This window comes from Coregonus lavaretus (assembly GCF_964263955.1).
Source record: "Coregonus lavaretus genome assembly, chromosome: 40".
Classification (NCBI taxonomy): Eukaryota; Metazoa; Chordata; class Actinopteri; order Salmoniformes; family Salmonidae; genus Coregonus; species Coregonus lavaretus.
In genome coordinates this window covers 12,502,072-12,646,250 of record NC_140027.1, presented here as the reverse complement: position 1 = coordinate 12,646,250, position 144,179 = coordinate 12,502,072, and the positions used below count along the sequence as shown (strand labels likewise).

The following is a 144,179-nucleotide window of genomic DNA, read 5'->3' as shown; positions in this document are numbered from 1 at the left end:
TGGCTTAAGGACAACAAAGATCCTGGTTCGAGTCCAGTCTCTGTCGCAGCTGGCCGCGACTGGGAGACCCATGGGGCGGTGCACAATGGCCCATTGTCTTCCAGGGTAGGGGAGGGTTTGGCCGGCAGGGATGTCTCCTGAGTGGCGCAGTGGTCTAAGGCACTGCATCGCAGTGCTAACTGTGCCACTAGAGATCCTGGTTCGAATCCAGGCTCTGTCGCAGACGGCCGCGACCGGGAGACTCATGTGCGGCGCACAATTGGCCCAGCGTCGTCCAGGGTAGGGGAGGGAATGGCCGGCAGGGATGTAGCTCAGTTGATAGAGCATGGCGTTTGCAATGCCAGGGTTGTGGGTTTGATTCCCACGGGGGGCCAGTATAAAAAAAAAAAATGTATTCACTAACTGTAAGTCGCTCTGGATAAGAGCGTCTGCTAAATGACTAAAATGTAAATGTAAAGAAATGTAATGTCCTTATCCCATCTCGCTCTAGCGACCCCTGTGGCGGGCCGGGCGCAGTGCATGCTGGCTCGGTCGCCAGGTGTACGGTGTTTCCTCCGACACATTGGTGCGGCTGGCTTCCGGGTTAAGCGGGCACTGTGTCAAGAAGCAGTGCGGCTCGGTTGGGTTGTGTTTCGGGAGGACGCACGACTCTCGATCTTCGCCTCTCCCGTGTCCGTACGGGGGTTGCAGCGATGGGACAAAGACTGTAACTACCAATTGGATACTACGAAATTGGGGAGGAAAAGGGGGTAAAATACCTACAAAATTTTTTTATAAAAGGGGGATGAATACTTTTGCAAGGCACTGTATGTGTTATTTCATAGATGATGTCTTTACTATTATTCTACAATGTACAAATAAAGAAAAACCATTGAATGAGTAGGTGTGTCCAAACTTTTGACTGGTACTGTATATAACAGTCTTTGTAAGGCCATTAAACCCCCTTTTAGTGTCAAACTATTACAGCACATTGACACCTAAGCACATTGATACTCACCGAGTGCTCCTTGACAGATATCAGTCCTTGTAGCTCCGCCCAAAATGAACTCAGGGTTATCTGAAAGCTCCTATTGAAAATGAAGTAACACCAGAAACAATTAAATAAATACCTACAAATATGTACACATCGAGACAAATATCATGAATGAAAATGTGGCTGATGTTTTTAAATCTGGTGCAAAAGCTTGTGTAGCTACAGTACCCCTCCTTATGATTTTGCAACTTCAACCATGTACATTTTGCACTGACACAGAAAGTATCTTTAGTAAAACTTTTCAAGCTTTCAGAAAGGCTGTCAAAAGTAGATTGTTACTCTGTCAATGACATCAAAGCATCATTTGAGGAGTAAACAGCTGCCGCTAGTGTGAGAGAGTAGGACTGCCCTCTCAGCCTTAATATGTTCAAATCATTTAGCGGCTCGTGCTGTTAGTTAGTATACACAAGCAGCAGCTGTTGGAGGAGCTATGTCTGGCATGTAGGCCTCTAGACTGTTTGTTCACCACTCCCAGGCAAGGGACGCTGACTGAAGTGAGCATAGCTCTCCCGCCCACCCACATCCACATTACCGTTAAACTATCATCAGTGCTGTCATTACCTCTGCTACAGAATGACAGTGTCATCACATGCTGCGTGAAAGAGGGATTTTGAGTTACATTTGTTTTTTGTCCACCAAACATTTTGCTGTAGTAAAGAATATAATAAATGTTCCAAGACCAACATAAAACAACTATTTGAAAGCAGAAATAGACTGGCACCCAGGCTAGGTTGAACATTGTTAACACAGCAATGTATCAACAACCATTTGTGTATATATAAAATCAAGGAAGGGTGTCTGATTTGTTGTTTGAGTGTTTTATCTTTGCATGGGGTGGGAGGAATTATCGGTAAGTGCACAGATGTCAGAATGATAGATTCATCTTTTACAGCACCTTTTCAGGTTTGGTGAAATGCTAACTCTAAATGCTAACTCTAAAAGCTCTAACCCTCTGCTGAAAAGAGCATCTGTTTTTTTCTCATTACATGCCATTCATCGTGCCCCTCCATGCCAAAATAACAATTTAATTCTCAGCTCAGGCGCAAAATGTATCTAGGGTGCCCTGTGTCTGCAAGTAGCACATACAAATCCTGCAGTCTAACCACACAGGAACAAGGGTTTGATTCAGAGGCTGGAGCAAAAGCTATTAAGATACTACTAGAACAGTTTACACTCACTCTTTTTTGCAATACCATTCATGAGTTTAGGGACAAATCCTTACTTGGGTTGATACAACCAAGGGATTTGCATGTGTATCTCTAGTATAGCTTCAACTACAATATTCATTTGGAGCAGTGTAACTCCTATCAGTCTCTTACTGTGGGCCTCATCCACTCCACGCCCTGGGTTTTGGATGAGTGGGGGGCCAGCTCTTTGAAGCCCAGGGATGTTGGCTCGGTGGGGAAGCAGGGGTCCTCGAACAGACAGCCGCTCTCCAGGCACTCCTGCTTCAAGGCCTCGTAGTCCTGGTTGAGGAACTTCAGCGCCCGCTCGTTGGTTCCCATTCCCTCAGCGTGTAGTCTGTCCCTCTGGATACGTGCTGAGACCCCTCCGAATGGGTACATGCTGAGACGGACAAAAATAAGAGTGTGTGTGTGTGTGTGTGTGTGTGTGTGTGTGTGTGTGTGTGTTAAGAGGTGGGTTACTGGAAGCTAGCATATAAATAGCCTCGACAGAATACACTTGCAGGCAGAGGGACATTGTTTCAAATGAGAGAGGACACTGTACGATGTGGCTCATTATCAGTATACGCTTTTTACTCATGACAATGGAGATAATGTCTCAGAACTAGGAGCAGTGATGGGCCCAGAGCAGCCATGGGTAGGACCTTCTCTCTGAGTGCTGTCTGAATATTTCATAGATAAAACTGAGTGCCACAATGTAAAGGCGTTTGGATTATCTGGAATTCCACTGGTATTTTCATGTCAATTAATTAGTGGGCTTACAAAAATGCTAGCCTTTCGAAGATACCGTTTGACTATTGAGCATACACTTTCAGTGGAGTTTTTCACAAAAAATGTAAAACACTCCATTAATCTCAGGTCATATTTTGTTCATGAAGGCGGCAGGTAGCTTAGTGGTTAAGAGCATTGTGCCAGTAACCGAAAGGTTGCTGGTTCTAATCCCCGAGCCGACTAGGTGAAAAATCTGTCGATGTGCCCTTGAGCAAGGCACTTAACCCTAATTGCTCCTGTAAATCGCTCTGGATAAGAGCGTCTGCTAAATTACCAATTTATTTGTATTTATTTATTTTATATGGCTGGGTACTTAAAGGGCAGAACAAGCACTACGCTCAAATACAGTGAGGGAAAAAAGTATTTGATCCCCTGCTGATTTTGTACGTTTGCCCACTGACAAAGAAATGATCAGTCTATAATTTTAATGGTAGGTTTATTTGAACAGTGAGAGACAGAATAACAACAATAAAATCCAGAAAAACGCATGTCAAAAATGTTATAAATTTATTTGCATTTTAATGAGGGAAATAAGTATTTGACCCCCTCTCAATCAGAAAGATTTATGCCTCCCAGGTGTCTTTTATACAGGTATCGAGCTGAGATTAGGAGCACACTCTTAAAGGGAGTGTTCCTAATCTCAGTTTGTTACCTGTATAAAAGACAACTGTCCACAGAAGCAATCAATCAATCAGATTCCAAACTCTCCACCATGGCCAAGACCAAAGACCTCTCCAAGGATGTCAGGGACAAGATTGTAGACCTACACAAGGCTGGAATGGGCTATAAGACCATCGCCAAGCAGCTTGGTAAGAAGGTGACAACAGTTGGTGCGATTATTCGCAAATGGAAGAAACACAAAATAACTGTCAATCTCCCTCGGCCTGGGGCTCCATGCAAGATCTCACCTCGTGGAGTTGCAATGATCATGAGAACGGTGAGGAATCAGACCAGAACTACACGGGAGGATCTTGTCAATGATCTCAAGGCAGCTGGGACCATAGTCACCAAGAAAACAATTGGTAACACACTACGCCGTGAAGGACTAAAATCCTGCTGCGCCCGCAAGGTCCACCTGCTCAAGAAAGGACATATACAGACCCGTCTGAAGTTTGCCAATGAACATCTGAATGATTCAGAGGAGAACTGAGTGAAAGTGTTGTGGTCAGATGAGACCAAAATCGAGCTCTTTGGCATCAACTCAACTCGCCATATTTGGAGGAGGAGGAATGCTGCCTATGACCCCAAGAACACCATCCCCACCGTCAAACATGGAGATGGAAACATTATTTTTTTTTCTGCTAAGGAGACAGGACAACTTCACTGCATCAAACGGACGATGGACGGGGCCATGTACCGTCAAATCTTGGGTGAGAACCTCCTTCCCTCAGCCAGGGCATTGAAAATGGGTCGTGGATGGGTATTCCAGCATGACAATGACCCAAAACACACGGCCAAGGCAACAAAAGAGTGGCTCAAGAAGAAGCACATTAAGGTCCTGGAGTGGCCTTGCCAGTCTCCAGACCTTAATCCCATAGAAAATCTGTGGAGGGAGCTGAAGGTTCGAGTTGCCAAACGTCAGCCTCGAAACCTTAATGACTTGGAGAAGATCTGCAAAGAGGAGTGGGACAAAATCCCTCCTGAGATGTGTGCAAACCTGGTGGCCAACTACAAGAAACGTCTGACCTCTGTGATTGCCAACAATGGTTTTGCCACCAGTACTAAGTCATGTTTTGCAGAGGGGTCAAATACTTATTTTCCTCATTAAAATGCAAATCAATTTATAACATTTTTTACATGCGTTTTTCTGGATTTTTTTGTTGTTATTCTGTCTCTCACTGTTCAAATAAACCTACCATTAAAATTATAGACTGATCATGTCTTTGTCAGTGGGCAAACGTACAAAATCAGCAGGGGATCAAATACTTTTTTCCCTCACTGTACTTTGAAGAGGCATTCTTCCTGGCCTGCCCTACAAAAAGTGATCACTGCTCTAACATAATTGGATATAGAGGAAGGACACCTTGTGTCCATCCATGCAATTCTGTCAGTCACAAAACTGAAACTACAGCATAAAACATTATTTGATGGTTAGGTTAGAGAAGGGACTACAATTCCAATCTGTACATTAGACTCCATTCCAGTCACTGAACAGACCATGACAAGAACACATATCTATATTATTGTACCTTCAGTCCTTCAGTGGTACAGGGGCAGCAGGCTTGGGGAAACAAAAGTCCAGTTAATTTAGGATTCAGTCTTCACAGATGCAGTCACAAACATACATAGCTAGAATTTCACTGTAGTATAGCAAAGCAGTGAGCTATACACACATGCAAGCAAGAAACACTGTTCGTTGTCCGTGTTGTACATTTCACTGACATGAGATTGATAAGGACAGCAGCTGGTAGAGAACTCTTATAGGTAGCTATAGAGCTGAATGGTACAGTATGTCATGTCATTCACTAAGTTCATTGACTAGAGGGGGGCAGGGCTTGCCTTCAACACAGCGGCACTGTAGCATCACAGACCTATAACAAGAAGCAACTGTTTTTGAACGCTGAACTGTGTCTCATAACAAAAAAGGTTTATGGTATGATAGTCGATCGTTGTAGTAGACAGTACATCTGTATGGTACATCACAAAGTAGGTCCTAAAAACAGAATGAAATTGTTGCAGACAATGACTCCCTTCTTCCATCCAAAGACACTTGCTGTGGAAATCAAACACACTTCAATAAACTAGTAGTGATGCTCCATTTTAAAACAGTTTGAATCCCCTTTTGTTTTTGCACTAATTTACACAATGCACCTAATACAATAAACAGAACTAGTCTTCTTCTATTACCAATCAAATACATTTTTATGGGGTATACTCCATATTTTAATTCTGCTTTCATACTGTAACAAGATAAAAATACTAATAATGCATTCATTTGGATTGATATATCAATACACAAGGCTGCAACAATACATTTGAATCAATATTGTTGATTGAAACTGAAATGCTTGTGGCAAGTCTATTGTAACTAAATCCAATTTGCCTGCCAACATTATAGGTAACAACGTGGCATTAAATTAGCATTTCTTGTTCATTTCATGGTCATCAAGAAAACGTTTCATGATCATTTTCGTGGATAAATCCAATAGCCTATACAAATTGATCAAATTGTTGCTTTGAGTATTGATAAGTCTAATCAGGTTCACACCCCTTCCAGAAAGCTGCATCACCTTTACAATAAGCCCATAATAACAATCAGTTAGCCTCCTTAATAACAATTCATTGAACCACAATCTGCATGGTTGAGAGTCATTTAAAGTACAGGCCTATAGGCTACTTTACGTTCTGCAATAATCCCTGTGAATATCACATTTGTTAATGTTTTCAGTGGATCAAATGAGCTCATTCTCTTTTTAGAATTGTATAAATAGCAATGTCAGAGAGTAGCATTTCAAGTAAAGGGAGTATGACAGTAATGGAGGATTTCAGAGAAAAATAATTTTGTTTTATAAATTATATCGTAAAAAGACATCAACGACAACGTCTCTCTATGAAGAAAGTAGTCCGTCCCCTGCCATGTTTGGAGGAATCAGCTGACATGGAGCAGTTCATCATATCATATTGTATGATCATAACGTGCAAAACTAATTTCCATGACTGGACATGCTTGACATAGATTATCATTGCAATGAAGCATGGTAACATGCAATTTCTGCTTTTATGCTGAGTTTCAGCGCATTTCATTCCGGTAAATTGTCCAATTCAATAACACAATCACATAGAGACATGCATCTGGCATTCCAAATCATAAATCAGACATAACTTACCACTGACTCGATTTTTTTTTAGACACTTTTCGATGTGACGTTCAGTTTCTCTGTAAACTGATATGTGTAAATATGTCTATCATGTCATATGAGTAAAGAAGAACAAAGCTGCAATCAGTGTTGTTACTGCAGTGTCTTGCCCAGCCCATTCCGGTGGGAGGGGTTAGCAGCGTCAAAATGAGAGGGTTCGATGAATCCCGCCTGGCGCCGGTGTTGGTGTGTTTTGCGTCGGCTGAAAATTGATTGCATTCGATTTGGAAAAGGGCCGCCTCCCGGGCGTGAGCCAGGTGTCCCGTTCAAAACAAAAGAGACGCAATAAAGCACCTGTAGTAATTACCTCTGTGTTTTCCCATGCAAAAGGGATTGCGTTTGATAAAAACGCTTTATCTGCCTTCCCATTGAAAACTAGTTAGAAAATTCAAACATTTATTTTATGGAAAAGAGATGTTGTATGTTTTTGGGCGATGCATCATGCTGCCTTATTGACAAAATGACCGAGCGGAGCAGATTACTGTTTGGTTTGTGAAGGGAGTCACGCTTTTGCCCGATGACGTGTCGGGCCAATGCCAGGTGGCCCGCGGCTCAGCATAATCGAATCCACCAAGCCAATTTTATCCACCCAATCTTATTTAGCGTATTATTAAAGGGCCAAGATCCGTGTGTAGTTAGTGCGCAACTGCGCATCATAGACCGTATATGCCTATGGACCGTTGGTTTATAACCTAAAAGCCTACATATAGCCGATTGATTAATTTCCGACTGTTAACATTATTAGAATAGAATATATCTTTATTTAAGCATTTGCATGGAATTCCATGTGGACATTCCATAAAACAAGCCAAAATTAAAAGCAATTTCACAATCTCTACAAGGCATATTTTCTAATACAAAAAGTAACATATTACAGTGGTTGCGAACAAATATATTGTTGTTCCTCTTACAGAATGACATTCACATTAAACCTACCACAGTAATACCATACCACAGTTAGTAATGTCTTACTGAATACACAATACTATGCAGCATTGAATAAAATCCATACAAAAATGTGATATAAAAATCTAAAAAAATTCCATTAAATAATTTATTTAATACTTGTTTTTTTTTACTTTCACATTTTTTTCTTCGGAATGAACAGGGGTCTTCTAGATCATCACAAATGTTAGCCACTGTAACAAAAAGAACAGACCATCATATTGCATTAGGCATACCTGTGTTGTGAATCCAAGCTATCTGCAGTACCATATCCATCATATGCAAGTCAGAGCAGTCTTCATTGTTTCTTTGAATAATTAATTAACTGACCTGATGGAAGTCGAGCTCTATGGAGCCACTGTCATGAGCATCAATCTTCTTAAAGACTCCTGTAAAAAATAGAGTAGTTATCAATTATTTACAGTAAAAACAAACACACAGGTTACAGCCCAAATGATGAATTCAGTGCCTAGTGTTAGATTTGCTTGATTTTATATAATTTTTAAACACTGTTTCTTCATTAGTTTTAAAATGACCACAAACTGGAGTTTGTGTTTCAGCCCAACAGCCACTTGGTTTGGAAGAGAACAAACGACATAATTTGGAGTGAAACAACAGGCTTTGGGTTATGATAGGGTAAAACAGATGTTCATAAGGCAACTGTAAGTTTAATTCCTCAAGAATAAATGGCTATATCATTAACTGAAATGATGACCATTGAACAACAGGAAATCTTATGGATTGGGATTTTGAGAAAGCCAACAATACTCACTGAACATCATATCCAGACGCATAAGGCAGGCCACAAAGTTATCAAAGTCGATGGTCATGTCTGGCTCAGCGTAGCGAGCTATGAGGATCTGAAAAATGCTGTTGTTCAAAGTGAAGCCTGAGGAAGGAAAAGAAGAGTTTCCTTGTTAGAAACTGAGCAGTGAAGCATTGAGTGCAATGACAGCCTGTGTACCTAAGACTTTCTTTCTGTTGCAAACACCTTCAGTTCAGCTCAATTCACCTTACTCCAAACTGCTTCAATGGGTTTTTCATCTGTTATGCACATACATTATTCACTTATATGACCAATAAGCTTAGGCCTTGCTCAACGACTCAGTTTCTGGAATTTGAACTCTATGGTTACTAGCACCAGTCCTTTTCCAAATCGGGTGCCTCATTACAATACTATTGATATTTGTCCTTTCCCCTATCTACTTCTACTTAACGGTGAACACTTTCACCAACCCATATATGTCAGATCTGCGAAATCTCCAAGGAAGCCAAAAAGATAGACTCAATTAAAAAGTAGTCACAGGATCAGAAAATGCCAAGAGACTCGCCTGCTTCTTTCAGGGCCATACGCATCTCTGGAGTACTCATGGTGCCTGAATTGTCCATGTCATTCTTCTTATAGATACCCTGTAGGAACAAATGGCACATATTACCCAATTCAATATTTTTTTGTTATAACATATGGTCATAACAATGACGTCAAATGCATTACTGCCAGGTTAAACATGGCATGCTCCACATTATCAGCATAGGTAAGTACTACATCCACTATTTCCAACTTAATGTAATGTGTAATTGTATACATTGTGCATTGTTCCTAAGTAGAATTTTGTTTGTTAGTTTATCTTTTAGTTTTGTTGTAAATGTTGAGTATCTTATGTTCCTTGTGAAGTACTAGTGTAAAAAAATATGAGCCATTATATTTGTCGTAAAAGATTGAACATATCTGTACTTTGTCGATTAGATTAAGATCACTTTATTGGTCAATTGAACACAAGGTCAGAAATTTGACTTCTGCTTTTAACCCAACCCCTCCGAAAGACACACATACATTCACATACAGGAAGCGATGCAGGGGGGCTGCCACACTGGGCGCCCAGGGAGCTGTTGTTATTAAGTGCCTTGCTAAAGGGCACACAATGGCATCTAGGATACCCTCTGGTTGCCAGCTCACTTCCAGCCAGATTTTTACCGTCGGACCCGGGATTGGAACTGGCAACCCTACCGTTGCTCGCCTCTCTAACTGCTCGGCTACCCGCCGCCGAAACGATGGCCATCTATTTGCAATAAATATGAGCGTATTACAGGGGTCAAGACCCTCCGCTTTTCTTTGTGTGACTAATCTAAGATATGCACCTCATCATTGTTTTTGGTTGAGCATGTTCTGTCATACCTGTGGCACCTGTTGTAGAAATTGCTGGGAACTACCAATAGAAAATAGCAATCAGGGCACCCACATCATGGTAGAAATTCAAACCCTTCTCGACACATATCTTACCAGGTACTTCTGCACTTTCTTCCACAGAGTAGCGAACTCCCCAAGGCCCAATTTTCCATTTCCACTGTCCTACTGTAGAGTTAAGATTCAAACTTTCAGTACGAGCACACCATATCGAATAATTGGTTGAACATGGAACATAAGGAAATTCGTACCACTGGCAAGCAGATGAAAGCATTACTTTAGTTAATGTGATATAAGTTAGGAGATTGACATACTATAGTGTAGATCAGAGGAGGCTGGTTGGAGGAGCTATAGGAGGATGGGCTCATTGTAATGGCTGGAATGGAATAAATGGAACGGTTTGAAACACAGCAAACATATGGAAACCACATTTAGAATGGGAATACTGACGGAAAGAAAGGATACATCCATGAGGTTGACCATGATTCTACAGGTTTCAAGACTGAAGCCATCTGTTTTGATATCAGTTCCTGCAAAACAACAAAAAGGACTATTGAGGGATATTCCAGAAAAGGGAGATTAATGAGTTAGCCAGCAAATGTTTGTCAGATCTTGAATCAACGCCGCTCCAGATAGAATTTTCAGCTCCAGAGACAGCTGAAACGATGACAATGAATCATCCACAAAAAACCTGCTTCATCACAGGTTAGCTCAACTCTATCCTGATTTTGTGGCTACACTCACATGTTCTCAACCAATCAAATCAAATGTCCTACCTCCTCCAAGAATCATGTGGATGAATTTGCTAGTTGTTTGTTGCACTGATACATTTGTACTAGGCCATCAATGAGTGTATCCTAAATAATACATGCTTGCATTTGCTTTATTCATCTTTCTGGAATAGCCTTCAGGTCCATCTGATGCTGTGTGCTTTCTAAGTAGGAGGAGTAACAGAGACCATCCCTGAACAGCAAACCTTGGACGATCCAATGTTCCCAACAACACTTTGTCACTCAAGTCAACCGTGCAACCGGGGTGAGCAACAGTTGACTAGATCTCAGGGCGGGTGAAATCACTTGTACAATGGGCTATCCAACACTGCATAGCTACATACACTTCAAATCTGCCTCAGATCCACAAAACAAAACTTTTGCTTACGTTTGGAGACAATCTTATTCATGAAGGTTTTCAGCTCTGCTGCAGAGATCTCCATGTCCTGAAGAAATAAAACAAAAGACAATACATATAAAATACTCAAGAACCCCAAAGAGAAACCTTTTCAAGATGAATGATGTTTAGGTTCACCCTCGAACATCCTTTGTAAGTGGACGAGGTGGTTATGAGGTTGTAATGCACTGATAAAAGGGTCAAAAGAATGATGTGTAAAAAAGAATGTACATCTCCTGCAAGCTTTGCAAACAAGCCTCGAAATTCTGCGTCGACGTCATCATCAGATACAGTCTCCTAAAAAATAAAATAGTTGATATTAGAACATAATTAGAATGTTTATGGATGTAAAGATATGAGAGCAATACTCACAATAAACCAAGAAACAGAATTCAAACTTTGTTTTACAGTACATAAACGAATAGATATTTACTAGAAATGGCATGGTAAAATGGTAATTACATAGTAATAACCTATGAAGAACATGTTTGTTTCTTTGGGATTCTTCTTAACAAGGACGACTAGGCACTATTCATTATTGTGTTAAGTATCAGAAAGTACCTTAAGCATTGGTACTACCCAATTTCCTAGTAAATACCAGGTAAATACTAGTGGAAACAATACCATACAATTAAGTGAAACCAAGGCAGTCTGTGCACTACTCACATCATCTAAGTCTGCCTTGACAGGATCGTCACATGGTCTAGATAGCACAACATAAAACAAAACAAAAATGTTATATCTTAGCAGGCAGTAACAAGTCAGACTATCAACACATTACATTTCAGAGGTAATTGTGTGTGCAGGAGTAATTTAACCATTTACTGAATCGGCCCTTGGCCCTGAAAATGGATGAAACCTGAACAAAGGTGAGAGCATTACCGAGTCTCAGTCTGCTTCTCTGAGAAAACGCGGAGGCAGAAGTCGCCATTTAGGTGTGGCTCGAAGGTGGAGGGCACAATGAGGTACTCCCCGGGGGGCATTTTGAAGCGGGTGCTAACCTCTCGACGGTTGACGAAGGTCTCAGACCGGGCCTTCTGAGCATGTGTCAGGAAATAATTATTGTCCAGGTGAATCTCTCTCTGGCCATGAAACTGACAGGAGAATGAACCAAATCAGGGAAAGATGCAGGGTGTGTTTTAAGAAACAAACAAAAAAAATGCAGTCATAAAGGTTATTTAAAGTACGGAACAGGTGTTGGAACCAACATTATTTTCCAATTGTTTCGTTCTGAACAGAAACAATTTTTTTGTTCCATTCTGCTGTTCCCACCAGCAAAATAAAGTTCTGAACCGGTTCGAACCAAAAAGCAGTAACAGTTTATATCGTTCCTTTCTGTTCCTTTTTAAACCTCTGAAAAAAGTTTTACGTTCAGCTCGAAATTACATGATTTTACCAATGGATAAAGCAGCTTGCTATGGAGCGGGCAAGCTATGTAGATGCATTGGACAGACAAGTGTAATGCAGGGTGCGACATGCGACTGAAATTTTGCGGGTGAGGAGCGCTGGGCATCTTGTTGGTATGACATGCATTATCTGAATTAGGCCAACAGAATTATACCTACGGAGGAGCAGCTTCTATGAAGGAGCTTTGAATGTCTTTGTACTTCAGAGAGTTTTGGCTTAACTATAACGTTCGACCAGAGCTAGCCCTTGATCATAATTCTCAGTTCCATTACATTACACATAATGCCGCCTAGAGTTTTCAAGAGCTAGACCAGAGCTAGCTAACAGGCTAGCTAGCTAACAAGCTTGTGTATGCAGAGCGGCACTATAATTAAAATAAAAACACGTCTTACCTTTTTGTAGTTAATAAATCCAATGTGAAACGTGATAACTATAGTATCCTTATCTAGCATTGAAAAAGTTCATCCATTGTTCTCCAATAAAAAATCTCTCTCCATAATTTCTGAATCACGCCTGTAACGTCAGTAGCTACAGTAGACTATGCATGCTTCGGAGGGAGGGGCAGGTAGCCTAAACACACACACTGGCAAAGATTTTCAGCTGGCAGGCAGGCAGACAGTGGAATACGTTTCTGAGTGACAGTGAAGGATTTGCATAGGTGCTTTGTTGCATGTTTTTGTGGGACTGGAAAAAAATGCCTGGAACGTAAAAATAACATTGTTAACCGGTTCCCATGCTTTTAAAATAACGGTTCTGTTCCGTAACAGTAGAGCTCACTTTCATTCTCGGTTCTGGTTCTGTTCTTCGAAATTGTTTATTATTTTCCAGTTTTTGGTTCTGTTCCCTGAACCGGTTCCAACCCCTGGTACGGAATACAGTAAAAGGAGGGTACTGTAGCATATGTAAACATACATAGCAGACCTTTGTTGACTTTTGGTCATTACACACTGCATTACATTTACATTTTAGTCATTTAGCAGACGCTCTTATCCAGAGCGACTTACAGTTAGCACATACATTATTTTATCGAACCCACAACCCTGGCGTTGCAAACGCCATGCTCTACCAACTGAGCTACATCCCCTGCCGGCCATTCCCTCCCCTACCCTGGACGACGCTGGGCCAATTGTGCGCCGCCCCATGGGTCTCCCGGTCGCGGCCGGCTACGACAGAGCCTGGATTCGAACCAGGATCTCTAGTGGCACAGCTAGCACTGCGATGCAGTGCCTTAGACCACTGTGCCACTCGTCGCTTTGGTTAATCCCTCACCTGTGGTGGAACCTAAAACAAAAGAAAAAAACTATATTTTCACCTCATATCAACTCATTTGTCTTCTGCAAACATCTGTTAATGTGATGCAATTATAATGCATTGTAAGAATTCTGATATGCATGTATGAGCCCCTTATATAGTCTTAGAATCATCTCATAATGACAATGAAATCCTGACTAAATAACAGCTATTTTCAGTCAGTTGGAAAATTGCAGCATCGAAATAAACAGTTATCCAAATATATAAATCGGCCAACGCCAAAAACAAAACATTTAAATACATTTGACAAAATCGGCCAATGCCAACAGAGCATGTCAGACTCCTTTGAGATTTGAACACCTTGACTATCTAGTTCAATTCGTCCAAATTGTACAAGGAGTATGGGGTAAGTGGAATGTTTTGTGAAACTGCTTTGCCCGCTAAAACCTACCGCCTTTTCTCGAGACACCGCAGGGGGTTGAGAAAGACCTTCCTCACCTCATAGATGGCGAAGCCAATGGTGTGCATGTCCTCGCCTACTTTCCTCAGCCGGCGCCGGTTCTTCTGGATCAGGCCCACCACGAAGCTGCAGCCCACCTCGTTATCGTCAGGGTCATCGTCCGCCTCATCCAGCCTGATCACAAATTGGGGGTTCATCCAGAAGGTGTCTGGAGTTGGGAGGGAGGTAATGGAATAATCTGAAGTGTCTTGGATTTTTTAAAGCATGAAATAGTGTGAGTTTACTTGGAAAGTATTTTGTTTGAGGAGTGTTAAGCTGAATGAGGTTGAATACAACAGTACACCCAGCAAACCAAGAACATTCCCAGCCAACATTAGCTAACATTCCAATTATTACGTTTTAATTAGGTTTTAAACAAACATTAGTCTACTTTCAAATATCCTTGGAATGTTGTGCTAATATTCAATAAAATGTTGTGCACAGCATTTGTAACAGCTACCACTGATTCCACTAAACAAAGACACTGCGTAAACATTGCCAGCTTTGTAAACATTGCTATGAATTGAATATAATTCCAGCTTTTGTACTGGCTTTTGCACTATTGATGAATATCAAATAGGTTCCATTGAAATGAATGGTTCTCTGTTCTCTATGTGAAAGTATAGAGACGAATATGGTCACTTTTGAAGACTTTAGCAATTGTACTCACGGGCGTGGTTCCTGCACCCCCCAGCAGTGGAACCCTTCCTCCAGCTACCATCATAGTTACACACGCTCCAGTGCTTCACAGAGTCATCCGTTAGCGTATCTGGGGTCAGAGTGCAAATCTCTATGCGCGAGTAATGCCGCAGGAACTCTGTAAATGACATCCTGCACATGGGCAAGAATAGGTGGAATCCTTAGCTGATACAGTTGATCGATTAAAGGGGACAGATACACTTTAAAGGTAGGTGCATTTTGTAACTTTCTTTTCATTTTCATTTCAGGTACTATGAAAACATTTGGGCAAGAAGCGTAACAAAAAAACGAAACAGAAAAATGTAAGCGTAACAAAAAAACACCAACATTTGCTACAACCCACCCTTCAGTTTAGAAACAAGAACAGGGGCAGCACTTTTGACTGGAAATTACAGAATGCACCTTTCAATGGTCATAACATAAAACCTTTTCAGGCACAATAGTTACTGTTACGTGAACGCATATGACATAACAGGTGTCTAAGGCTTTGGCTACAGCTAGAATCTTTTGCCTAAAAGAGTTCTTAAGGCTTTGGCTAGATCTAGCAATTTTAGCCTAAGTTTAGCGGACATGAGTCGGGCTCATAGTCTTGTGATGAGGTAGCAAGTCACCTGCAAGTGACTTCAAAATCAATGTCACTGGCCCAAGAGGACATTTCCTCTTGTTCTAGGTCAAGACGTTGGTTTCTCCTGTGAGAGACCAGGGTTCACATCGCGCGCGTGACATAAGGGCGACATTTTCGTAGTGCAAAACCATTGTGCAAGTTCAGAAATTAGCATAAACCTTAATATAATTTGGCAGCGTGATTTATTTGGAAACTCTTCTTCAAGAATAAGCGTTAAAAGGAGGCGGTTATCTAAACTATAGTATTCATCGCCTTATAACACACATTGTTGAAAAGTTTGCTACTTGGCATTTGGTGACATAAGTATGAAAAATGTATGCACTCACTAACTGTAAGTCGCTCTGGATAAGAGCATCTGCTAAATGACTAAAATGTAAATAAGATATGTAATGTTTATGACATTATTATGACACTGTTGTGGGGAGCAGCTCAGTGTGTTACCCAAATGTGTTAGCATCAGACACATGGTTATCAACTCTAAATAACTAAAATTGTTGTACCAGAATTCTCCATCATCAGCTTTGACATTCTGGCACTCTGAATCATCCACGGAGTTCCACTCGGAGGAGCTGCAAGGAGGGCAAAGCAGTGAAAGGTCATTTTACTATAAGGTACAATGAGCATTCATTTCTCTGAGCTATTGTTCTGATAAAGGCACACCTGTCACTCCAAGCCCCTGTCCACTCCACTTGACCCCAAGGGTTACGTATTCTGATCAGCTTCTCCTTACAGCCACGATAGGTCACCTTAAACACACGCACAACTTACACATAATTACCCTCATGGACCCATGTGGGTGGTGGAATGACACTTTACATTAAGTCACCCTTCTGCCATAACCAGAATGTTTATAGTTAGCAGAATGTAACTATTTATCTTTTTTTTATTCTACAGTGACCAAAATGTTAAAAATTCCACGCATCTACACAATCTACTTTCATTTTGGAAGGCTTTCGTTTTTTTTCTCACCTCAACAGCCCCTGTTAGGGAGTAGGCATGCCCTTTCACCAGCTTCTGTTGTGTGACTGCCTCCGAATCAGCGGCACTGGTTATCTGCACCAACACAGGAAAACTGGGATTTGACCAAAGAATTGTAGTGGTGTGAGAAAAAACTTGGAATGAACTCGGAACTGAATTGTTATACAAGACCTAGATGTTCATACTGTATATATTTTAAACTTCAACACGACCTGGTTACTTCCTACCAAAATACTTTTTCCTTGCCACTGACACGCCTGTTTGGTCTTTTGTCTTTTAGGCTTAGGTCTAGGTTACTGTTATTAAGCATTTTGTAACAAATGTGTTTAAAAAAGCACTGCAGAATTTGATTGATTGATTGATCTGTTTATGTTACACATTTTCCCCTTTCTACTCTACCTCTCGTAATGTATTTCACACATCCATTTTCCATTTCTAAAGGCACACACTGTGCAAAGAAAACCTGTATAACAAACACACTATCCAACAGGATAACTTGAAACATATATTTTAACGATGTCTATGGTGACAACTGTGCTGTTAAAATAAACAGCGTGAAAAGGACCGACAAGAGAGCCTTACGTCAATGGAGCAGCCAAGCAGAGCCCCTGACTCGATTGCCTTCTTAATAATCTGGAACATGTTCGAAGGGGGTTGCCTCAGGTCGTAGTTCTCTGCAATGCCCCCAGTGAAGTCCTCAAAGCCCTCAGTGGTGGAGCCCCCAGACAAGGCCTCGTAGCAGCCATTCACCCTGTGGGCAAGACAGAAAGACTGTGAAATTAAAAAGACTAGATCACACAGATGTTTAAAATAGGTCACACAATATTTTCCCTACAGTGCCTAAAGAAAGTATCGTATTCCTAGCATTTGCCATGCAATATTTGCGTTCTGTCCGCATAGATTTTTGACTGCTACACTGGCAGTTTATCATTAAGTGCAAGGAATATAGACTCACTTGGCGTAGGCCTTCTCCAGCAGTGCACTCCAGAACTCTGAGCCCTCAGCTGAGTGAACAAACAGCAGCTCTCCATCTTTTGTGGGCAGCCTGTCATCAATGACAACATCCACCCACTCCCCAAACTGCCAAAACTGTGTAATGGGAGGGAGAGAAATTAATCAATACAATTTCGTACCTTAATTAGTCAGTTTAGATGTGTATTTTCAAACCTATGGATTTAAATGTTTAAAAACGTGTAGCATATTTTGATTACAGTAAAAGGTACACATTGTTACCTATTTGTATTTTGGGTGAGTACACATTGATTACAAATTCTACCAAACAAAAGCCCAACATTTGTTCACTTTCTTCACTTTCATTTTACCTGAAAGTGAAAAATTCCAGCGTAACTTTCCCCAAAGCTCTGTCCAATGGGGACCACTCTAGCCATGACATCTTCATTGAGTGTCAAAGAGGCAATGGCAGCCAAAAGCCAACAGTCACCTAAATAAAAAATTAAACAAAGAACAGGATCTAAGTTTGTATATTTGGGTTATTTATATAGATGAAGGTTGTGTACTTTTTGGGAATATATGTATTATCATGTTTACCACAAGCAGTGAGTGCACCAAGGTATTGCCCAATGCAAACAAGAGTGCATTGTGACATGTGGCAACACACTGGAAGGATATGTCTGTAGCTGTCACGTTCGTTGATGAACGGGTCAGACCAAGGCGCAGCGTGATATGTTTATTATACCGAATAAACACAACGACAAACTAAACGAAACGTGACGTCCAAGGTAGACAAACAACATACCTTACACGGAACAAGATCCCACAACCCACTAGTGCCAATAGGCTGCCTAAGTATGGTCCCCAATCAGAGACAACGAGCGACAGCTGCCTCTGATTGGGAACCACACCGGCCAACATAGATCTAGACATACTAGATCCAAACATAGAAAATACAACATAGAAAATCACACCCTGACTCAACAAATAAGAGTCCCCAGAGTCAGGGCGTGACAGTAGCTAATCTCCTCTCATATACTCTAGGTTTGAATGGGGACAGGGAACAATAAACAGATCTGGTAAGTCCACCCAGACAACAGCGAAAAGCCAACAGTCACTTGACAATAAAATAACTGATTCTAAGTGGTTTAACTAGTTGATATCTATTATATTTTCAATGCAGTTGTGACATCTGCAATGGTAGGCTAAACATTAACTGGAGACAAACATTTCTGTAAACTAGCGTCCTATCATAACGTTTGTTATGAGGACATAGGCCATTGAGTTAAATGTTCAAGTTAAGTCAACTGAGGAAATCAAATTAACAAAACTAGGTAACAAAATATTAGTTATATTATACCGTTTTTCTCAATCACGTGCAAGCGTTTTTTTCCGGAACTGTGGCCAAACGTACCTATTACAGAACAACAATGATCAAATACCCAAATTAATTTGCCAAACTTCAGATCACTTTCTTGTCTTTGTATCTGGATTGCATATCTTAGATGCCCCTTTGCAAAACTATAAATACAAAATTCGGTAACACTTTACTTGACACCTAGCGTCATAACACATTATGATAGGGTCATAACCATGACATAATATGTCATAACAGCTGACATAACTTGTCATAACCTGTGATAATATGGTGATAACACTGTCATGACCCATTTATTTACACCTGTTGTGACATACACTACCGGTCAAAAGTTTTAGAACACCTACTCATTCAAGGGTTTTTTCTTTATTTTTACTATTTTCTACATTGTAGAATAATAGTGAAAACATCAAAACTATGAAATAACACATATGGAATCATGTAGTAACCAAAAAAGTGTTAAACAAATCTAAATGTATTTTATATTTGAGATTCTTCAAATAGCCACCCTTTGCCTTGATGACGCTTTGCACACTCTTGGCATTCTCTCAACCAGCTTTGATGTCTTCACTATTATTCTACAATGTAGAAAATAGTCAAAATAAAGAAAAACCCTTGAATGAGTAGGTATTCTAAAACTTTTGACCGGTAGTGTATATTGCGTTATTCTATGGCTGGTTATGACACCTACATTCCAATGTGTTTTTTCCCTGCCAAGAAGTTTCCTTTCGATTGAAAGTTTGTTTCTTAAATCCTGTGTTGTTGTTGTATTGAATTGTTTACAGTCATGTTTTTAAATTGTATGACACTGTCAAGAAGCAGTTTGACCATCCTGTGTCACTTTGCTTGGACTAAGAATATACACTTTATGACACTGTCAAGCAGCATTATGACCATCAGAATCATATAAGCCAGAAAGGCCTATTACATACACACCCTTATGTCAGTCATCAGTCAAAAAGAGGGTGTCTTGTCCTGTTCCTGAAATCTGCTCCTGCATTCATCAGCAACAGAGAATTGGGGTAGGTACATCTCTGACATCAATGTGTGAGCAATTATAATGATAATTCAATATGGTCAATTTCAGAAAATTGTATATAACATAAAAATACTGTTGACAAATAGGCTATGGTGTAATGGAATGTTCTGCCTTGTGGTGTAGGGCTTATGCAGTGCATGAAGTTGACGTTTTAAGACATGAGTGTAGGGGCTGTACTAGTCCAATTTGCGTTTTGATGCACTGGGGGCTTTTTCCAAAGGCAGTTTTCCCATAAAAATTGCTTTGCAGTGGAGCCTACAAGAGTGTAACATAACTTACCTAAAGCTCCTTGACAGATATCTGTTCTGGTGGCTCCTCCAACAATGAACTCTGGTCTTGAGCACAACTCCTGAGGATATTATGTCACATTTAACCATGCATTAACCACAATAGCAGAAAAACAAACAAAGCCTACAGTATTTTCTATGCTTAGGATATCTCATATAAAAGCAAAGGGAAAATTGATAAATCTAGTAAAATTGTCAAATGGTATATTAAGACATTCACAATCTACATAGCATATGAAATATTGTTATGCCGTCGCAAATGCCAAATTCTTTACAATCATTGAAGTGCATAAATCAATGTTTAGCTTGGTTTTATCATGGCCTCTTGTGGACAAATCTCTGCAGCATGAAAAGGCTATTGACGCAGTTGAGTTCGTTTGCGTCAAAAGCCCCTCTACTGAATATTTTAGAAAATACTCGCAGAATAGGCTATAGGCAAAATGATGCACGGGGTAGTTTAAAACGCACGGGGCAACAATACGAACGGAGTAAATATGATGGGAAATAGGAAATCCCTATATATTATAATGTTTCAAATAAACATTTCTAAATAAACTAAAGCATATAACATTAATGGGTGGAAAAATAGACTTACTCCTGGTCTTTTCCATTGCACTGCTTTAGTTTTGTACAAGCTTGGTCCAAGTTCATTAAAGCCCAAAGACTCGGGTGCGGCTGGGAAAGTTGGATCCGAGAATAGCCCTCCTCGACTTAAACATTGCGCCCTAAGCGCTTCAAAATCCTGATTGAGATATTTTACGGCATTGGCATTGGTGCCAAATCCTGCAGCCAATGCCCGCTTTTTGGCTAGGTTAGACGCCATTCTATACTTTTTCAGTTAGATGCTGTACAACGTCGCTATCACCTAAAATGTACAGATGTTTCAGTCCCATAGAAAGTTTTGTTGTGACTCTCCGCCCAAAACTTTTACAGGCGTGGCTTGTCAGAAGCAAATGAATGAGTGTTTTCTCAACATCTCTTACGGAAAAAGAAAGGGATCAATCTAAAATCTCCATACAATGTTCACATCTTTAATTGCACATTAACACATATTTTAAAATAAATAATCTCAATGCACGTGGATTAACAATTTAGCTCCAAGTTCCCAAAATCAAACTGCATCAGAGATCTCTACCATTCACTGGGCATTTAATATTAATTGAACGTTCTCTGTAGTGTAGCCAACACTGATAGACTTTCCATTAACAAAGTAAACTAATAATAGTCTAGGCTAATAGTAACTAGTCTACTTTGCATAATAGGGGTCCCTTTGAAGGACCATCAATGTCCACACACACAGCACTCCTCTTTTTCTGTATGTCAGCTACAATTACCCCCTGGGAACTAATACAGGTCATTGAATTGAATGTGTTCCTCAACAATGCTGAGACATCTTAGCCCAATACATTTACATTTTTTGTCATTTATCAGACGCTCTTATCTAGAGCGACTTACAGGAGCAATTAGTGTTAAGTGCCTTGCTCAAGGGCACATCGACAGATTTTTCACCTAGTCGGCTCTGGGATTAGAACCAGCGACCTTTCGGTTACTGGCACAACGCTCTTACCAACTAAGCTACCTGCCGCCCTCTAGGCTAATACCTGTATGGTGCAGGCAACAGATGCCACACCTCCACCTCTGTCTTTATAGACTGCAGGTGAATTGACTCCACCCCTTCACACCTATCTCCCCAGTCCCAAAAGCCTTTTACTATACACACAGGAGCACCTACAGCACAGTTCACAGTCACAGTCACATACTGCAGCCATCTGAGTTCACAGCACCATGTCCAGTATAGCTAACCACTTGGCCAGGAGGAAAGCTAGGGAGGAAGGTGAATAATAAATAAGTCATTTAGCAGACGCTCTTATCCAGAGCGACTTACAGGAGCAATTAGGGTTAAGTGCCTTGCTCAAGGGCACATCAACAGATTTTTCACCTAGTCGGCTCTGGGATTAGAACCAGCGACCTTTCGGTTACTGGCACAACGCTCTTAACCACTAAGCTGCCTGCCGCCCCAGGGCAGCAACGACAAGGCCATCCCCTTTAACAAGCAAGACTTCCAGAGCCTGAGGAGAGAGTGTCTGGAGAGCCGGAAACTTTTCAGTGACCCATCCTTCCCTGCTGATTGGAACTCTCTTGGGTACAATGAGTTGGGTCGCTACTCCTCAAAAACCCGGGGCGTGGAGTGGAAAAGACCAACGGTAAGGACTTTGTCTCAGTACAAGGAGGATAGCTGAAGGAGGTATATCTACAAGGATTTGGCAGACAATTCACGTCTCACAGGATAGTAGCCATTTCTGTTTTAGTAGTTTGTTAGATGTGCAGCAACAAAGAGGCACTTATCAATCTGATTCTTGCTTTGGTTCTTGTTGCAATTTCATCAAGATATATGTATCGAGCTCACAACATGTCTTTTGGATGAATAACTTGTTCAGGCTTTTGTTTTACTTTGTTTTAGAAGGCCCCATTGTTTTCCCTTCTCTTACTTTCTGTGTCCTTATTTAATATTCTGTGTATTGGGATTGTTCAGGATTTGTTTACAAAAATACATGGATGGACAACATCTTCTTACCACAATTGACAGATTAAAATGAAATTGTAAGGTGGAACAATTAACACCCCAACCCCCCCTCCTCCCAAATAACTTTTGTGTCCATGTCACCAGGGTAACCTCCTCATGGCTCAAGTTTCTATGTTATGCCCCAATGACTTATTTTCACAGACAGGTGGAATATATTCAGGCATAAATAGGCTTAATTAGTCAATAACTGAAAATGTGATTTCTTCATCATTGATTGCCATTGGGTGACATTTCTCTAGTCTGTCTCAAACCTCTTGATTGAAGATTAACCATAGTGCAGATAATTATTTAGATGTGTTGGAAGGTAAATTAAGTCTTGATAAAAATGTAATTGCAACTTACTGCCTGTATTTGTGCTGGCACCCTGTCTCAAGCATGCAAATTCAATGTACTGTACCTATATTCTGTCACTGTTTTGCTCTGCCCTTGAAACAAATTAAACTCCATACAGCTCATTTGGTCTTAATGTAGGGAAACAATTCATGCCTTATATTGTGCATTTTAGCATAATCTGGAGCAAAGTACCAATTGCTTAGTCTTTTTAAATGAACCGAATTCCTCCTATATTAATTCTGTTAGGTAAACAACCTATGCGTTTTCCAAACAGGAGTTGTGCTCAAGCCCTCAGGTCATTGTTGAAGGAGCCACGAGAACTGACATCTGCCAAGGGGCTTTGGGTGAGTTTGACACCTTATCCCCATACCTATATTGTTCTGTGTATTTGCCATAACATGAGATAAGGTGTGATGAGATTATACTTTGTTTGGTTGAAAATAAATTAGCTTTACATATCCAAACGGCACCTTTACTACACCAATTCCTTCCAGACAATATAGTGCACACCCCAAAGCAGGGTTATTAAGGATGTTATCTCACATTGTGATGTAGTGGTGTTAAAAGAGTCAGGCGCAGGAGGGTAAATCACAGAAAAACAGGCTTTAATCCGCAAAAATACAGGGTTTGTTGTGGAAAAGAACCACTATACTTTATTACAAATAAGGTCTTACAGAGTTTTTGTTGCATCAAGAAATGACTTTATTAAAGTTTTCAACAAAGACGATACCAGTCTGCAGAGTGGCACACCCCCTTACGGTCTCCCTCCATCTTATATCGTCCTCTTCAGTTTTCCCACTCTTTTATTGCTCTGCCCACTTCCTTTGTCTCTGAGAGCGGCTAAACTCAACTTTCATTAAGTTCAGAGTACTACAATCAATCAATCCTTATCTTGCAAAAACACTAATGTTTAGTTTAAACTCTGGTCAACCCTGGCTCTTTTCACTGTGTTTGAAGACAAAACAAACGGCCCAAGCCAGTCTTTGATAATGATAAGACTGACAGAATCATTAGATCATTTGTTTTGGTACTGTCCATTTGTAGCTTGTTTTTGGACACAGGTCCAGGAATGGTATGATAAGATAAGACAACCATGGATCTAAGTAAGAGCAAGCAATCTGACCCTAGGGCAGATTCCCTCTCTACTCACCCACACAGTGAAATTAAATGACCCAATACAATTCCTGGCCCAGTAACAAATAACTCTAACTTTATGCTCTTGATTAACCCAGTTCTACCTCATAGTCCATTAAACTCTACAGTTCATTAATAATAATTCACCACATATCCCTCCTCATGGGATGACTAATCCCATAACCTTACAAAAGTATATTATGTTTATGCTATCAATCACCATCCTTGCATTCAAAGTTATACTCATAATGAACAATATTAACATTTCTACCTAAACCAATTCCAATATAAGTGTTAGTATCCTAACACATTAAAACTATTGTAGTGTTGTTTTAGCCATACTGCCTAGGACATGTTTAAGAATAATATCAATATCTTTAACTCACATAACTTCATTCAGATCAATCTGTCAGTTTACAATTCATAATCATACTCAAATTAATTACCCAAAACAAATTTAGAATGACAATTCTTAGTTAGTCACCTTGGTTCCATCATTCAAAGTTAAAACTCTCACCTTGGCACATATTGACACTGGCATACTGTATAGTTATATTACCACAATTCTAACATGACCTTCCTCATAACGAGAATTACAACAGATCAGTATCCCAATGCATTCCTAGTCTAAATTACTATAAATTTAGCAGTGTATACTACCTCCTCAATTCAACACACTACCTCAACTAACACTCCCTTCCTCTACCGGCACTCAATCTTCTGGCGTCCTCCTTATGTTCTTCAGATAGCTTCATAGTTCATCTTGGATTGCCCATGGCAATGTCTCAATTCCAATGTCACACCTGAGCCGCCCCACCTCCACCATCATTCTGTTTTGTCCATTTTGCCAACCAGTATACCCAAACTATGAAGAATGTTGTATTTGCATAGATCTCTCTTCCTGCTCACTCCACATGGACTCCTGTCACATTCTTGAGAGAAAAGGCACAAAAGAGAAGGCAATTGATTGCTTTGATTTGATGCTGGATTCAGGTCTCCTGGCAGAGGTGGTGTCGGACAGGAACGTCTTCAACGCCTTTGTTGCTCCTCTTCAGCTGGGTAGAGGGTTTTTGGTTTTTATTGAGGTTTACACCGTTCTGGACCGAATTATCTCTGCTATGCATTACGACACCATCCGTAGTAACCTCAGGAAAGGACAGATCAAAACAGTTTAGTTGAGTTAATTTCTAATCCAAAACATCCCTATAAGCATTGACTATATGACAAATTATTATGTTTCACCACTCATTCTTAATACCAATTTCTAATACTTGATCCTGCTGCCTGATAGATTTTTCTTTGAGGGGTCCCTGTATTCCAAAGGCTATCTGTTTAAACGCCACCTAGTTTCACATTCTCCCTTGAATTCTCCCAAATTATATAACCCAATTGTTTTATTGTAACATTCCTATATTTCCTCATAGTCCATTTGATATTACTCTGGTGTTTCCCTTTTCCTTGTTCCTATTCTAACAATTGCTTACACTTCTCTCCTCATCCTGGTTGATCATAAAATTGTTTATAGTTAGAATTTCCTAAATATTACAAAAGTTGTGATTGAATCCTAGCACACAGTCCTGGTAACTGTGAAGATTTTGAACTACTGTTAATTCTTTAAACGGAGATGTGGTGCATATTAGACTATTTTCTTTATTTAATTGTAATGTAATATATTGTACTCATCTATACCAATCATTGTTTAACGGCTCCTTCCATTCCCTTTCTTATGTATTTGGTATGGCTCTAACATGTACAGGGTTTAGTGCACTTTCCCAAGGAATAACTACTCCAAAAACACTTCCCCCTGGAACTCTAACACTAAGTACTACATCAAATTGTTTATCTAAGTATTGAACTGTTATCCTTATGTCTATGATCCATCTGTCTTTTTCTTTTATTATCTTACCTTAAGGTCACCGTTACCCCATGTGATTTCCCCATACTCCTTGTGCTGGTTCCTCCCACACCAATAACCATTTAACCCTTGTATTTTAATAGTGATCCCTTTCTGTATTTTAGTTATGGTTCCTGCCTGTGCAGGAATATACATTCTAATCCTGTCTATATCCCTTCTATGTCTTGTTCTTCTGCTCTTTACTATTATCAGTACCCCATTCCCATTATTCTCAGGGAACTAGTCAAGTGCAAAGAAATCAATGATGGGGATATCTGGTGCGTCTTGAATGTCTTGAATGTCTGGAATATCTCGAAGATCTAGAAGGTCTTGAAAGTCTTGGTGGTCTCTTAGTCATCAGTTCCCTCACTCTGGTACAATGGTTTAGATGATACCCGATCGCGCTCCCCTCTATCCGTACCGCCGTTGGTGTATCCTGGACGACGATGTATGGTCACTTTAGCTGTTAACCTTCTTCCGTCACTAGGGTCTCCGGATCAGCCAGAGTCCCTCTCAATCTATCGACATCGGTCTGCGAAGAGTGTCCTTCTATCAGCCTACCCATAAGGAAGCTCGGAGTTACTGCTGCAAGGACACACAAGCACAGACACACACAAAAGATAACAATGCTACCCAATGGCGGGGCCATCTTCCTCTTCTGGGGTTGGAACACTCCTATAGTGGGAAACATGGATCTAAGTATCTGTCTCCGCCACTTTTACCATCATTGAGGTAGCCAACAACACCTGGTACAGGCCAACTCTTTCCAACTCTTTCTTCTGTAGTTTTTTACCATCACATAGTCTCCAGGGCGCAGAAAATACAAAGATTCTCCTACTCCGTTGGGCAGAGTTCCCTTCACCCATGGGAAAAAAAATCTTAAGAACATTGTTAGGTTAGGTGAGACACAGTATGCTACTTATGTCCTCTCATCCGTCAGGAGAAGCCTTGAGATTATGAAGCGCACCTATTTCCAGCTCGTTGTAGTCCACTCATTTCATAGACAGACCGCCTCTACACCCTGCCTCCTATCACAAAAACAAAAAAGATTTAACCTAACCCATAACACATTATTACTACTGCTCATATCCTTAAAACAATTTGCATGTCTTACCACAAAAACATTAAAAATATTAAAACCATTAAAACTCCTGTAAGCCCAAAAATCATTAAAACACCTGTAAAACCCCTGTAAGCCCAAAAAAACAAAATCGTTAACAACTTCCCCCCATTGGACACGCATCACATCGTGATTCATGTGTTCAAAAAACAAAAACAACAACAATATTGCTTGTTAAACCAAAAATAATAATTGAACTTAAAATGACAACCCTTGATGATATCTTAACCCAACTAACTCTCTCACTTCATCCTTGTCCTGTTTGGAATGATATATAGGATGAATGCCAAATTATATACTTCTTCACAATTCCTTATTATAATCAACCCCCAATTCAACATGCCTCCGGATTTACAGTGCGGGTGATCAAGTCACACTATAAAGCCAGGACAGCTTGCAGAGGTCATTGAAATCATTCAATGAATTGTTCCATCAATAGTATACCACTCATTAACAACCGTCAATACATTTCAAAATAAATCACCCGTATTTACTTATCCCTCAGTAAATAAAAGCCCAAATTACATGTGCTTGCCCCTTTAAGATATTTCACATCCATCCCGTGAAAAAACCTAAAATACAAATAAAAATCTTATACAGCTAACATTTCAAACCAAGTGGTTTGTTTGTGGTTATTTGAACACCATATAGTAAAACAATAAACAAACAAAAAAATGGCCAGGCCTTATTTATAGTCTCAGAAAATATTTCAAAGAAAAGAGAATCACTCCCCCCTTTTTCCTGGAAGAAAAAGTACACATTTAGTTAGTTTACATTTTGATACCTCTTAATCAGTCCATACAATCTAAATTCGAAATTCTCGCTCTCCTGCCACATCTCCTGATCCCCCTACTAAGAAAACCCTCAAGAACATCACTTGTGACTGCTCCCTTCTCCAGTGAATTCCACAATCCAGTGCACATAAAACAAAATAAAATCCCATAAGATTTAAACCCCTAGGCTTTTCCCTAGCCGCACTGCTACCACTCAATCACCCCCAACATGCTTTGTGACGTCGAAAACTCAAATATGCTATCTCTTGCCTCGTTGGTTGTACTTTCCCACATGCCCTGTGGCCCCCCTCCTATAAAATCGTTTACTAATGTGATGTTGGTTTCGGCCATTAGCGTCATCGTCATTCGACACCCATAACACTTTACTACAATCCATAACACTCAAATTCAACCCCTCTAGCGATTGTTTAAATAAATGCAGCATGATACACCATTTGACTATTTGTAACCCTCATTCGCGCTGTCACCCATACATACCGTCAATTTACAATCTTCTATCTCTACGTTCCCTGTTATTGCGACTAAACCTGTGACCTGAGAATACTGCCCCCCTTTGGTGTATGGTGGTGGTGTAGTTGAACCAGCCTTTATTGGTTCACTCTCCCTTTCCATGATTTCTCTCTTTCTCTCTTCTAATATTCTTCTTATTCTTTGTTCCCTTATCTTATCCCAAACCTATAAAATAGCCCTGGAGACTTTTCCTGTCCCTAGCTATTTTCCCAGTAACCTATTCGTTCTAGGTCGCTAGACCACACCCTACATTCCCCGATCAATATCCTCATTACTCTACTTTTCAAAAACCCTCCCGTTGTACTAACGTACTCTATTTTCCCCGTATCTGAACTTTTGGATCTGTTTTCCCGTGGTTCTCTTTCTAATCTTCGTCTCGGCATTTATTCCCAAACCTTGGCTTTCAACTCTCCCCTTTCCTTGTTTATATCTGGACTGCTACTCCCTATTCTAAATTCTCCTATCTAGATTTCTATTATTAATCTCCCCTACAGCTAGATTTGTACTCACTAGTGTCTCTCTTTTACACGCCAATTATATTCTCAGTAGTTTTCAAATTATCAACTCATTTGGGTGGTAGGTAGCCTAGTGGTCAAGAGCGCCGTGCCAGCAATGGAAAGGTCGCCGGTTCTAATCCCTGAGCCGACCAGGCAAAAAATCTGTCGATATGCCCCCGATCAAGGCACCCAACCCTAACCACTCCTGTAAATCGCTCTGGATAAGAGCGTCTGCCATCTGACCAAAATGTAATTCGGCGCCACAGAAAATAACTAACTATCTTTCTCCCCCCCTATTCCGGTTGAATACGGGAGTCGTTCAATTTGAAATCAGCCAGCTGCTAAATCGTTGTCTTATAACACAAAATGAACACTGACTGTTCTATCAATCTAAGCAACCCATAAATGTAATTGGACTATAATCAGAAAATCTAGATATTAGTCAGTAATGCAGAATCTATGCTTTATCGGAATGACAAGTACATCCTCCGTTATTCCAATTATAAATGGTCTGTATTTTTAGTATCTGGCATATACCACATTTATCACAAAATAGCTTTGAAGGACACAGATCTCACACGCTCAACATAAATAACTTAGCAGTCAACGAGTCAAACCCACATTCATTGATTTGGAAACAGATCTAACGACTTAACCAAATGAATTATATTTTCCCCCTAATTTACTAAAATTCCTTGACTATATCACCTCTGCTTCTGAAATGATAGATTGCTATTATAATGCTTAACCTTTTCTACCACACGCCCTATGTACGTCTACGTGTTTGGGCCCGCAAGCAAGCACTTATATATTATTCCACTTTTATCCACTCTCCACTTTTACCCACACATAACATACATCATATGTCAGTATTATTCATATCATCCACCGCATTCGTATTTCTAATGATTCTTTATTGCCACATGTTAATTTCCCCTAATCTAGTCCCAGCGGAACATCAATTTAACAACCTAGACCCCCGTCCCTCAGTCATAGCATCCTCTCAGAATCCTATAGACTGGTCACTGATCTTACACTACTCTATGCCAGGCCGCGTTGTGCACCCCCCAAGATATTATTCTATAAAAAAGCTTATTATCCACACCTATATAACATTATCATACACACCTCTTTATCTCTTCATCATATCACATTCACACAACGTTGTTCTCAAACACGCTTCATCACTATTTGCATAACCTACAGGAATATTCCTTTACTATGCTCAATTTTACCATAATCCTATATCCCTTCTAAATTTCCCAACTTTAATTACCCCCTAAAAGCTTGACCGAAATTCAATGTGTCGACATCATATGATCACCCCCGTATAAGTGACCTGTTCCTCCAACAGGATTTCTCTCTCTCTCCTTTGCGTTAGTAAATGAATATCCACTTACTATTAATTCTTCTCTCCCTAATGCAAGATTGGGCTTTCCCTTTCTCCACCAGCCTTCAAACGACCTAAAATATAGTCCCTTTCCTTACACTTTCTCCACAAAGATAAGGCTATTATTTACAGGATTTCTTTTTGTTGTCCGATCACCCACACAGATAAGCCGCCACTCGTGCTTAAATGAGTCAGACAGAATGACAAGCAGGACGAACAATAGTGTCAGACGATTGAACGAAGCTGACCAAATGACAACTTAATCACAATTGAATGAACCACAGCCGCTCAAACGAACCATTCCCACACACAAGATGAGCAGACCTACTCTATCTTATTATTTCTCTATACTTTGAAGCCCCGGCGGCATTCACAACCATTCACCTACTAGGGATGAAAAGCGCGACATCAATTTATGGTGTCACCTTCTCAGGATGACTTAATTTTTACCCGATTCGCTGTCTAATTTGTGCATCACCTCACCCAGGCTGATGCGTCACCTACCCTTGAGCAGCCTCTAACAATGATCAACACGTTAGAGCGGTATCCGTAGTGGACGTTTGGCTAGTCACCTACCCCCGAGCTGTCCTCTGGGGTGCTAATTTTAGCTCCCCAAAGCGGTATCCGTAGGATTTAACTCATCAACAATCAATTGCATGCATGCTTATTCCTCATTCCAACAAAAACTCTGCTTCTTCTGCTAAATCTGGTCCTTACATTTCTGGAGAGTACCCTTCCGTACCCCACCCTCAGTTTCAGCTTGATCGAAACACACAGCTCAAGTAAGAACGCCGCTTACCTTTCTTTAAACAGTGGCCACTGAATCTGTGTGTGTCGCTCAAACTTTCTCAGACGGTAAAGCAATCAAAGATCTCTATAACCAGCCTGCCTGTGTAACCGGTGTGAAATGGCTAGCTAGTTAGCGGTGCGCACTAGTAGCGTTTCAATAGGTGACGTCACTCGCTCTGAGACCTTGAAGTAGTTGTTTCCCTTGCTCTGCAAGGGCCGCAGCTTTTGTGGAGCGACGGGTAACGGTGCTTCGAGGGTGACTGTTGTCGATGTGTACAGAGGGTCCCTGGTTCAAGCCCAGGTAGGGACGAGGAGAGGGACGGAAGCAACACTGTTACACCGGGATCGCCAATTATGTTGTGGAAAATAACCACTATACTTTATTACAAATAAGGTCTTACAGAGTTTTTGTTGTATCAAGAAATGACTTTATTAAAGTTTTCAACAAAGCCGATACCAGTCTGGTAGAGTGGCACACCCCCTTACGGTCTCCCTCCATCTTATATAGTCCTCTTCCGTTTTCCCGCTCTTTTATTGCTCCGCCCACTTCCTTTGTCTCTGAGAGCGGCTAAACTCAACTTTCATTAAGTTCAGAGCACTACAATCAATCAATCCTTATCTTGCAAAAACACTCATGTTTAGTTTAAACTCTGTTCAACCCTGGCTCTTTTCACTGTGTTTGAAGACAAAACAAACGGCCCAAGCCAGTCTTTGATATGATAAGACTGACAGAATCATTAGATCATTTGTTTTGGTACTGTCCATTTGTAGCTTGTTTTTGGACACAGGTCCAGGAATGGCTAAAGGATTGCAATATTTACCTGGAGCTAACCTTGCAGATAGCATTACTGGGTGATTTCAAAAGTCATAGTCAATCGATCAATAATATAATAATACTTATAGCAAAAATGTTGATTTTCAATTTACAATCTGTAGAAACAATGAGAATAGAAAGGTTCAGAATTTTTGTAAAACATCACAGTACAGTTGAAATATATAAGGCAAATAGAAATCCTATATGGATGGTGTTAAGAGATAGATGGGAGGTGTTGAATGGAGCTGAAGGATGGGACTAATAACAACTAACAACAAAATAATAACAAGAAAACTAATAATGTAAGCATACTGTGTCCATAATAAGTATATAGGTTGTATGGTGGGAGCTTTTGGGAAAGAGCACAGTTTGAAAGATATGGCATATAGAAGCAAACCGGATGGACATCATGAAAATGATCGGAGAGGTTGAGAGTAGAAGAAATTCAGGAGAAAAGAACGAACAAAATATAATTATTGTAAAATTGACTGTGTCCATAAAATGTAGATAGTAAGTATAAGCTGGAAGTAGAGGCCTAAGCATTGTTGTTCACTAGTTTACCCCAAGTAGGGAAAGGGTGGCGGGGTTGGAAAGTAATAAAGGGGAATACAGTGGGGAGAACAAATATTTGATACACTGCCGATTTTGCAGATTTTCCTACTTACAAAGCATGTAGAGGTCTGTAATTTTTATCATAGGTACACTTCAACTGTGAGAGACGGAATCTAAAACAAAAATCCAGAAAATCACATTGTATGATTTTTAAGTAATTCATTTGCATTTTATTGCATGACATAAGTATTTGATCACCTACCAACCAGTAAGAATTCCAGCTCTCACAAACCTGTTAGTTTTTCTTTAAGAAGCCCTCCTGTTCTCCACTCATTACCTGTATTAACTGCACCTGTTTGAACTCGTTACCTGTATAAAAGACACCTGTCCACACACTCAATCAAACAGACTCCAACCTCTCCACAATGGCCAAGACCAGAGAGCTGTGTAGACCTGCACAAGGCTGGGAAGGGCTACAGGACAATAGGCAAGCAGCTTGGTGAGAAGGCAACAACTGTTGGCGCAATTATTAGAAAATGGAAGAAGTTCAAGATGACGGTCAATCACCCTCGGTCTGGGGCTCCATGCAAGATCTCACCTCGTGGGGCATCAATGATCATGAGGTAGGTGAGGGATCAGCCCAGAACTACACGGCAGGACCTGGTCAATGACCCGAAGAGAGCTGGGACCACAGTCTCAAAGAAAACCATTAGTAACACACTACGCCGTCATGGATTAAAATCCTGCAGCGCACGCAAGGTCCCCCTGCTCAAGCCAGCGCATGTCCAGGCCCGTCTGAAGTTTGCCAATGACCATCTGCATGATCCAGAGGAGGAATGGGAGAAGGTAATGTGGTCTGATGAGACAAAAATATAGCTTTTTGGTCTAAACTCCACTCGCCGTGTTTGGAGGAAGAAGAAGGATGAGTACAACCCCAAGAACACCATCCCAACCGTGAAGCATGGAGGTGGAAACATCATTCTTTGGGGATGCTTTTCTGCAAAGGGGACAGGACGACTGCACCGTATTGAGGGGAGGATGGATGGGGCCATGTATCGCGAGATCTTGGCCAACAACCTCCTTCCCTCAGTAAGAGCATTGAAGATGGGTCGTGGCTGGGTCTTCCAGCATGACAACGACCCGAAACACACAGCCAGGGCAACTAAGGAGTGGCTCTGTAAGAAGCATCTCAAGGTCCTGGAGTGGCCTAGCCAGTCACCAGACCTGAACCCAATGGAAAATCTTTGGAGGGAGCTGTAAGTCCGTATTGCCCAGCGACAGCCCCGAAAACTGAAGGATCTGGAGAAGGTCTGTATGGAGGAGTGGGCCAAAATCCCTGCTGCAGTGTGTGCAAACCTGGTCAAGACCTACAGGAAACGTATGATCTCTGTAATTGCAAACAAAGGTTTCTGTACCAAATATTAAGTTCTGCTTTTCTGATGTATCAAATACTTATGTCATGCAATAAAATGCAAATTAATTACTTAAAAATCATACGTGATTTTCTGGATTTTTGTTTTAGATTCCGTCTCTCACAGTTGAAGTGTACCTATGATAAAAATTACAGACCTCTACATGCTTTGTAAGTAGGAAAACCTGCAAAATCGGCAGTGTATCAAATACTTGTTCTCCCCACTGTATATATATAAAAAACATGGGATTGGAAGTGATGCAGACAATTACATTGATGGAAGTTACAATCTGCAATATTAAGCTGATCTACCCCCCCCCCCCCCCCCAAAAAAGGGTACTACAATCAATCCATCCTTATCTTGCAAAAACACTCATGTTTAGTTTAAACTCTTATCAACCCTGGCTCTTTTCACTGTGTTTGAAGACAAAACAAACGGCCCAAGCCAGTTTCAGTCTTTGATATGATAAGACAACCATGAATCTAAGCAAGAGCAAGCAATCTGACCCTAGGGCAGGTTCCCTCTCTACTCACCCACACAGTGAAATTAAATGACCCAATACAATTCCTGGCCCAGTAACAAAGAATTCTAACTTTATGCTCTTGATTAACCCAGTTCTACCTCATAGTCCATTAAACTCTACAGTTCATTAATAATAATTCACCACAGGTTACGCAGAAATGTGTCAAACACACTCCAGGGCACAAAACGGGTGCACTGGAAAATACAAGGCACACGGGAAAATACTCCCATCGAACAAAATACATGCGCTTCACCAACCTTCACAATAAACAATCACCCACAAGGACAAGGGGGCAGAGGGAACACTTATACACAGACTAATTAGGGGATTAGAACCAGGTGTGTGTGATAACGAGACAAGACAATTGTGATGATGATTGGGGCGGCAGTGGTTAGTACTCCGGTGACAACGAACGCCGAAGCCTGCCCGAACAAGGAGGGGAGGCAGCCTCGGCCGAAGTCGTGACACACATACTGTATGCTTATGTATTCAACAACAAAGGTGTGTGTCACTGTAGTCATCTAGACAATGGGAATGAAATGGAAGTGGAACAAATTGTGCAAAACCTCTTACTTTTAAAATAGTGTCTATACACTTTTTGTATGTGGTAGGTTCCCACTTTACTTTAGTGTCCCAGAAATGTTCTAATAAATGTACATTCATGTATAGGCCTACAGTACACATTAGCATCATTTGACTACTATGCTGCTACTTTAAGAAATGGTACACAAGGTTCGCCCTTTGTCGTAAACATACACCACCCCTAATTTACACAGACATGAAAGACTCAAGTGTGCAACACTGAGCAAACAAGATTTTATTCACAGCTAGCTACTGATTGGAAATGAAATAGGACACTTATTTGGAGTATAGATTTGACTCAATTTCTATTACCATATAGGGTGCTATACATTCATAGGGTGCCCATTCATATAGTCATGAAGAATGACTCATGCTGAGAATGTTTGCTTACTGGTGTGCTGTGTACTCCCTTCGCTTTGGCTGTTACTCTTCATGTTTGTACACTTAACTCTGCCTTGCTTTTACAGTACTTTGATTTCTCTTTCAAAAAATTGTTACCCGGAGCTGACATATCTGCAGTCTCAAACAATTCAGCATTTATGTTTCACAATATTGCACCATGTAATATTAGTATTTCATAATTTAATAATAAGGGATACAAAACTACCAGTAATTTACCAAAATTACTGGAATTTTCTGTAATTTTGGTAATCTATGGCAATTTATACTATACTCTACCAAGCCACAGAGCCATTTCTTGGTAGCACACTAAAGTATTAAAATGCAATGATTTTACTATTAGCACTTCGAGTGTAAGATATGAAGTGTTTAACAAATTAAGTTATTCAATAAAGTTGGATTATTACCAAAATAAAAATAAACAAATGAATATCCAGAAGAATCTCAAAGTTCCCTAGAATGATCCAGGTATATAAAGCATTCATAAGAATATATACCCATTTTTTATTGCTTATACACCCACTGGTGTATGTATACAGGTGACTGTTGGTTGCTGGCAGCCATTGCCTCTCTTACCTTGGACAAAGACATTGACTTGTCTCGAGTGGTACCCCCTGGGCAGAGCTTTGAGGAGAACTACGCTGGCATCTTTCACTTCCAGGTGAGCAATGTGTTTTTGGTAGTGATGGATGAGGTTGCTCCTAAGTGCTGATTTAAGATCAATTTGTCTTTTTACCTCCTAAAGTGAATTTTCACTCCAAATGTTAGGATTGGGGGTGTAGGGTAACCCTGTCCTATATGTTATTGTGCTCTCAGGGAAATCTTCGACCTTGAGTGATTTATTTGTGAGGAGTGGTGAAAAGGAAAAAAAGATTAAGGTTAAAGCTGAACAGGAAGGGGAAGTCATGTTCTACCTCTGCTCGGTTTTCCAGTTTTGGCAGTATGGACAGTGGGTGGATGTTGTGATTGACGATAGGCTGCCCACAAGAGAGGGGAAACTGCTGTTTGTTCACTCAGCTGAGGGCTCAGAATTCTGGAGCGCCCTGCTGGAAAACAAAGGACATGGATTTAAATTGAACTGTTCCGAATGAATTGCAGATCATTCGCTATAGTATAATTTTGACCTAATTAGATGGACCATTGTGGTGACCAGCAGTGTCTTTAGTCATAGAGTGACTGCTGAATAAATATTGAAGTGTACCTGTAGCCACCAGCCACCGCATAAAATGTAAAACATATCACCAGATTGCTCCCCTCATCTTCTTTACTTACTGTGTTTGTTATGCCAGTCCCTATTATGCTCTAATTTGTATCAATTGTCATATCTTTTACAAAACATCCCTGTACAAAAACCTCAACACATATTGCAGTATTTTGGAAACCTTGTTAGCATGGCTTTTGGTTAGCAATTATTATTGCTATTATTTTAATATAGTTATTTTAGCTTCTTTATTTTAAAACAATTATTTTTAAAGAATAAAATATTACCAACCCTCATACTACCAACTGGGGACATTTGACCGCAGAGGCATATTTATTATCATAGCTCAAAGGTGGTTTATTCAATTCTTAAACTTTTTCATGACTTTGTCAATCAACTTGTTCTTAATTATAACTTTGGGGTTGTAATGAATACTCAGGGAGAAAAAGGTGTAGATTGACATGCAGAGCACGGCAGGTGTTTATTTCGCCTTCGCAAAAGGCAGGAATCGTGGTCACAGGCAGGCAATGGTCATACACAGGTAGGCAAACAGGCAGGAGAATCAAAAACTAGGACTGAAGGCTAAAACTGGTTCTCACAAACGAGCTATAAAAAGGCTTAGTAGAGTCAAAACACACAATCCTTTACAAGGCACAAACAGAAAGAACTGAACTAAATAAGGAGCTGATGAGACCAGGTGAGTAACTAACACAGGTGAAATCAATGAACAAAATTGAAAGACAGGGCTACGTTCAAGAACACAAAGAAACAGGGCTACGTACAAGAACAAAGGGTGAACTAAGAAAACAAATACAGAACCTTACAGGGGTCATTTTGACCCCAGCTAAAAACACCTAATTCTGCCTGTAGTATTTTAATCTAGGTTTCTCTGGATACATAATAAGTTATCCATACCACCAGAGGGTGGAGGGGGACCTGATAGACAGATCACCTGCAGAGATATATCTCCCCATGTACTCACCTAAGATTGTACTTTTCTATACCACATATTGTATACAAAACCCAAATTACCTTATTTTTTCTGCATTTACAAATCTGTCAATGGTATACAAAGTCTGCCAATGGTATAAATACTTGAAAGAACTCTAATACAGAACTCAGATATATATATACAAATATTCCATTCTATTTTTTGGAAGATTTAGGCTTTCTGATAATGTATTAAAAATAAAATAAAAAACTTTTACACCCCACACCCAGACCTTTTTTGTGTGCCAATAGGGCAACACTGTGCTATAAGGGTACTAAAACATCAAGCAAATCTGATATTTTCAGAACATTTATTAATTGAAATACTGTATATTAGAAACAAGCACTCTTTTCATAAGAAAATACAAGTTGGGCATAAACTAGTATTTCACAGCCTCTCAAACCTGATTCTGGCGTCCATTCTTCATTGCTGTCACTGTCCTCAAGCTCACTATCCTCACTTTCAGATGGTATGATCCTAACAAGCTGACCAGACCGCTCGCTCGCGTGCGTGCGCCATCACGCGCATGTTGATTTTGTCCACCCACACCAGACGCGATCAGGACACTCAGGTTGAAATATCAGGTTAATGTCAAGCCCTGCATTTTTTTTTCAAAAGTCATGGAATGTAGGCTTACATTGAACACCACACATTGGCTGCTACTGTAGGCTGAATGATAGAACAGCTATTTACATGTTAAAACATTATGGGATGCATTTTAACCATTGTTTTTGATGGTAGGCCACTCTGGTAGGTCTACATTATGATCAAATAGCCACAGTAGCCTACTTGACCACTGTTTGAAACTGTAACTTAAAGCGGGTACAGCCTCAATGTTCACATAATTTTTTACAACGTTCAAGTTTGCGCACAGCAGACCTCAAATGTGCTCAGTGCCTAATTTGTTTTGAGGGAACATTAGTTATAATTGGTTATTACTAGGTATAGCTGTGTACAAAATCAAAATGACCTTATATATTTGCTTAGTTGCAGTCAAAACAGCTCATATGTCAGTGGTAGAACTGTACTACCCTCTAATGTACACAGTGCTGAATTTGTGTGTATTCTCCGAAAAATGAATATTCTATGGGAAATGTTATATAAATACCAGAATTCCTATAATATCCTCCAATATTTTATATGTGCAACTTATGGTATTTGGGTTGCTATAACATTTGAATTGAAGTGACTTTGAGGATTTAGTTTTGCTTTTTGAAGCCTCCTGCCATAGGCCGTATCACTCCCAGTGTTTCACTAGCAGCGATGCTAATGCTGGCTGTGGGGTAAGTAAAAAATATAAAATAATTATCAATATTTTTGGTCGTTGTCTGTAAAGATCAATGCCCTACAAAGGCAAAATGCAGTAACTATGCCACAGTGAAACTGAGAAAAATGGCTTTAAAGTTTTTTTTGCTAGCCAGATAAGCTAGATAAGTGATAATGCACTGATGTATCATCTTATTATAAAGTAATTTTTATGCATATCAACCATGACAACTGATTTGACCTACGACACCTAAGTCAAATAAATTACCATTACAAAGTTAACAAGAAAAACAAGAAAGTTGAATAAACACATTTAGATTGTAGATACTGCACTTTTCCTTTGCATTACCAATTTAGTTGTTTATTAGGGTCATACAAAAGGTACAGTATCTGCATTGAAGGAGTCATTGGTCAAATCAGGGGTCATGGTTTATATGTATAAAAATTTATTCATAATGAGATGATACATCCGTGCATTATCACTTATCTGTCTGGCTAGCAAAAAAATAGTACTTCAATCAAATGACTGTAAATCAGTTTTTTTGTACTTATGTACTTATGTGGATTGTACTTTGTACTTTGGAAAAAAGCTTATTTAAGGGGGGAAAATATATTTTTGTTTGACAGAATATGCAAATGCCCTGTACATTTGCTAAAATAAGTCTGTTTTGTTTATTTTATTTTAGATAACATTATTTACATGTCTTATGATGTTTGATGAGAATTAACTTCATATTTTGCTATGATTGTTGCTTTTTCCAATTGTTGTGTATTGATATTCTAGTTTTGTCCCTTTAGGGCACCTGTAACCCCCCCTTGCTTACCTACGTTGAAATGCTTGGAATGTTCTTCCTGTGAAACGCATTAAAACAATACCCACGTTAATTTCTACTCCGTCTCATGTCCTGTCCTTATATTAGTTGTATAAGTAATACAGTGTGCTATACAACAAAACTGGCGACGAGGAAGAAACGTTCTCACGTTTGTGCTCATCGTCTTCGACAGAAAGTCTGAGTTAAATTAGTTATTTATTTATTTTTCTCGCTGTAGAAAGACGCAAACATAACGTGGAGCTAGCCAGTCGAGTGATGCTAGCTAGCCTTTGATGTCACGGCAACGAGAGCCTCGAGGGATAGGAAGAGTTTAGCTGCGGGAGAAAGTGAAGTCATCGTGAGTTAAAAGAAAAACAAACCGAAAATGTCTGCATTGATTGGACATATAGGAACATTTGATTAATCTGTGGAACAATGGAGTTCTTACACAGAACAGTTTGAGTACTTTATGTTGGCAAATGGAATTAAAACTGAAGTCGTTGTGCCAACATTTTTTGATTGTTATGGGAGGAAAAACATTCAATCTACTGCGCAGCCTAGTAACGCCTGAAAAACCTGGTGATAAATCATATGATGAAATTGTGGCTACCTTAAAAGGACATTATTCTCCAAAACCACTGATAATCACAGAGAGATTACGGTTTCATAAGAGAAATCAAGAGGAGGGGGAATCAATCTCACAGTTTGTGGCTGTATTGAAACAGTTATCTGAACACTGTGAATTTGGGCGATCAATGAGTGACACTATACGTGATAGGTTAGTGTGTGGCATGCGCAGCGATGGCAATTCAGAAACGCCTTTTGACAGAGTAACTTAACATTGCAGAGAGCAATAGAAGTGAGTACGTCAATGGAAATGGCAAATAAAGACGCACAACAGCTAAGTGCATCGACCAAAGTGCATAAGGTGTCTATGGAGTTAAAAAACAAGGCAGGAGGTGGGAAGCCATGCTATCGCTATGGAAACCAGGTCACCAAGCAGAGGAGTGTTGGTGCAAAGACTTAGACTGCAGAAGTTGTGGTAAAAAGGGTCACATCGAACGTGCATGTAAAAACAAAAAGACACAATCAAACAAAAGTACTGAACAAAGGAAAAGCGACTTCAGGAAGTACAAAAAGAAAGTGCATAAAATGGAGCACACAGAGGATTAACAAAGTGATACCCTGTCTGAAGGGGAAGAATCTTTGCATGTTATGTCAATTTCAGACAATGGATATGGGTACTGGGTGACACCGCCACTGGATGGAAACGCAGTACGGATGCAAGTGAACACTGGAGCAGCCATATCTTTGCTGTCTGAGGCTGTATACAAGGAGAAACTACATCACCTCACACTACAGCCCACAAAGATGACGCTGAAAACATACACCGGTGAGATTGTTCCAGTGAGAGGAAGCGTGATTGTTACAGTGGAGCTCAACAAACAGAAGGTAAAGCTACCACACTACATTGTGAAAGGCAACCATCCAGCATTGCTAGGACGCACATGGCTGGAAAAGATCAAACTAAACTGGCAGGAAATTCACATGGTCGCAAAAGAGGACACAAACCTACAAGGGATATTGAGGAAACACGCGGATGTGTTCAAAGGAGAACTTGGCAGTATGAAGGACATAACAGTTAAACTGACCGTGAAACCAGACAGCAAGCCAAAATGCTTCAAAGCTAGACCTGTCCCATACGCCATAAAACCAAAAGTTGAAATTGAGCTAAACAGACTAGTCGAGAGTGGAGTATTGGATCCAGTGAATGTTAGTGAATGGGCTACACCCGTTGTTCCAGTCAAAAAAAAAGATGGATCACTCAGACTCTGTGGTGATTTCAAAGTCACCATTAACCCAGTCTTGACTGCTGAAAAATATCCACTACCCTTCATTGACGACCTCTTTTCTGGTTTAGCTGGAGGACAAAAATTCAGTAAGATAGACTGATGTCAGGCCTATCTACAGATGCATGTGGACCAAGAGTCACAAGAACTGTTGACCATAGTGACTCATAAAGGACTGTACAGGTACCGGAGGCTTCCTTTTGGAATCAACTCAGCTCCGACCTTGTTTCAGAGAGCTATGGACCAGATACTAAGCAGGCTTACTGGGGTCCAATGTTACCTCGATGATCTACTCATCACCGGCAAAGACGAGCAGGAGCACCTGAGAAACCTGAACGCTACACTACAGAGATTGGAGGAGTACGGTCTGAGGGTCCGGAAGGACAAATGCGAGTTTTTCCGGCCCTCTGTTGAGTACCTAGGCCACGTCATCGACAGCTCGGGGCTCCACAAGGTGCCATCGAAGGTGAAGGCCGTTGCAGAAGCTCCATCCCCACAGAACGTGAGTCAGCGGAGATCATTCTTAGGACTACTGACATCCTACGCAAAGTTTGTGCCAAACCTAGCTAACATGTTAAAGCCACTGCATGAGCTTTTGAACAAAACCAAACAGTGGAAGTGGACAGACGGATGTGAGGAGGCCTTCAAGAAAGTGAAAACAGCCTTAGCTCAGTCAGAGGCCCTAACCCACTTCAACCCCAACTTGCCATTACAGTTGGCATGTGATGCGTTGCCTTATGGCGTTGGTGCGGTTGTCTCACACATCATGCCATCAGGTGAAGAAAGGCCAATTGCTTTCGCATCACGGACCTTAAGTAAAGCCGAGAGCAATTATGCACAGATAGAGCGTGACGCACTCACCATTGTGTTTGGAGTTAAGAAATGTCATCAGTTTCTGTTTGGCCGACGATTCACACTGCTGACGGACCATAGACCCCTCACCTCCATCTTTGGTCCCCACACCGGCATTCCGTCGCTTGCAGCCAGCCGCATGCAGCGATGGGCGTTATTGTTACCTGCTCACTAGTACGATATCAAGTACAGAAGGTCTGAGCAGCACTGCAATGCAGATGGCCTCTCAAGGCTTCCCTTACCTGTCGCACACACTGAGCACTCCCAGGCTGAAATCTTCTACTTCAAGGAAGTGACGAACGCCCCAGTTACATCTGTCCAAGTGAAAAAGTTCACCCACACTGATCCAGTGATGTCTGAGGTCGTGGACATTGTCACTCGTGGAAAAGAAGGAGAGATGTCGGACAGCCTACAACCTTACCTAGTGAGAAGAAACGAGCTCACAGTTCAGTTTGGATGCTTGCTATGGGGTTTTCGAGTCATTATACCGCCGCCACTGAGAAGGCAGGTGCTTGAAGAACTCCATTCAGGGCGCTGTGGCATGGTGCGAATGAAGGAGATTGCACGCAGCTACTTTTGGTGGCCAGGTCTGGATGCAGCTATCGAAGACAAGGCCAAGTCATGTTCTGCATGTCAAAAGATGAGGAACATGCCTCAGCTAGCGCCACTACCCCCATGGGACTTCCCAGAGGAGCCTTGGCAGCGAGTCCACATAGACTATGCAGGCCCACTGGAGGATCGTATGTTCTTAGTCGTAGTTGACGCACACAGCAAATGGCCTGAGGTCACAGTGATGAAGAGCACCTCAGCGGAGAGAACCATCGAAGAGCTACGGTCAATTTTCAGTCGCTTCGGCTTGCCAACGCAACTCGTTAGTGATAATGGCCCCCAACTGGTGTCTAAGAGTTCCGGTCATTCATGGAAGCAAATGGAATTCAGCACATCAAGTAAGCGCCGTATCACCCTGCAACGAACGGCCTCGCTGAAAGGTTTGTCCAAACGATGAAGCAAGCTTTAAAATCATCACAAGGGAACGGCTCCCTCAATAGGCGTCTAAACACCTTCCTGTTAACCTACAGAAACACTCCCCACGCTACAACCAAAGTGGCACCCGCGTCAGCCATGATGAAAAGACAGCTTCGCACGCGACTTGACCTCCTGAGACCTCCAAAGACGAGACAGGTTGTACAGACGCAACAGAGAGCACAGGTGGAGAGACGGAGCAAAGTAAAAGACAGAAGCTTCATAGCTGGAGAGAGAGTTCTTGCTCGAAACTACTGCAAAGGTCCAAAGTGGATACCAGCCACAGTGGTTGCACAAACAGGGCCTGTGTCCTACACAGTTAACACACCGGAAAACATCATCTGGAGGAGACATGTGGATCAACTGTTGCCAAGAACCAACCTCAGAGATGACTCCTGTCAAGTGACAAACCAAGATCAGCTACTGGAGACCTACCATGACTACGAGCTATCACCTGAACATCCACTCCAGCAACCTACCAATGTGTTGACAGTGAGAGGACGTTTCGTTTTTTGCTGAGTTTAGTATATGAATTCAATGAATGTGGAGTTTTGGGTTTCTATTTCGGCTTTAATTTTACAGCACGAGAAAATGACCAAAAAAGCGTAACTGTCATACAACAATTTAGGATTCAATAATACTGCCATTATGCATTTACATTTACATTTATGTCATTTAGCAGACGCTCTTATCCAGAGCGACTTCCAGTTAGTGAGTGCATACATTATTGTTACTTTTGATTTTTGTTATTTTAATTTTTTTTTTCTTTTGTATCTTTTTATTTTTTCATTTTTTTTTTTCATACCACCCCATGGGAAACGAACCCACAACCCTGGCGTTGCAAACGCCATGCTCTACCAACTGAGCTACATCCCCTGCCGGCCATTCCCTCCCCTACCCTAGACGACGCTGGGCCAATTGTGCGCCGCCCCATGGGTCTCCCGGTCGCGGCCGGCTACGACAGAGCCTGGATTCGAACCAGGATCTCTAGTGGCTATTGTTTACCTATTGTAAAAATGTGAGCTTTGAGTTACTCAAGGTTATCAAGTGAATAATTAGTGAAAATTGTACAATAATAAATTACCTCAAATGTCTTTATTCCTTCTAAAACAAAGAAAGTAGACAACTGGAATATGCATAATGCTTACACTCATACGTTGTAAAAATTGACAAGGCTGGCAGTCAGTACATCGCAGGACAAACTGGACTTTCCTCATTCTCCACAATCTTAGGACAGAGGCACAATACAACAATAGAAATCTCTGACTGACTACTTATTCATAATGCTTATCATACACATGTACATACTGGGTCCTGCCAGAAATGTCAGACACTTGCATCCATAATAAATAAGAGCAGGGGTTAAATTGGTCCGGATCCCACTGGGTCCGAGGCCCGGCACCTATGATCCAAATGAGAGCCAGGCAGAGCTGAGACCCGGTACCTTTGGTTATATGAATGTTGAATTATCTAATCAAAAATTGTTGTCCACATTTAATTTTCCCCAGCCAACAACACAAGTAAAGCAACAGCAAAATTAGACAACCCCATAGTAGAATAGTGTACATATACAATTGGTCAGCTCGTCACATTCTATGCGAGAAAAGAAGACCCCTCTCAAAGCGCTTTCAAATTGCCAGTGGAGAAAAAACATGCATGCCAAGTCATTGTAGCCTACAACATTCTTAATGCAGTCACTGGAAAACACACCTTTGACACCATTGTTGATGGCCACTGTTAAAAGAGGATCACAGAGCTTTCTAGTGTTACTCCACTTAGTGCACCATTTTAAAACCAGAGTTTTTAGCAGTGGCATGGTTTATGTGCGTTAGCGCTCGCCAATGGTGTTGAATGCATAAGGGAGACCAGGGCTAAATGTACCATGGGTCAGGTGTAACAGATAGGTAGGCCTACATTATATTCACAGTACATGATCCTTGGCTGAGTGCCAGTGCAACGTTTCGGACATTCAAGTCATCAGTATGTTGCTAACTAGCAACAGGGTAATGTTTATGATCTAGCTAATGATTAGCCCAATGGGGTAAATGCAGATGGGTAACCCTCAGCCTATTTATTTATAGCTACATCAGGTGAAATTATACTTTAGATGTCAGTATCATTATATTTTAATTCATTTTAGAGTAGGCTGTCCTTTTAAAAGTCACCCGAACTGACCTTCTCACAGTCATTATTCCCCCCCAAAACAGTAGGTTCCTTCGACCTGTAGTATGCTGTGATATGAGATTTTGTCAGTATATATTCTTTAGGCTAGTATATTATATCAACCCCCCATGTGGCAGCTGAATAACTTTTCCATTGAACAGGGGTATATTTTGCCTACACCCTATGGTAAATGTGGGCTTGTGATCCCTGGATGTTTGTACTCAGTGTATGTTTTGGGTCTTGTCCTGGGCATACTCTTCAGCACACCTGAGTGCCTCAGTGAGGTCGGCCACACTCCCTGTGCCCTTTGCCACAGTGGCAGAGCCACCTGCGTTCCCTCCCAGGCGGGTACACACTGTCAGGGCCCAGTCACTTGCAGAAAGAGCACTAAAGCCCTATGGAGAGACAAAGATGTAGAGTGAGTGTTGGTGTGATGGAGAGAGAGAACAGGCAGGAAAGAGTGTGTGAATATACATACACACACACAATACCATATGTATTTGGACAGTGAAGCTACATGTTTTAATTTGGCTCTATACTGCAGCATTTTTGGATTTGAGATCAAATGTTTCATATAAGGCGTCAGTAAAAAAAAAAGTAACCTTTTATTTGAGAGTATTTTCGTACAGTGCTTTCGGAAAGTATTCAGACACTGACTTTTTCCACATTTTGCTACGTTACAGCATTATTCTAAAATTGATTAAATTGTTTTTTTCCCTTCATCAATACACACAATAACCCATAATGACAAAGCAAAAACAGGTTTTTAGAAATTTTAGCATAAGTATTCAGACCCTTTAATCAGTACTTTGTTGAAGCACCTTTGGCAGCGATTACAGCCTTGAGTCTTTTTGGGTATGACGCTACAAGCTTGGCACACCTGTATTAGGTGAGTTTCTCCCATTCTTCTCTGCAGATCCTCTCATGCTCTGTCAGGTTGGATGAGGAGCATTGCTGCACAGCTATTTTCAGGTTTCTCCAGAGATGTTCGATAGGGTTCAAGTCCAGGCTCTGGCAGGGCCACTCAAGGACATTCAGAGACTTGTCCTGAAGCCACTCCTGCGTTGTTTTGGCTGTGTGCTTAGGGTCGTTGTCCTGTTGGAAGGTGAACCTTCGCCCCCAGTCTGAGATCCTGAGTGCTCTGGAGCAGGTTTTCATGAAGTATCTCTCTGTACTTTGCTCTGTTAATCTTTCCCTTGATCCTGACTAGTCTCCCAGTCCCTACCGCTGTAAAATATCCCACTGCATGATGCTGCCGCCACCATGCTTCACCGTAGGGACAGTGCCAGGTTTCCTCCAGACGTGACGCTTGGCATTTAGGCCAAATAGTTCAATCTTGGTTTCAGAACAGATAATCGTGTTTCTCATTGTCTGAGAGTCCTTTAGGTGCCTTTTGGCAAACTCCAACCGGGCTGTCATGTGCCTTTTACTGAGGAGTGGCTTCCGTCTGGCCACTCTACCATAAAGACCTGATTGGTGGAGTGCTGCAGAGAAGGTTGACCTTCTGGAAGATTCTCCCATCTCCACAGAGGAACTCTGGAGCTCTGTCAGAGTGACCATCGGGTTCTTGGTCACATCCCTGACCAAGGCCCTTCTCCCCAGAATTGCTCAGTTTGACCGGGCGGCCAGCTCTAGGCAGAGTCTTGGTGGTTCTAAACTTTTTCCATTTAAGAATGATGGAGGCCACTGTGTTCTTGGGGACCTTCAATGCTGCAGAAATGTTTTGGTACCCTTCCCCAGATCTGTGCCTCGACACAATCCTGTCTCGGAGCTCTACGGACAATTCCCTCGACCTCATGGCTTGGTTTTTGCTCTAACATGCATTTTCAACTGTGGGACCTTATATAGTCAGGTGTGCCTTTCCAAATCATGTCCAATCAATTGAATTTACCACAGGTGAACTCCAATCTAGTTGTAGAAACATCTCAAGGATGATGAATGGAAACAGGATGCCCGAGCTCAATTTCAAGTCTCATAGCAAAGGGTCTGAATACTTATGTAAATAAGTGTTTTTCTTATTAGTTTTTTTGTCATAAATTTGCTAACATTTCTAAAAAAACTTTTTTTCGCTTTGTCTTTATGGGGTATTGTGTGTAGATTGATGAGGGAAATAAATAGTTTAATCCATTTTAGAATAAGGCTGTAGCGTAACAAAATGTGGAAAAAGTCAACAGGTCTGAATACTTTCCGAATTCACTGTACATAGGTGAGAGTGGGGTATGTTGAGCCATTATTTACATTCAGGATCACTATATCAAAGGAAATATACTATTCTTTCTAACAAAGATATCTACATATATTTCAGGATGTTGTTTATCCCCGAAAATAATCAGAATTCATGTAAACATAACAGTTTTGAAAACCATAGTTGTCCAAAAGAAGTCGTCTCTTGGCACAACTTACCCCGGGTATGGGGTAAATTGAGCATAGGGACAGGGTTAGCATAGGGACACATTTCTAACACTTTGCACTTTTTTCAAACACTTTTAACATTGACTCAGGTCCTGGTGTAACCTCATATCCCAGCAATAATGCCTTGCATTACACCTGGGAAGAAAATAGAGGAGGGCGAATCCAACTGAGGAAGGCATCTTTCATCATTTGAACTTGACTAATCACACGAACATGAGGTGTCTTCAAAATACTGTGCCAAAATGTAATTCATTTGAGGTATATTGATTAGCCATTGGATCAATTTACCACAAAGCAATCATTTTGACCATATTAGCCCATACAGCTACAAGGATGCACTTTCATGCTAGGTTTAGGATCTCATATTGTACTTATAGAGACCCCAACTGATGTATAAAACAGTCTTAAAACAATCTACTTTGGTTTAGATATAACACAAATTAATTTGACTTTGTGAAAATCTGTTTTTTGGACCTAACTTGCTTACCACTTTTTCCATGAGGTTTCTTCCTTCACAGACTCCATGAAATAATGACCTCTTCCTAAATATTTGGTCACATGATTAATTTTGTGTATGGTTTCCTAGAAACAAGGGGTGGCTCAGCAAACCCTTCGGCACAACTTACCCCACTCTCCCCTATCTTTTTTACCATTAAGAAATGAAAGCACTTTGTCTTTTTCTAAACAGTAAAACATATATATGTATGAAAATACCCTAAAATAAAAGGTGACATTCTATACTGTAATATATGACCTCAAATCCAAAATGCTGGAGTAGAAAGACACATTTAAATGTTAGCGTCAATGTCCAAATACATAGGTGTTGATTGTAAGAGAGAAGAGAAAAGATACAGACAAAAAGAGAGACTGTTTGGGCCGGCACATAGACAAAAACAGACAAAGAGATTGAGCGTGATAAGAGACAGGTGTCTTCAGACTGTATGCAGCTTTAGTTGTTACAATTGTTGCTATTCAATTACTTTCACTTGACCTATACAGTGATGTGTGAGCTAGACCCTATACCTTGGGCACTTGGCACGCGCACAGGACCTTCCCCGATGGCTGCTGGTGGGAGAGTAGCATGACCAGGGTCCCTGGGGCTCTGTCACTGTATTGGTTCACGGTCTTCATCAGCACCTACAATGACAGCAACGGGATCAACTAGATTTTACATTCATGGCTCAGTTTCTCAGAGCCTTAGTAACGGTAAGTTCATCATTAAATCCCACTTTAAGCGCATCATTAGAATCTAAGCTGTTTCCCAAAAACGATGGTTGCACTAAACGTGATTGATAAAATATAGTAACTCACTCTGCGAGTACTGATGCATTAGTTTAATATGGGGCAAAGTTATCTAATTGTGGATGCTGAACACATACTGAGCCTCATCAGAACTTCAGATGGAAAAACATACTGATATAGAGTCTGTGTCCACAGTGTCCACTACAATAGTCTTGTTGCCATTCTTTTTGAATAGTGATTGGGCTTCCACAGCAGCCTGCAAATTGGACAAAAGTAAGAAAGAGAAAGTAGTTAAAAGTACAATAGTACATTACCATTATTTATCATGCATTAACAACTGTGATTGTTTTATAATGCTGTTGTGACTCATGTGTATTCTCACATACAAAAAGTTAGAAAATAGGATCAACTTTTTACCTGTCACATTAAAGTCAAGTAGCTATTGTGGGGGAAATAATACACGTTTGAAAGGACAATGGGGTTGTGTGCTTGAGTTACCTCTTTGGTCTCCAGTTTCCTTATGCTTGTGTTGGTTGTCCTCTGTAGGCCTTTGAGGCGAGTTTGAAGCTCTCTCCGCTTCCACTGTGGTATGGGAGTGCAATCCACTGCCTGGGACAAAACACATATAAGGCCTAAGCATTTGTGTCATATTTGCATTTAATTCTAACTATTTAAAGTAATGTGATAGCTTGGGACTATAAGGTTCTATCTGCAAAAAGATGATTCTGAGAAAATTGGCTTTAAAGTTTGAATGGTGTAACCAATTTTTATCTTGTATTCTTTTGAACTTAACAACATGAATTGAGGTATTTAGAGTACTTTATAGGTAGAGAACATTGAACAGAACAAGGCTATGTCAAATAACTCAATTTTGACAAAAATGCAGGTCCCATGCTCTCGGCTATTCAAACACTTAAGCCATAATTGAATACTGTCTGAAATTGCCTTTTGGAGCATTTTCAATATTGTCTGTCTGATGACTATCAGTTAGGTCAGTGGGGCGGGAGCGGAAAAGCATACATACATCTGTCAGTATGCCCACTTCTTTGGCCAGCCGGTGGGCATCTGCGAGGGAGGGGCTGGCGACCACTGCAAGACGTGCCAACAGAGACTCCACTTCCTGGGTCAGGACCTGTCCCGCCTCTCGAGCCTGTGAGCCAACAAAACAACAACAAATATCAGAATGGATCTCGTTGAAAACTACTTGCTAGCCTTGTGATTTGCCAAAACTTTCAACTTGGGCAATGTCCCAATTATCTCTCCTTCCTCCCAAAGTGTGCACTTGTTCACTACCCTTCACTGATTTGAAAGGAAACGACTGGTTTAAGAAATATGGTGGAAATTCCCACTAGCCCATGCCTCCAACAATCCAATGTTTTTAGATTTGTAGGAAGTTGTGAAGGAGTGCACACTTCAGGAAAAATTAGATATTATTTGATCATGGAATGTTTTTAAAAAAATCAGTGATATACGACTTCCTAAATATAAATTGGAAAATGTACATAATTAATACTGAAACAGCAACATAAAAGCCTTGCGCGAGGGACTAACTGGTGTTGTAAAACATGAGAATACATGAGTGATGTGATTGTATATAGTCCGCTACTATGCACCTCTGGTATATTCACAATAAGTCACGGCCTATCTATGCACCTCTGGTATATTGACAATAAGTCACGGCCTATTTAGTCATAGGCCTTCTTGCTTGTATAGAACACACCTCTCTGGCATCGTCTCCAGTGACTGCCACGATACGGCTGATCCCTTTAACCATCTGCCTCTCGGAAATTATAACCAAATCCCCGATCTCCCCGGTCCTCAGTAAATGCCTGAAAAAGAGAAAAACGCTTGGCCCTTTTGGAACAGCCAATGAACATATAATATTTAGTATTGTTCACTACTATAGGAATTGTCAAATCTACTCCTCCAAATATGTTCTGTTTCTAACCTTAACCCACGATAAAGCTTATAAATTCGACTGTCTCTTCTCATTTTCATATTGTGGCTCTTTTACAGTATATTGTGCAATTTGCCACATCCTCACATGCCGAAAGGTGAGACATATTGTCATTTCATAATGGTAAATAACAAGTAATATTAAGTAATACATTTAAAAATGCCTTTTGAATCTATCGGAGAGAGGGAGAAAGAGTGATTGAGTGAGACAGACAGAGACAGACAGACAACACTTACGTTCCACAGCAGAGCTCCACTGACGTCCGTCTATCCGTCTGAGAATTGAACAGGTCTGCCACGGGAACTGCCACCGACACCACTCTCACTGGATCAGGGTACAACTAGGAAGAATTACAGAGGATTCATGAATCCTCCAATGCCAACACGCTATTATGCAGTATATCTTGCACTTACAAATTGCAGGTTGACACTTACAATGTATGTTGCTAAGTGCATGAACAACACTTTGCAAATACAGTTACGAACATCATTATTCCTTTTAATCTGCGTAGGAGTGTCCCCAAATCAACACACGGTTACCTCATCCACAGTCCTTAGTCCTGGGATGTCTTTAGCCCGGGCCAGGGGAACCTCCTCTATGTACACCGCATTATTCTCTGTGATAATGTTGTGGATGCTCCTCTCAATCTCCTGGAGCTGGGGAATACTCAATGATCCCTACAGAATGACCACCAGAAAGCAATGATTATTATCACATCCCAAAAAGTGTTTTCATGCTTCTATACATCAGTGAGTTTTTTTTTTTTGCTTATCTACTGAACGTATCAGAATGGTTTTGGGAATTCTGGGACTGTCTGCATTAAAACCCTGCTAGCTTAAACATGGAGACCAATTTAAAATTATGTTTTACTTTCTCTTATGATTTCCTTGAATCAACAGTATAGCCGAAATGTCGGGACCATGATGCATATACTGAACGATGTAAGAGCAGCAGGACAACGGCAAACTATCTGCCTAAACCGACACAGGAGGCTCACACAACAACACCGAGGCCAACGGTTTCTAAGGATGAATCAAGAGTTAGAGGTTGAATATGTTTCTCAGCATACTCATCCAAAAACATGCAACAAGGTGAGTAAAAAGATGCCTGGCTATTTCCGCGCAACTACAGAGTATAATAAAATACCAACTGTACTGAGAGGTTCAGTAGTTCTCGCATGACTGTAGAGGGGGCTTTTGGTCGACTGAAGGGAAGATGGAGATGTTTGCTTAAACACAATGACTCTCACATTGACATAATTGTCACAGGCCGGCTCATAGCCTGTGGCAAAAATGAGGGGACATGAACAACAAGTATAGGCCAATCAAAAGGTTATTTATTGTAAACCAAAAACGATTAACTTTAAACAAAGAAAAAGGAATGAGGTGTGGAAATGTCATAATGTAGGGTGTAGGTAAGGTGCATGGATGCATGAATCTGTGTGTGTGTGTGAACATGACTGAGTGGAAACTAGGTAAACCTACAAAGGAACAAACAAAACAGGATCATACCTGGAAGAGCAGGGAGAGAGAGAGAGAGAGATGGGTTAGTGAAGCAGTTTTAAATACCCTGAGCCCAGGTAGCTCCAATCACACCAACTCCAATCACTAACGACCCTCCTCTGCCTGCAGGAGGAACCGCCCCTGCACTGCAAAGGAGGGGCCGTGACACCCCCCTCCTTAAAATGAGGGTCCCACCCTCAACCCAAATTACGACCCAACATATTTAGAACAATCCAAAATTCCTCCCAAAAACCAAAAAAAACGGATACCAGTCCCGGCTTCTAACAGTAGCCCCGTGTCCCCTAGCTGACTGTCCGTCCTCAAACTCAGCAGCCCTGGTACCTGGGGAGCAATTTAAGAGAAAAGAGGCGCAGACAGCCCGCAGGGGTCAGCAGAGAGAAAATACAAACTAGGCTAAAGGAGCACGGGACAGAGCATCAGCAATGATATTATCCTTACCACTAATATGTCTAATATCGAGGTTGAATGGTTGCAAGAACAAAGCCCAACGCATCAGGCGCTGGTTTGGATTTTGCAGGGACTTCAGAAGAATAAGTGGGTTGTGGTCAGTAAACACAGTTACAGGGGTTAAACCAGAACCAACATAGACCTCGGAGTGCTGTAAAGCCCAAATGAGACCTAAAGCCTCATTTTCAATTACAGAATAGTTTTGCTGATCCTTATTACATTTACGGGAAAAGAAACTGACTGGACACTCAACATTGTCATCATTTTCCTGGAGATGCACAGCCCCAGCACCAATTTGACTGGCATCTACCTGCAATTTGAAAGGTTTCCCAAAATGTGGTGCTGCCAACACGGGTGCCAAACACAAAAGAGCCTTAACTGCATCAAATGGGTGGACCAGATAAATTCAGCCTTGGCTTTCAACAGATTGGTCAGGGGGGACACTACTACCAAAAAGTAGTTAGAGAAAGCACGGTAGTACCCCGCCATTCCCAGGAAGCGCATCAGTTCTTTCTTTGTGGAGGGCTGTGGGAACTGCTTCACAGCCTGAACCTTGGCTTCCACGGGACAGACAACACCCTGATCCACAACCTTGCCTAGGTATGTGACTGTAGCTTTAGCAAACTCACACTTTGCCAAATTGATAGTCAACCTGGCCCACACCAGTCTTTCGAATAGGGCTTGCACTCTACAGACATGCTCCTCCCAAGAGTCTGAGTATACGACCACGTCATCCAAATACACGGCACACCCTTCCAGACCTGAGACCACCCGATTCATCAGCCTCTGGAATGTGGCTGGAGCATTCCGCAAGCCGAAAGGCATCACTGTATAAGAGAACAAACCAGATGAAGTTATAAAGGCAGCAATCTCACAAGCTCTTTTGGTAACGGGTACTTGCCAATATCCCTTTAAGAGATCAAATTTGCTAACATACTTTGCCGACCCAACTTGATCAATACAGTCCTCCATCCTAGGAAGAGGGTAAAGGTCTGCTTTAGTAACATTGTTAACTTTTCTATAATCAGTGCAAGGTCTAAAAGTGGAATCCGACTTCTTGACCAGAAGACAGGGTGAAGCCCAATTTGAACAACATGGCTCCGCAATACCATTGTCCAACATATACTGCACCTCTGTTTCCAACTGCAGTCTCTTCTCCTGAGATACACGATAAAATCTCTGTTTAATAGGCTTAGCATCTCCGATATCTATGTCATGCTCAATTAAATGGGTTTTCGATAGAGTGTCAGAAAACAAAACAGGGTAGCTTCTAATAAGAGCTACCAATTCATCACGTTTCTCAGAGTCTAAATGATCTACCAAAACCCCAAGGTTTTGCAAAGTCTGGGAGTTTTTCAACCGACCTTGTAAGACCTCATCCGAAACCCTAACTACCTCCTCTTCTCCCCCCTCCACAAAGTTAAAGCCACAAGATGTAGTGACTGGAGCAGCAGTCAACGCTGACCTCACCACTGGAGTGCCTTCCACTTTGCTTAGATCACGGGAGTGATAACATTTTAACAGGTTCACATGGCATTATTTAGAGGACTTCCTATGACCAGGGGTTTCTATTAGATAGTTCAAATCTGACACGTTGCGCAACACAGTGAAAGGACCACAGTATTTTTCCTGAAAAGGTGAACTTACAAGAGGCAAAAGAGCAAGTACATGATCACCGGGACTAAACCCACGGAGCTCAGCCTGTCCGTCATATTTCTGTTTCATTTTCTGTTGAGAACATTAGTTTTTCTTTCGCCAGTTCACCAGCCCTATACAACTTCAGCCTAAAACCATTTACATAGTCAATAAGGTTCCGAGGTGGTTCTTCAGGCAAACCACCATCCTGCAGCACTGCTAAAGGCCCACGCACCTTATGACCAAACACTAAGTCATTTGGGCTAAACCCTGTGCTTTCCTGCACTACTTCACGAGCAGCTAGTAACAGCCAAGGTAACCCCTCCTCCCAATCTGCAGACAGTTCTGTACAATATGCACGAAGCAAGGATTTTAAAGTTTGATGAAAATGTTCCAAAGCACCCTGGCTCTGGGCATGGAACGCAGTAGACTTGTTGTGTTTAACTTTAAGCTGTTTGAGAACCTGAGCAAATAAATGGGAGGTAAAGTTAGACCCCTGATCTGACTGGATGATTTTTGGAATCCCAAATGTTGAAATAAATTGAGTTAACGCTTTAACTACTGATTTTGAAGTCATGGTACGCAAGGAAAAAGCTGCCGGATATCTAGTTGCTTGACACATAACAATTAATAAGTAACTATGACCTGACTTGGACCGTGGTAAAGGCCCAACACAATCGATAATAAGATGCTCAAAAGGTTGCCCTACGGCTGGTATTGGATACAAAGGTGCTGGCTTTAAAACCTGGTTTGGCTTGCTTGTGCGCTGACACGTATCACAAGTTTTAATAAACTGAGCTACATACCGCTTTAAACGTGGCCAGAAAAAATTACGGAGTATACCATTATAAGTTTTACGAACACCCATATGACCTGCCACATCATCATGTGAAGTTTGCAACACTTTATTTCGCAAAGTAGTAGGTACAACTATTTGAAAAACTGGTTCTCCTAGACCCTGATCATAGTATGGAACACATTTCCTGACCAACAGCCCATCAAGAAGAAAATAACACTGAGCGCTATTCCTCACCACTGAATCAGGAACAACTTTATCAAACAGATCAGCCAAGGTAGTATCGGCCTTTTGCTCAGCTATCAATGAATCTCTAGAACTAGTCAACTGTTCTGTCTGGAGTTTGACTGGCAACTCAAGACTTTCTGGCTTACTCTCAACATCATTACGAGAGGCAGCGCGGGTAACAGCACAAACTGGAAATACCTTAGGAGACACACAGTTGAGATCTGGAGATACCCTTGCTGGGGACACTGAAGGTTGCTTCATAAAGATGTTTAATTTGCCATCTGCCCACACCTTACTACCCGCCAAGTCATTCCCCAAAATCATGTGTACTCCCTCTACTGGCAACTGGGGTCTCACCCCAACATCTACATCACCCTCTACCAGACCACATTTTAGGGTAACTTAATGTAAAGGAGAGGAGAGTGGAACTAAACCCACACCACGTACCATTACACATCTGCCAGTATCAGACTCCTTAGAGAATGGCAACACAGATTCCCCCAAAAAATTATCTAAAGCTCCAGTGTCTCTTAAGATCTTGATTGAAACATTTTGGTTGCCATCTACCAGGGACACTACACCATCTGAAATAAAGGCTGAAAAATCACCGTGGGAAGACTGAGAATCAAACTCAACTAGTGGCTGAAAAAACTCATTCTGGTAGTCAGAGGCTGTAACAGGAGCTGCCATCACAGCGGGTCTAACTTGACCTGACTTTTTTGATTTAAGTAGAGGACAATCTTTCTTCCAATGTCCTTCAAGTAGACAGGTATTAGCATTAACCGGTGCTTTAAGTCCTCCAGACCCAAACTTCTGCTGAGGCCTTTGAAAAGAAGCTCCAAAATAAGGTGACCTACTATTCCTAGAAGTAAAGTTATCTTTATGGTACATGTCACTGTTTGACTCAAAATGGCTTTTATGTGTTAGCCTGTACTCATCTGCAAGGACTGCTGCATCACTTGGAGACTTAACTTTACGTTCATTCATGTATATAGCAACCTGGTCAGACACAGAATTTCTGAACTGTTCTAACACAATCAAATTAGACAGACCCTCAAAAGTACTAACTTCAGAAGCTGTACACCAACGATTAAATGCAGAAGTCAAATCACAAACAAACTCAGAATAGGTTTGTGAATCTAACTTTTTCCTGTAACGAAAACGTTGACGATATGCCTCTGGCACAAGCTCGTAGACCTTCAGAACTGCTGATTTAACTTTATCATACACTTTACTGTCAGCTACACTCAGTGCTACAAAAGCCTCACGTGCTTTACCTGTAAGTACACATTGCAACAACAAAGTCATGTCCAAATCTGACCAAGCTCTAGCTTCCGCAATACGCTCAAATAAAGCAAAGTATGTGTCTGGATCTGACTCATCAAATTTAGGCAACAAACAAAGATTCCGTGAAACATCAAACTGTGGTAGTCCCTCTGGTCTATTAGCATTTCTCAATCGCGCTATCTCCAACTGCATATGCAACAGCTCCCTCTGCTGCTCAAAAGTTAATGAAAGACTGAAAACTTGTACCCTCACTACTAGCAGATTGACCCGAAAAAACACCTATTTCCATAAGACCCCGCTTTAACAGTCTCTTTAATTTTTTTAATCAACAATCTCAATCTGATAATGTTCAGCAATTTCAATTAACTGCTCCTTAGTACACAACTCTAAGGCTACTTCTGAAGGAGCTTGAACAAAACCACTCAGAATGTAAGACATTTTACTCAGCCAATACAACCATTGCAAATGCTCCAAAACAAAACACAATTCACCTGCTGTCAGTCTGGGTTCAAGGACAAGAGCCACACCCCACTATCATCCAAAAACAACGAACTAACTGGCCCTGGTCTTCGTGCAGTCACATGTGGTGGGGTTTTATGCACACAAAACCAGTGGAGTGGAAAAGACAACCAGAAACTGGCACGGAGGTGCTCCCGAGCTGATGTAAGGGAAAAGGAAAAGGGAAGCTCTACCCATGTTCACTGCCACCTAAAACAAAAACACCACAAGCCTCCTACTGACACTCGCTGATAAGCCTGAACAGGAGAGGACTCCCACTTGAACAACAACCCAGAAAAACCCAGAGTGAATTGCTACCCAAATGTAACTACCAAATTAACTAAACCAAAAGAACACATGGCTCTCAACGCTCTCTCCAACAATATTGGCCCAACCAAAACATCCCCTCAAACAAAAAATGTGTCAATCTGAACTAAACTAACCCAAATTGACTATAAAACAATAGTCAAATAAGCCAAATTACAAATAAACAAACGTATCAATAATAAAGCAAAGGCAATCTAGACAAAACTTTAACCAACTATGACAAAATGTTAAAGTAAACTAAAATACTAAAGTAAGACTACAGTACAATTAACTTTAACTTACAGACGAGCCCCCACTTGTCACAGGCAGGCTCAGGAGGAACCGCCCCTGCACTGCAGAGGAGGGGCCGTGACATAATGAACATACTAATTACGGCATGCTGTGTGCTGCATCATTGCTGTGAAATTCAGAATGAGTCTTTTGAGGAGGATGAAGTACAACAACAAATAATTCCCAGCAATGCAACTGGAAGAGAGAACCAGGTACTACAGGGCCTACCACAGCAGCAGTGATGTCAGAGATGCACTCGCATCATACTTTGCCAGGCTTTAAAATTAAACAAAATCATCAGTTGCTGAAGTTTGTTATGACAAGCAAAACTGTCAAATACATTTTAATAATTGTATATTACGATGAACCAGTATTTTTAAAAATCAAAACACAGGCTGTGCAAACAATCAATTGAATTAAATGAAAAAAATACTTAATTGGCTTGGTCTTGTTTTTTTGTGTTGTATAAAAACAACATTTAAGTAATCCACGTTCATACAGTAGGCTACAGGGGCCTTATCTATTCAAGATGACAATCGTTGGCTATTACATTGTCATTATACAACGGGTGGGTCTAATCCTGAATGCTGATTGGTTAAAACCGCGTTCCAGACGGTGTATATTCCACAAGTTACCACAGGCTAAATCTATGACATTGAAATGCCTATTTACTCTGTTCCATCTGACTGCGCAAACCACTGTCTCATTAGCTCAGCCAGGCAATGTACTGAATATTCTAGAACTACAGTATAAAAAGCATCTAGACATTATCTCCCATTTCTTTTAGAATAGTATTTGGTTTTCAACAGCGGAGATTTGTAATAATCCGTCTCTCCGACATTTGCAACATTGTTTCGATATTGAAATTCGATCTCCAGCTGTCCTATGCTAATGAACGTGTCGGGAGTCAGGACGAGACAGACAGGCAGCTTTTCTCAGCCAGTCAAAATCATGAATCAGCATAGTCTTTATGGATATATACAAAGAAATGTCAATAAAAAACACAAAATGCAGCTAGTTTGCGGTCATTCCAGCTTCAGTTTGAAGTGATTGTGTTAGCTATGTAGTTGGCTATCTCTTCTGAACTGTGGCCTGGCAAGAGGGCAAATGTTCTATGCCAGGCGAAATCGCACATCATTAGCTCATTGTTATGGATGTATTCCCCCAAAAAAATCACTAGAAAACAGCTTAAATATATAAGCAAATGAAGCGATTTTGCTGTAATTCTGGTAGCATTTTTAGCCAAAGTTGGCTAGCTAGCGAGCAAGGGATAAGAATGTTGCCAGCCATCATGGCAACGGAACATTTAGATCGAATGACTGGTCGAGTCCATAGATTTAGAACAAAAATACTTAATGACTGGGTCGTGTCTCTGGCAACCAAATCGATCGAACGAACGACCAGCCGGCTTGGGTGGCAACCCAAGATTTGTGTCGGGACTATATCTCGTGGAAGGATAAAATAGTAAGACTAAATCAAAATAACGTTTTTAATTATTTGAATATGTTGGTAACCTGTTTGAATATATTGGCACGGTTTGCCGGCCTTCGACTTCGTCTCGGGCCTAACAACACCTGTGCCAATATATCCTCCAAACACCGGCTTCGAGGGCATTATCACTTAAATGTGAACTCCTCGTAATTAACAGTCAGTGTTGATGAGTGTCCTGACGAGAAGGTAAACTTTTCTAGCTATGCAAGGCCAAAATGGGGTATTATCAGCTTATTGTTATGGATGTATCGAAATGAATGTCAATAGAAAACAGCTACTTTGCTGTTATTCTAGCTGGTGAGGGCATGACTGTGTTAGCCGTAGCTAGCTGGCTAGCTAGCAAGCAAGGGATAACAACGTTGCCAGTGAGCATGGCAACGGAACATAAAGAACAAACGACTGGGTCACGTCCATAAATATCAAACAAACGACTGGGTCGCGTCGATAGCAACCAAAAGATGAGAAAGTATGAATTTGCTTATATAAATGAAATTATTAATTATTTGTTTTTTATTTCTACCGGTGTGCTTAGTATTGTTTTCTTTGGCAACTGTGGTATAAGCGGGATATGTACCGATTCCATGGCACATGGTTTATGAATACAGTCCCCTGTAGCTCAGTTGATAGAGCATGGCGCTTGCAACGCCAGGGTTGTGGGTTCGTTTCCCACGGGGGGGCCAGTATGAAAAATGAATGCACTCACTAACTGTAAGTCGCTCTGGATAAGAGCGTCTGCTAAATGACTAAAATGTAAATGTAATAAACAGCTTAAACAAATGCAACGGAATAAACATTGCTGTTATTCTGGCTGCAGAGGTAGTGACTGTGTAGCCATAGCTAGTTGGCTAGCTAGCAGTAGGCAAGGGATAAGAACGTTGCCACTGAACATGGCAACGGAACATAAGGAATGAACGGCTCCGCCTCGTCCTGCTGCGTCGTCCATTATTTCCAAGGTAATGTAGAGAACGACGGCGTTTATCCCTTACATAATAAATATTTGCATCAATTGATGTTTGTTAAATCTGATTTATTATCTAAAAACCAAACTGAACTAATTAGAATTATATGTATTTTATCAAATCAGACAAGACAAAAATTCTGCAATGGATGGCTACAGACGACGACATGTGGTCGTGGTGGATGTTGATGGAGCCTTCTAAATGGTGTATAGGTGAGTACACTGAAGCTCCAAATGGTGTTGTGGTGGGATACCACGCTGTGCTGTTGGGCCTGCTTTGTGTTGTTGGGGGACAGCTTTGGTGAGGTGGGACAAGGGCCCTTGCCACATGTTCAAATGTGTTTGCTAGCTGCTGAAACACAGTAAGAAAGCTCTTATTCTCACTGAGGAGTTCTTCCATTTGCTGAAGCTGCCTTTCACTGTTATTTTCCTCATTTGCTGTACATGCCACCAGTTGATCCGCCTGCTCCTCCTCGCTCAAGAGGCGGTCAGTCTCCAACTTCATGAACTCCACCAATTGTTTCTTCTGTGTGTCTGCAATTGCTGCCATGGTGCTGTGTGTGTCAGGTGCCTTCCTTTTCCTCTTGGTCCTCCTATCCTGAGGATCGAGGCGGAATTGTCAAACACCCACAAAAACACAGTGTTGTGTGGGAAAATGTGTCCTGTACTGCTCTGCATTCCTTGTGTAGCCTTTTGCCCCCATACGTTCACAAATTGCAGAGCAGTACAGGAATGCAGAGCAGTACAGGACACATTTTCCCACACAACACTGTGTTTTTGTGGGTGTTTGAAAATTCCGCCTTGATCCTCATCTCCCCAGATCTCCAGTAAGGTCTTGGTTTCACAGACAGTCCATGTCACCCCTTCCTCTTATTTTATGTAATTGTATTTTATTTGAGCTGATTTACCTAATTAAGCTAGTTAATAGTATTCTAGCTAACCTTTGCTGGCTAACAAAAGATGAATGACCAACGGAGAATAACGAATATCGCTTGTGTTGCAACTTTGTATTTGAACGTTTCTGCACATGAACATCAGCATAGGGTGTTGCTGCGTCACAATACCTGGTACTGGATCTTGGACCCACAGCCTGGGCAGGGTCCAGGATTCGTTTCGGCCAGGATTCATTTACGTTTCACATACGCTTTATATACATTTGTTTTCGAAATTCTGTGATGAATTTGGTTTTAAATGTGTGGATAGATAATATACGATACTTGTCATACTATAAGCTGAATCACCCAAGGCTGCTATGAGTATTTTAAAAATGTAAAGTCCAAGAGGACAACGACAAATGATCAAATTCAAGAGGGGCTAAAAACGGGTCGTATTGTATACCTTGACGCTGAAGTCAAAGCGTAGGCGGTCTGCAGCGACATGACTGCCTCTCTGCTCCACAGAAGGACCCAGCAGCTGACGGAGGACGAAGTTGAGGACGTGTGTGGCTGTGTGCTTGACCATGCAGGCTAGTCTCTGTGGCTGGATGTGAATAAACATGTATTTTCTTATTAGCAAATTCAATTATGACATGTAATATGCTATTAACATAATCATATTTATGACAAAGTATACGTCACAAACATCCCACTGGGCACAGATGTCAGTTCAACGTCTAGTTTTGATTTACATTCATGTGAATACAACATGAAATCAACCAAAAATGTCACCCTGTCATTGGATTTAGGTGAAAAGTTTTGTGAAAAAAATACAAAATTCCCTTACGTTGATGACTTTTTGCAAATCCAATCAGTTTTTCACATTGATTCAACATCCTCACATTACATTTTTTGGTTGAAATTATGTGGAAACAACGTTGATTCAACCAGTTTTTGCCCAGTCGGATAGATTTAAAGCGCACAAACACACATATATCACAAATAACACACACCCGTAGTTTTGTTGCAGAAGCCTTATGAATAAATATTTTTTATAAGCTAACCTACATTTGTCTATGGCATGTGTCAAACTCATTCCACGAAGGGCCGAGTGTCTGCGGGTTTTTGCTCCTCCCTTGTACTTGGTTGATGAATTAAGCCCACTTAATTGAAAAAAAAAATGTATGCACTCACTAACTGTAAGTCACTCTGGATAAGAGCGTCTGCTAAATGACTAAACTGTAAATGTAATTAGTAAGGAACTCCCCACACATGGTTGTCTAGGGCTTAATTGAAAGGAAAATCCAAAAAACCTGCAGACTCTAGGCCCTCCATGGAATGAGTTTGACACCCCTGGTCTATGGTAACCAACATATGTTTAAACAGGTTTGGCAGTCAAATACAGTGTGACTATAGATACTCTGATGATTGATGACTTATTTGTTCATTTAAAGGTTGAACGCGAGGATAGTTTCAGCACTATTTTCCATAGACTTCAACAGAGCACTTTTGCTTTCTTCTACCCAACTAGGCTGGATTTCAAATGATCATGTCTGCTGTTTAAATAAGGTCTATTGTGTAAGCTAAGAGGTGACCTGTAGAACATTGTTATACCTCATCTACGTAGAGCTGGACCTGGTCTCCTTTTCTCAGCACTTCAGCAGCAGTGACCTGATGAACCACATATCCCCCAGCAAGCTGCACAGCCTCAACAGGGTACAGGATATCCTGAGGGAACACACACAACATCCCAAAACCCTAGGGATCAACTCCAGCCAATTCAGCTAACTAGGCTAGTAAATATACCATGAAAGGAATGATTCAATGAATTTAGTTTCAATAGTTTAGTAAATATTTAGCTGAGGGATAATTCAAATCAAATCAAATTTTATTGGCAGCATGCGCCAAATACAACAGGTGCAGACATTCATATGCAGGAAAGTTGAACATGCAATGTATGGACATTTTCAGACCCATCCCTAACAAGCAGCTCACAGACACGCGTTGTGACACAGTGCACTTAAACATGACATAAACATGGCGTCTTAAACAAGGTGTAGCGAACACTGACCGGCAGTCCATCTCTGATGAAGAAGCCCTGGTCGTGGGACTGCCCGCCTTGCTCTGCATAGAAACAGGTCCGGTCCAGCACCACACCACACCTCTGGCCCCCGGCCACCTTCGAGACAAGAGACTGTCCACAGTACAGGGCCTGCACGGTAGCATGGCAGGGCTGGAACACTGGATAAAAAAACACAGGGCTCCTTTCAGAGAGAATGTAGCTCAGCTGGTAGAGCACGGCGCTTGTAACGCCAGGGTAGTGGGTTCGATCCCCGGGACCACCCATACACAAACATTTATGCACGCATGACTGTAAGTCGCTTTGGATAAAAGCGTCTGCTAAATGGCATATTATTATTATTTATTATTATTATTATTATTATTAGAATAAAGTGGACAGCAATACAAAGGATAATTGACCTGAATATAATAATATTGATTGAATATTATCCTTTGGAGCAGTATTGAAGATTATCCTTTGGAGTGCTGTCTAAATCATTCTCTAAGGATTTTGCTAGCGAGGATCCAGCACCCAACCATTTTAGACTAATTACTGTAATTGTGAGTGAGCATGTTGTCTCCATCTCGAGAACTCATTCATACCATATTTGCCATCCTGTGCCAAGCTGTAGTGGTACTTGGGAGAGTCGTCTGTGTGGGGGACTTCTCCACTCTGCAGCTGGGCTAGGCTGTGCAGATCCAGATGGACCAGCGTATCCCCAATAGAGGTCTGAACCTTACACTTAAGGTGGGGAGAGGAGAGACTCCCATGGAATGGGGTACATAATTGTCAGTAAAAATCTGCAAAAAACGCTGAAAAAGCTGGATGGCCTCACATAGTTTCAATAGATTAAAACCATAAATAATTTATTCTTAAGCATGAATTTATCATTTTAATGTAAATGTAGTACTCATTAAATAATGCAGTGTTGAGTAAAGGAACAAACTAATATGTGGTAAAATCATAAAAGTTTAATGTTTAAAGTAGATGTCCAGTGAAAATCTCACATTTAACGCATACCCAAATATTGTTTTTGACTCGTCCTATACTCGTATTTGTGGCCAAAGCATAAATTGGAGAAAAAACACAAAAACTCCACCTCAAATTTGAATCTCAAACAGACTGTTTCGACAATGCTTGCTATATCCTCATAGAACATGTTGGCTCATTGGCTGAGCTGGCCAATCAGCGGTGTACTCACATTAATATTTGTAATGACTGGTATACGCCCACACCATTCAAAACACAGAAATACCTAATTACAATTTTTTGGAAGGAAAACTATTTCACTCATTGTAATTCATTATAGGTGATATTTCATAGAATCAGGAAACACTGGACAGTTACTTTACAGTAATTGGCTATGCAGCTTCATAAAGCTAACTTAGACTACCAATATTTGCTTCAGGTAGAGAAAAGGAGAGGAAAAGAAAAGCACTGACTGTAGTTACCTTTTCATTTTCAATGGCCAACTCATAAAGGGCCTGTTGGTCAACACTCAAGCCCTTCTCCTCCAGCATTAGTCCAATGAGATCCAGAGGAAAGCCCAGGTTACGATGCAGAGACCAGGCCACAGGCGCTAGGAGATAAGCACACACACAAAGGATTGACTACAGAAATAAATTGCCCCAAAAAATGTAGAACACAAATACCCTATTACAAACCCTACCCTATCCTAGTACTGTATCCTAGTATCCTAATACTGAAGCTGACCTGGGAATAGAGTGTCATTTTTCTCCAATCTCTGGAGTGTCCTGTCAATCACTCTGCGCCCCTGCTTCAGAGAGGACAGGAACTGGGCCTCGTTTTCATTGATTATATCAATGATCTGAAAATAAATAAAACCGATCTTAATAGGAAATGTGGCTGTGTACGAAATGTCCAGAATTTTGTATATGCACTTTTTCTTTTTTTTTTGAACCGTCATTAAATGTGTTGTTGTTGTCGTGTTGTTGATGTAATTTCTCTCATTTCATGGTAATTAACTTACCCTATCTGTCTCTTTATGCAGTTCAGGATAAGCATCACCCTGTAGAATGAGATGTGGTTGAGAGAGGATCAAGACCATGATGGCACAAAGGGCACAAGTCTGATATCAGGCCCAAACTCACCAGGATACGAGCAACTGTGGGTACCAGGCTTGCCAGCGCTCCCTCAGGGGCCTGCAGTACCTCAGTGCTGAACCTCACAGCTCGCCGGAGGATACGGCGCAACACCAATCTGCAGCAGGCCCACACAAATGCACGCACACGCACAATAATTGAAAGAGAATAAGAATTACAATTGTCCAATTATTGTCAGATGTGTTCAGACCTCCCACAGTCTGTTTTGTCTCAATCCCAGACACATTTCACCATTTCAATCTTCTTTCTCAATCTTTGGGATTGAGATATGTTAATTTTAGATTGAAATATTAGTCTCAGTTAATTTAACCTTTTACACTAGAACCGCTATCTGCCAACAGCAACTGACTTTTGATTTTGTAAAAAAAAAAAGAAGACGTCCTGCTCCTCCAAAATGTTTGTATTTTACATTGCTCATTTGTCAGAATTTTGAAATCACAAACAGCCTATAGCGCCTTTTTACCTGTTTTATTCACACCTATTCCCAACACCCGTCAAGATAATGCGCTGTAGGACATTGGTACCCAGCCAGGCGCGAATGCGTCTCTCTCGCTCTTCACTGAATGAATGACAAATGGATGAATGGGTGATAATTGTGCACGTTACTTCACAATTGAATTTAAATTAGGCCTAACTGAATGATAAGGTGCGTGAAGAGGTTGATTTCATTTAGAAAGACAATAGTGTAATGACGACTTTGTGTTATGTCTTTATCAGCGTTGGCACTCATGTTTATAGCAAAGAATTTAACCGCGCGCCTTGTGGGATATCATCATTTTCTTTTAAGTTTTACTTTGTAAAAAGAAGCTGTTATGGGACTGTTTTATTTACTGTAACTCTATTACTATTCAAATGTATTGTAAGGGAAACGAAAACATGCTACGTGTTGCAGCAGGCCTTTAGAATAATGCAAAACATATCCTAGACTCTATCCAAGTTGATGAGTGAGGGGAAACAAAGGCCTGTCAGCCTGCACAGCCGGCCCATCGAAACTACACCGAAACTAATTTCACACATAATAAGACAAGATTAAATTGACAATAGTCTGATGAGTGACAATATTATCAGTTGTCAAATTGTACATTTTAGAGATGGGTACATCTTGTAATTGACAGATGCAGGGAAAGGAGCATCACTTTATCAAATCCTCCTTCAGAGTCAAATGTTTTGACTAGTAACATAATAAACATAATAAACTTTAAATATGCTATTCTGTTTTCTTTTAAATACATTTTCTTATTTCCACAATGTTTCTTTAGACCTGCCAAAACAACATTATAATGGACTTCTTTGTGATGGACTTGTAACATAAAATAATGAAAATGCTATTATGTTCTAAGACCTTTATAAACACCACCAAATGATTATTCTTCCAATAGCATATTTTTCACTAGAAGTTTGTAGAATTAGACAACACATATCCTTGACTCTATCTAAACATATAACTAATAGTTGTTTTATTTTTACATTTACATTTTAGTCATTTAGCAGACGCTCTTATCCAGAGCGACTTACAGTCATACTGGCCCCCCGTGGGAAACGAACCCACATCCCTGCCGGCCAAATCCTCCCCTACCTTGGACGACGCTGGACCAATTGTGCGCCGCCCATGGGTCTCCCGGTTGCGGGCGGCTGCGACAGAGCCTGGACTCGAACCAGGATCTCTAGTGGCACAGCTAGCACTGCGATGCAGCGCCTTAGACCACTGTGCCACTAGTGTTTATGCACTATTTATCACGCGTTCGTGCTTATATTTGGGCACCTTGCGGGTTGATATGCATCTGATGCTAAAGGAGACGCCTGGTAACGCTCTCAACGTTCTCTATCAGGTACTTACAGTATGAAAATGTATGCACTCACTAACTGTAAGTCGCTCTGGATAAGAGCGTCTGCTAAAATGACTAAAATGTCAAAGGCCAGGCGGTTCTAGCGTTAACTACCCTTTTGTTATACCTTTAGGTGTTATAATTTCCTTCCTAAATGAAGAGGAAAAGCTTAGTAAGTCTGGCATCTTTCAGATTGCCTGTTGTGCATGAGCCAAAATCAGAGCATGGTGCAGCGAGAGACTAACAGCAGTTTGACTCACTCGGCCCCAGACATGCCTGGGTAGACTCCGTCAGCAATGCAGACAGACAGGGTGCGCACATGGTCAGCAACGACACGGTATGCCATGTCCACTTTGCCCACATCCGCCTCTCCAGTCCTCCCTCTATACTCAGGGCAATTGGAGCACTAGATGAATTTAAATGTGAAATAAATGAGAAAAAGAAACAAACCAAACAAACAAATAATTTGGCACTAATATTCTCCTGTAAGAAAGATATAGATGTCAGTGAACATACATTTAATCCCGTGGGAGCAACAGAACCATAGGGCAAGAGTAGCTGGAGAGAGCAGTGGGTGTAAGACAATAGGTTCATTGTCCAAATTGTGTGTCATAATTAATTTCACAATCACGCACAAATAGAGCAAGTTATCACGTTTTATTTCCTATGTAGGGAAGGTTTAGCTCATGTTTCGCTCATTATTCATTGGCCTATTTCTAAACTTTCTTGCCTAGCTAAAAAATGTGAATCCTTGATTAATTCTCAGCTAAGATCTTTCTTATCTTTGAAATGTATTCTATACTGAACAAAAATATAAACGCAACATGTAAAGTGTTGGTCCCATGTTTCATGAGCTGAAATAAAAGATCCCAGAAATGTTAATATGCACAAAAAGCTTATTTAGCTCAAATTTGGTGCACAAATTTATTTACATCCCTGTTAGCGAGCATTTCTCCTTTGCCAAGGTAATCCATCCACCTGACAGGTGTGGCATATCAACAAGCTGATTACAGCATGATCATTACACATGTGCACCTTGTGCTGGGGACAATAAAAGGCCACTCTAAAATGTGCAGTTTTGTCACACAACACAATGCCACAGATGTTTTGAGGGAGTGTGCAATTGGCATGCTGTTGGCATGCTGACTGCAGGAATGTCCACCAGAGCTGTTGCCAGAGAATTGAATGTTCATTTCTCTACCATAAGCCACCTCCAACGTCGTTTTAGAGAATTTGGCAGTACTTCCATCCGGCCTCACAACCGCAGACCACGTGTAACCACGCCAGCCCAGGACCTCCACATCTGGCTTCTTCACCTGCGGGAACGTCTGAGACCAGCCAGCTGGACAGCTGATGAAACTGAGGAGTATTTCTGTCTGTAATACAGCCCTTTTGTGGGGTAAATCTCATTATGTTTGGCAAGGCTTGGCTCCCAAGTGGGTGGGCCTATGCCCTCCCAGGCCCACCCATGGCTGCGCTCCTGCCCAGTCATGTGAAATCCATAGATTAGGGCCTAATGAATTTATTTAAATTGATTGATTTCCTTATATGAACTGTAACTCAGTAAAATCGTTGAAATTGTTGCGTTTATATTTTTGTTCAGTATAAATGTACATCAGTCGGGTTTTAGACCAGGTCATAGCAATATCTCTGCTGCATCCCTAGTTACAAATGATTTGGTTAACTGTATGGATATAAGGCAACATTGTGCTGCCCTCTTCATTGACCTGTCAAAGGCTTTCGATAGTGTTGATCACTCACTGCTAATTCAGAGGCTTTCCTCAATTGACCTAGACCATGCTGCATGTACCTGGTTTAAAAGTTACTTGACAGAATTGCAACATTTACCTGGAGCTAACTCTGCAAATAGCACTACTGGGTGGTTTGAAAAGTCATAGTCAATCGATCAATAATATAATAATAATTTTAGCAAAATTTTTTATCTTTAATTTACAATCTGTAGAAACTATGAGAATAGAAAAGTTCCGAACTTTTGTGAAACATCACAACACAGTTGAAATATATATGGCAAATAGAAATAAAAAATGGATGGTGTTAAGAGATAGATGGGAGGGGTTGAGTGGAGCTGAAGGGTGGGACGAAAAACAACAAGATAGCTAATATAAAATATACTGTGTCCGAAAAATTTATATACAGTAGGATCAGCACTTTTGTGAAACAGCACTGTTAAAAATATATGGCAAATAGAAATCAAACTGGATGCTCTTCAGAGATAGGGATTAGATGAAGGAAGGAGTTAAAAACAAACAAAAGATAACTATTGTAAAATACATTGTGTCCGTCAAATGTATATAGTATGTATAAGCCGGAAGTAGAAGCCTAAGTGTTGTTGTCCATTAGTTTTACGCCAATTAGGGGAGGGGTGGTGGTGTTGGGGGAAAATAATAAAGGAAAATATATTTAAAAAAGAGATAAATATACACAACCGATCAAAAGTTTTAGAACACCTACTCATTCAAGGGTTTTTCTTTATTTTTACTATTTTCTACATTGTAGAATAGTGAAGACATCAAAACTATGAGATAACACATATGGAATCATGTAGTAACCAAAAAAGGGTTAAACAAATCAAAATATATTTTATATATGAGATTCTTCAAATAGCCACCCTTTGCCTTGATGACAGCTTTGCACACTCTTGACATTTGTATAGATGACAAGCTGTCTTTTAAAAAGCATATTGATGAGTTACTTAAGAAGCTGAGAAAAATGGGCTTATTCTATCGAAATAGGTCCTGCCTCTCGCTAAATAGTAGAAAGCAGATTATTCAGTCGACGTCGGTCCTAGACTATAATAATAATAATATGCCATTTAGCAGACGCTTTTATCCAAAGCGACTTAACAGTCACGTGTGCATACATTTTTACGTATGGGTGGTCTCGGGGATCGAACCCACTACCCTGGCGTTACAAGCGCCATGCTCTACCAATTGAGCTACAGAGGACCACATCATCTATATGAACGCAGCTGCCACTTCATTAAAGCCATTAAATGCTGTTTATCATAGTGCATTGCGCTTTATTACGGGCGACAATTTTAGTACTCATCACTGCATTCTCTACCAGAAAGTTGGTTGGCCCTCCGATATCACGTTGGTTGATACATTGCTATGTTTTCATTTATAAAGCCACTTTACAAAAAGTCCCATTGTTCCTAACATCATTACTAAACTTTAGACATACAAGTTACCACACCGGTCTCAGGGATGGCTAACTCTGGAAATTCCTTTGTTCTCTACTGAGTTAGATAAATATTTATGGAACAATCTTCAAAATGTTCTTACATTTTATGTTCTGGTGCCTCTAGGGCAATTCACAAAGCTGATTAAGGACCTTATTACTCATGAATGTGTTTGTTTTTTATGACCGTGCTTTTCTTTCTGCTTGCATTTTGATGTGTGTATTTTTTGTAATTAATGTAATTCAGGGCTCATCTGTAAAAGAGACCTTGGTCTCAGTATGACTCCCTGATAAAATAAAGGTTAAATAAAATGTCTGCTTCTCTTCCTGACCTGCACATGTATTTTCTTTAAATTTCTTCAATTATTTTATTCTATCCTCTATTTTATTGTACTTAATTATCTGCAAACAAACTAAACATACCTGTTGTATAGCAGACAGCAGAGGGGTAAAGAGGTCAGTGTCGTAGTTGGAGCGTTGTCCTTGGAGAACGGTCACCAGTCGCTCCAGACCCATGCCAGTGTCCACGCTGAACTGGGGGAGTGACCGCAAGCTGTGATCTGCCTCTCTGAAACAGCCAAACGCAAGCACAGCGTCAGACATAGGCTGTAAACACAGACACACAATCCACCCTAGTAATGTGATTCAGTCATGGAAAACTCAAGTCTAACAGTCCATAGTAGAGTGTACTCCAGATGGAATATATTTTCGTCACACAATAATGTAAAGATGTTGTCGTCTTGCTAACATCCTCTGTCAAGGTTAGAGTGCATGAGCATTAGCAGAAATTGCTCCTAGCTAGCTAGCTGTGTGTGCCAAAAGTGCTTGTGTTTGTTTATCTTTTATCTTTGAGACATGACCTTGGCTGAAATAAAGACGAAATGAGTTAGCAAGTGGGCTTGTCCGAATACCCATACTTGCATTCTAAATAGTACTCTGATTGGGTATGCAAAATAGAACGTTTTATAGTATGTTACATTTCGGAAATGTCAGGAAGTCATACTAATTTCGGCTTTTCATCTAGTATGAATTCACTGCACACTATTTAGGAAGAGAATTGCCTTTTCAGACCCACATGTTAAGAGGATGGGCTGTACCAAAATGTACGAATGGTGGGAAACAACGCAGTTGTGCATTAGATGATGCATTCCTATGAATGAGCCTAGAATGTTGATATTTGCTGCTTACTGCAACGTTTTTATACTAAACAGCATGTTCCAAATAGTATTTAGTATGGTTAATTAAAAACCAAACTATCAGCCCCTGGTAGTATGTATAGCACCTGTTGTATTGCATGAAGACCAGGTTCCAAATCTCGACAACATCAGGACTGTCCGCATTGACCAGCGAGGCTGCATTACGGCCCCCAATGTGGTCATAGTGGATCTCTGTGCAGGGGCCACAGGGGCCAATCTCCCCCATCTCCCAAAAGTTGTCTCTCATCCCAAATGGCAGGAGGTGATCAGAGGGCACTCTACAAACAAAAACATAAACCAAAAAAGAGAATGGCGAAGGATCACAACACAAATGAGTGAGGAAGTTGTTATTATCTTGGAGAGGAAACTATGGCTTTCATACCCCATGCTTAGCCAGATGTGGCGCGTTTCCTCATCTGCTGGCAAACCAGAGGTGGCATCACCGGCAAAGTATGAGACGTAGAGGCGTTCTGGAGGAATCCTGTACTCCTCTGTGAGTAGACGCCAGGCCATGGTGCACGCTTCCTCCTGCACAGGGACATAAGAGTGCTTATTACCCTAATCTGAAGGGGCATAAATGCCATAGTTTCCCTTAACTTATTACCCCCTCACTAGTTATTTCATGACACATGAATTGCTCATCTAGACTATCTTTTTACTATGTTTGTTCATTGTAGCAAATTGCCATGAAGTAGACCTTTAAATTAACTCTCCATAGTAGGCTTATGTGCATTTTTACACCTGCCTTTTAAACTGCTATGGCATCATAGATCATAGCTACCTGTATGTCACACATTTTATGTATGTCACACACCTTGAAGTAATCACCAAAGGACCAGTTTCCTAACATCTCAAAGAAGGTGTGGTGGTAGACATCTCGACCAACATCTTCCAGGTCGTTGTGTTTACCCCCAGCCCGGACACACTTCTGACTATTCACCACCCGCCGGTATGTGGCCATTTCACTGCGCGGGTCTGCTGCTCCCAGGAAAATGGGCTTGAACTAAGTGAAGAGGAGAAGAGAGGCATCATTCCAACTCAGAGCCAATGAAGTCACAGCACCCAAAAAAAGCTATGAAGGCATTTGATGTATGGCCTAAGGTATGGTATGTATACACAACTGTTCACTTGCATAACTAGTAGTATGCAAAAAAATCAACGGACAGTCAACAAGATACAAAATCTGCATTTGACTGGAATTGCCTTTAGATAGCTAGCTAGTAGGCCTATTTATTGCCTATATTCGCTCACTTCTGTTGTTCACGCGGAACTGTACACCCAGTGAGCAACAGAACTGTCAGAGGTGTCAAATCTCCAGTGTCATGCATGAGGCTAGCTTTCTTCGCTACAGCCCCTTGCCAATAATCAAATGAGTGTCTACTGTATTTAATACTATAGCTAATACTTAATGTGAACACCAACCGATGCCTGTTCAATTTACCTGGTTCATGCCTGCGTTGACAAACAGGAGACTCGGGTCTCCCCGCGGACGAACCGGGGAGGATGGCACAATGATGTGTTGGTAGAGTTCATGAAAAAAATCTGTGAACGTACGCCGCACCTGATTAGACGAAAAGTCTGTTTGAACCTGAGAATATGACCTTGATAAACATCCTCTGAGGCTTATACGTGATGTTAAATTCTTGTTTATCACTGCTCTGTACCTATGTGTCAAGCGTCTCATGTGCGCCGCCATGTTGGCAGCTCTTCTTCTTCGGTGGGGTTTAACAGCGGTTGGCATCAAATGTTAATGGGGCATTACCGCCACCAACTGGACGGGCTATTGAACGAGAAAATACAAAATACATTGCGGGAAAAGGAGGAAAAACGATATCATACAAAATACAAAAATAGACAGACACATCAACAAGCAAAACCCATCCCCCTCCTTCAGTCACAGTCCAATCCAATTTCTCTGACTTCTTCTGTGCTTTACAGTTTATGACCATTGCAATAAATGACACAAAGCCCACCTTTTTAACATTTAATATATCATGATCCCTCAGTTGGTGTGAAAACTTCACTGGTGGTGGTGGCTCTACTACCATTGTTTCTTCACCACCACTCGCTCCTTCCACTCTTCTCATCGCGTCCAGATAGGAGACCCTCTGGACAGCCTTTACTCTTGCCACCTCTGTCTCCTTTACCCTAACAGGGCACGTCAGGAATTTGGGCATATGTTCATCACCACAATTGCAGCATTTCAACTCAGCTGGCATATGATACTCTTCCCGTCTGCATACACTTGACACATTACCATGTATTTTGCAGTTATGACACTGAAGGGGCTTGTGCACAAAAGCTCTAACAGGGTATCTCATGAATCCTAACTTTACATGAGAAGGGAGAGACTCTTCATCAAAGAACAATAGTTTGATGAAGCACATTTCTTTACTCCATCCACCATATGGGTCAGTCGATGTGCACCAACCACTCCATCTAGGTCTTCAGTTATATCATCTGCATTTACTTCATGCCCCACCCCAGAGATAACCCTCTTGATAGGCGCCCTGCTTTGAAAATCCATACATAAAACATTCCACTCCAATCTCTTTTTGAGATGCAAAGCATGCAACCTTCTGCTCCGCAGATACACAATCTAAAAACGAATCTAGACTAGGCTTGGATTTCACCACACCTTTACTTGTTTCCTTTCTTTTTCGCAACTGTAACCCACTTATTCTCACTCTGTGCTCTCCATCTCATCTGCACAGAGGGCCATGTTGGCAGCCCATCTAAGGTCAAAGGTAAAGGTGTGCAGTCTGTGTCCAATCACTGAAGTGCTTGTCATTTATGGCCACCTTGCAGCCCGTCTGGATCGGTGGCCTTGCAGTCATACTTTATTTTGGGTGTGTTCCATATGGTTAGACTCTAGAGAAAATATTGTAATGCCTGAATGAAGCGCTCTCTGCAGCTATTTCAATTTAGTTTGATGCCTGACCTACACTTGTCTGAGAAAGGTATTTAGGTATGCTAATGTCCAAGTGAAGCGCAAAATTAAATATACTTTTTCTGTGTGCATGCCCTAACTAAAATGTCAGTGCAAAAATTCAAATTATTAAAAAAATTACTTGAGAATACTGACAAATTAGATAACATTGACATGATAGTTATAAACAGTTGGAGCTATATAGTTAAATAATTGAACAGCAGGACCTTTCCAAGATTGTGCCTTTAGTAATGCACTATTTACTTTCATCCATGCATAAATAACTGAGGGACAAATTGAAGAGGTTTCAAATGAAATCCTGCTACAAGTATTTTAGTAATTATGTTGTTTCCCCCTTTCTTTTGTTATACTGAACAAAAATATAAATGTAACATGCAACAATTTCAAAGATTTTACTGAGTTACAGTTCATATAAGGAAATCATTCAGTTGAAATAAATTCATTAGGCCCTAATCTATGGATTTCACATGACTGGGAATACAGATATGCAGCTATTGGTCACAGATACCTTAAAAAAAACGTAGGGGCGTGGATCAGAAAACCAGTCAGTATCTGGTGTGACCACCATTTGCCTCATGCAGCGCGACACATCTCCTTCGCATAGATTTGTTTAGGCTGTTGATTGCGGCCTGTGGAATGTTGTCCCACTCCTATTCAATGGCTATGCGAAGTTGTTGGATATTGGCGGGAACTGGAACACGCTGTCGTACACGTCGATCAAGAGCATCCCAACATACTCAATAGGTGACATGTCTGGTGAGTATGCAGGCCATGGAACAAATGGGACATTTTAAGCTTCCAGGAATTGTGTACAGATCCTTGCGACATGGGGCCATGCATTATCATGCAGAAACATGAGGTGATGGCGGCGGATGAATGGCACAACAATGGGCCTCGGGATCTCTTCACGATATCTCTGTACATTCAAATTGCCATCGATAAAATGTGATTGTGTTCGCTGTCAGTAGCTTATGCCTGCCCATACCATAACCCCACTGCCACCATGGGGCACTCTGTTCACAATGTTGACATAAGCAAACCGCTCACCCACACAACGCCATACACGTGGTCTGCGGTTGTGGGGCCGGTTGGACGTACTGTCAAATGGAAGCAAACAGAGCAAACGGAATGAAATAGGGAGGGACATACCAGAATTTGTCTAATAGAAACTCTCATTTTAGTTGCAAAACATTTTACGCTTGGAGTAAACGGTTTTGCAACAGAATCGGCATAATGAATACACCCCATCATTTTTAGGGAGTGGCTGCGGTTCCGGATTTTCTGGAATCCGACTTGCCGTGGCTATTGATATGAAGATTTCTGCACATGTGTGTGTAAGTGTTTTAAAAGGTAGCTGCTGCCCACTCTGCTGCCAATGTAGCTTCTGCTTAGTGCTCACTACTCAAACTGCCGCTTCCCCCTCATTGGAATGGAGGGAGAAACTTCATGATGTATACTAAAGATATGGTCGACATGTTAGAACTATGCATTCCATGCCTCAAGCGCGATTTCATATTTTTTTCATGTTGTAGCCTACACAAAAGACATGATCAACATGTTCATTCGTAGGGCCTACAAACATACAGGCAGTCAAAATAGCGATTATTATCATTGCAAACATTGGCCAGCCATACCGCAAAAGTGGAAGAGGAAAGTTGAAGGGGGAGAAAGTAAGGAACTTGTCTGTCGGCCTTGCATTAAAGAACATAATTGGTTAAGGAAAACTGTGATAAATAAAAAAGTATATCAGTTTCACTTAAGGACCAAAGGATTGACAGCAGTCCCATATAGATTGCAAAATAGTTGGGAAGAGATCTTTGACGTACCGATCCCATGGCATAGTGTTTATGAACTGACACGCAAAACGACACCGGATTCAAAAATTAGAATCTTTCAATTTAAATTATTATATAAAATTCTTGCTACCAATAGAATGTTATTTATATGGGGGATACAATCTTCCCAGCTCTGCAGATTTTGCTGTGAAGAGATAGACATGGACATCATGAAGATGATCGGAGAGGTTGAGAGTAGAAGAAGTTCAGGAGAAAAAAATAAATAGATGTGTATATGTATATGTATATATATATGTATATATATATATATATATATATATATATGTATGTGTGTGTGTATGTGTATGTATGTATATATATATATGTATATATATATATATGTATGTGTATATATATATATATATATATATAGATATAGAATTATTGTAAAATTAACTCTGTCCATAAGGTGTAGATAGTGAGTATGGACCGGAATTAGAGGCCTGGGCGTTGTTGTTCACTAATTTACTCCAAGTAGGGAAAGGATGGTGGGGTTGAAAAGTAATAAAGGGGAATATATATATATATAAAAAAAATAAAAAAATATGGGGGATTGGAAGTGATGCAGACAATTACATTGATAGAAGATACAATCTATCTGCAATATTAAGCTGATCCTTCCCCCCGGAAAAAAAAAAAAAAAAAAAAACATTGGCTAGTTCTTTTTTCAGCAACTCTCGCTGTGATATGGCAGCATAACTATGAAGATTATCATCACAAATAGTAGGGAGTCTAAAGCAGTGGTTGACAAACGATGTAAGGAAATAATAGCACACCGGGCGCAGCGAAACTAATTTGACCATTATCAGACTCTGGTTACCGGTCCGGATACACATGCTCTGCCTAGAATGTTCGGCTGCCCAAAGGTGGAAAAACTAGGTAGCCTACTCATGCAGTACTTGCATGATCATTGAGTGGTTAAAACGCAGATCGTTTTTTGCCCCAAAGCAAAACTGAAGTGGAGAGTTACATTCTTTTTTCAGGGACTCTGGCTAGTGGCTACGATTTGGCAGCAACTGTACACAAAGTGTACAAAACATTGAATTTCACCCCTTTTTTCCCTCAGAACATCCTCAATTCGTCAGGGGATGACTACAAGGTGTCGAAAGTGTTCCACGGGATGCTGGTCCATGTTGACGCCAATGCTTCCCACAGTTGGCTGGATGTCATTTGGGTGGTGGACCATTCTTGATACACACAGGAAACTATTGAGCGTGGAAAACCCAGCAGCATTACAGTTCTTGACCATTCAAACCGGTGCGCTTGGCACCTACTACCATACCCTGTTCAAAGGCACTTAAATCTTTTGTCTTGCCCATTCACCTTCTGAATGGCACACATACGCAAACCATGTCTCAAGGCTTGAAAATCCTTCTTTAACATGTCTCCTCCCCTTCATCTACTCTGATTGAATTGGATTTAACAAGTGACATAAATAAGGGATCATAGCTTTCACCTGGATTCACTTGGTCAGTCTATGACATGGAAAGAACAGGTGTTCCTAATGTTTTGTACACTCAGTTAGACTTCATCATCATAGAAAACGCTGATTGTTTTTGCTCCAATGCAGTGTGTAGGGACTGCATGCTACTTGTGCAACTTCAATATGCGTTACAACAGACAGAGAAGGTTGTATAAACTTTTTGGGAATGTTCGTTCAAATGAGGCAGATATAGGTTTTTAGGATTTATTTATTCGCACCAAAGAAAAGGGAAAGACAAAATAGTACAGATTAAAAAACAGTTATTGGGTAGTTTGGTTCATCAGGCTGACCCCCAGTCTTAGCTTGTAGTTTTTGAGGGATGATGAGGTTTTGGCAAATGTGAAGATAAGAATTCCAGAGTATGGTACCTCTGTATCTGATAGAGAATTGACTATGTGAGGTGCTGCAGTGGGGAGGGTGAAGGTTATTGCAGTGTCTTGTGTTATATAGATGGATTTCAGAATTAACTTGGAAGAATCCATTGAAGGTTTTAGGTAAACTGTCTGGGAGGTATGAGTATTTGTAGAAGAAAGTGCATAATTGCCGTACATTCACATCGTAAACAGACAAGATATTGAGTGTCTTAAACAAAGGTGCAGATGGAGCCAGGTAATTTGAGGAGGTGGCTAGTCTTGCAAATTTATTTTGTATGATGAGTAATTTGTGTAAGTAGGAGGCATATGTACTGGCCCAGACAATATTAGTCAATGAGATATAGCTAAATTAAGCTATGGTAAAGAGTTAGGAAGCAAGCCTGAAGAACCAAACAACTAATCTTTCTGATGATACCAACAGATGTCATCACTTAGCTACAGACAAATTGTAAATGATATTTCCAGGATAACTTTTCATCAATTAGAACTCCAAGGAATCTAGTGGAGGTGACTTGTTAATTCCCATCAATTAAGATTCTGGCTCTTTTTTTAAATGTATTTTTTTTAACAATATTTCTTATTCTTACTATTGAATACAATAAAGTTGAATTGTTTAACATTTAAAGATAATTTGTTTATCTGGAACCATTCAGAAAATGTGGCCATACCTGAGTTGGCTTCATTAATTAGTGAATCAAAATTATTGTGTGATAAAATCAAATTGGTATCATCAGCAAAGATAATGAGAAGTACAGTAGAAGACACAGCAGCAAGGTCACTGATATCGATTAGGAATAACAAAGGTCCAATTATCGAACCCTGTGGCACAGCACAGGATATCTTGGCCCTGGTAGATGCATAGCCATTTGCATAAACAAATTGTTCTCTATTATAAACATAACTACACTATTCAAAAAAATAAAGGGAACACTAAAATAACACATCCTAGATCTGAATGAATGAAATAATCTTATTAAATACTTTTTTCTTTACATAGTTGAATGTGCTGACAACAAAATCACACAAAAATGATCAATGGAAATCAAATGTATCAACCCATGGAGGTCTGGATTTGGAGTCACACTCAAAATTAAAGTGGAAAACCACACTACAGGCTGATCCAACTTTGATGTAATGTCCTTAAAACAAGTCAAAATGAGGCTCAGTAGTGTGTGTGGCCTCCACGTGCCTGTATGACCTCCCTACAACGCTTGGGCATGCTCCTGATGAGGTGGTGGATGGTCTCCTGAGGGATCTCCTCTCAGACCTGGACTAAAGCATCCGCCAACTCCTGGACAGTCTGTGGTGCAATGTGGCGTTGGTGGATGGAGTGAGACATGATGTCCCAGATGTGCTCAAATGGATTCAGGTCTGGGGAACGGGCGGGCCAGTCCATAGCATCAATGCCTTCCTCTTGCAGGAACTGCTGACACACTCCAGCCACATGAGGTCTAGCATTGTCTTGCATTAGGAGGAACCCAGGGCCAACCGCACCAGCATATGGTCTCACAAGGGGTCTGAGGATCTCATCACGGTACCTAATGGCAGTCAGGCTACCTCTGGCGAGCACATGGAGGGCTGTGCGGCCCCCCAAAGAAATGCCACCCCACACCATGACTGACCCACCGCCAAACTGGTCATGCTGGAGGATGTTGCAGGCAGCAGAACGTTCTCCACGGCGTCTCCAGACTCTGTCACGTCTGTCACATGTGCTCAGTGTGAACCTGCTTTCATCTGTGAAGAGCACAGGGCGCCAGTGGCGAATTTGCCAATCTTGGTGTTCTCTGGCAAATGCCAAACGTCCTGCACGGTGTTGGGCTGTAAGCACAACCCCCACCTGTGGACGTCGGGCCCTAATACCACCCTCAAGGAGTCTGTTTCTGACCGTTTGAGCAGACACATGCACATTTGTGGCCTGCTGGAGGTCATTTTGCAGGGCTCTGGCAGTGCTCCTTCTGCTCCTCCTTGCACAAAGTCCTGCTGCTGGGTTGTTGCCCTCCTACGGCCTCCTCCACGTCTCCTGATGTACTGGCCTGTCTCCTGGTAGCGCCTCCATGCTCTGGACACTACGCTGACAGACACAGCAAACCTTCTTGCCACAGCTCGCATTGATGTACCATCCTGGATGAGCTGCACTACCTGAGCCACTTGTGTGGGTTGTAAACTCCGTCTCATGCTACCACTAGAGTGAAAGCACCGCCAGCATTCAAAAGTGACCAAAACATCAGCCAGGAAGCATAGGAACTGAGAAGTGGTCTGTGGTCACCACCTGCAGAACCACTCCTTTATTGGGGGTGTCTTGCTAATTGCCTATAATTTCCACCTGTTGTCTATTCCATTTGCACAACAGCATGTGAAATGTATTGTCAATCAGTGTTGCTTCCTAAGTGGACAGTTTGATTTCACAGAAGTGTGATTGACTTGGAGATACATTGTGTTGTTTAAGTGTTCCCTTAATTTTTTTGAGCAGTGTATATAACCAATTACATGTATAATCATGAAAACCGTAATAATGCAATTTAGAAAGCTCCCTCACGACGCCAGGACAGCGGAGTCACTCACCACCTTCCGGAGACATTTGAAACCCCACCTCTTTAAGGAATACCTGGGATAGGATAAAGTAATCCTTCTACCCCCCCCCCCCCCAAACATTGTAAAGTGGTTATCCCACTGGCTATAGGGTGAACGCACCAATTGGTGAGTCGCTCTGGATAAGAGCGTCTGCTAAATGACGTAAATGTGCCCTTGAGCAAGGCACTTAACCCTAATTGCTCCTGTAAGTCGCTCTGGATAAGAGCGTCTGCTAAATGACTAAAATGTAAATGTAAATGTAGAAAGTAATATTTCATGATCAAACCTGTCAAATGCTTTGGATAAATCTAAAAAGATGCCAAGAGCGTATTCATTGTTGTTAAGGGCTCTAAAGATTTTACCATAAGTTGCAAAAGAGCCATACTGTGGAGTAGTTTTTACGAAAACCATATTGGTGCTCATATAGAATATAGTGCTGATTTAAATGTTTCAACATTCTCTTATACACACATTTTTCTAGGATTTTAGAAAAACATGATAGTACAGATATTGGGCGATAATTTGTAAAAGATCTTGGATCCCCAGATTTTTAGAGGGGGATAATTTTGACAATTTTCAAATCTTTAGGAACAATACCAGTTTGCATAGATTTGGTAAAGATATACAGTACCAGTCAAAAGTTTGGTCACACCTACTCATTGAAGGGGTTTTCTTTATTTTTACTATTTTCTACATTGTAGAATAATATTAAAGACATCAAAACTATGAAATAAGGAATCATGTAGTAACCAAAACAGTGTTAAACAAATTGAGATTCTTCAAAGTAGCCACCCTTTGCCTTGATGACAGCTTTGCACATTCTTGGCATTCTCTCAACCAGCTTCATGAGGAATGCTTTTCCAAAAGTCTTGAAGGAGTTCCCACATATGCTGATCACTTGTTGGCTACTTTTCCTTCACTCTGCAGTCCAACTCATCCCAAATCATCTCAATTGGGTTGAGGTCAGGTGATTGTGGAGGACAGGTCATCTGCTGCAGCATTCCATCACTCTCCTTCTTGGTCAAATAGCCCTTACATAGCCTGGAGGTGTGTTTTGGGTCATTGTCCTGTTGAAAAACAAATGATAGTCTCACTAAGCGCAAACCAGTTGAGATGGCGTATCGCTGCAGAATGCTGAGGTAGCCATGCTGGTTAAGTGTGCCTTGAATTCTAAATAAATCACAGACAGTGTCACCAGCAAAGCACCCCCACACATTCACACCTCCTCCTCCATGCTTCACGGTGGGAACCACACATGCAGAGATCATCCATTCACCTACTCTGCGTCTCACAAAGACACGTTTGGAACCAAAAATCTCAAATTTGGAATAAACAGACCAAAGGGCAGATTTCCACTGGTCTAATATCCATTGCTCGTGTTTCTTGGCCCAAGCAAGTCTCTTCTTATTATTGGTGTCCTTTAGTAGTGGTTTCTTTGCAGCAATTCGACCATGAAGGCCTGATTCACGGAGTCTCCTCTGAACAGTTGATGTTGAGATGTGTCTGTTACTTGAACTCTATGAAGCATTTATTTGGGCTGCAATCTGAGATGCAGTTAACTCTAATGAACCTATCCTCTGCAGCAGAGGTAACTCTGGGTCTTCCTTTCCTGTGGTGGTCCTCATGAGAGCCAGTTTCATCATAGCGCTTGATGTTTTTTGCGACTGCACTTGAAGAAACTTTAAAAGTTCTTGACATTTTCCATATTGACTGATCTTCATGTCTTAAAGTAATGATGGACTGTCGTTTCTCTTAGTTTATTAGAGCTGTTCTTGCCATAATATGAACTTGGTCTTTTACCAAATAGGGCTATCTTCTGTATACCACCCCTAACTTGTAACAAAACAACTGACGCATTAAGAAGGAAAGAGATTCCACAAATTAACTTTTAACAAGGCACACCTGTTAATTGAAATGCATTCCAGGTGACTACGTCATGAAGCTGGTTGAGAGAATGCCAAGAGTGTGCAAAGCTGTCATCAAGGCAAAGGGAGGCTACTTTGAAGAATCTCCAATATAAAATATATTTTGATGTGTTTAACACTTTTTTTTACTATATGATGTGTTATTTCATAGTTTTGATGTCTTCACTGTTATTCTACAATGTAGAAAATAGTAAAAAATAAAGAAAAACCCTGGAATGAGTAGGTGTGTCCAAACTTTTGACTGGTACTGTACAGTGAGGGAAAAATGTATTTGATCCCCTGCTGATTTTGTTCATTTGCCCACTGACAAAGAAATAATCAGTCTATAATTTTAATGGTAGGTTTATTTGAACAGTGAGAGACAGAATAACAACAAAAAAATCCAGAAAAACGCATGTAAAAAATGTTATAAATTGATTTGCATTTTAATGAGGAAAATAAGTATTTGACCCCTCTGCAAAACATGACTTAGTACTGGTGGCAAAACCATTGTTGGCAATCACAGAGGTCAGACGTTTCTTGTAGTTGGCCACCAGGTTTGCGGAAACTCACAGAAATGTGCACTGAATTTAAGTCAAATACCGAAATCCTTCCTGTCACAGAATTAGTAATCTGGTACTGTAACGTTTACTGTGGATAATTCCATCCTATTGCCAAACAAGTACAGTGAGGGAAAAAAGTATTTGATCCCCTGCTGATTTTGTACGATTGCCCACTGACAAAGAAATGATCAGTCTATAATTTTAATGGTAGGTTTATTTGAACAGTGAGAGAGAATAACAACAAAAAAATCCAGAAAAACGCATTGTCAAAAATGTTATAAATTGATTTGCATTTTAATGAGGGAAATAAGTATTTGACCCCCTCTCAATCAGAAAGATTTCTGGCTCCCAGGTGTCTTTTATACAGGTAACGAGCTGAGATTAGGAGCACACTCTTAAAGGGAGTGCTCCTAATCTCAGCTTGTTACCTGAATAAAAGACATCTGTCCACAGAAGCAATCAATCAATCAGATTCCAAACTCTCCACCATGGCCAAGACCAAAGAGCTCTCCAAGGATGTCAGGGACAAGATTGTAGACCTAAACAAGGCTGGAATGGGCTACAAGACCATCGCCAAGCAGCTTGGTGAGAAGGTGACAACAGTTGGTGCGATTATTCGCAAATGGAAGAAACACAAAATAACTGTCAATCTCCCTCGGCCTGGGGTTCCATGCAAGATCTCACCTCATGGAGTTGCAATGATCATGAGAACGGTGAGGAATCAGCCCAGAACTACATGGGAGGATCTTGTCAATGATCTCAAGGCAGCTGGGACCATAGTCACCAAGAAAACAATTGGTAACACACTATGCCGTGAAGGACTGAAATCCTGCAGCGCCCGCAAGGTCCCCCTGCTCAAGAAAGCACATATACAGGCCCGTCTGAAGTTTGCCAATGAACATCTGAATGATTCAGAGGAGAACTGGGTGAAAGTGTTGTGGTCAGAGGAGACCAAAATCGAGCTCTGTGGCATCAACTCAACTCGCCGTGTTTGGAGGAGGAGGAATGCTGCCTATGACCCCAAGAACACCATCCCCACCGTCAAACATGGAGGTGGAAACATTATGCTTTGGGGGTGTTTTTCTGCTAAGGGGACAGGACAACTTCACCGCATCAAAGGGACGATGGACGGGGCCATGTACTGTCAAATCTTGGGAGAGAACCTCCTTCCCTCAGCCAGGGCATTGAAAATGTGTCGTGGATGGGTATTCCAGCATGACAATGACCCAAAACACACGGCCAAGGCAACAAAGGAGTGGTTCAAGAAGAAGCACATTAAGGTCCTGGAGTGGCGTAGCCAGTCTCCAGACGTTAATCCCATAGGAAATCTGTGGAGGGAGCTCAAGGTTCGAGTTGCCAAACGTCAGCCTCGAAACCTTAATGACTTGGAGAAGATATGCAAAGAGGAGTGGGACAAAATCCTTCCTGAGATGTGTGCAAACCTGGTGGCCAACTACAAGAAACGTCTGACCTCTGTAATTGCCAACAAGGGTTTTGCCACCAAGTACTAAGTCATGTTTTGCAGAGGGGTCAAATACTTATTTCCCTCATTAAAATGCAAATCAATTTATAATATTTTTGACATGCGTTTTTCTGGATTTTTTTGTTGTTATTCTGTCTCTCACTGTTCAAATAAACCTACCATTAAAATTATAGACTGATCATTTCTTTGTCAGTGGGCAAACGTACAAAATCAGCAGGGGATTAAATACTTTTTTCCCTCACTGTATGTTAGAGGGTCAGTAATTGAGGAAGACATTGATTTCACCAAAGAGGCACAAATCTCATCATGACCTGCTGCTGATATCTTTAAATGACCAATTACCTCCATCACCTCCATTACATCAGGAGGATTTAACTGAAGCAGAGAAGGGAAATGTCCCTTAATGTAATCCAAGGCATTTCCATCAGTTTTCTAAATGTTCTTTGACAGAGAGGAACCCACATTCGAAGCTAAACACCTTCTTTTAAGTTAAACACCTTCTTCGTCCGCTTTGAGGATAACACAGTGCCACCAACGCGGCCCACTACCAAGGACTGTGTGCTCTCCTTCTCAGTGGCCAACGTGAGTAAGACATTTAAGCATGTTAATCCCCGCAAGGCTGCCGGCCCAGACGGCATCCCTAGCCGCGTCCTCAGAGCATGTGCAGACCAGCTGGCTAGTGTGTTTACGGACATATTCAATCTCTCCCTATCCCAGTCTGCTGTCCCCACATGCTTCAAGATGGCCACCATTGTTCCTGTACCCAAGAAAGCAAAGGTAACTGAACTAAATGACTATCGCCCCGTTGCACTCACCTCTGTCATCATGAAGTGCTTTGAGAGACTAGTCAAGGATCAAATCACCTCTACCTTACCTGTCACCCTAGACCCACTTCAATTTGCTTACCGCCCCAATAGATACACAGACGATGCAATCGTCATCGCACTGCACACTGCCCTATCCCATCTGGACAAGAGGAATACCTGTGTAAGAATGCTGTTCATTGACTATACCTCAGCATTCAACACCATAGTACCCTCCAAGCTCATCATTAAGCTCGAGGCCCTGGGTCTGAGCCCCGCCCTGTGCAACTGGGTCCTGGACTTCCTGATGGGCCGCCCCCAGTTGGTGAAGGTAGGAAACAACATCTCCACTTCGCTGATCCTCAACACTGGGACCCCACAAGGGTGCGTGCTCAGCCCCTCCTGTACTCCCTGTTCACCCATGACTCCTCCAACTCAATCATCAAGTTTGCAGACGACACAACAGTAGTAGGCTTGATTACCAACAATGGCGAGACAGCCTACAGGGAGGAGGTGAGGGCTCTGGGAGTGTGGTGCCAGGAAAATAACCTTTCACTCAACGTCAACAAAACAAAGGAGATGATCGTGGAATTCAGGAAACAGCAGAGGGTGCACCCCCCTATCCACATCGACAGAACCGCAGTGGAGAAGGTGGAAAGCTTCAAGTTCCTTGGCGTACACATCACTGACAAATTTAAATGGTCCACCCACACAGACAGTGTGGTGAAGAAGGCGCAACAGAACCTCTTTAACATCAGGAGGCTGAAGAAATTTGGCTTGGCACCTAAAACCCTCACAAACGTTTACAGATGCACAATTGAGTGCATCCTGTCGGGCTGTATCACCGCCTGGTACGGCAACTGCACCGCCCGCGACCGTAGGGCTCTCCAGAGAGTGGTGTGGTCTGCCGAACGCATTACTGGGGGCAAACTACCCGACCTCCAGGACACCTACAGCATCCGATGTCACAGGAAGGCAAAAAAGATAATCAAGGACATCAACCACCCGAGCCACTGCCTGTTCACCCCGCTATCATCCAGAAGGCGAGGTCAGTACAGGAGCATCAAAGCTGGGACCGAGAGAATGAAAAACAGCTTCTATCTCAAGGCCATCAGACTGTTAAATAGCCATCACTGGCACACTAGAGGCTGCTGCTGCCTATTGAAATCACTGGCCACTTTAAGAAATGGAATAATAGTCACTTTAATAATGTTTACATATCTTGCATTACTCATCTCATACTCACCTTGGCATTTTTCCTATTTTGATGCCTTACAACCTGGATTTAAAATTGATTTTTTCGGGGTTTGTATAATTTGATTTACACAACATGCCTACCACTTTGAAAATGCAAAATAAATAAATATTGTGTAACAAACAAGTAATAATAAATAAATAAATATTGAGCGTGCATAACTATTGCGTTCATCCACCTCTGGCCTGTTGGCCACCCTACCTCTGCGGAAGCACAGTTCCCGCTCTGCCCAGTCAAAACTGTTCGCTGCTCTGGCACCCCAATGGTGGAACGAGCTCCCTCACAACGCCAGGACAGCGGAGTCACTCACCACCTTCCGGAGACACTTGAAACCCCACCTCTTTAAGGAATACCTGGGATAGGATAAAGTAATCCTTCTACCCCACCTTACCCCACCCCAAAAATAAATAAATAAACATATTGTAAAGTGGTTATCCCACTGGCTATAAGGTGAATGCACCAATTTGGAAGTCGCTCTGGATTAGAGCGTCTGCTAAATGACGTAAATGTAAATGTAAATGTAATACCACAGATTCTCAATTGGATTGAGGTCTGGGCTTTGACTAGGCCGTTCCAAGACGTTTAAATGTTTCCCCTTAAACCACACAAGTGTTGCTTTAGCAGTATGCTTAGGGTCATTGTCCTGCTGGAAGGTGAACCTCCGATCCAGTCTGAAATCTCTGGAAGACTGAAAAAGGTTTCCCTCAAGAATTTCCCTGTATTTAGCGCCATCCATCATTCCTACAATTCTGACCAGTTTCCCAGTCCCTGCCGATGAAAAACATGATGCTGCCACCACCATGCTTCACTGTGGGGGTGGTGTTCTCAGGGTGATGAAAGGTGTTGGGTTTGCGCCAGACATAGCGTTTTCCTTGATGGCCAAAAAGCTCAATTGTAGTCTCATCTGGCCAGAGTACCTTCTTCAATATGTTTGGGGAGTCTCCCACATGCCTTTTGGCGAACACCAAACGTGTTTGCTTATTTTTTTCTTTAAGCAATGGCTTTTTTCTGGCCACTCTTCCATAAAGCCCAGCTCTGTGGAGTGTACGGCTTAAAGTGGTCCTATGGACAGATACTCTAATCTCCGCTGTGGAGCTTTGCAGCTCCTTCAGGGTTATCTTTGGTCTCTTTGTTGCCTCTGATTAATTCCCTCCTTGCCTGGTCCGTGAGTTTTGGTGGGCGGCACTCTCTTGGCAGGTTTGTTGTGGTGCCATATTCTTTCAATTTTTTAATAATGGATTTAATGGTGCTCCGTGGGATGTTCAAAGTTTCTGATATTTTTTTATAACCCAACCCTGATCTGTACTTCTCCACAACTTTGTCCCTGACCTGTTTGGAGAGCTCCTTGGACTTCATGGTGCCCCTTGCTTTGTGGTGTTGCAGACTCTGGGGCCTTTCAGAACAGGTGTATATATACTGAGATCATGTGACAGATCATGTGACACTTAGATTGCACACAGGTGGACTTTATTTAACTAATTATGTGACTTCTGAAGAAATTGGTTGCACCAGATCTTATTTAGGGGCTTCATAGCAAAGGGGGTGAATACATATGCACGCACCACTTTTTTTTATTTTAGTTTTTAGTTTTTTTTTTAAACAAGTTTTAAAAAAAATTTCACTTCACCAATTTGCACTATTTTGTGTATGTCCATTACATGGAATCCAAATAAAAATCTATTTCAATTCCAGGTTGTAAGTTAACAAAATAGGAAAAATGCCAGGAGGGGGCGGGCGAAAACTTTTTTTGTACTGTTGGAGGCTCCTCTACTCCGTTTCTACTCAGTTTCTACAACAAAATAAAAACAATAACGAAAGTGCTGTGGTGAACAGTTGTGCTTTTTCCCCTAATGCGGATTCAATCTTTAAGGTTTTAGTTTAGTTTTTGATAATTGTTTCGATTTTGAAAAGAGAGAATAAACTAAATTTGTGGTAAATGTGTCTGTAAGGTGAAAATAATTGTCTCCAAATAGCCAAATCTCTGACAGTTGGGTGCATCACAAATTTAGCACGAGTTTGACTCACAGGCCTGATAAAGCACCGATTAGCCTATGGATTGGAACTCCAAATCATAACCAAATAATAATGACACGTAACCTAAATAAAGGCTAAATATCCTACCATACAAGGACCTGCTTCTAGTTGGTCTCACTTGTACATAAACTTTCCCCTTAGGTTATTAATTAAGGAGTACAAACTTCTCTGTAGCTGAATCTCAAACCAAACACTTTGATCACTCGATATGCGTCAATGGCTAGTTGTTGAGTCATCGAGTGATCTACTGCACCCTTTGGCAGCCTCTTCCGAGTGGACGTCCTGTGCCGACTCAGCAACCCCTTCACAGCAAATTCTGAATCTTAGCGTGTTACCTAGCAACAACATAGCCACTACTACTTCACCCTCAAAATAGTCTGAATTAATCTAAACTAAATCAAGAAATCTGTAATTCATTTTGATGTTTTTGCGGGAAGGTCTTAGTTGCACAATTTAACATCTAGCTAAGGTGTTTTGTAGCTTGAGGACTCATCCTGAATTTAATTCCGTTGCTGTATCGATCGTTCCATACATTCAGTCTGAAACTGCCGTCCTAGAAGTCGTTTTTAATATATATATATATATATATATATATATATATATATATATATATATATATATATATATATATAAATAAATAAATTAGGGGGTATATCAGCTTTAACATTGCAGATAGATTGTAACTTCCATCAATGTATTGTCTGCATCACTTCCAATCCCACATATGTTTTTTCTTTCTTGCAAATATATATATATATACACATATACATACATACATATACACATACATATAAATATATTTACATACATATCCTTTTTTTACATTTATTTTCCTTTATTACTTTCCAACCCCACCCCTCTAATTGGAGTAAACTAGTGAACAACAACGCTTATGCCTCTACTTCCAGCTTATACATACTATATACATTTTATGGACACAGTCAATTTACAATAATTATATTTTGTTTGTTTTTACTCCTGAACTTCCTCTATCCTCAACCTCTCCGATCATTTTCATGATGTCCATCCGGTATGCTTCTATATGCCATATCTTTCAAACTGTGCTCTTTCACAAAAGTTCTCAACCTATATACTTATTATGGACACAGTATGTTTTACATTAGTTATTTTGTTGTTATTAGTTGTTATTAGTCCCAACCTTCAGTTCCAATCAACCCCTCCCATCTATCTCTTAACACCATCCATATTGGATTTCTATTTGCCATATATTTTTCAGCTGTACTGTGATGTTTCACAAAAGTTCTGAACCCTTCTATTCTCATTGTTTCTACAGATTGTAAATTAAAGATAAACATTTTTGCTAAAAGTATTATTATATTAGTGATCGATTGACTATGACTTTTCAGATCACCCAGTAGTGCTATCTGCAGGGTTAGTTCCAGGTAAATATTGCAATCCTTCAGCCATTCCTGGATCTGTGACCAAAAACAAGCTACAAATGGACAGTACCAAAACAAAAGATCTAATGATTATGTCTCAAGGAATGCCCACACGCATTTCAATATTACTTTCCTTTACTTTCAACCTCAGAAATAAAAGGTGTACAGCCATGTACAAACGATACAAATACAGCAAAACGATACAGCCCACTCAACATGTGGTAGAGTCGCATTGTACAGATGCTACTCTGGGTGATGACATCATCAAAGGGGAAAGGTCAAGGTCATGCCAATAATAACCATGCACACATGAATAGTAATCATACTATACTGCAGGTAAGTACAACACATATTCAATGTAATTATTTATATAGTGTCCACACGATAACACCCCCATATAAATAACATTCTATTGGTAGGAAGAATTTTGTATAATAATTTAAAGTGAAAAATTCTACATTTTGAATCCGGCGTCGTTTTGCATATCAGTTCATAAACCATTTGGCATGGAATCGGTACGTCAAAAATCTCTTCCCAACTATTTTGCAATCTACTGGTATATTTTTTTATTTACCACAATTTTCTTTAACCAATTATGGTCTTTAATGCAGGGCCGACAGACAAGTTCCTTACTTTTCCCCCCTTCTACTTTCCTCTTCCATTTTTGTGGTAATGTTGCAATTATTTGGTTGTAATTTTGGGTGGAGAAGAAATGTCCATATGTTTTTGTTAGCTGCATGTGCGACATAACTCCACCAGTTCTACCGATGATATCATTTACGAAGGTTATACCTTTTTTAAACACACTCTTACACACTCCACCCCTTTCCTCCACAATCAACCATAAGCTCAGATGCTCAACGGTTGTTACATCCCAGAGCCCAACTCAAGAAAGGACCTGATTTACGAATGCATATACAGTTACAGCTGTTTGAGAAAGCATGCAAGATTGAGCAAAAATTGACAACATTTTTAGATTTGATTAACCTATGTCAAGTCCTAGGTGATGGAGATCAGATCCACCCCCTTCCCCTGAAACACACACACTCTGTTCCCCCGTTGTAACCATTTTCCCAAGCATCTCTGTGCAGTCAGACCTTTGATTATTTTGTGCCACCATGGGTTACTGCAGCCAGTATTGCCAGCACTGCCACTTCCTGGGTGGGGGTACCCCACCGGAATCCCCACCGGCTAGGTACAAGGTCATCAAGGTTCTCATTAGCAGCTTTGAGAATTTCCTTGTATATTATGCTCTCCCATCAGGGGGCTCTGGCTTTGTAGGACCAACCCTGCCAGGCAGGCTCAGAATGTTGAAGTTGTTTGTGCTGACGTCAAAATTAGGGTTGTTGTACAAAACAAATTAATCAGCGATTGGATCGTCTTTAACCAATCAGAGTATCAAAGCCAATGACGTGATGCATGATTCGTGTGGGCCGGCTCTGGCCCAACCCATAGGTTTCTGGGAACAATCAGAACGATCAGAATGTGTTCACATTCTACAAAACTTCAGGGAGGAAAGCAAATCCAGACTCATCATGGAGAAGAAACGCTAGTGAGCATGGCATTTGGTCAGAGCGTTGTGGATGGGTAGTCAGGCTAGGCGTTTTGTGCTTGAAGGAGCAGTATTTCTGAAGTTTGAAAATGTGGACAAAAACTAGCCTCAGTATTATGAGCAGCACCGCAGATACTGCGATGAGTGCGATGCAAGATTTTGCTCTCACACAGTCACACAGAGTAGCTGTGCATGTGCACGGGTTCACTTCATGCTGCTACAACGTGGTAGCTACAGGGCCAAAACAGCAGAGAAGTTTAGCCTCGCGCTTCAACTCTCTTAGTTGTTGCATAAATATACCCACTACTGCTGTTTACTTTGTGCATCTACGTCATCTCGCTGAGTCTACCTTGTCCATTAAATTGGCTTGCTAGCTCTAGCCTTCATATGAAACGAAAGGGAAGTTAACCACCTGCTAGTGCAAACACTAAATACAATGCTCCCTCCATCTAGCTACAATGAATGAGTTTTAGTTATAATTTAAAATTATACATTTACATTACATTTACGTCATTTAGCAGACGCTCTTATCCAGAGCGACTTACAAATTGGTGCATTCACCATATAGCCAGTGGGATAACCACTTTACAATTTTTTTTTTCTTTCTTTCTTTGGGGTGGGGTAGAAGGATTACTTTATCCTATCCCAGGTATTCCTTAAAGAGGTGGGGTTTCAAGTGTCTCCGGAAGGTGGTGAGTGACTCCGCTGTCCTGGCGTCGTGAGGGAGCTTGTTCCACCATTGGGGTGCCAGAGCAGCGAAAAGTTTTGACTGGGCTGAGTGGGAACTGTGCTTCCGCAGAGGTAGGGGGGCCAGCAGGCCAGAGGTGGATGAACGCAATGCCCTCGTTTGGGTGTAGGGACTGATCAGAGCCTGAAGGTACGGGGGTGCAGTACTGAGTCAGCAGCTGCTCCGCTCAAATGACCCAGTGTTACAAAGTAATGATGGTTGCCTAGAAAATGCTGCTCCCCATACGGGGAAAAAAACATTAAAACACATTTCCTGTACTCAAAATGTATTCCAAATACATTTACATTTTTGTCCAAAGGTATGGCACACATTGAAATACATTTCAAAATGCATGTCAAGAATCTCACATACATTTGGATGACATCACGATCACATAACGGTTGTTTTTCGTTTGAATTAAGTAAGAACTGAAGAGTCACAGACACAGCTCCATGAGGGGAGGAGGAAAAATCACTGCAAATTGCAAAATAGCAAATTGTCAATAATGTAGCTGAAAGCTACATTTCTAACATTAGCTGAATAGCTTGCTACCTTACCAACTGTTTCAATTTCTAAGTAGTAGCTAACTAGCTATAGCTTTCTTTCAATGATTGAGGCCAAAACTCAAACATATGACTGTGTATGCTTTGACAGTCATGTTGCTAGCTTCTTCAGTAACTTTTCAAACGTGTCGGTCTTATTTTGTTTCTATAGCCATATACTGAACGGAGAGAATAGGATGTGTAGCCCTGAAGACATGATACTGTAAATTAAAGCAGATTAACTAGCCTTGGAATTGTGTGGGTCAATGCTAGGTAAGAATGTTCTCCAAGGAAATTGACAAAATGTTTTAGAAACATTTTAGACAAGCTACAAATCTTCAGAACCATGCTGCCACTTTTAGTTCTAAATTGCTGCAATTAATACACCTCCGTAACCCAATGTTCTCTTTTGTTCTCATAACGGGTCGCCAAACGACCTATGGGAGAACCTGTACCAAAGAGGTCTTTCAAACAACAGAGTGGGGTAACGCACCATTAAACTTTATTCCAGATGAATCCCTGGGAAGTCCTTGTATCCACCACAGGATGCAACAAAATATATTTACCCAACAGGATAACACAGGTGGAATGAATTTCAACTTTAGTACACAACTGAATACACAAACAAGCTGAAAGATAGAACTTAAAAAGCAGACACATTTATTACATAGAAATACACAAATTCATTAAGACTCGAAAAAAATATGAAGAACAACTAAAATGATCTCAGTTCCAACAAGTAAAAAAAAAAGAAAAATGTATGCACGCATGACTGTAAGTCGCTTTGGATAAAAGCGTCTGCTAAATGGCATATTATATTATATTATTATAAGTATCAGTGTGTGTGTGTTCAGTCCTGTTTGCTGGCCTTCTACCTGGGTAGTATGTGTGGGCGCGCACGTTGGATAACTTTCTTATCTGCATTCCAATGATCCAATGAAGAAAAGGGGTTGGAACCGGTTCAGGGAACAGAACCGAAAACCAGAAAATTATGACATTTTTCAAGGAACAGAACCAGAACTGAGAACGAAAGTCATCTATACAGAATCGTTATTTTAAAAGCATGGGAACCGGTTAATAACGCATTTTACCTTCCTGGCATTTTTTTCCTGTCCCACAAAAAAATTCAACAAAAACGCCTATGCAAAGCCCTCCCTGTCACTCAGAAACGTTCTCCAGTGTCTGCCTGCCTGCCAGCTGAAAATCTTTGCCAGTGTGTGTGTTTAGGCTACCTGCCCCTCCCTCCGAAGCATGCATAGTCTACTGTAGCTACTGACGTTACAGGCGTGATTCAGAAATTAGGGAGAGAGATTTTTTATTGGAGAACAATGGATGAACTTTTTCAATGCTAGTTAAGGATACTATAGTTATCATGTTTCACATTGGATTTATTAACTACGAACGGGTAAGACATTTTTATTTTAAGTCTGGTGCCGCTCTGCACACACAAGCTTGTTAGCTAGCTAGCCTGTTAGCTAGCTCTGGTCTAGCTCTCGAAAACTCTAGGCGGCATTATGTGTAATGTAATGGAAATGAGAGTCATGATCAAGGGCTAGCTCTGGTCCAATGTAAGTTAAGCCAAAACTCTCTGAAGTTCAAAGACATTCAAAGTTCCTTCATAGAAGCCGCTCCTCCGTAGGTATAATTCTGTTGGCCTAATTAAGATAATGCATGTCATAACAACAAGTTGTCCAGCGCTCCTCACCCGAAACATTTCTGACGCATGTCGCACCCTACACTCCAATGCATGCACAGTACATAGCTTGCCCACTCCATAGCAAGCTGCTCTATCCATTGGGGAAGTAATTTAACGTTGAGCTAAATGTATTTTTTTTTTTTTTACATCAAATCACATTTTATTTGTCACATGCGCTGAATACAACAGGTCCAGACCTTACCGTGAGATGCTTACTTACAAGCCCTTAACCAACAATGCAGTTTTAAGAAAATATATTTAAGAAAATATTTACTAAATAAACTAAAAAAATTAATAAAACGGAAATCATTAAAATAACAATAATGAGGCTATATACAAGGGGTACCGGTACCGAGTCAATGTGCGGGGGTACAGGTTAGTCGAGGTCATTTGTACATGTAGGTAGGGGTACAGTGACTATGAATAGATAATAAACAGCGAGTAGCAGCAGGGGGGGTCAATGCAAATAGTCCAGGTGGCCATGTTCAGCAGTCTTATGGCTTTGGGGTAGAAGCTGTTAAGGAGCCTTTTGGACCTACTGTAGACTTGGCGCTCCGGTACCGCTTGTCGTGCGGTAGCAGAGAGAACAGTCTATGATTTGGGTGACTGGAGTGTTTGACCAGTTTATGGGCCTTCCTCTGACACCGCCTAGTATATAGGTCCTGGATGGCAGTAAGCTTGGCCCCAGTGAAGTACTGGGCCGTACGCACTACCCTCTGTAGCGCCTTACGGTCGGATGCAGAGCAGTTGCCATACCAGGCGGTGATGCAACCGGTCAGGATGCTCTCGATGGTGCAGCTGTAGAACTATTTGAGCATCTGGGGACCCACGCCAAATATGTTCTGTCTCCTGAGGGGGGAAAGGCATTGTCGTGCCCTCTTCACGACTTTCTTGGTGTGTTTGGACCATGATAGTTTGTTGGTGATGTGGACACCAAGGACTTGAAACTCTCGACCCGCTCCACTACAGCACCGTCGATGTGGATGTGGGCGTGTTCGGCCCTCCTTTTCCTGTAGTCCACGATCCTCTCCTTTGTCTTGCTCACGTTGAGGGAGAGGTTGTTGTCCTGGCACCACACTGCCAGGTCTCTGATGTCCTCCCTATAGGCTCTCTCATCGTTGTCTGTGATCAGGCCTACCACCGTTGTGTCGTCAGCAAACGTAATGATGGTGTTGGAGTCGTGCTTGGCCACGCAGTCGTGGGTGAACAGGGAGTACAGGAGGGGACTGAGCACGCACCCCTGAGGGGCACCCGTGTTGAGGATTTACGTGGCAGATGTGTTGTTGCCTACCCTTACCACCTGGGGGCGGCATGTCAGGAAGTCCAGGATCCAGTTGCAGAGGGAGGTGTTTAGTCCCAGGGTCCTTAGCTTAGTGATGAGCTTTGTGGGCACTATGGTGTTGAACGCTGAGCTGTAGTCAATGAACAGCATTCTCACATAAGTGTTCCTTTTGTCCAGGTGGGAAAGGGCAGTGTGGAGTGCGATTGAGATTGCGTCATCTGTGGATCTGTTGGGGCGGTATGCGAATTGAAGTGAGTCTAGGGTTTCCGGGATGATGGTGTTGATGTGAGCCATGCCTTTCAAAGCACTTCATGGCTACCGACGTGAGTGCTATGGGGCGGTAGTCATTTAGGCAGGTTACCTTCGCTTTCTTGGGCACAGGGACTATGGTGGTCTGCTTGAAACATGTAGGTATTACAGACTCGGTCAGGGAGAGGCTGAAAATCTCAGTGAAGACACTTGCCAGTTGATCCGCGCATGCTCTGAGTATACGTCCTGGTAATCCTTCTAGCCCTGCGGCCTTGTGAATGTTGACCTGTTTAAAGGTCTTGCTCACATCGGCTACGGAGAGCGTGATCACACAGTCATCCGTAACAGCTGGTGCTCTCATGCATGCTTCAGTGTTGCTTGCCTCGAAGCGAGCATAAAAGGCATTTCGCCCGTCTGGTAGGCTCACGTCACTGGGCAGCTCGCAGCTGGGTTTCCCTTTGTAGTCCGTAATAGTTTGTAAGCCCTGCCACATCCGAGAAGCGTCGGAGCTGTTGTAGCAGGATTCAATCTTTCAGAGGTTTAAAAAGGAACAGGAATGAACGATGTAAACCGTTACTTTTTTGGGGTTAGAACCGGTTCAGAACTCTATTTTGCTGGTCGGAACAGTGGAACGGAACAAAAAAATATATAGTTCTGTTCAGAACGAAACGATTGGAAAATAATGTTTGTTCCAACCCCTGATGAAGAAGTGTGTTCCAGATGGAAAGGATGAATTGATGAAGGATGAAGCAGTATGCAGTGCAGGTTGCACACGTCTATCGAGTCAAATGGGTGTTGGTAACTCGCCATTCTTTGGGATCGGAGAATCAGCGTCGCTTGGATCTCAGAATCACCCAATCTGAGTCACCACACGGATTTTGACAAAAATAAAACAAACTTGAAACACTGTGCTGTTGATAAACACTTGCTGTCGTAAAACAAACTTAAAACTTGTAAAAAATAATATTGCTCAAATTCACTTTTCGATCAGTGGTTAGCTGTGTTGTGGGGTTTTGACTAGATAGTATACAGTTTATGTCAGAATTAACCAGAATTGACTCCACATCGCTCCGGAATCCACATCACTCCGGCCAAACTGACATTTCTTCTCCATGAGGAGTCTGGATTTGCCTCCCTTGCCTACGATTTCTAGAATGCGAATACATTCTGACCGTTCTAATTGGTCCCAGAAACCGATGGGTTGGGTCAGAGCCAGTTTGTTAGAGACAATCCAATCGCTGATTAATTTATTTTGTACAACGCCTGTCATTTTGAAGTCGCACAAAATACTTATAGGATGGCAGATTCCAACTGAATGTACTGTATGTAGCGATCGATACAGCAGCGGAATTAAATTCAGGGTGAGTCATCAGGCAAGGTTAGGAGAACTTACGCAGCAGGATAGGATAATTCATGTAGCAGGTTAGGAGAATTAGGTTAAGATTAGGAAAACGGGTTAGGGTTAGCTAAAATACAAACATTTCCACTTTTGACGTCAATTTGATATAAGCTTTATTCTATCTAGCCATGACAGTGTTGAGGTAATCTCTACTAGCTTGTAATGGTATCTGCCGCTGTTTGTCACGAACTGCTAGAACAGGGGTTCCCAAACTTTTTTGCCACACAACCCCACTTTGATATAAGAAAATGTTTGTGACCCCACCATGTGAAAAAAGTGATGTAATCAACAGCCAATATTTACTTATTTGTTTGGGGCTATGAAGAGTCTATTACAAATCAGTCTGACAATATTTTTGACAGTATTTCAATCGGAAGTATGGTTTGAAGTGAGTGAAATGCTTCAGAAAGGTATTGGGAAGTTCAAGAAAACATCAAGGAATATCAGGCAATAATCTTGTATGATATTCTGTGTAGAAAATAACATCATCATTGGTTTGAATTATGATGTTCTTATTATAAATTATATTCTTCAAAAATCAATGTCATTAATTTATAAATCCAAAAAGGTAGCAACTGCTGATTGCCCCTTGAATCAAGCCAATTGGTTTTATAAAGCCCTTTTTACATCAGCAATTGTCACAAAGTGCTTTACAGATACCCAGCCTAAAACCCCAAGGAGCAAGCAATGCAGAAGTAGATGCTAAGTGACCACCCTAGAAAGAAGGAACCAAAGAGGAAGCGGTTTCTAAGTGGTGGCTAGTCCTCTTCTGGTTGTACAGGGTAGAGATAAATAGTACATGTGGCCATTAAGGCCAGATTGTTTTACAGTTCATGGTGTGCATGCTTGGCAGACTGATAACCAGAACAGGATGGAGCACATAAAAAGACGTTCAAACGTTGATAGATGACCAGCAGGATCTGAACCATAATGGCTATAGAGGGTGTAAACACTTCCAAATGGCTTTTCATAATTCAGGAAAACTATGAATTTGAATTTGTGATAAATGAGTTTAGCTACTGACCTATCTGTTCACTTCACATACAGTATCAGCCCAAGAGCCCACGCCTGTAATGAGGGGCATTATTCAAAACTAATTTGTCAGCTTCAACCAATATTTCAAAGCGCAGTATTTGGCCGTGTGGGTTTTTGTCCTAAACCTAGTCTCTTGTGGACAGACTAAGTAAAATAAATGGTATCATAACGTCTGTCAAAAGACTGATGCGACGACTAAAGTGCACAGTACTTCCGGTGCTTTGGTTTTACATCACTGGTTATTTGGATGTTTTAGGATTGGGTGATGGTAGTACTTAAAGTGGGTACGGGGATTTCAAGCAAGGATTTCAAACGGAAATGTTTCGTTATGGGGGTGGGCTCTGGCTGAGAGTTTAGGAGGGTGGAGATTTCTCTAGTCTCGTTAGTAGAATTTTCTCATTCACCTCCCTCTAGAACCTAATCGAGCATCTGACGCATTTAGGCACGATTTTAGTTCTGGGATTCCGAGGTTATCCTAAACCCACCCATTTTTTCAGAGAGAACGCTGATTGGACTGACCATTTTCTAACTTCAAACATAAATATTGGAGAAAGGTCAGACTGATACGTGAAGTGAGCTCTCTTTATTGAATAACATCACAGCCCATTTATTTTTCCTTTAGAAGAGCTCTTAAAAACAGTATCAACAATGGTGAGTGTCTTATGAGGGGTGAGGGGGTAATAAGAGGGAGTGTGATAAGACGTAAGGCTGGAGGGAGCTTCTTGTCTCCCCCTCTAGGTAGCGATATTGCCAGCATGCTTAAGACTGAAGCCTCCACCGGTGAAGCGTGGACCGTCGCTGCGCTGGGGCAGGATCACCGACTGTCCCACCTGGGCCAGGCTCCTCTCTTTCTCCCTGCAGACACACAGGAGAGTTCCAGGAAATTGAACATTTCACACAGACACATGCAGACACATTTCAGAGTTGCTCCATCCACAGTGACCATCCTCCTCAGTGAATTTCATACAAATACAAATGGTAAAACATTTAAAAAGTTATCCTTTTTAGATAAAACTATAGTAAATATAGTCACGTCACCAAATAATTGATTAAAACACACTGTTTTGCAATTAATGTCTACAGTAGCCTCAACAGCACTCTGTAGGGTAGCACCATGGTGTAGCTGGAGGACAGCTAGCTTCTGTCCTGCTCTTGGTACATTGACTTCAATACAAAACCTAGGAGGCTCTTGGTTCTCACCCCCTTCCATAGACTTACACAGTAATTATGGCAACTTCCAGAGGACGTCCTCCAACCTATCAGAGCTCTTGCAGCATGAACTGACATGTTGTCCACCCAATCAAAGGATCAGAGAATGAATCTAGTACTGAAAGCATTAGCTACAGCTAGCTAGCACTGCAGTGCATAAAATGTGGTGAGTAGTTGACTCAAAGAGAGAGAAAGACAATACTTTAACAGTTTTGAACAAATTAATTTCTTCAAAAATTAAGGAGAAGCAAGAGAGAGAGAGATTGTCTTTTTTTTCACTTTCAGTTTCACTTACTTAGCTAGCAAATGCAGCTAGCTGGTTTAGCCTACTTAAACTCCCTGCTCAAACAGAGGGATGCTATGATAGCTAGCTGGCTATGACTATCAAACACAACACTGGAACTCTTCCAAATCAAGGTAAGCGTTTGGTTTTATTAATTTACTACCACCGGGGCCTGCCGGTGTAACTGCAAAACTGCTTACTGACTATACACTGTAACATTACTGCATGATTACTAACGCATTAGTTTTATTAGCTATGTTGACTAGGATGTTACTTTAGCTAATATTGTTAAGCTTTGGTTCAACCCAGCACTCAGAGAAACAAACACGACAAAGGGAGTGGAAGAAACAAAATATTTAATAAAAGTAAAAATTGTCTTAGTCCAAAAACCACTGAAGTAAAGGAACAGAGTGGGCTAGTCGGCTCCGGGGGAAGGAGAGGCTGAGGCAGGCAGGCAGGCAGGCAGGCAGGCAGGCAGGCAGGCAGACCGACAGGCAGGAAGGCAGGCAGGTTGGGAGGTATGTCCGAAACTGAAGACAAAACAAACGACAGGTTAAGGAGAGTGGAGAGCCAGGCTGAAGACAAAGACAAAATAACTTTACTGGTGAGCCAAGTTACCGCTCTGGTAAGAACAACGATCTGGCGCCGGTGGAGAGCCATGCCCCGGAATTAGTAGTGCAGGATGATTAGAGAATAGGATGCAGCTGCGTAGGCAGGAATCACTGGAAACAACCCGCAGCTGCACAGGAGAGGCAGATCCTGAGCCCGCCCCCTGATCCACTCCAGACACACCCACATAAAGGGGACAAACACACATACAGAAACAACAGACACAGGGGGGACAAAACAAGGAGGAAGGGAAACAGAAAAGGGAGAGACAAGCTGCCCACATAACAGTACCCCCCCCTCAATGGTCGCCACCTGGCGACCCACCAGGTCTGTCAGGGTTGTCGTGATGGAAGTCCGTGATCAACTGAGGATCCAACACAAAACGCTTAGGGACCCAAGACCTCTCCTCTGGTCCATAACCTTCCCAATCGACTAGGTATTGGAGACCCCTACCCCGCCTCCGAGAGTCCAGTAGCCTACTGACGGTGTAGGCCGGATGGTCGTCAATGAGACGAACAGGTGGAGGTGGAACAGCCGGCGGACACAAAAGGCTGGAGGACACTGGTTTCAGTTGGGAGACGTGGAAAGTAGGGTGTATCTTCATGGCTGAAGGCAACTTCAAACGAACCGCAGCGGGGTTAATGATGGACTCCACCACAAACGGACCCAGGTACCGAGGAGACAGCTTGCGTGATTTGGTACGAAGAGGTACGTTCTTAGACGACAGCCAAACCTCTTGACCAGGATGAAACACAGGTGCGGGAGTCCTGCTCCTATCCGCTGTCCTCTTGTTCCTGTCGGTGGTCCGAAGCAACGCTTCCCGAGCATCGCGCCACACTCTCTGGCAGCGGCGGAGGTTCTCCTGAACCGAAGGAACAGCCAATTCCTTCTCCTGAGCAGGAAACAGAGGGGGTTGATAACCCATGGTAACTTCGAAGGGTGAAAGACCAGTGGCAGAGGTGGTGAGGGAGTTGTGGGCGTACTCTATCCAAGGCAGATGTTTGGCCCAGGATGATGGATGTTGAGCAGCCACACAACGAAGGGTTGCTTCGAGGTCTTGATTGGCTCTTTCTGTTTGACCGTTGGTCTGGGGATGAAACCCTGAGGACAGACTAACGGAAGCACCCAAAGCAGAACAGAAAACCTTCCAAACACGGGAAGTAAACTGTGGGCCTCTATCAGATACGATGTCCACAGGTATTCCATGGGGACGGAATACATGTTGGACTAGGAGGTCCGCTGTCTCACTGGCAGACGGTAATTTTGGTAATGCTATATAGTGAACAGATTTAGAGAATCTGTCCACAATGGTAAGTATAGTATCATTACCTTCAGACTTGGGTAGGCCGGTGACAAAATCCATGGCTATGTGGGACCAGGGACGGCTGGGAACTGGGAGGGGTAGCAGCAGCCCCGAAGGGGACTGATGGGAGGCTTTGCCCCGAGCACAGGTTGAACAGGCTGCCACAAAAGCCCGAACGTCAGTTTCCATTGAAGGCCACCAAAAATGTCTCCTAAGCAGCGTCAACGTGCGTCTCATCCCAGGGTGACCAGCAAAACGGGAGGTGTGAATCCACTGCAACACCTGAGACCGGACCGTCTCGGGAACAAAGAGTAGGTTGGGAGGTCCATCACCCGGTCCCGGGTCCGTGGCAAGTGCAGTCTTCACAAGAGACTCGATCTCCCACTGAACAGCCGCCACGACGCATGAGGAAGGCAGGACTGCCTCAGGCTCGCTGGTCTCCGAAGGGTCAGCAAACTGGCGGGACAAAGCATCTGGTTTAACATTTCTTGACCCCGGTCTGTATGTAAGAATAAAGTTAAACCTACTAAAAAACAGGGCCCATCTGGCTTGGCGTGAGTTGAGTCTCTTAGTGGCTTGGATGTAAGCCAAGTTCTTGTGGTCTGTCCAGACCACAAACGGCAGTTCAGCTCCATCCAGCCAGTGCCGCCATTCTTCCAGTGCTAGCTTGACCGCCAGCAGTTCTCGGTTTCCAACGTCGTAATTCCGTTCTGTGGGTGACAATTTTTTGGAGAAAAAAGCACAGGGGTGAAGCCTTTGGTCAGTGGGGGAGCGCTGGGAGAGGACGGCTCCCACACCTGAGCCCGACGCGTCCACCTCCACAACAAACTGCAGAGAGGTATTGGGGTGTATCAACACAGGGGAGGTGGAAAACAGTTCCTTCAAAATCCCTACCGCCTGCTCCGCCTCAGGGGACCACAGAAAAGGGACCTTTGGGGATGTGAGTCTAGTAAGGGGTGCCACCACTTTACTAAAACCCTTAATGAACCTACGGTAGAAGTTAGCAAAGCCCAAAAATCGTTGAAGTTGCTTACGGGTGGTGGGTATGGGCCATTCCGTCACTGCCCGGATCTTCTCGGGGTCCGCCTTCACCTGCCCGCTCTCAATGATGAAACCAAGGAACGATGTAGACTGTTTGTGGAACTCACACTTCTCTGCTTTGACGTAGAGCTTGTTTTCCAAGAGCCGTTGAAGGACTTGACGGACGTGTGACTCATGCTCCTCGGGTGACTTGGAAAAAACAAGAATATCATCCAGGTATACAAAGACAAAACGGTTCAAAAAATCCCTAAGAACATCGTTCACCATAGCTTGGAAAACAGCAGGGGCGTTTGAGAGCCCAAAGGGCATGACCAAATACTCAAAATGTCCCAGTGGAGTGTTGAAAGCGGTCTTCCACTCGTCCCCGGGTTTGATCCGCACAAGATGGTATGCGTTCCGCAGGTCAAGCTTGGAGAAAACTGTGGCGCCATGCAGAGGTTCAAAAGCAGAGTTGATGAGTGGAAGGGGATACTTGTTTTTAACAGTTATGTTGTTTAAACCCCTGAAATCGATACAGGGGCGTAACGACTTGTCCTTCTTTTCCACGAAAAAGAAACCTGCACCCAAAGGAGACGACGAGGGACGGATTATGCCCGAGACCAGAGAATCACCAATGTACTGCTCCATTGCCTCTCTTTCCGGTCGGGACAGACTGTATAAGCGACTAGAGGGCAAGGGAGCACCAGGAAGCAGTTCAATAGGGCAATCATAAGGCCTATGTGGTGGTAGAGACAGAGCCTTGTCCTTACTGAAAACTTCCGCTAAGTCATGGTATTCTTTGGGGACAGATGACAGATCAAGAGGAGCTGAGGGATGAGTTGGGTTACACTTAGTGGGGGGAACCGCTGACCTAAGGTGCTCCAACTGAGAATGGTGTGACGTGTCCAATCAATTTGTGGGTTGTGAAGAGCCAACCAGGGGAAGCCAAGGATTAGGGAGGTAGCTGAGCCAGACATAACTCTTAGCTGAATGCTTTCACAATGATTGCCAGAAATCACTAGGGAAACGGGGGTGGTTTGATGAGTTATCTCCGCGAGGAGGCGCCCATCAAGGGCTGTGACCCGAATGGGGGTAGGTAGTGGCTCCAAGGGGATACGAGCTTGTGTAACGAACTGGTGGCTAATAAAGTTGTCTTCTGCACCTGAGTCTATGAGAGCTGAGAGTGGCAGGGAATGACTCTGGAAACGTAAGGTTACAGGTACTTGTAATCGGGGAATGATGGGTTCAGGATCTAACTCTGGGCTCGCAAGTAGACCCACCGTTACGAGCGAGCCTTGTCTTTTGGCCGCTTAGGGCATGTAGCCAGAATGTGTGTGGCGTCTCCACAGTACAGGCACTCACCCGCCTGGAGGCGCCGTTGCCGCTCTGCTGGAGGTAGTCGAGCTCGACCCGCTTGCATAGGTTCCTCCTCTGTGCTCGGGATGGAATCAGGAACAAGAAGCTGCCGGCTCCGGGGAGGCGAGACTCGAGTGGTTGAAGGCTGGGGAACTCGTCCTCCTAGATGCGGCCGACCGCCTCTCTCCCGACGCCTTTCCCGCAACCGGTTGTCTAGCTTAATGGACAGGGAAACGAGAGAATGTAAATCATGTGGCTCGTCACGAGCAGCCAGTTCATCCTTGATGGCTTCATTCAAACCGTTTAGAAATGCTCCTTGAAGTGCCACATTGTTCCACTTGGAGTCCGCTGCCAAAGTCCAGAACTCAACAGAGTACTCAGCCACACTGTTAGAACCCTGCCTCAAATTAAAAAGTATCTTGGAGGAATTACCCACATGGTCAGGATGGTCAAAAACAGTCTTCAATTTAGCAGAAAAATCAGCGAAAGTCAATCCAGTCAAAGTTTGATTTGAGCACACAGCCTCAGCCCAAACCAGAGCTCTCCCTCTTAACAACCCCAGAACATAATGTACCTTAGAGGAATCAGTAGAAAATGACAGTGGTCTCTGCCGAAAAATCAAGTCACACTGAAGCAAAAATCCCCGGCACTTGTCCAATTCTCCATGGAACGGTTCAGGCGACGTGACAGGGGGTTCCCGATGGAACGAAGCCTGCATCATGTCCGAGGAACCAACTTGGGGTGCATCAAACTGGGGGTCAGAGAGAGATGGAGAACTGATAACAGACAAATTAGAGACTTGTGTAGTTAACTGAGTCACCTGGTTCAGCAGTTGATGATTACTTTCCAAAAGAGTCCGAATCAGTTGGTCATGCTGTCCTAGCAACGTTCCTTGAGCCTGGATAGCTTGTTGGAAGCTGTCTTCGTTTGCCCCGTGCTGTCTCTCTGTTGGGTCCATGGCCAGATCGTTCTGTTAAGCTTTGGTTCAACCCAGCACTCAGAGAAACAAACACGACAAAGGGAGTGGAAGAAACAAAATATTTAATAAAAGTAAAAATTGTCTTAGTCCAAAAACCACTGAAGTAAAGGAACAGAGTGGGCTAGTCGGCTCCGGGGGAAGGAGAGGCTGAGGCAGGCAGGCAGGCAGGCAGGCAGGCAGACCGACAGGCAGGAAGGCAGGCAGGTTGGGAGGTATGTCCGAAACTGAAGACAAAACAAACGACAGGTTAAGGAGAGTGGAGAGCCAGGCTGAAGACAAAGACAAAATAACTTTACTGGTGAGCCAAGTTACCGCTCTGGTAAGAACAACGATCTGGCGCCGGTGGAGAGCCATGCCCCGGAATTAGTAGTGCAGGATGATTAGAGAATAGGATGCAGCTGCGTAGGCAGGAATCACTGGAAACAACCCGCAGCTGCACAGGAGAGGCAGATCCTGAGCCCGCCCCCTGATCCACTCCAGACACACCCACATAAAGGGGACAAACACACATACAGAAACAACAGACACAGGGGGGACAAAACAAGGAGGAAGGGAAACAGAAAAGGGAGAGACAAGCTGCCCACATAACAAATATGGTGACAACAATGTAGGCTGTGTGTAGCGGTTATGATATGGTTTGGCTTGGAAAGGTTTTTTCGCCTGGTCACATACAGCTGATGTGTTGTGCATTGAAGTCCACAAACGAAGGGAAAAGGTGAGAGGAGGAGAGCGCATAGGAATACAATGTGAGAAGAAATACAATGTGGCTGCTATGAAAGTGAACTGTGTTTAAGCATGATCAGGGGTGTATTCATTCTGCCGATTCTGTTCATAAACATTTCTTAAACGGAAGCAAACGGAACAAAACATGGATAAACATACCTCAATTTGTCCAATAGAAACTCACGTTTGCAACTATTGGACTAATGATTACACCCTAGATCAGCTAGATGCAGGCAAGAGTGTGCAAGGCAGTATTGAATGTGTCACTGTCTGTCAATGTGTCACTATCTTTCACCTCAAAATTTTCTCTCGACCTGTGTGCACCTACGTTGTAAACTTTAATTCATAGGCTAGGTTGTAGCAACCTCATGATGGGTATAGGGAAAACTCTAGTATCACGTAGTAGCCTAAACCTATCGATGTTAGGGGTGAATGGAATATGAATGATAGTCATCCAATATGCTGTAATAGAAATAAGGCCATGCTCATGAAAAAAATTATAAACGGCACTGAACACGACTGGATTTGAGGTATAATTTATGGTATGTCTGAAGCCATCACTGATCACCCACCTCACATTGAAGGTAATCTTCAATTAGGATCACGCATTCGCACACACTCATTTTCGCAACCCTTGTACATAGGGCTGGGCCATACGGCCTAAAACTCTTATGGGCGATTCACAATATATATAGACGTTTTTAAAAATGTTTTCTCTAAATAAGCGTTGTTGTACAATTAAAGGTAAAATACACTGCATTTCAAACAGTCAACAATAATCTAATGAATTCAGGGCTTGTGAAGTTATAACTAGGCTAAATACAGTGAGGGAAAAAAGTATTTGATCCCCTGCTGATTTTATACGTTTGCCCACTGATAAAGAAATGATCAGTCTATAATGTTAATGGTAGGTTTATTTGAACAGTGAGAGACAGAATAACAACAAAAAAATCCAGAAAACGCATGTCAAAATTGTTAAAAATTGATTTGCATTTTGTACGTTTGCCCACTGACAAAGAAATGATCAGTCTTTAATTTTAATGGTAGGTTTATTTGAACAGTGAGAGACAGAATAACAACAACAAAAAATCCAGAAAAACGCATGTCAAAAATGTTATAAATTGATTTGCATTTTAATGAGGGAAATAAGTATTTGACCCCCTCTCAATCAGAAAGATTTCTGTCTCCCAGGTGTCTTTTATACAGGTAACGAGCTGAGATTAGGAGCACACTCTTAAAGGGAGTGCTCCTAATCTCAGTTTGTTACCTGTATAAAAGACACCTGTCCACAGAAGCAATCAATCAATCAGATTCCAAATTCTCCACCATGGCCAAGACCAAAGACCTCTCCAAGGATGTCAGGGACAAGATTGTAGACCTACACAAGGCTGGAATGGGCTACAAGACCATCGCCAAGCAGCTTGGTGAGAAGGTGACAACAGTTGGTGTGATTATTCGCAAATGGAAGAAACACCAAAATAACTGTCAATCTCCCTCGGCCTGGGGCTCCATGCAAGATCTCACCTCGTTGAGTTCCAATGATCATGAGAACGGTGAGGAATCAGCCCAGAACTACACGGGAGGATCTTGTCAATGATCTCAAGGCAGCTGGGACCATAGTCACCAAGAAAACAATTGGTAACACACTACGCTGTGAAGGACTGAAATCCTGCAGCGCCCGCAAGGTCCCTCTGCTCAATGATTCAGGGGAGAACTGGGTGAAAGTGTTGTGGTCAGATGAGACCAAAATCGAGCTCTTTGGCATCAACTAAACCCTGCGTGTTTGGAGGAGGAATGCTGCCTATGACCCCAAGACCACCATCCCCACCATCAAACATGGAGGTGGAAACATTATGCTTTGGGGGTGTTTTTCTGCTAAGGGGACAGGACAACTTCACCGCATCAAAGGGACGATGGACGGGGCCATGTACCGTCAAATCTTGGGTGAGAACCTCCTTCCCTCAGCCAGGGCATTGAAAATGGGTCGTGGATGGGTATTCCAGCATGACAATGACCCAAAACACATGGCCAAGGCAACAAAGGAGTGGCTCAAGAAGAAGCACATTAAGGTCCTGGAGTGGCCTAGCCAGTCTCCAGACCTTAATCCCATAGAAAATCTGTGGAGGGAGTTGAAGGTTCGAGTTGCCAAACGTCAGCCTCGAAACCTTAATGACTTGGAGAAGATCTGCATATGACTAATCCCTCCTCAGATGTGTGCAAACCTGGTGGCCAACTACAAGAAACGTCTGAACTCTGTGATTGCCAACAAGGGTTTTGCCACCAAGTACTAAGTCATGTTTTGCAGAGGGGTCAAATACTTATTTCCCTCATTAAAATGCAAATCAATTTATAACATTTTATACATGCGTTTTCTGGATTTTTTTGTTGTTATTCTGTCACTCACTGTTCAAATAAACCTACCATTAAAATTATAGACTGATCATGTCTTTGTCAGTGGGCAAACGTACAAAATCAGCAGGGGATCAAATACTTTTTTTCCCTCACTGTATAAGCCTTCCACAAACATAATTTAATTATTTCATCAAAATAGTTTAACCTAGTTTTTTTTGGCAATAATCACTGATCTGGCTTTCAAGTCTGTCTCTGAAAATGCCATAAAAAAAAAACATTTAACTAGAACCATATATAATGCACATTCACTAATAATGATTAACTTCTTGTAGCAGGGATTAGTCTATAGAAAGTTAACATAGGTATCATCAACAATCTCTCAAGCCCACATGCTCGTGATTAGCCAGCTAATCTTTATATTTCAAGTTTAGCCAACTTGGATCTATTTGCTAGCTAACAAGGTTGAACAGTTGAATTGTTATGAACACACCCTTCTGTCTGTCTCCAACTGTTTGAACAGCATGTTAGCCTGTCCACTTTGTTCAGATGTTGAAATCAAGTGGCCTACCTTATTTCTCAGAATGAGAACGAGTTGCCAGTTCCTTATATAATTGTGTTTTATGCTTATTGCACATTTATAAAACACAGACTAGACAGCTAGTATAACAGTCTTGGGCTAAAATGCTGCTAGCGATATCCCAATGTCCGCGCGACAAGCTGAGCATTCATTTTCCAGAATCAATGTTCATTGATACTCTCGTTTTACTAGTGTCTGCTCTGCGTTTAAGTAGTTGAGACATAAAAAGGGTATTGTTAGAAAAGTTAATGTTTTGGTGTCCATATGACCGATTCTGTTGGACCAAACCTCAAATGCAAATAGCGCATTAAAACAATTTTTCAGAGAAGATGTGATCTCTGAACTTTGTTGGCGTGAGAGGCAGGGGGAGAGGGGTTTGGTGTGTGTGTAAACCATAGAGGAAGAGGCGAAGCTCTAAAATCTGTCCAAAATAAGGCCAATGCATTTCTATGGGCTTATTTTTGACCTACGCTTGTCGCCTACCTTCCTGCCTTTGGGACAACGACTCCCATTGTTAAGGCGGAGATGTGCATCTTGTCATTATATACATATCTCTGGTGTAAATGGGAAGGTGCACACAGCACAGAGGAGCGAAGGAGATGAGACCAAAAATACAACATGAGAACAAGTGGACATACAGTGCCTTCGGAAAGTATTCAGACCCCTTGACTTTTTCCACATTTTGTTACGTTACAGCTTTATTCTAGAATGGATTAAATATTATTATTTTTTTGCAATCTACACACAATACCCCATAATGACAAAGTGAAAACAGGTTTTTAGAAATGTTTGCAAATGTATTAAAAATAAAAAACAGAAATACCTTATTTACATAAGTATTAAGACCCTTTGCTATGAGACTCGAAATTGAGCTCCGGTGCATCCTGTTTCCATTGATCATCCTTGAGATGTTTCTACAACTTTATTGGAGTCCACCTGTGGTCAATTCAATTGATTGGACATGATTTGGAAAGGCACACACCAGTCTATATAAGGTCCCACAGTTGACAGTGTATGTCAGAGCAAAAACCAAGGCGTGAGGTCGAAGTAATTGTCCGTAGAGCTCCGAGACAGGATTGTGTCGAGGCACCGATCTGGGGAAGGGTACCAAAACATTTCTGCAGCATTGAAAGTCCACAAGAACACAGTGGCCTCCATCATTCTTAAATGGAAGAACTTTGGAACCACCAAGACTCTTCCTAAAGCTGGCCGCCCTGCCAAACTGACCAATCGGGGGAGAAGGGCCTTGGTTAGTGAGGTGACCAAGAACCCGATGGTTTCCTCTAGATTTCCTCTGTGGAAATGGGAGAATCTTGTAGAAGGACAACCATCTGCAAAAAGGATCTGCAGAGAAGAATGGGAGAAACTCCCCAAATACTGGTTTGCCAAGCTTGTAGCGTCATACCCAAGAAGACTTGATGCTGTAATCGCTGCCAAAGGTGCTTCAACAAAGTACTGAGTAAACGGTCTGAATCAGACCCGTCGCCAGACCTCAGTCTTAAGGGGGGCATATGAAATGCATGGGAGGGCAGGGCACAATTATTATTAGCCTACAGTACGTATATTTAATAATAAATTCCCTCAAGTGGGGGGGGCACAAGCATTTTTGGGGGCGGGCCCGGCCCCTTATGGCCCGCCCATAGTGACGGGTGTGGTCTGAATACTTATGTAAATGTGATATATATATATATTTTTTTTTTATAAATTAGCAAACAATTCTAAAAAACTGTTTTTGCTTTGTCATTATGGGGTATTGTTTGTAGATTGATGAGGAAAAAAATCTATTTAATCAATTTTAGAATAAGGTTGTAACGTAACAGAATGTGGAAAAAGTCAAGGGGTCTGAATACATTCCGAAGGCACTATAAACACTCAGAAAAAAACGAAAAATAACAAAACCTTGATTCTTGCAATACAGGCATTTGGAATATCGCGCAAAAACATACATTCAAATTAATTTGATATATCGCCCTACTTGTAGAGTTAAATCAGTTTGGATCAGAAACCCCAGAATGAGCTCAGAGGTGATTACGGTGGTTGGTAAGTACTATACCAGGGTAATCTTTACCTGCACTGCTGTTCTTTGCGTTTCTGAGTGAGGTACTTATTCTTGATGTTCTGCAGCTCATGGGCCAGTCTCTCAATCTCGTACTTGTACTCCTGTTCCTGGGACTCGTACATGTTCAGCTCTGATGACAAAGCCTGGATGTGGGAGATTAAAAGGACATCTAAAATAAATCAACTTCAAGCAGCAGCATATGACTAAGCTGAAAATGACATGGCCAGGGAAAAAGCTACTCTGGGCCTGTGAGCCTGGCTCGCAAGCCTGTGCATGGTCCTGCTGTATCTGAAGTGTCCATTTCTAATGGTCAGAGCTGAGAATTAGGGAGAGAAAGTATGAGAAAGATCGGGAGAGAGAGAGGGATGTACAAAAATAAGATGAAAGGCACAGAGGACCTTGAGCTGTTTTGTCTTCTGCCTCAGTGTCTGCTGGTAGATCTGAAGCTGCTCGGCTGCCTCCGGTCCAGGCTGACGGGCCAGAATGTGCTTCAGCTCCACGTACAGTTTCTCCTTCTCCTGAGCATTGAAGCGGAAGAGAGAGGTGACGCCACGCAGCCAAACATTCAGTCAGGGATGGGCTCTTTAAAAACGTGCACACATCCCACTGGGCGCTTCCTTACCAGCTCTCGACCCACCCATTATCTACAGTTGAAGTCGGAAGTTTACATACACCTTAGCCAAATACATTTAAACTCAGTTTTTCACAATTCCTGACATTTAATCCTAGTAAAAATTCCAAGTCTTAGGTCAGTTAGGATCACCACTTTATTTTAAGAATGTGAAATGTCAGAATAATAGTAGCGAGAATGATTTATTTCAGCTTTTATTTCTTTCATCACATTCCCAGTGGGTCAGAAGTTTACATACAGTCAATTCGTACTTGGTAGCATTGCCTTTAAATTGTTTAACTTGGGTCAAACGTTTCGGGTAGCCTTCCACAAGCTTCCCAAAATAAGTTGGGTGAATTTTGGCCCATTCCTCCTGACAGAGCTGGTGTAACTGAGTCAGGTTTGTAGGCCTCCTTGCTCACACATGCTTTTTCAGTTCTGCCCACACATTTTCTATAGGATTGAGGTCAGGGCTTTGTGATGGCCACTCCAATACCCTGACTTTGTTGTCCTTAAGCCATTTTGCCACAACTTTGGAAGTATGCTTGGGGTCATTGTCCATTTGGAAGACCAATTTGTGACCAAGCTTTAACTTCCTGACTGATGTCTTGAGATGTTGCTTCAATATATCCACATCATTTTCCTTCCTCATGATGCCATCTATTTTGTGAAGTGCACCAGTGAAGAACACCTGCTCTTTCCATGACATAGACTGACCAGGTGAATCCAGCTGAAAGCTATGATCCCTTATTGATGTCACTTGTTAAATCCACTTCAATCAGTGTAGATGAAGGAGAGGAGACAGGTTAACATTTTACTGCAGTGGGCTAAATCTGAGTGTTTCTTGGTAGTCTTAAACAAATATACTTTGAAACAAAAGTATACACCTCACACACATGGTTATGGCCTTGCAAAAAAAATGTCAGATATAGAGTTGAAATGTATAACATTTTGAGTTTGCATCCCAATATTACACTTTATATACGTCACAGAAGACAGAAATATAGCAAAATAGTTTGACATGAATGTTTATTAATTATTAAATTATGAAAAATATTAATAACATTCCACCCATGAGGGCACTAGGTCATTTGACTGCTGGAAAAGGTTTTAAAGGATTTTAAGCCTTGAGACAATTGAGACATGGATTGTGTATGTGTGCCATTCAGAGGGTGAATGGGCAAGACAAAATATTTAAATGCCTTTGAACGGGGTATGGTAGTGGGTGTCAGGCGCACAGGTTTGTGTCAAGAACTGCAACGCTGCTGGGTTTTTCACGCTCAACAGTTTCCCATGTGTATCAAGAATGGTCCACCACCCAAAGGACATCCAGCCAACTTGACACAACTGTGGGAAGCATTGGAGTCAACATTGCCCAGCATCTCTGTGGAACGCTTTCGACACCTTGTAGAGTCCATGCCCCGACGAATTGAGGCTGTTCTGAGGGCAAAACGGGGAGTTGCAACTCAATATTAGGAAGGTTTTCCTAATGTTTGGAATACTCAGTGTATGCAGTCCACGCTAATTTCTGAAAGTTATGAAGTAGTTAACAAATTCTCCCAGGCTGCCATTGATTTCTGCTGTGACCATTCCTTGTGGGAGCACCTGGTGTTTGGGTAGCCAATAGGATGAGACAGATTTATCTGTGGTTTACCTGTAATAAAAGCTCTTTCTCCACCACCTCCTCGCTCTTGGTTACCAGACGCCTCTGTAAAGAGTGAATCTTCTGGATCAACTCGTAGGTGCTTGGATCGCTGGCCTGAGGAAAGTCAAATAAGAGGCATTAATGCATAACCCTAAATAAGTTCTCTAGCTATGTCTCACAGGAGCTAGGTTGAAGCATTAAGAAGTTCATGTCCCTAAGAGAGTAGGTATACAGTAAAGGTACATGTTTTTGAGCCCATGCACTCACAAAATATACACACACACAGTCACACACAGTAACACACACACCTCCAGCCTTCTCCAACGATGTACATTCATAGGATTCTCCAGCTCCTCCTCCAAGGCTCTGCACCTTGTCCTCTCTTTGAGCAGCTCCCTCTGCATGTGGTAAACCTCACGTCTGTCACAAAACCCACAAAATGCCATCAAATGTCATGGCATTTCCTCCTAACATATTTCATGACAACAAATACAAGTGGGGCATAGATTGAAAACAGACTTCAATTTCACTATTTTCGTTAATCATTAAGGATGTAAAAACATTGGCAAGCCTGTATCAATTCAAATCAAATCAAATCAAATCAAATTTTATTGGTCACATGCGCCGAATACAACAGGTGCAGACATTACAGTGAAATGCTTACTTACAGCCCTTAACCAACAGTGCATTTATTTTAAACAAAAAAGTAAGAATAAAACAACAACAAAAAAGTGTTGAGAAAAAAAGAGCAGAAGTAAAAATAAAGTGACAGTAGGGAGGCTATATATACAATAGAATAAAGTGACAGTAGGGAGGCTATATATACAGGGGGGTACCGTTGCATAGTCAATGTGCGGGGGCACCGGCTAGTTGAGGTAGTTGAGGTAATATGTACATGTGGGTAGAGTTAAAGTGACTATGCATAAATACTTAACAGAGTAGCAGCAGCGTAAAAAGTATGGGGTGGGGGGGCAGTGCAAATAGTCCGGGTAGCCATGATTAGCTGTTCAGGAGTCTTATGGCTTGGGGGTAGAAGCTGTTGAGAAGTCTTTTGGACCTAGACTTGGCACTCCGGTACCGCTTGCCGTGCGGTAGCAGAGAGAACAGTCTATGACTAGGGTGACTGGAGTCTTTGACAATTTTGAGGGCCTTCCTCTGACACCGCCTGGTATAGAGGTCCTGGATGGCAGGGAGCTTTGCCCCTGTGATGTACTGGGCCGTGCGCACTGCCCTCTGTAGTGCCTTGCGGTCAGAGGCCAAGCAGTTGCCATACCAGGCGGTGATGCAACCAGTCAGGATGCTCTCGATGGTGCAGCTGTAGAATTTTTTGAGGATCTGAGGACCCATGCCAAATCTTTTTAGTCTCCTGAGGGGGAATAGGCTTTGTCGTGCCCTCTTCACGACTGTCTTGGTGTGTTTGGACCATGATAGTTCGTTGGTGATGTGGACACCAAGGAACTTGAAGCTCTCAACCTGTTCCACTACAGCCCCGTCGATGAGAATGGGGGCGTGCTCAGTCCTCTTTTTTTTCCTGTAGTCCACAATCATCTCCTTTGTCTTGGTCACGTTGAGGGAGAGGTTGTTGTCCTGGCACCACACGGCCAGATCTCTGACCTCCTCCCTATAGGCTGTCTCATCGTTGTCGGTGATCAGGCCTACCACTGTTGTGTCGTCGGCAAACTTAATGATGGTGTTGGAGTCGTGCCTGGCCATGCAGTCATGGGTGAACAGAGAGTACAGGAGGGGACTGAGCACGCACCCCTGAGGGGCCCCCGTGTTGAGGATCAGTGTGGCAGATGTGTTGTTACCTACCCTTACCACCTGGGGGCGGCCCGTCAGGAAGTCCAGGATCCAGTTGCAGAGGGAGGTGTTTAGTCCCAGGATCCTTAGCTTAGTGATGAGCTTTGAGGGCACTATGGTGTTGAATGCTGAGCTGTAGTCAATGAATAGCATTCTCACGTAGGTGTTCCTCTTGTCCAGGTGGGAAAGGGCAGTGTGGAGTGCGATAGAGATTGCATCATCTGTGGATCTGTTGGGGCGGTATGCAAATTGGAGTGGGTCTAGGGTTTCTGGGATTATGCTGTTGATGTGAGCCATGACCAGTCGTTCAAAGCACTTCATGGCTACAGACGTCAGTGCCACGGGTCGGTAGTCATTTAGGCAGGTTATCTTAGAGTTCTTGGGCACGGGGACTATGGTGGTCTGCTTGAAACATGTTGGTATTACAGACTCAGTCAGGGACATGTTGAAAATGTCAGTGAAGACACTTGCCAGTTGGTCAGCACATGCTCGGAGTACACGTCCTGGTAATCCGTCTGGCCCTGCGGCCTTGTGAATGTTGACCTGCTTAAAAGTCTTACTCACATCGGCTACGGAGAGCGTGATCACATAGTCGTCCGGAACAGCTGGTGCTCTCATGCATGCTTCAGTGTTGCTTGCCTCGAAGCGAGCATAGAAGTGGTTTAGCTCGTCTGGTAGGCTTGTGTCACTGGGCAGCTCGCGGCTGTGCTTCCCTTTGTAGTCTGTAATAGTTTTCAAGCCCTGCCACATCCGACGAGCGTCAGAGCCAGTGTAGTATGATTCAATCTTAGACCTGTATTGACTCTTTGCCTGTTTGATGGTTCGTCGGAGGTCATAGCGGGATTTCTTATAAGCGTCCGGGTTAGAGTCCCGTTCCTTGAAAGCGGCAGCTCTACCCTTTAGCTCAGTGCGGATGTTTCCTGTAATCCATGGCTTCTGGTTGGGGTATGTACGTACGGTCACTGTGGGGACGACATCATCGATGCACTTATTGATGAAGCCAGTGACTGATGTGGTGTACTCCTCAATGCTGTCTGAAGAATCCCGGAACATGTTCCAGTCTGTGCTAGCAAAACAGTCCTGTAGCTTAGCATCTGCGTCATCTGACCACTTTTTTATTAGCCGAATCACTGGTGCTTCCTGCTTCAGTTTTTGCTTATAAGCAGGAATCAGGAGGATAGAGTTATGGTCAGATTTGCCAAATGGAGGGCGAGGGAGAGCTTTGTATGCGTCTCTGTGTGTGGAGTAAAGGTGGTCTAGAGTTTTTTCCCCTCTGGTTGCACATTTAACATGCTGGTAGAAATTAGGTAGAACGGATTTAAGTTTCCCTGCATTAAAGTCCCCTGCTACTAGGAGCGCTGCATCTGGATGAGCGTTTTCCTGTTGATTAATGGCCTTGTACAACTCATTCAGTGCAATCTTAATGCCAGCATTGGTTTGTGGTGGTAAATAGACAGCTATGAAAAATATAGATGAAAACTCTCTTGGTAAATAGTGTGGTATACAGCTTATCATAAGATACTCTACCTCAGGCGAACAAAACCTTGAGACTTCCTTAGTATTTGATTTTGTGCACCAGCTGTTGTTTACAAATATACAGAGACCGCCACCCCTCGTCTTACCCGAGTCTGCCGTTCTGTCCTGCCGATGTAGCGTATAGCCTGCTAGCTGAATGTTATCATTGTCGTCGTTCAGCCACGACTCCGTGAAACATAAGATATTACAGTTTTTAATGTCCCGTTGGTAGGATAACCGTAATCTTAAATCGTCCATTTTATTCTCCAAAGCTTGAACGTTGGCTAATAGGATTGATGGGAGAGGCAGTTTACTCGTTCGCCGTCGGATCCACCCGGATCTGCGTCCACGATATCTCCGTCTCTTCCTCACGCGAATGACGGGGATCTGGGCCTTGTCGGGAGTCTGTAGAATATCCTTCGCGAACGCCTCGTTGAAGAAAAAGTGTTCGTCCAACGCGAGGTGAGTAATCGCTGTCCTGATATCCAGAAGCTCTCTTTGGTTATAAGAGACGATGGCAGAAACATTATGTACAAAATAAATTACAAATAACGCGGAAAAACACACATAATAGTACAATTGGTTAGAGGGCTGTAAAACGGCAGCCATCTTCTTCCGGCGCTGTTCTGTTCAATTCAATGTTTTGTTCATGGCAGATGTCCAGCAAATGCCACTATGGTAACCTTTTGTGGGTTGCCGATAGTGGATGAGACAGCAATGTAAACTGAGCAATGCAGAAATAGTCCTGCTGCACAGATCTGTGCACTTTTGCACCACAAAAACAATTAAAATAATGAAATAATGTAAAACAAAAGGTTATTAAGAATAGTGCATCATTTACAGAAATGGATTATGATTTCAGTGCGCTGCTCTCTTTGAACGGTGTTCGGTACTAACTTGAAATATACTTATTCCTGTCACTATATAAGAACTTATTGATTACGTTACATGTATGATAACTGTTTATGTTCTGTGTCAATGAAGTGTGAATAAGGAATGTGTATGGAAAGTTACTGAGGGAGACGAAGGGCAACAGTTAGTCTTTGATAAAGCAGGCCAGCTACAGAACTAGGGAGGAGCGAGGAATTCGGCTCGAGGTCAAGTCAACAGAAGAAGTGAGTAGAAACCTCTGGGAGGGGAGCCAGAGGGGCCCACCCCAACGACCCTCCTTCTACAGTCATATCTCACACACTTCCACTTCCATGCCTACGAAGGTTCTAGCATCAAGCAGGGCCATGACTACACCAGTTGAGAGGAACCAATTAAGTTCCTGCCTAGCAACATAGATGTATTGGCTGTCAAGATGTGCCAGTCTCCCGAGTGGCGCAGTGGTTTAAGGCACTGCATCGCAGTGCTAGCTGTGCCACTAGAGATCCTGGTTTGAATCCAGGCTCTGTCGTAGCCGGCCGCGACCGGGAGACCCATGGGGCGGCGTGCAATTGGCCCAGCGTCGTCCAGGGTAGGGGAGGGAATGGCCGGCAGGGATGTAGCTCAGTTGATAGAGCATGGCGTTTGCAACGCCAGGGTTGTGGGTTCGATTCCCACAGGGGGTATGAAAAAAAAATAATGTATGCACTAACTGTAAGTCGCTCTGGATAAGAGCGTCTGCTAAATGACTAAAATGTAAAATGTCAATGTAAGATGTGTAAGGAGTTGACCCTGCCTAGTAGGAGGTTATAAATATATGTGCTTGTATCGTCATATCTTGTCTTAGCAGCTGTATGACCCAGTGTGGTTTAATAAATCTAGCTTTCTTCAGAGTCCAACTGGAATTTCTACCAGAATCTTAGAACCTAACAGCGGTTAAAGGAAAACTCCAACCAAAATCTATATTTTGGAATATGTTTCATCATATGCTGCAAAATGCATCATACGGGGATGATTTCTGTATTTTGAAAGTTACATATCTTGAAAAATGTATTGCTGATAAGCAAAACATTATTATGTCAACAATGGACTAATGAAACAAATACTAAAATATAGTTTTGGGGTGGAATTTTCCTTTAATCATACTGGTAGCCACCAGCTGCAAAACCAAAGTACTGGATAAATTGGTTATACATTAATTCAGTATGACTTTGGGTGCTAGACGTTCAGGGCAGGGTCTCGATCTTTCTCTGTTTCCCTATGTCCCCCCTTCTCTCTGTCTACATCAGCTTCTCCCTCCCTCTCTGTCTCGCCGGCTCACTTTCTTGCTGTCTTACACTTACTCCCTCTCTCTCTTCCTCTCTCAATCCCACCTTAAGTCTTCCACGTTAGCCACAGTCTTGGCCAGGATGCCCTTCTCCCGTCTGAGTTTCTTGATCTCCATTTTGAGGAGGCGGATGTCCTCCACCCTCTGGTTGTACTGGATCTCTCCCTTGTTCAGCATGGACTGCTGGATCTTGATCTTCTCGTAGAGGAGGGCCAGCTCGTCGTTTCGTCGCACCAGCTGAGTGCCCAGGATGTCTCGCTCGCTGATCACCTACACGACGGTGATGGCAAAAGAGCAAACAACAAAAACCCCAGGTTACTTTGATCAAAGACTACAAAAATCCATGTATAAATCAAATAAAAATGTGATATTGTGATAATGTGTATGATTATTTTCCATCTAAATGGATACTGGTAGATGACCTGCTAAATGACCTGCTATTTCCTAGAAAGTCTTGAAAAAAGATGAATGGTGGTGACAACATACCATAGCATGCTCAATATTTCTACTTGGTCTCATCCATTCAAATACAAACCTCATTAGAAATAAATGAAACCCATGTGATGTGAGACTGCAACGGCATGACAGATCTGCTGGCTGATGACAACATCTCTGTCCATCCCAGGCCACTACGGGAAGGGCCTGCCCCTTTATTAAAATCAGCACTATTTTATCACTATGACAGTACTATTTGTCTCTTTGAATGGGCAGTGAGTTCTCAGTGAAAGCAGGGAGCCACCTTTCCACCCCTCTGGATCTTACCTGATCCAATTCTTTCTTCTGTCTGAGCCGCTCAGCATCTGCGTCGGCTATGATCTTGAGCAGCTTTCTCTCCTCGGCCTCCTGATTGTCGATAAACTGCTTCGTCTCCTGAGCCTGCTGCTTCATCTTCTGGAGTTCGGCCTATAGGAGGAATGGAAAGACGGCCTTCACTTCATCAAACTGGTTTTAATTGTGCCATTTGAAAATGAGGTAAATGAGGGGAGGCTAGCCTTTTAGGGCAGCCAGGTAAAGAAAAAGAAAACAGACTTTGGGCCTTGGTCAAAAGTAGTGCACTATAATAAGGTGCCATTTGGCAGGATGGGTGTCATGCTGGTGGGGAGTGTGTCACACTGATGTGATTGAACGAGCTAAAGCAGGTTGGTGTTAATATTTGAGTAAAACAAAATGCTGAATTACAACCATCCTTTCTCTCATGACTAGTTACACCAATGGGTTCCCAGCCTAAAAAGTACATTTGCACAGTAGCCACAGTGAGCACAGCATAGTAAATTACCTTCAGAGCCTCCTTCTCTTTCTCCACTCGCTGGAACTCCAGGTGCTCCTTGACTAGGGCAGACTCTTTGCCGTTGATCTCCTCCCTTAGCTGGTCAATCTGATGGTTCATGATCTTCAGTTTCCTCTTCATCTCTGTGATCTCATCCTGAAAGAGAGGGTGGAGAGTGAGTGAGTGAGTGAGTGAATGACTGAGTGGGTGAGCAAGCGAGCGAGTAGACTGACCAATCACCCGCCTGCCTACACAACTGACTGACTGATCATATGTAAATCCAACCTGGGCTTCGATGAGGTTCTTGCTGTAGAGGTTCCGATCAGATCGGACGGCCTCGTAGAGGTTCTGCTGCTGTTTGAGCTTGGTCTCTGCCTCTGCAATCTTCTTCTTGTCCTCAAAGATCTGCATCTCCCTCATTTTAATGTCCTCCATGTGTTGGAGCACCTGTGGAAGAAAGGGAACGAGGGAACAGAGGATCATCCCAAGAGGGGGTTTAGTTTGGGACTTAATAGAAGACTTGGGCTTACGTAACCAGAAGCTGATAGCTAGCTGTTTATATAACACAACCTAGACACAATACCGGCATGCTGTAGTCCTAAATGATATACTGCAATGTTCAAATTAAGTTCCTTACCATTTTCTCCACCTCATCAACATATGTAAAGATGCTTTGTCTGTTGCAACACATGTCGCATATCACATTATCTCATCTGCAATGTTCAAATGGAGTTCCCTCCCATTTTCTCTGCTTCATCAACATTAATGCTAGTACTACATTACTGGTACATTACCGGTCCTCTGTAGCTCAATTGGTAGAGCATGGCGCTTGTAACGCCAGGGTAGTGGGTTCGATCCCCGGAACCACCCATATGTAAAAATGTATGCACGCATGACTGTAAGTCGCTTTGGATAAAAGCGTCTGCTAAATGGCATATTATATTATTATTAACTAAGCCTAAATCCCTGGGGCTGAATGTATCCAACGTGGATTTAAGATCAGCTATGCCCTTTAGATCACAATGAATACGATTACATGGACAGGGGAGACCTGCCAGCACTCTGGGGGCCTCATTGATAAGCGTTGTGTAAATTTCACATTAAATATCTGCTTAACCCCTTTCTGAAAATAATGCGTACTTATAAAAATATTGAGATTTATAAACCTGCCATAAGCCACACATACGCATGTTTCTCACTATAAATCAGCCCCGTCCTGAAACTATGCGCATGTGAATTAGCATTATTTATTCGCCTGGAAAACGCCCTTCATTCACCTTTTATGGTGATAAATAACAACCCTATTTGCTGTATAATAAGTATATTGAAATTAAGCCATTACAGTTTCACCAAACAAAAGCAATGGCACATTTTATCAAATGTTTTGGAGGTGTTGCCACAATGTTTTAATCTTCTGCTGTGACATTTGCTGTATTGGGCAAAGGACTGTGACAGTTTCTGAAAGAAATAAACCATGACAAATTGTTGTGGACCTGTTAGCAGAACATTTTAATTCAACAATGTTTTGCATGGACTTTTTCCCGCAACCTAAATATGCTGCACTGTCCTTAATTCTGAAACAGTGTCTACTCGAGACATTTTTAATTACAGTATTCAAACCACAGAACTAGAATGAGATTATATTTAATGATTCAGACGTCCAGTAGTAGCCTACACACCTCAACGGAAAATATGAACTGTCTGTTCTACTGTCTGCTTTTGAAACCCGAGGCGCAACATCGTGAGACTTCCGGGAACGCTTGCGAAACAGACCAAACAAACCAGGCCGGGGTTTGGGAAGTCAATGAGAGAAGTGAAATAATCTTCCTTAGTTGTTCATTTTCTCAAAATCTAAAGGCACAACCTAGATTCAAGCCAATGTCTTTAGTTGAACATGTTACTACTTCAACCTCGTGAACATGACAATCTGACACATTTTCATTTTCGTCAAAAACAACTTTATATTGAAGGAGTACCTTTGATTTGATGGACTGCACATGCGCAGTTCGACCGTTAGACCCGATAACGTGTTTCTACGCATGAGTTTAACTAGCCAACGTCGCCTTGACATAGCCTACAAGCGTGATCTGGGATTTCTGTTGGAGAAACAGTTTCTTCCTATCTTCATACTGTACTGTCTTTGTCGTTACTAACCTATAGAAGTACGAGATATCATACCCGTTCACAGGGATGGCTAAATCTTGAAACTCCTTTTGTCACCACAGATTTAAGAAAAACAGCTTTAATTGCTTGATTTTGTCTCCCCTGCCTAAATAAAGGTTAGATAATTCCTATTTATAATTTTAGATTGCAACGATAAAATCAATAGATGTTCGCTCTTCTTACTAACAACAAATAGCTGCATTTGTTTTGTCATTATGTTTTCCTGTTGTTGCTGTTTTATGAATAGCGTGTCATCCTAACCATTCCTCATTTGCATAAAGTACTTACTTGCCTGCTCGCAATGCAATAATTACTAGAAGTAACAAGAAGTAGTGCATTTGCAGGGTCTGAACTTTGCGTGGAGGTAAGCACATTCTCCAGGCAAGTTCAGTTTTTATAAATGCAGTGAAAACTGGTGCATGTTTTGTTTTGCAGGGAAAATGTTATATTTTGTACATACACAGCGTTTATAAATGAGGCCCCTGGTCTCTCCACCCATCCTTGAGTTATCTTAGTGCACCTTGACCTGCCTTGTGTGTGAGGTCGCTGGCCTCGTTGATATAGCGGTCACGCTCCTTCTCTAGCTGGTAGATGATCTTGCGCTGCTTCTGGGCCTCGTCGCGGTAGTTCATGATCTCCTGGTCCAGGTTCTTCTTGGACTGCTCATGGAGCTTCACTACATTCAGCTGCTTCTCCGTGGCATTGGCTGCCTTGACCATGTTCTACAATGTACACACACACATGTGCATGCCAACACACACAAAACAAACCAATAAACAGACACACACACACACAGACACAAATGTACATGCACAAACACACACTTTCACAATGGGTTGTGAGCAGATGAGAGTGTGTTTGGTGCACATTAGTCACATTAAGAGGTGTCTAATGAAAGAAATCATGCAAAACAAGACCCGCAAATAATGAAACAACATAGGCTATACACATAATGTCATGTAGCATTGGGTGCTGGCAATGCCGGGGTTGTCGATTTGATTTCTGCATGGGGTACATACTGGATGTGTGTTACTGTCAATGTTGACAGTTCTGCAAGTTGCTTTAGATAAAAGTGTCTGCTAAATTATATTATTCTCTGCATACATACCTTGTTCAGGATGTCTCTTTCCCGCATCAGTTCATCAATGCCTTTCTTGTCAATCTCCATCTGCTTTTTGGAGGACTCCATTTCTGTTCACAACACAAGGTTCATGTTCATGTTGTTTTTGAGTGAGAGAGAATGATAGACATTCTGTATGCACAATTGATGTACCTTGCACACAAACCCCACCACAATGTAACCACTACATTTCATATTTTCTGAGTTACTAAAAGATAAGGAAAAATGGCATCTTCCTGTCAAAAAGAGTGCTTTTGACAGTGAAGAGTGGAACAGAGCAGAGGAGTGTTTAAGTGTCAACCCAGATATTTGTGTGTGTCTCCCGGCATACACTACCGTTCAAAAGTTTGGGGTCACTTAGAAATGTCCTTGTTTTTGAAAGAAAAGCATTTTTGTTGTCCATTAAAATAACATCAAATTGATCAGAAATACAGTGTAGACATTGTTAATGTTGTAAATGGCTATTGTAGCTGGAAACGGCTGATTTTTTATGGAATATCTACATAGGCATACAGAGGCCCATTATCAGCAACCATCAGTCCTGTGTTCCAATGGCACGTTGTGTTTGCTAATCCAGGTTTATCATTTTAAAAGGCTAATTGATCATTAGAAAACCCTTTTGTAATTATATTAGCACAGCTGAAAACTTTTGTGCTGATTAAAGAAGCAATAAAACTGGCCTTCTTGGGACTAGTTGAGTATCTGGAGCATCAGCAATTGTGGGTTCGATTACAGGATCAAAATGGCCAGAAACAAATAACTTTCTTCTGAAACTCATCAGTCTATTCTTGTTCTGAGAAATGAAGGCTATTCCATGCGAGAAATTGCCAAGAAACTGAAGATCTCGTACAACACTGTGTCCTACTCCCTTCACAGAACAGCGCAAACTGGCTCTAACCAGCATAGAAAGAGGAGTGGGATGCCCTGGTGCACAACTGAGCAAGAGGACAAATACATTAGAGGGTCTAGTTTGAGAAACAGACGCCTCACAGGTCCTCAACTGGCAGCTTGATTAAATAGTACCCACAAAACACCAGTCTCAACGTCAACAGTGAAGAGGCGACTCCGGGATGCTGAACTAGGCAATCAGCATCCCGGAGTCGCCTCTTCACTGTTGACGTTGAGACTGGTGTTTTGCGGGTACTATTTAATAACATAATTGCAAAAGGATTTTCTAATGATCAATTAGCCTTTTAAAATGATAAACTTGGATTAGCAAACACAACGTGCCATTGGAACACAGGGCTGATGGTTGCCGATAATGGGCCTCTGTACGCCTATGTAGATATTCCATAAAAAAATCAGCCGTTTCCAGCTACAATAGCCATTTACAACATTAACAATGTCTACACTCTATTTCTGATCAATTTGATGTTATTTTAATGGACAAAATTTTTTATTTTCTTTCGAAAACAAGGACATTTCTAAGTGACCCCAAACTTTTGAACGGTAGTGTACATTTGTGCGGGCATGTGTATTAGTGTTTGTTTAGTTCTGCGTGTGTGTGCATGTTGAAATCAAATCAAATGTTATTTGTCACGTGCCGAATACAACAGGTGTAGACTTTACCGTGAAACGCTTGCTTACGAGCCCTTCCCAAAGATGCAGAGTAAAAAATAAAATAAATAGTAACACAAGAGGAATAAAATACACAAGAATGGAGCTATATACAGGAAGTACCAGTACCAGATCAATGTGCAGGGGTATTTGAGGTAGAAGTAGATATGTACATGAAGGCAGGGTAAAGCATCAGGATATATAATAATAAAACAAAGAACAGAGTAGCAGCAGCATATGATGAGTGTAAAAGTGTGTGTATGTGTGTGTATATGTGGGTGCGTGTGCATGTGTTATGAGTGTGTGTGCACATGTAGTGCATGTGAATGTGTGTGGGTTTAGTGCGAGAGTGTCAGTGTAGTTAGTGTGTGTGTGAGTGTATCCTTGCCTCTCTCCAGGCCAGCGATCTGGTTTTTCAGCATGTCCCTCTGCTGCTCCACTTCCAACTTCTGATCCTCCGTCTGTCGGAACTTCCGCTGAGTGGCCTCTCTCATCTTTGTTAGTTTGGCAATCTCCTGACGCATCTGATTCACCTCCTCCTCCTTCACCTGAGGAGGGGTGAACAAAAGGAGGGAGGAAGAGAAAGAGAAAGAGGAAGAAGAGCGAGAGAAAGAGAGAGGGGGTGGGGGGTCAGAGAGGGAGGGAGAGCGAGAGAGAATAGGTATTTATTGTGTTGCTGTCATTAGGGCTCCTGTCCAATTTTCATTGTCTCTCTGATAACAGTTCAGGAAGAGGCCACTCCATTCTTTTTTCCCTCCCTTCTCTCTCTCCCTGTCCAAGAAATTTGATTTAATTTGATTACGATTGAAAAGGCAACACTGATTCTAGATAAGCACTCCTACTTTGCCACTCTTTGCGAATATGGGCCCATATGCGCTGACATGCAATGGTTTGCGAAAAACTGCCAAAAAACAACCATGGGGTCCCATGATTAAAATATGGTTTTACTGGCATGATGTTTTGATCAACAATAGGCAGCACTTTGTGAGGGCTCTCTATGGATGTCCGTCATCTGTGGAGCTTCTCTCACACATGCACATGCACACAAACACACTGGGTGTTTGTGGGCTTTACCTTTAGGTCAGATGCCCTTTGTTGAGTGTCGAGGGAGAGCTGCTCCATACTCAGGGCATTCTGTTCATTCTCCTGCTGGAGTTTGGTGTTTCTCACTTGCAGTTGCTCCAGCTCCTTTGTGGCCCGCTCATTGAGAATCTGTGAGGGGACAAACGGCACAAATCAAATCCCACATTAAATCTAAACCCCCTACAGCATACATGTAAAAGTTGTATTCCATGCGTGTACGACTGGCACCGTCTCTCAAGTTGGTGCTCATCTGTGAAAAGATTGGAGGATGAAGGGGAAGGGAGAGGACCGGTGTACAGGGAGGGTGTAACGTCATCCCCCCTGGTCACGGCCTCACCTTCTGCTCCCGCAGCTGCTGCTCCAGCCTCTGCTGCTCCTCTTTGCTGCGCTGGCTCTGCAGGTTCAGCACTTTGATGTCCGACTGCTTGGCTTCCAGGTCCGTGTGTAGCTGCTTCACTTCCTTCTCCAGCTTCTCCTTCCGCCGTGTCTCCCGCGAGCACTCGTTCTGACGGACTTGGATGTCTTGCTGGAGCTGTGGTGGACAGGATACAGGATCAAAACGATGTCGTTAGTAGCAAGTATTCCAGGAGATAGCGGGCACTGGAGTGTACTTACTATATGCTAAGGCCCCAGTCAATTTATGACTGGATGTGCCAAGACTTGTGGACACACTGTCCAGCAAATAAAGCGTACTGGTTTATTTGCAACCGAATGGGAATGAGGACTGAAATGATAAACAATTACAGTCAGGTTCCAGACAACTACCAAGTGTATGGCCATAATACCTACCTAATAACTAATGCCCTACCTGCCAGTTAAGTGACGTTAAAGCAAACGCGCAATATTTTTAAAAAAATTTGATGTTTAAGATGTAATGCTACATTTAAAAAAAATCCTATTGAGTTCTCTGTTCAACCAAGAACACGTTTTTTTTGGTTTATACTTGTTCAATTTGTTGTCATTAAGTTGATTAACAATAAACACCTATAAATGTAAATGGTGATGTTGAGTGTCTGCATTACCTGAGATATGGTTTCCATTGCCTTTTCTTTTTGAACCTCCATCTCTTGTTGACTGGCGGTGGCCTTTGTTAGATTATTTCGCAGAGTCACCACTTCCGTAAGCAGTTCATCTCTTTCTTTGGTTAGTTCCTCTTTGATTTTCAGCAGATCGTTCACACTGAAAAACAAATGAGCTTTCAGTTAAAACTTCTCTAATGTTATCTTTATCTAGAGATGTAGGCAGTGCTTAATTTGTAGGCTGAGGCTGCTGATCCGTAGGTATCCGCCCCTTCCCGTCACCCTGGATCCTGCTGGAAAGATCCATATCATGTTCTGCGCATGTGTTTCCTTACCTCTACTTTACGCACCCATTTTTGTGGTCACCCTCCCTTCACATTTCTCATTGCCAATCATGAATAATAATTCTTCAAGTTTTACCGGTGAAACGTCCATGCAGCATCTACATGCCAACCATTTGATGTCGATCAGTTTCATGGGAATATGCATTTAGATCTTCTTAGTTATGTACAGGGTTGTTTCGAATTTTGTACAGTGAGAGAACCTGTGTTTTGTTTCAATCAAAGCACATGTTTTGCATAGTGGCGCGCTGTCACGCCCTGGCTCTGGGGACTCTTTAATGTTGAGCCAGGGTGTGTAGGTTCTATGTTATAGTTTTCTAGGTTTCTGTTCTAGATCGTTGTATTTCTATGTTGGCCAGGGTGGTTCCCAATCAGAGGCAGCTGATTCTCGTTGTTTCTGATTGGGAACCATACTTAGGCAGCCTGTTGGCACTAGTTATTTGTGGGATCTTGATCCGTAAGGTTTGTGTTTAACCCTAGGACTTCACGTATCGTTTATTGTTTTGGTTCGTTGTGTGTACACTAATAAAAGTATGTAAGCCTATCACGCTGCGCCTTGGTCCGCTTCATCATGTGTCAACGATCGTGACAGAAGATCCCACCAAAGGAGGACCAAGCAGCGTATCCAGGAACAGACAGCCTGGACTTGGGAGGAGATCCTGGACGGGAAGGGATCCTGGACTTGGGAAGAGATCCAGGCCGGAATGGATCGCCGTCCTTGGGAGGAGACTGTGGAGGCGCGCTACAGAGAGGAGCAGCGACAACGCAGTGGGTACCGGCCGAGGAGGAAGCCCGAGAGACAGCCCCAATAAAAAAATGTTGGGGGGCTAAAAGGGCAGGCTCCGTGTTATGCGGAGCCACGTACTGTGCCGCGAGTGTTCCGGCACAGTCCTGTACGTCCTGTGCTAGCACCACGCACGTGTCGTGCTAAGGTGGGCATGCAGCCAGGACGGAGTGTGCCGGCTCAACGCTCGTGGCCTCCAGTACCCCTCCTCGGTCCCGTATATCCTGCACCAGTGCCACGTGCTGTAGCGCCAGTACGAGTGCACAGCCCTGTACGTCCTGTGCTGATGCCTCACACATATTGTGTGGAAGTAGGCATTCAGCCAGGACGGGTTGTGTCAGCTCTCCGCTCCAGACCTCCAGTCCGCCTCCACAGTCCGGCCCGGCCCGTTCCGGCTCCCAGCACCAAGCCTATGGTGCGTGTTCTCAGTCCAGCCCGGCCTGTTCCTGCTCCCTGCACCAAGCCAGTGGTGCGCGTCGCCAGCCCGGTCCGGCCTGTTCCTGACCCTCGCACCAAGCCTGTGGTGCGCGTCGCCAGCCCGGTCCGGCCTGTTCCTCGCACCAAGGCTGTGGTGCGCGTCGCCAGCCCGGTCCGGCCTGTTCCTGTTCCCCGCACCAAGCCTGTGGTGCGCGTCGCCAGCCCGGTTCGGCCTGTTCCTGTTCCCCGCACCAAGCCTGTGGTGCGCGTCGCCAGCCCGGTCCGGCCCGTTCCTGCTCCCCGTACCAAGCCAGTGGTGCGCGTCGCCAGCCCGGTCCCGCCCATTCCTGCTCCCCGCACCAAGCCAGTTGTGCGCGTCGTCAGCCCGGTCCGGCCCGTTCCTGCTCCCCGCACCAAGCCAGTGGTGCGCGTCGCCAGCCCGGTCCGGCCCGTTCCTGCTCCCCGCACCAAGCCAGTGGTGCGCGTCGCCAGCCCGGTCCGGCCCGTTCCTGCTCCCCGCATCAAGCCAGTGGTGCGCGTCGTCAGCCCGGTCCGGCCCGTTCCTGCTCCCCGCACCAAGCCAGTGGTGCGCGTCGTCAGCCCGGTCCGGCCCGTTCCTGCTCCCCGCACCAAGCCAGTGGTGCACGTCGTCAGTCCGGCACGGCCCGTGCCTGCTCCACCGGTGTCCAGTTCAGCTCCGGCCAGCGGGACCAGACCAGGGGCGCTACGGGGGGGTAGAAAGAGAGTGGTGGTCACGCCCGGAGCCGGATCCGCCTCCGAGGCAGAATGTCCACCCGGCCCCTCTCCTGTTGTGTTTGGTTGGCGCGGTCGCAGTCCGCGCCTTTGGGGGGGGGGGTACTGTCACGCCTTGGCTCTGGGGACTCTTTAATGTTGAGCCAGGGTGTGTAGGTTCTATGTTATAGTTTTCTAGGTTTCTGTTCTAGATCGTTGTATTTCTATGTTGGCCAGGGTGGTTCCCAATCAGAGGCAGCTGATTCTCGTTGTCTCTGATTGGGAACGAACCATACTTAGGCAGCCTGTTGGCACTAGTTATTTGTGGGATCTTGATCCGTAAGGTTTGTGTTTAACCCTAGGACTTCACGTATCGTTTATTGTTTTGGTTCGTTGTGTGTACACTAATAAAAGTATGTACGCCTATCACGCTGCGCCTTGGTCCGCTTCATCATGTGTCAACGATCGTGACACGCGCGCAGTTGAGCTGTGGCCATATAAGAGAGAAATGCGACCATTCGCACCATCATCCTAAAATCACTTACAGTAACTTTATACTATGCTATTATATTTGGTTCTGTTATGTATAATACTACCATTATGTGATCTTGTAGATATTGATTCAGCTTTGATCTAACTTGATCAAACAAGCACCATTCGCCTGAGTAGCCTGTTCTCTACGAGTAGAGAAGAGACTGTGCGTAAGTAGAGATTCCTGCACATGCGTAGGAGCTTCGGGATCTTTAGTCATTGAGAAGAAAGGTCCAGTAAAAGTCGGATCCGTAGCCTATAAATCGGGACGTGCCGAAACTCAAAGTGAGCATGAGAGGGGGTGATCTGGGGGGCTCGGAAGTACTGAAATGCATGGGGGGGGGGGGGGGGGGGGGTTCACCTTTTTAATAAATCAGTGCATTTGCATAGTGGCATAGAGTAGCCTAGAGCAGAAGCGTTTCTAGGACTTGCACACAAAAATGTCCTTTTATAAACGCATTTCATGCAATTCTACATCTTTTTTTTTATATACCACATAAATTACCGATATGACAGGGTACTCTGACATTGACAAACTGAGATCAATAAAAACTAAGATAGGCTAGTGAATGTGCACTCACCAGTGATGGCCGATGCGCTCGTGCCATTATATCTCAAGATACTTTGTAAAACAGTGTAGTTCGCCTACAGATTCATTATAGTGAATTTGTATTTGAATTGGAATAGTTACATTACTGCCTATTTTATATTTTGATGAAGTGGAGAGATGGAGAGAGAGTTGCAGGCTCATGTCTATCAGAGCAGAGAGAGATTGAGATCACAGAAATCTCATTGTAGTTCTGTGAGAGATAGGCTACAGGTGCATGCTTCGCTCTCTCACCACAGCAATGGCCAAGGGTTGGTCTCAAAATATAGGCTACAATGTGGCGCAAACTTAAACCCGGACCTAGCCCAACCCGAATCAATTCTCAGAATATCAAGTGCAGGCTGAAAATCTAAATTTAGGTGCCGGATCCTGTTCAAATTAAGCACTGTATGTAGGCCTTGAGGTATGACAATAATCTCTAGTGAATTGGTCAATTCAAAGGAAGTGGACAATGTACAGTGCGAGTGTGCACAACTCAACTCACCCATGTTCTTGACCCACAGACAAACCAGCTCCTTGTTCAACAAGTTTTGTTAGATTTGAAATGTCATGTTTCAATGTTTGAATTGTCTCTTTTGCTCTGAGCTCTTTATCGTGGGCTGCATCAACCATTTTCCAAGCCTTTTCTATTTCCTAAAAGAAAAAAAAGTGTTCAATACACTTTTGTATGGCCATAATACTATGACAAATCTGGGACATGTTGAAATAAGGCACAGTTCTAAAACAATGCTCTATTCTGCTCAAAATGAAGAGTGTGAATATTTGTACTGCATAATACCCTACATGCGCTTATTGCCAACACTAATGACAACCTTCACCCTAACTTTAGGCTGTAGGCTTATTAAACATCTATGCAGCTACTCATGTTTTCACCATTAAGGGCCTACCTTCTTCAGAGAAGTTATAGTCGTTTGATCTTCCTGGGACAACTTCAGTGCAGTAGCAACTTTTACTGAATTGGACACTATCTCTGCATTCAGCTCCCTGCATTTTGTCATCAGCCTCTTCTCACTCTCATGGGACTTCTTTAGGGCGTTGGTCAGTTTCTCATATTCAACCCGGAATTTGTCCAGGCTCTTGTCTCCCACCAACTCATTGAGAACCTCCTGGAACTCCTTCTCCAGTGATTCAAAACTGTTCTCATCTGCTTCTGGCTTCTGACCTTTATCCTGGGAAAGGACACACAAACTGTAATCAAGCACTTGTCAAATCTGAGAGAGTAAGCTAATTGCAAGGTCCTGAAAGGGACACTTTATGTGCTCTGTATGGTTTCACTCCTGCAATAACTACTGCAACTGATCTGTTTTCTATTCATCTTATGTGTATCTGTTGCAGTTGATCTTGTTTCTTGCCCTGACTGTACTATACATTTCCCGATTGTGACAATAAAGATTGATTGATAACTGTCACAAGTTACTATAGGCCTACTATAGAAATGCAGTGACATGAAGAAAAATGACTTGACAGTTCTGGAACGTTAACGTTAACATACTGCAAGCCCCGATCAGTATCTATCTACCTGTGCGTTAGAGACCTCTCGCCCAGAAAGCTCTGACTCAAACTCCCATTCACCAGCTCTGAAAGCGTTTTAATGTCAAAAGACGTTAGTCGTTGATCACCAAATATGGAGTTTCGCTGAGCATCTATCTTCATTTACTCCCGTTACGGCCGGTATGTACTGTCATTGGATGTGCCGAATAGGCATTGTTTGCCAATTTTTATTTATAACTTTTTTTGGAAGTACATACCGGCCTTAAATTAATATAGTTGCTCCATATTTGGCGATTAACGAACGTATTTTGACATAGGCGGAAAGCTTGCAGAGCTGCCGCTGGTGAATGGAGTTTGAATCGGATTGGGAGCTTTCTGTACAGTACTGTAGAGCCCTATCTCATCCAACGCCACGGACGGTCAGTCACGATACAGTAGGTGACTGACTATTCACTAGGCACCAACCAGACGAGAGAAAACGGACTGAAGTTTTCCAACAAGAAAGGCTTGTGTTTGTTATCCTTTGCTAAACGTTTTGCTGCGGTGTCCACTAATGAATACTACCCAGAGGTAGCACCTGTTGCTTTTGGCAAAACAAAACGTAACGTTAGCTATCTAGCTAGCTATACAAACCAGCACAACTTACCTCCATGTTTCCTGTCCTGTTAGTCAAACGCGCTTAGTTATAATACACAAGATTGTAATTTCCAAAATGTCTGCACCTCATTTGTTAACCAGCTAACAGCTGGCTAGCTCCAGTAGCTAGCTAGCCCTCTTCATGTTGTTCATTCATACACTCCAAGGAAACGCGTCCCGTTACCAGGCAACGACTGCCAGTTCTCTGGGTTCGCGCGGGTGAGGCATGAATATGATGACTTGAGCCTGCCCTGGGACAAAATTACTTTAATACGTTTCAACTAACTTCACCTTGTATTATCAACATTTGTTGTTAGAAACATCAATATGCACTCATTATAGATTAGAAATATATGTTTTTTACCGTGGTAAAAAGTTGATTTGATATTCAATATTCGCCGGACATTCGGACCTTCAAAGTTACAGACCTCAGGTTAGGCTCTTTATGAAGGAAAAAAAAGTGTACAACATTGCTCAGGTCTTGTTTTCGATTCTGAACCGAGCTTCTTATCACATGGCTACGGTGTAGGCAGCCTACAGCACGGTCGATGCAACTATACTGAACAAAAATATTAACACAACATGCAACAATTTCAAAGATTTCACTGAGTTACAGTTCAATTAAGGAAATCAGTCAATTGAAATAAATTAATTAGGCCCTAATCTATGGATTTCACATGACTGGGAATACAGATATGCATCTGTTGGTCACAGATACCTTATAAGAAAAAGGTAGGGGCGTGGATCATAAAACAAAGTCAGTTTCTGGTGTGACCACCATTTGCCTCATGCAGCTTAACACATCTCCTTTGCATAGAGTTGATCAGGATGTTGATTGTCGGCGTGGCTGATTTGAGTAAGACATTTAAGCATGTTAACTCTGGCCACACCCAGATGAGCACAAACATGATGGAACGCCCCTTTTACCCCGAGTGCATAAAAAGCCTTGTGACGAAATTCATCTCAGACCAGCAGACGTGAGGCAAGAGCCTAAAGTTGCAAATGGTTTAATTTCTACCAGACCAGTAAGCCCCACTGCTTAAAATGGTTGACACTCTACAAGACCAGCAGAAGTGAAGCGTGAGCTAAACGTTGCAAATGGAGAAACTCTGAAACTCTCAACCTCTACACAAGGTGAAGAATAAGACAATGCACTAGACCAGGGTTCTTCAATTCCGGTCCTGGAGGGCCGAAACACCTCTGTTTTTCATCCTCTCCTTCAAATCAGGGGCTAATTCAGACCTGGGACACCAGGTGAGTGCAATTAACTACCAGGTAGAAATAAAAAACAGAAGTGTTTCGGCCCTCCAGGACCGGAATTGAAGAACCCTGCACTAGACCTTATCATTTCAGTCTGCAGCTGGCATGTATAGTCATCTAGAGAACTTTCACTAAAGACAAGAGAGAGGAGAGGACAATCCCTCTCAGACAACCGCTGGTACATCTGAAGTATCCATTCTAACCACAACTATGACCAGAAACTCTACGAAGGACATTGAGATCTCTGGTGGGCAAACCAGAGTCCTACATCATCAACTCAACTATCGAGGACAGCAACACGTAAATACATGTTGCATTTCTAATCCGAATTAGCAATTATTAAGGTGCATAAGTATTATGATTACTGTGAGCGTAGTTTCCAAAGTAACTACGATAATTTGAATCTATGTCTGTATTATTTAGCTAGTTAGTAAATAAATAATTAAGCCAATTTGTTTATTGCTGATTCATCAATAAGGTTAGGGTTCTTGCATGTTCAAGGATTATGCAACGTTCAGAATGAGACTGATAAGAGGTAATTCTTTGATAAGTGGCTGTTATCGATATATAACATATATATATATATATATATATATATATTCTAAGAGTTTAATTCGGGAGATGGTAACTCGTTAAACAACTTATTCCGTGGTGCCCCAAATTCCTAATGAGTTAATTGTTACATGATTAATTTAATCGAGTGACAATTCAACATAGTTAGGTGATTCGATAAATAACAGTCATACATTAAAGTAAGTCACATCACAACACATGACTGGGTGGCCACGCACGCCTCCAACTCAATCATCAAGTTTGCAGACGACACAACAGTAGTAGGCCTGATTACCAACAATGACGAGACAGCCTACAGGGAGGAGACGAGGGCCCTGGGAGAGCGGTGCCAGGAAAATAACCTTTCACTCAACGTCAACAAAACAAAGGAGCTGATCGTGGACTTCAGGAAACAGCAGAGGAATCACGCCCCTATCCACATAGACGGGACTGCAGTGGAGAAGGTGGAAAGCTTAAAGTTCCTCGGTGTACACATCACTAACGATCTGAAATGGTCCACCCACACAGTGTGTGGAGGCTGAAGAAATTTGGCTTGGCCCCTAAAACCCTCACAAACTTTTACAGATGCACAATTGAGAGCATCCTGTCGGGCTGTATCACCGCCTGGTATGGCAACTGCACCGCCCGCAACCGCAGGGCTCTCCAGAGGGTGGTGCGGTCTGCCCTACGCATCACCGGGGGCAAACCACCTGCCCTCCAGGACACCTACAGCACCCGATGTCACAGGAAGGCCAAAAAAGATAATCAACGACATCAACCACCTGAGCCACGGCCTGTTCACCCCACTATCATCCAGAAGGTGCATCAAAGCTGGGACCGAGAGACTGAAAAACAGTTTCTAGCTCAAGGCCATCAGACTGTTAAATAGCCATCACTAGCCGCCTTCCACACTGTTACACAATCCTGCACCTTAGAGGCTGCTGCCCTATATACATAGACTTGGAATCACTGGCCACTTTAATAATGTTTACATACTGCTTTACTCATCTCATATGTATATACTGTATTCTATTCTACTGTATTTTAGTCAATGCCACTCCGACATTGCTCAATTTAATATTTATATATTTCTTAATTCCATTCTTTTACCTTTAGATTTGTGTGTATTGTTGTGAATTGTTAGATACTACTGCACTGTTGGAGTTAAGAACACAAGCATTTCGCTACACCCGCAATAACATCTGCTAAATATGTGTATGTGACCAATAAAATCTGAAATTGCCATCGATAAAATGCAATTGTGTTTGTTGTCCGTAGCTTATGCCTGCCTGCCAATACCATAACCCCAACGCCACCATGGGGCACTCTGTTCACAACGTTGACATCAGCAAACCGCTTACCCACACAACACCATACACGTGGTCTTTGGTTGTGAGGCCGGTTGGGCATACTGCCAAATTCTCTAAAACGACGTTGGAAGCAGATTATGGTAGTGAAATGAACATTCAATTCTCTGAAAACAGCTCTGGTGGACATTCCTGCAGTCAGCATGTCAATTTTGCACGCTCCCTCAAAACTTGAGACATCTGTGGCATTGTGTTGTGTGACAAAACTGCACATTTTAGAGTGGCCTTTTATTGTCCCCAGCACAAGGTTTATCTGTGTAATGATCATGCTGTTTAATCAGCTTCTTGATATTCCACACCTGTCAAGTGGATGGATTATCTTGGCAAAGGAGAAATGCTCACTTACAGGGATGTAATCAAATGTGTGCACAAAATTTGAGAGAAATACCCTTTTTGTGCATATGGAAAATTTCTGGGATCTTTTATTTCAGGTCATGAAACATGGGACAAACACTTTACATGTTGAGTTTATATATATTTTTCAATGTAGTTAGGGATGGTCAACAAAGTGCAAGATCACAATATTTACATTTCAATAACTCTTTGACCACATCACCCAGGGCCGGCCCTAGCCTTTTGGGAGCGATTTGATTGTGGGGCTCCCCACCTCACGGGCAAAACATTTGAGTGGCCCCCCTCTTGACAGTGGAGAGAACATTTATAAAGGCCAAGTGCAGTGAAAAATGTGATTTTCCTGTGTTTTATATACAGTACCGTTCAAAAGTTTGGGGTCACTTAGAAATGTCCTTGTTTTCCATGAAAACATACATGAAATGAGTTTGAATAGGAAATATAGCAAAGTGCATAGGAAATGTAGTCATTGACAAGGTTAGAAATAATGATTTTGAATATAAATAATAATTGTGTCCTTCAAACTTTGCTTTCTTCAAAGAATCCTCCATTTGCAGCAATTACAGCCTTGCAGACCTTTGGCATTCTAGTTGTCAATTTGTTGAGGTAATCTGAAGAGATTTCACCCCATGCATCCTGAAGCACCTCCCACAAGTTGGATTGGCTTGATGGGCACTTCTTACGTACCATACAGTCAAGCTGCTCCCACAACAGCTCAATAGGGTTGAGATCGGGTGACCGTGCTGGCCACTCCATTATAGACAGAATACCAGCTGACTGCTTCTTCCCTAAATAGTTCTTGCATAGTTTGGAGCTGTGCTTTGGGTCATTGTCCTGTTGTAGGAGGAAATTGGCTCCAACCAAGCGCCGTCCACGGCATTGCAAAATGGAGTGATAGCCTTCCTTCTTCAAGATCCCTTTTACCCTGTACAAATCTCCCACTTTACCACCACCAAAGCACCCCCAGACCATCACATTGCCTCCACCATGCTTGACAGATGGCATCAAGCACTCCTCCAACATCTTTTCATTTGGTCTGCGTTTCACAAATGTTCTTCTTTGTGATCCGAACACCTCAAACTTCGATTCATCTGTCCATAACACCTTTTTCCAATCTTCCTCTGTCCAGTGTCTGTGTTATTTTGCCCATCTAAATATTTTATTTTTATTGGCCAGTATGAGATATGGCTTTTTCTTTGCAACTCTGCCTAGAAGGTCAGCATCCCAGAGTCGCCTCTTCACTGTTGACGTTGAGAGTGGGGTTTTGCGGGTACTATTTAATCAAGCTGCCAGTTGAGGATCTGTGAGGCGTCTGTTTTTCAAACTAGACACTAATGTATTTGTCCTCTTGCTCAGTTGTGCACCAGGGCCTCCCACTCCTCTTTCTATTCTGGTTAGAGCCAGTTTGCGCTGTTCTGTGAAGGGAGTAGTACACAGCGTTGTATGAGATCTTCCATTTCTTGGCAATTTCTCGCATGGAATAGCCTTAATTTCTCAGAACAAGAATAGACTAACGAGTTTCAGAAGAAAGTTATTTGTTTCTGGCCATTTTGACCCTGTAATCAAACCCACAATTGCTGATGCTCCAGATACTCAACTAGTATCAAGAAGGCCAGTTTTATTGCTTCTTTAATCAGCACAACAGTTTTCAGCTGCTGTGCTAACATATAATTGCAAAAGGGTTTTCTAATGATCAATTAGCCTTTTTAAAATGATAAACTTGGATTAGCAAACACAAGATATTCCATTGAAAAAATCAGCCGTTTCCAGCTACAATAGCCATTTAAAACATTAACAATTTCAACACTGTATTTCTGATCAATTTGATGTTATTTTAATTGGACAAAAAAATGGCTTTACTTTCGAAAACAAAGACATTTCTAAGTGACCCCAAACTTTTGAAGGGTAGTGTATATTTCCACACTATGAGGTTAGAATAATATTGTGAAAATGATGATAATTCCCTTTTAGTGTGAGAAATGCCTGAAATTTGACATCACCAGGCGGTAAATTAGTTAATAATTGCTCTTTCCATTTTAATGGAAAACACAGTAAGGTACTTAATAGTTACACAGAAATGATTTGATATTGATATAAAAATGGCTGCATTGGACCGTTAAGTTTTACAGCAAATGTCCTGCTATTCTACACATTTTGCCATGTGGGGTAGAGAAAATATTGCAGTTTTAAAGCAAGTTTTCTGCAATTCTACACATTTTGCCATGGGGCTCTTTGCAGTTGTAAAGCTAATTTCCTGAAATTCTACACATAATATGATATCTGAGTAAGAGTGAGTAACAAATTAAATGGGGCCCCCCTGGAGGTCAGGGTCCCTGGGCACATGCTCTTCGTGCCCGGTCGGTAATTCGGCCATGATTACTACAAGTTTAGATAGCTGGCTAGACTAACTTACTAATTCATATTTTTTTTAGCAGACATGGGCTAATTAAGTGACTGATGCACAACCAAATTTTGAAATGTCACCTTGTGTATTCTACTATTCTAACCTTAAACAGTAAGTTGAGACCCCGACTGAGTTTTGAGAAAAAAAAAGCTTTTTGGGGGCCACGGTTCCTAAGTGACCGCTTATTTCGCTTATGACTATTGCCAGCCCTGACATCGCCTAGAAACTTCAAACCAACTTTAAACTGTTCAGAAGGGAGGGACACATTATGCACATCCTTTGTTCTTATTATGGTTTTAAATTGTTATTGCTCCACCATGTGACCTAGACAACTCAAATCAAATTTGGATAAAAAAAAATGTTTTGTCATTTAGCAGACATTCTTATCCAGAGCGACTTACAGTTAGTGAGAGTATACATTTTTTCATTTTTTTTCATTTTCTGTTTATTTCTTTATATGTGTATATATATATATATATATATATATATATATATATTTACATTTACATTTTAGTCATTTAGCAGACGCTCTTATCCAGAGCGACTTACAGTTAGTGAGTGCATACATTATTTTATTTTATTTTTCATACTGGCCCCCTGTGGGAATTGAACCCACAACCCTGGCGTTGCAAACGCCATGCTCTACCAACTGAGCTACATCCCTGCCGGCCATTCCCTCCCCTACCCTGGACGACGCTGGGCCAATTCTGCGCCGCCCCATGGGTTTCCCGGTCGCGGCCGGCTACGACAGAGCCTGGATACGAACCAGGATCTCTAGTGGCACAGCTAGCACTGCGATGCAGTGCCTTAGACCACTGCGCCACTCGGGAAACTATATATATTTTATATTTGTTTTTTCATTTATATATTTTTTCATTAAAAAAAAAATACTGGCCATTCTGCAGTGATACGCCATCCCATCTGGTTTTTGCTTAGTGGGACTGTCATTTTTCAACAGGACAATGACCCAACACACCTCCAGGTTGTGTAAGGACTATTTGACCAAGAAGGAGAGTGATGGAGTTCTGCATCAGATGACCTGGCCTCCACAATCACCCGAGCTCAACCCAATTGAGATGGTTTGGGATGATTTGGACCGCAGAGTGAAGGAAAAGCAGCCAACAAGTGCTCTGCATATGTCGGAACTCCTTCAAGACCATTGGAAAAGCATTCCTCATGAAGCTGGTTGAGAGAATGCCAAGTGTGTGCAAAGCTGTCATCAAGGCTAAGGGTGGCTACTTTGAAGAATCTCAAATATAAAATATATTTTGATTTGTTTAACACTTTTTGGGTTACTACATGATTCCATATGTGTTATTTCATAGTAAAAATTTCTTCAATGGCCGCCCGGCTAAAATGAGCAATCGGGGGATAAGGGCCTTGGTCAGGGAGGTGACGAAGAACCCGATGATCACTCTGACAGAGCTCCAGAGTTCCTCTGTAGAGATGGGAGAACCTTCCAGAAGTACAACCATCTCTGCAGTACTCCACCAATCAGGCCTTTATGTGGCCAGATGGAGCCACTCCTCAGTAAAAGGCACATGACAGCCTGCTTGGTGTTTGTCAAACGGCACTTAAAGGACTCTCAGACCATGAGAAACAAGATTCTCTGGTCTGATGAAACCAAGATTGAACTCTTTGGCCTGAATGCCAAGCGTCACGTCTGGAGGAAACCTGGCACCATCCCTACTGTGAAGCATGGTGGTGGCAGCATCATGCTGTGGGGATGTTTTTCAGCGGCAGGGGCTGGGAGACTAGTCAGGATCAAGGGAAAGATGAACGAAGCAAAGTACAGAGAGATCATTGATGAAAACCTGCTCCAGAGTGCTCAGGACCTCAGACTTGGGCGAAGGTTCACCTTGCAACAGGACAATAACTCTAAGCACACAGGCAAGACAACACAGGAGTGCCTTTGGGACAAGTCTCTGAATGTCCTTGAGGGGCCCAGCCAGAGCCCGGACTTGAACCCGATCTAACATCTCTGGAGAGACCTGAAAATAGCTGTGCAGCGACGCTCCCCATCCAACATGTCAGAGCTTGAGTGGGTCTGCAGAGGAGAATCGGAGAAACTCCCCAAGTACAGATGTGCCAAGCTTGTAGCATCATACCCAAGAAGACTCGAGGCTGTAATCTCTGCCAAAGGTGCTTCAATAAAGTACTGAGTAAAGGGTCTGAATACTTATGTAAATGTGATATCAGTTATTTATTTTTAATACATTTCTAACAATTTCTAAAAACCTGTTTTTGCTTTGTCATTATGGGGTATTGTGTGGTGATCGATTAGGGGAAAAAAACATTTAATCAATTTTAGAATAAGGCTGTAACGTAACAAAATGTGGAAAAAGTCAAGGGGTCTGAATACTTTCCGAATGCACTGTATTGTAAAGTATTTTTTTGGTCTGTAATGTCTTTTTCGTTATTTGTCGGACCCCAGTTAGAGTAGCTGTCGCCATTGGCATCGGCTAATGGGGATCCTAATAAATCAAATAAACGGTGCATGTGGAGGATGCATACAAGGTCATGTGGATGGAGAAGGTTTGAATTGGGGAGGGGGATTCTTATGACATTGCCAGCAGTATGAATATCCAAAAGACAAGGGCTGTAGCTTTCAAATAATGTAACTTTAAATTTTCTGCTGCCTCTTCCTTGGGTCCAAACAAGATTAAGGTATTTACGTCACAAAAACATCTAAATGAAACAGTACATACATTCAACACATTATTACACCACTACTCTACCTCTACATATCTACAATACAAATTGTATAATACAACATAACAATGTACGCGTGTGTGTTAGCGTGTGTGTGTATGCTTGTGTGTGTGCCTGTATGTGTCTCTTCACAGTTCGCGTTGTTCCATAAGGTGTAGTTTTAAATTAAACATTTTAAACCTGATTTTACTGTTTGGAATATAGTTCCATGTAGTCATGGCTCTATGTAGTAGTGTGTGTTTCCCAGAGTCTGTTCTGGACTTGGACTGTAAAGAAACCCCTGATGTCATGTCTTGTTGGGCATGCATGGGTATCTGAGCTGTGTGCTAGTCGCTTGAAAGCCTCTGCACAGGCAGCATAATGATCGTGGACTTCAGGAAACAGCGGAGGGTGCACTCCCCTATCCACATCGACGGGACCGCAGTGGAGAAGGTGGAAAGCTTCAAGTTCCTTGGCGTACACATCACTGACAAACAGAAAGGGTCCACCCACACAGACAGTGTGGTGAAGAAGGCGCAACAGAGCCTCTTCAACCTCAGGAGGCTGAAGAAATTTGGCTTGGCACCTACAACCCTCACAAACTTTTACAGATGCACAATTGAGAGCATCCTGTCGGGCTGTATAACTGCCAGGTACGGCAACTGCACCGCCCGCAACCGCAGGGCTCTCCAGAGGGTGGTGCGGTCTGCCCAACACATTACCGTGGGCAAACTACCCGCCCTCCAGGACACCTACAGCACCCGATGTCACAGGAAGGCCAAAAAGATCATCAAGGACATCAACCACCCAAGCCACTGCATGTTCACCCCGCTATCATCCAGAAGGCGAAGTCAGTACAGGTGCATCAAAGCATGGGACTGAGAGACTGAAAAACAGCTTCTATCTCAAGGCCATCAGACTGTTAAATAGCCATCACTAGCACATTAGAGGCTGCTGCCTATAGACATAGACTAGAAATCACTGGCCACTTTAAGAAATAGAACACTAGTCACTTTAATAATGTTCACATAGCTTGCATTACTCTCTCTCCTTGGTGAGGATCAAAGGTGCCAGATAGCCAGACCCCCCCCCCCCCCCCACCATCTCTCCCACAGGAGAGGAGAGGGGGGGAGTTGGGCCGGTTTTATGACTTAACAGTTTGCAGAAACTCTCCCTCTGGCTCTCTAGTATGGTAAGACTGAAATCTCTTTGTTATAGAGAGAGTTTTGCCGCCAAAATATTTTTCTCCAAAAGATTGGACATTGGAACATTATTTCTGACGTCCAAATGTTTGGAATGGTTGGTGGGGATCTAAAGAATAATCATGTCATATTGTTTATTATTTTGTGATGTCATTAAGGACGGTATCAAGAAAAACTGTAACTCGGAAAGTGTACATATTCTATCTATCAAGTTTACATCTAAATGTTGTATAAATAAATGATTAAGTGTGAGAGTATTTTGGTGAAGATAGGAATGTGATTTTAGTCTTCTAATGAGATAATAGTTTTTCATATAAACTACGCACAGTGACTAGCCACGCCCCGAGTGACATCAGCGATCGTGTCATCACGATGGAACACCCCTTTTACCCAGAGGGCATAAAACGCCTTGAAAAACAAATCAACCTTTAGACCAGGAAGTGTGGAGCTGTGGCTACACGGCTTAAAATGGTTGACACTCTACAGACCAGAAAACGTGAGACGGTAGTCCATACGTTTGAAATGGAGAAACTCTCAATCTCTACATGAGAAGAAGACCACGCACTAGACCTTATATCAGTCTGCAGCTGTACATGCAAAGTGTCTAGAACTTTCACTAAAGACACGAGTTGGGAAAGACAATCCTTCTCTGACAACCGTTTGATACATCTGAAGTATCTATTCTAACGAACACTCCATTCGAAGACAAGCCGAGTCTCACCGAAGTGGGATAGGACACTCAAACCCTTTTTGAGAAAGTGGTTCAACAGAGAGACGACGATCAAGTGCAGCTACGCATAAATATGCATCGCATTTCTTATCCGAATGAGCGGTGGTTTCCAAATGTAACAATGATAAGTTGAATCTCTGTCTCTCCCTTTCACTCTCTTTCTATTGACCCCTTCTTCCCCTAACCAAGAAGTCATGCTATTGTTAGTCCAGTCCACTAGGGACCTGTTTTCATTGTATTACGTTAGTAATCAGTAACCTATACCGTGTGTGTGTTTGTATTCTGTGTTATTATTTAGTTAGTAAATAAATAATTAAGACAATTTGTGAATTGCTGATTCATCAATAAGGTTAGGGTTCTTGCAGGTTCAAGGATTATGCGACGTTCAGAATGAGACTGATGAGGTAA

The 144,179-nt window shown here is 42.3% G+C and overlaps 4 protein-coding genes across 4 annotated transcripts in view; all 4 read right to left on the bottom strand.

The window, feature by feature from the left end:
- Positions 1 to 2,598, bottom strand: part of LOC311113473 (calpain-1 catalytic subunit-like) — a gene marked incomplete at its 5' end in the record, with an annotated part of 16,042 nt that extends 13,444 nt beyond the window's left edge. The window contains 2 exons of the mRNA XM_084156697.1: positions 998 to 1,067; positions 2,353 to 2,598. Of these exons, the coding sequence (XP_084012823.1) occupies positions 998 to 1,067; positions 2,353 to 2,598 (316 nt within the window). The remainder of the gene's footprint in view (positions 1 to 997; positions 1,068 to 2,352) is intronic.
- Positions 2,599 to 7,933: 5,335 nt separating this feature from the next.
- On the bottom strand, positions 7,934 to 21,079 carry LOC311113778 (calpain-2 catalytic subunit-like; the record flags this gene model as incomplete). Its single annotated transcript, XM_084157089.1, has 21 exons — positions 7,934 to 7,984; positions 8,121 to 8,179; positions 8,563 to 8,679; positions 9,122 to 9,200; positions 10,072 to 10,140; positions 10,441 to 10,505; positions 11,134 to 11,191; positions 11,374 to 11,439; positions 11,809 to 11,845; positions 12,025 to 12,236; positions 13,819 to 13,830; positions 14,299 to 14,468; positions 14,970 to 15,130; positions 16,124 to 16,192; positions 16,284 to 16,369; positions 16,593 to 16,676; positions 17,184 to 17,352; positions 17,557 to 17,690; positions 17,924 to 18,042; positions 20,249 to 20,318; positions 20,852 to 21,079. The coding sequence occupies 21 exons, from the start codon at positions 21,077 to 21,079 to the stop codon at positions 7,961 to 7,963; spliced, it is 2,088 nt and encodes a 695-aa protein (XP_084013215.1). The 3' UTR covers positions 7,934 to 7,960.
- A 23,576-nt stretch (positions 21,080 to 44,655) lies between these two features.
- Positions 44,656 to 73,791, bottom strand: LOC311113702 (alanine--tRNA ligase, mitochondrial-like; the record flags this gene model as incomplete). The annotated part of the gene is made up of 22 exons (XM_084157003.1): positions 44,656 to 46,136; positions 49,177 to 49,290; positions 49,568 to 49,651; positions 49,894 to 50,004; positions 50,420 to 50,545; positions 51,116 to 51,224; positions 51,589 to 51,692; positions 51,892 to 52,029; positions 62,151 to 62,291; positions 63,302 to 63,415; positions 63,759 to 63,928; positions 64,352 to 64,490; positions 65,201 to 65,328; positions 65,463 to 65,577; positions 65,740 to 65,778; positions 65,861 to 65,969; positions 67,959 to 68,104; positions 71,323 to 71,467; positions 72,182 to 72,373; positions 72,478 to 72,623; positions 72,910 to 73,098; positions 73,537 to 73,791. 22 exons carry the CDS (start codon positions 73,789 to 73,791, stop codon positions 45,963 to 45,965), a joined length of 2,988 nt encoding a protein of 995 aa, XP_084013129.1. The 3' UTR covers positions 44,656 to 45,962.
- Positions 73,792 to 99,966: 26,175 nt separating this feature from the next.
- On the bottom strand, positions 99,967 to 133,230 carry LOC311113388 (cilia- and flagella-associated protein 58-like; the record flags this gene model as incomplete). The annotated part of the gene is made up of 18 exons (XM_084156592.1): positions 99,967 to 100,087; positions 111,712 to 111,845; positions 112,101 to 112,220; positions 113,967 to 114,071; positions 114,266 to 114,377; positions 119,513 to 119,736; positions 120,229 to 120,369; positions 120,743 to 120,889; positions 121,019 to 121,180; positions 123,427 to 123,618; positions 124,005 to 124,087; positions 125,962 to 126,121; positions 126,648 to 126,785; positions 126,994 to 127,188; positions 127,679 to 127,835; positions 131,572 to 131,720; positions 131,975 to 132,256; positions 133,225 to 133,230. The coding sequence occupies 18 exons, from the start codon at positions 133,228 to 133,230 to the stop codon at positions 99,967 to 99,969; spliced, it is 2,628 nt and encodes an 875-aa protein (XP_084012718.1).
- Between the last annotated feature and the right edge of the window lie 10,949 nt (positions 133,231 to 144,179).